The 144179-nt window shown below is 38.7% G+C and overlaps 1 protein-coding gene, 2 long non-coding RNA genes and 1 pseudogene across 19 annotated transcripts; 3 read left to right on the forward strand and 1 right to left on the reverse strand.

Moving 5' to 3' along the window:
• The first annotated feature begins 9666 nt into the window (after window positions 1-9666).
• On the forward strand, window positions 9667-50869 carry LOC144283307 (uncharacterized). 2 transcript variants are annotated; one of them, XR_013351762.1, is made up of 4 exons: window positions 9667-9857; window positions 38153-38274; window positions 39725-39785; window positions 50736-50869. It is a non-coding gene; the product is annotated as an uncharacterized LOC144283307 (long non-coding RNA). The 2 variants fall into 2 exon arrangements; XR_013351763.1 differs by lacking the exon at window positions 9667-9857 and adding an exon at window positions 37227-37420.
• Window positions 21363-21455, forward strand: LOC144283896 (U6 spliceosomal RNA; annotated as a pseudogene).
• LOC144283305 (uncharacterized) lies at window positions 28832-73077 on the reverse strand. 14 transcript variants are annotated; one of them, XR_013351751.1, is made up of 6 exons: window positions 72992-73077; window positions 72700-72766; window positions 56579-56683; window positions 56068-56119; window positions 43063-43577; window positions 42144-42724 (listed from the first exon to the last, which is right to left on the reverse strand). XR_013351751.1 is itself a non-coding variant. In XM_077847204.1 (4 exons), the coding sequence occupies exons 1-4, from the start codon at window positions 72803-72805 to the stop codon at window positions 36004-36006; spliced, it is 267 nt and encodes an 88-aa protein (XP_077703330.1). In that variant the 5' UTR covers window positions 72806-72957; the 3' UTR covers window positions 28832-36003. The 14 variants fall into 14 exon arrangements, 3 of the variants coding, with proteins under 3 accessions (XP_077703330.1, XP_077703328.1, XP_077703329.1); XR_013351749.1 differs by having other exon boundaries at window positions 43063-45409; XR_013351753.1 differs by having other exon boundaries at window positions 42543-42724; window positions 43063-43271.
• LOC144283306 (uncharacterized) lies at window positions 65183-85839 on the forward strand. Of its 3 annotated transcripts, XR_013351761.1 has the most exons (6): window positions 65183-76016; window positions 76468-76591; window positions 80607-80686; window positions 81218-81393; window positions 83140-83399; window positions 84539-85839. It is a non-coding gene; the product is annotated as an uncharacterized LOC144283306 (long non-coding RNA). The 3 variants fall into 3 exon arrangements; XR_013351760.1 differs by lacking the exon at window positions 80607-80686 and having other exon boundaries at window positions 65191-76016; window positions 76446-76591; XR_013351759.1 differs by lacking the exon at window positions 80607-80686 and having other exon boundaries at window positions 65193-76016.
• Window positions 85840-144179: the final 58340 nt, after the last annotated feature.

Below are 144179 nucleotides of genomic sequence, written 5' to 3' on the forward strand. Positions count from 1 at the left end.
TGGTAGAGAGTGAACTACAGACCAAAGGTGCAGGAGTCCAGAGGAATCTAATGTCTAGAAAGAGAGAAGTGGTGCAGTCCAGGTGGACTCAGTTCAGGAGTTAGAACTTGGTGTGCAGAGAAGAAATGGGGAGGGTACTTTTGATGAGTGTGCAGCAATAATGCTTGGAGGTGGGGCAATAGGAGGGCCAGGGGAGAGGGAGAAATAGTCAGAAAAAGAGAGTAGGATCAATTTGATAAATTAGAATTTCTTATGTGGGAAGTATGACAATAGTGAGGTATCGCATAGACATTTAATAAAATCTTGTAACTGTAACTGGTTAGCTATTGCTGTGTAACAAGTAACTCCAAAACCTTGTGGCTTAAAAAAAAGGAAGTTAAAGCTAGAGATACCCTATGACCCAGCAATTGCTCTACTAGGTATTTACCCAAAGAGTACAAATGTAGTGATCCTAAGGGGCACCTGCACCCCAGTATTTATAGCAGCAATGTCCACAATACCCAAACTATGGAAAGAGCCCAGAGGTCCACCAACCGATGAATTGATAAAGAAAATGTGTCTATATATACAATGGGATACTACTTAGCCATCAAAAAAATGAAATCTTACCATTTGCAGCAACATGGATGGAACTAAAGGGTATTGTGCTAGGTGAAGTAAGTCAATCAGAGAAAGACAATAATGATTTCACTCATATGTGGAAATTAAGAAACAAAGCAGAGGGATCATAGGGGAAGGGAGGGAAAAATAAAATAAGACGAAATCAGAGGAGGACAAACTATAAGAGACAAATCAGGGAGACAAACTATAAGAGACTCTTAATTATAGGCAACAAACTGAGGGTTGCTGGAGGGCCGTGGGGAAGGGAAATGAGTTAAGGAGGGCATGTGATGTAATAAGCACTGGGTGTTATATGCAATTGATGAATAGCTGAACTCTACCCCTGAAACTAATAATACATTATATATTAATTAATTGAATTTTTAAAAAGAAAAAACAAATAAAACCTACCCCCCCTCAAAAAAAAAAAAACAATAACCATTTATTAGCTCAGTTTCTGTCATCAGGAACCCAGGCATGGCTCAACTGGGGCCTTCACTTTAGGGGCTCTGATAGGCTCAAACCAGGTTATCCCCTTGGCCTGCCTTTGTTTTGAGCTTCAAATGGGGCAGTCCACTTGCAAGCTCACTCACGTGGTTGCTGACAAGATTCAGCTCCTTATGGGCTGTTGCGCAGAAAGTCTCCATTTCTTGCTGACTGTTAGCCAGAGGCTGCTCTCTATTCTTTGCCACGTGACCTCTCCAACAGAGCAAATGCTGGAGAAGACACACAGCAAGGGAAAGAATACCAGCAAGATGAATAGTAATAGTCTGTTGTAACCTACTCATGGAAGTGATGTTCTATCATTTTTGCTGTATTCTGTTTGTTGGAAGTTAAGTCACAGGATCCAGCCCAGAAATGGACAGGGATTACACAGGATGTGAATTGTAGGAGGTGGCGAGGCTTGTGTGCCAGGTGGAGTAGGGCTTGGCACATATTCAAATACTACCACAGTAACTTTCAGGAATAGAAAGTGAGTCATCTTGAGGGATGCCTGGGTGGCTTAGTGGTTTAGTGCCTGCCTTCGGCCCAGGCCGTGATCCCTGGTGTCCCGGGATGGAGTCCCACATCGGGTTCCCTGCATGGAGCCTGCTTCTCCCTCTACCTGTGCCTGTACCTCTCTCTCTCTCTTTCTGTCTCTCTCTCTTTCTCTCTCTCTGTCTCTCATGAATAAATAAATAAAATCTTAAAAAAAAAAGAAAGTGAGTCATCTTTAATCCATGCCTGTCATTTTTTGTGCCTTACCATGAAACTGCTCAGCTTGTTCATAGCTGTGTACTTTTGCATATGTTGATATCTCCTCTTGGATACTCTTCTCTCTTCTTTCCCTGGGTAATTCCTACACCTTCCTTATGTTTCAGTTGTTCGTCACTTCTTCCATGAAGCCCTCCCTAAATCCATAGGTACTATTAGTCCCTTTCTTCCATGCTCCCCATTTCCCTTTGTAAATATAGTCACAGAGCAACTTGCTACATTTCATTGAACTTACATGTTTTTCCTGTTAGATTATTGCTTCCCTGAGGGCAAAGATTATGTTTTAATTATCTTTTTATCCACAGGGTTTTGCACAGTTATTAGCTCAAAGTAAGCTCTGTAAATGGCATCTATTTTTTTTGTGACTAGGTCATTGAAGGTGTTCAATAATTACACTACACTTCTAATTTATTTATTATTATTTTTTAAAATTTATCAAGCACCTGTACCTGCTATGTGCCAGTCACTAACTTTCAGAAAACCCGAGGCAGGAATGTTTTCTCCTATCTTGAAGATTTGGAAACTGCGGTTGAAAGAGATTATTTAACTTTCCTGAGTTCCTTTCTTTTCTTTTCAGCCCTCTTCTGGCTAATGGAGGTTGTTAAACCCAGTTCTGATCAATGACATGTAGACTGCTGGTGGGGATTCCAGGAAAACTTTTGGTTTCCTGATTAAAAATGGACCACTTCAACTGGAACACTCTATTTTTTTTTTAACTACCATTGTGTTTTCCCTGCTGTTTTCCTTAGGACCTGGAGGTAATTCCTAGAAGTTCAGCAGGCATTTGTAGCCACGAGTCTATAGGCATGAGGATGCAAGTGAAGGGGACCAATGAAACAGAAGGAGTCTAGGGTCTTAATGATATCTGTGAATGGCTGAAGCAAACTTGTATTGCCTTTTGTGGCAAAGTTATGTGAAGAAAAGTAATATCTATTTGTATAAGCCAATGTTAGTACAGGTTTTTCTGGTTTTGTTTTTTTTTTTTTTAAAAACCAATTCCCAACTAATACTTCTGCCAAGTGGCAGAGCTGAGATTCAAACCCAGTCTCCTTGACTCTCAATTCCATATTATTCCACTTTGCTGTATCATATAGTTCCTGATTCAAGTTTATTCAACATGGACAGAAAAACAGACTAACTGGCACAGAAAAGAAGTAGTATACACTCTAACGTTAGGTGGTGGTGCCCAGTTTGTTGAAGTTTTTCCACAGATAGATGAAGTTAATCATGGTAGAATGATCACACAAGCCTTCATGGGTGGGGTGGGCTACAAGCTAGTTCTCAATCGACAGGTAGAATTTGGATGCTTAGGGAGGGGAGGGCCCAGGGTAGTGCCACCTGGATGGGGAAAGAGAAGGAGGCTGTTGTATCATTGGCAAAGGGGAATCACATAAACTCTTTCATCCTTCTCCCTTCATTTTACTTGTAAAGTGAATTTGAAATGCTTTCCTTACTTTTCGGCAAAGATTTTGAGGAGCCATTATACCATTATCAATGAAAGTCATCAAGTAGGAGCCAGAGGAAGAGGGAAATCAAGTGTCTTTGACAACCAAAAACACTGCTGATGTCAAAAAGACACTGGAGTCAACTTCAGGTGGGTAGGTCACCAGGAAATGACATTTTGCAGGACACCTGGGGGCGGGGGTTTGAAATTATTGCCTTAAATGTTTCTGGTATCTGAATCAGAGTGGAAGAAATTTGGTGTTTAACAGAATCTTGTCTGACTTCATAATTTTTTGTTCATAAATGTACATTTCTTCTGATTGTGTGCTTGCAGGGACAGAGAATACTTTTTAGCTCCTTCTCCATCATCTAAGTAAGTTTTTTTTTTCCCTGTACAGATAAGAATGAAGTAGCATTCTCTTTAGATGGCCTTGTTCAAAGGATCTACCCAAATGAAGTGCATTTAAGATCTTTCCTCAAAAAATTTTAAACTCTATGTATACATTATATGAATAAATGTTTAGAGAACACTTGAAAAAAAAGGGTAGTCATTCATATTTTGTGTAGCAAAATAGCTTAGCTACAAGCAGACTGCTGTACAGTGTTTGGAGTTAATTTTCCTGTGGTAAATTTTGCCTTATTTTAGGTATTTTTTGCGTTCTCTCTAAATGACTTTTATTTGATAATCCCATCTGTTAAAAAAATAGCAGAATAAGAGTTTTATTTTTAGAGTAAGCTGTTTTGACCATTGAAATTAAAGCACGCTTAGAAAATAACAAGGCTAGGGCTGCATTAGAGAATAAGGAGCATCTGGAAGAAAACAGAGGGAAGAACCAAGTAGATAAACTTGGTTGAATGAGAAAATCTTAGACATGAGAGAGCATGATGCCCATATTTTGCATATGTCTCTTTGTGAACTCAGGTTTGTCTCCTGTGAAGATAAGAGGTATTCGTATTCTTTTTCTTATAATAGAAAGAATAATCCATCATGGAGCTTTTGTACCTTTGTATCTGAGGCTCAGCAACAGTTGGCCATGGCCATGCTTGAGAATCGATGACAAAACAGCCATCGTGCTTGTTAGGACTGTTAGAATCTAATGTGCCAAGGACTTCCCAAGGATATTGTAGAAACTCTAGCAGTCCAATGGTAGCCAGCAGGAAAACATAGAAGGCATCTCTTACTTGTAGAAAGACTACATATGGCTATGCCAAGGACTCCAGGAGACCAAATGGCACACATGGGCTCATTTGTATATAGAAGCAGTGGTAGTTTTGAAAAGATATAAACTACCTAGGCAAAACATTGCTGAAAATGCAATGATGTGAATCAGAAATGACCTGTATGCAGTGCTTTGGAGATTCTTTCTCTCTTTTCTCTCCAGCACATGCTAGGCTGGATATAGAGCGCCTTACTACTCACTGTCATAGTTCTTACCTATATGTCTTCCAAGTTCACCTACTCATCTATTCCTGACATTTGTTACTAATCATCAGAAGAACTTCACTGCCACCCACCTCCAAGTAGCTCAATCCTCTCGCTCAGGCTGTGAGTAGCTTGGGAGGTAAGGTGCAGAATGTGCCAGGGAAACCCACCAAATTCTTACATATTCCCAGATAGGTCCTTGAGTCATCATAGCATCTCAGAATGAGAAAGAGATAAATCAGAATCAATTAGAGCAAATATTGATATCAATTGGCATACTTCATGCCATGAGACGAGGGATCATTGGCCCTTGACACTTGGCCCAGTCTCCCTGGGAAATGCAGAAATCCATCTCCTCAGACACAAAAGTGCAAAGGGTTGCAGTGCAGCAGCTGAGTGAGGAACTCTTTAGCTGTGTCTCCTTTTTTCCCTTCATATATAGCCATCAGCCTTGAAAGGCTCTGATAGCTGTCCGGAGACCTACTCTGAGTTCAGACAGTATTGGTGCATGGCCTCCCACCTGCCAAGGCTAAGATATAAATTATTCAGAGTCCTGTCTCATAAGTAGACTAATGCACCAGTTCTAATTTGCTCATGGTCTTTGTCCATGACAGGGTCAGGTTTTGAGCAAAAAAAAAAACCCGTCTTCATTTTATTCAGAATCTCTCCCTTACAAACCTTACAGTCCAAGTCCTTTTGAGTTTAGATCTGTTTATAGTTCTTACATGCTTCCATGGACTGCATCTCTTGTATACCTGAGTTGCCTCAGTGCAAATGGTGTCTTCTGCTGGGAAAGTTTAGTCCCCCCAGTTAGGCTGCCAAGCCAGAGGAAAAAAATTGAGAGGGAAGGGAGGGCAGTGCCTATCTCTCCTTTTCCTTATCTTCCATAAGATTTTTTTCAACACTCTGCCTCACATTCAAGTTCTTTTTCTGTTTCTCTTTCATAGAGTGACAAACCCTGAGAACTCAGGAAATGGCTTTTTCCCTATGAGAAACAATGAGTTCAAATCTCAGTTGTACCAGGGCACCTGGGTGGCTCAGTTGGTTAAGCATTTGCCTTTGGCTCAGGTCATGATCCCGGGGTGCTGGGATTGAGCCCTGTGTTGGGCTTCCTGCTCAGCAGGGAGTCTGCTTCTCCCTCTTTCTCTATTACCCCAGCTCATGCTCTCTCTCTCATGTGCTCTCAAATAAATGAATAAAATCTTAAAAAAAAAAAAAAAACAACTCAGTTGTACCAAATACTGTGTGACCTCACACGTTTTTTTTTTTGTGTTCTCATACCCAATTCGAATGGGTGTGTCCACCAACCAATGTCAGTACTCTTCTGACATAATCTGGGTGACTTATAACTTAACTCAATTTGGACGCTGCCTACCTGGAGAGCGCATCCGATTCCACAGGTGTAGAGATTATTTCTATAAAGCCATCATCACCTTCAGACACAAGTTCAGATTGTTACCTGTTCTTCTGAGCTACAAATCGGAGGTTCTCATGACCCCATCCTTGGGTTTGATTAATTGTTATAGCAGGTCACACAGAACTCAGAAATATTTTACTCACTAGATCACCAATTTACTTTGAAAGGATATAACTCAGGAGCAGCCAGAAAAAAGATACATAGGACAAGGTATGTGGGAAGGGGAATGGAACTTCCACACCCTCTCCGGGTATGGGTACGCCATTCTTCCCACACCTCCAGTGTTCACCAACCTGAGACTCTCTACTCTCAGAACCCCTTCCTTTTGGAGTAACTTCATTAACATAACAAAAGACACCTTGATGATTCTTATCACTTAGGAAATTACAAACGTTTCAGGAGCTCTGTGCCAGAAAAGAGGAGGTAGGCCAAACATATAATTCTTATTGTAAATCACGATATCATACATATACACGCTTCCTCATATGCAAAATTGGGATAATAAATTACTTCTCACTGGTGTGTGAGGATTATGTGTGATAACATATGTGAGAGTCTTCCGTTGAGAGTAAAGCTCCTTACAAATGTAAGGCTTTAATATTGTCATAATTGTTATTCATCATTGTTTCTTTCACATAACCTCACATTGGGCCTTATATCTCTCAATAAGTGCTCAATACGTGTGGCTGAAATGAATAATAAACCCTCGATAATTAAGCCCAGGTTTCAGTGTTGTAAATGTTGATTGCCAGTGACTGTCATGGAATGTTAAACAAGTCTGTGATCTTGCAGACAAATGAGAATTAAGCAACTCCTGAGACTTTGGGCCCTTCCTTGTTTGTTGCGTGTTCAGTCGGATGGCCTGTTCCTACTAATCCAAATCCAGAATTTTTTATTTTTTATTTTTTATAGATTTGTTCTTTGGAGTCAATGTGGCCCTTGGAACCACTGGTTTGGTATGGTAAAAAGAAGACAACTTTTGGAATTCAAATCCCAGCTCTGGCATATGTTAACCGTGGGACATCAGGCATACTTCTCCTGCCTAAGCCTTAGTTTTCTGATCTGGAAGACAAAGATAAAGATAACATTCAGAGGCTGATGGGAGAATGGAGATAATATATACAAGGAACCCAACCCAGGTCCTGAGGGCTGCTGGCACTTAATCAATAGAATGTTTATTTTCTCATAGATTTGAGTTAGATGGCTGCACATGTTCCTTAGTTTATATTGCCTTTTCTATCTTCTCTAGTTTTAATGCAGTATTTTACATGATTTTGTTTTATCTTCTTCCACTAGCATGTGATTCTCTAGAATTCAGCTGTCTTTCTAGATGCCCTGTGACCTCAATTCTTTGATGGGTGTGAGAAAAGTTATTGGTTTTCCATTTGTTTAGTCTTTTTCTTGTTGTAAGGCTGGAAGTGATGACTTCCAATCTTTTTTTCTAAAAAAACCCCTTTATTGAGACATGATAATAAACATACAAAAAGCTACACATATTTAATGCATACAAGTGAGTTTGAAGATAAATATATACAATGAAATAATCACCACAACTAATGCCATAAACATATCCATCACCTCCAAAAGTTCCCTCCGCCTTCTTTATTATTATTATTATTATTATTATTATTATTATATCATTTAACATAAGATCTATTTTCTTAGCAATTTTAAAGTATATGATACAATGATGTTAGCCACAGGCACTGTGCTATACAGTGGTTTCCAGGACTCATTCAACTTACATACCTGAAACTTTGTACCCTTTGACCAACATCTCCCCCATTCTTCCCTCCCCCATCCCTTGATAACCACCATTTTACTCTCTGATTCTATGAGTTTGACTATTTAAGATCTCTCATGTAGATGGGATCATGTAGTATTTGTTCCTCTGTGTCTTGGTTTCATTTTTTTTTTTGTTTTGTTTTTTGTTTTTTACTTAGCACAGTGTCCTCAAGATTCATCTGTGTTGTCACAAATGACAGGATTTCCTTCTCTTTAAAGGCTGAATAATATTACATTGTATGTACCACATTTTCTTTGGCCACTCACCTACTGATAGAGATTGAGGTTATTTCCATGTCTTGACTATTATGAATAATGCTGTAGTAAACATGTGTATACAGATGTTTGTGAGGTCCTGATTTCAATTCCTTTGAATATATACCCAGAAGTGAGATTGCTGTTTCATTTGGTAGTTCTATTTTCAATTTTTTGAGGAAATTCCATACTGTTTTCCTTAGTGGCTGCACAAATTTACATCCCCATCAATAGTAGTATAAAGGTTCCCTCTTCCCCACATCCTGGTCAACACTCCTTATCTTTTTGTGTATGTGTTTTCTTTCTTTTTTTTTTTTTAATAAAAGCCATCCAAATATTTATGAGGTGATATCTCATTGTGGTTTTGGCATGTTGTGATTTTGATCTTATTTTCTCCTCAAACTCTGTGCTGTAGAGACTTTCATTTCCAGTGCATAAAAGAAATGGTGCAGGAATGCTTCGGGTGTTTTTAAGTGGCAAATAGATGATTAGCAGATGAGATGGGCTTCAGTATCTGGTCTCCGTGACTCCAGGGCCTGTGTTCTTTCCACAGAACCACCACAAAGACTGGAGTCCACGATGACTGTGTTTGTTAAATCCCAAATCATGACATTTATTTTACTAGCAACTTTATGTGTATTAACAGACTAAATGCTCATAACAATCCTAAGAGTTAGGTAGTGTTATTACACTTGATTTACTGAGAAGGAATCTGGGACTCAGAATGTTAACTCATAGACAAGAGCTCCATAGTTAGTTATTGGATTGGCGCACATATTCATGTGATTTGGCTTCAGTGTCCATGCTCTTAACTGCTACATCATCATACATGGTGTGACATGTAAGAGTGAGCCTCCTGGGACTCTGAACTGGGACATAAAATTTTCAACGGTATCTCAGATAAATACACAGAACAGATACGGGTAAAGGGTGGAGATAAGGGGGTCAATTAATTTTGTTGGCAAATCTCATGAAAAGCCGCACATCTGATGATTGAAAGATAGGTCACAAAAGATTATGCATCCCCAAAAATGTTACTGTTCTGAAGAATTTTGATCAGGGAAGAACATGAATTACTTTTTGCAGTTTTGGAAGTTATTTCTGGCATAGAAAGAAGAGATAAAACTAGGTCTTTGCAACAGTTCATGGTTGAACCTACTGGGATATATTGGTCCAAGCAGCTCAGCTTCCTACCATTCTTGCCCCTCCATCTCCTCCAAAGGCTACACTTTATTGAGTAGCAAAACGAAGGCACTGTCATCCCATCAATTGGCCAAGGAAAGAGAAAATCATTCCAGCCTTAAATCTTAGTCACTGTTTTGACGGCTGTTATACAGAAAGCTGACATCCCTATTGAGTTATCTGCTTTGACATCTCACTTACTAGTTTTTGAGACATTTTAATTATCTCCAGGATGCCATTAGAATGCATGAATAGAATCATAAGTTCTTCAAATTCCAGAATGCTCGTTTCGTGTATGTTATTCTTGACAACGTGAGTTACCTTATGTACTCGCTTCTGCACATTGTTGAACACCTTGGTGTTGGTTCTCCTTGTGGCCATCCTTCCTTCTGATTAACCTGAGTCATTTGATAATCTGCAAATCAATCCCCTTAGCTACCAGCATATTCTTCCTAATCATTAACCAACATGTGGAATAACCATCTCTCCCTTTGCAAGGTTAGTGACAAGACATTTATTTTTAACTCTTAATCTTGCTTAAATGCAGGATAGGACTTTTTTCTTTTGCACAATTTCCAATGGTAGTATTTCCTAGAAGCTCTTGGTGAAGGACTTACCAGAAGTCATCTAGATTAGGAAATTAGAAACCATCTCAGAAGGACAGGACTTTAGATATGGTGTCTGAGCATGGGAACATGATGGGTTCCTAATGGAATTGTTTGGGAACATTCATAAAGAACAGAGCTCAGAGATGACAATAATTATCAATGTGAGTAAATATGTTAGTACCTGTTGTGCGATGAATGTGTGCAATTTATTTGTATCAGATCGTTTGATTCTCTATAAAGACAATAGTCTTCACTTTAAATTTTAAATGAGAAAACTGAGACTCAGAGAGATTGTATAATGTACACAAGGTTAATAACTTAAAAGGCTGGAATTTGAACCCAGACCTTTAGTAGTAAAGACTGTTTGATGGTGTGAGCATAAATGAAATGTTGCCTGAAGGATGGAAACAGAAGAGTTTTCTGGAATATATAGGTTCTTTATCTAAAGCCTACCTGATAGAAGTCTCAGGCATTTGCACTTAGGAGACAGGCCATGCCTCATAATGGGAAGAATATAATTTACAGACTTTGATGTTCATATTTTACATGACTGAACAATGACACTGAAGAAACCGTTGGTATACTTACAATTTTCTTGAGCTGACAGTGCTTAGAATATCTAAGATATACCAGTCTGAGCCTCCTTTTACTCATTCTTTTAAGGAATCTGAACTAGCTAGGATGGGTCAACTGGAGTTCCCAATGTTTTCTTCAGTGCAGGAATAATTCTTTCTAAATTTAAGGCTCCCCTGATTCCATCTGGTTTTGAGAATGGCCATCCAAATACTACTTTTGTTGTGATGGTTCAAACTAAGGTTCTCAATTTGCATTTTTTATTATGTTCTTAGACCTCACTTTATTAGTGTGGGCACAGTCAGCTCTCTAGGCTCACCATTAGGTGAGACATCTATGGAGTTAACTTTTGGTTAGTACTTGCTGGGTGCCAGGCACATTACTAGACTACTCACATACACTATTTCATTTACTTAAAAATACCAGAAAGAAGAAAGTGTTCTGACTTTTTCAGGTAAAGAAACTGTTATTTAGAGCAGTTAAGTAACTTGTTGATGGTCATATAGTTCTTAAGGGATGAGAGAAATATTTGATCCCAGGTTTAGCTGACACTCTTTATTACACTTCTTGGTATGTTGTTTATTTCAGTTTTCCATTAGTCTCTATAAGGGTTATTTTACTCCTTTTCTTAATTTTCTTTCCTTCTGTCTTACTCTCTCTAACCCTCCCTCTTTTTCTCTCCTCTCATCTTTTCTTCCTTCTATCTACTCTTTTTTCTTCTCCTCCCTCCCTCTCTTCCTTTCTTCCTTCCTGCCTTCTTTTCTTCCCTCCCTCCCACCTTTCCTTCTTCTTTCTACTCTCTCTTTTCTTCTCCCTCTTTTCTTTCTCTCCATCCCTCTCTTGCTGTCCTCCTTATTTTTTCTTTTTATTAAGTAAAAGGTGCAAGAAAGACGGAGTCCTTTTAACAGAAACTTCTTGGATCTTTTCACATCTTTATTATATTCTCAGTTACTCTTTCAAATGAATATGTATTAAAATAGCAACTTGCACAAATGTCACCTGATGCCATCTCTCTGCTTGCTATAACTTTCCCAAGGAAAATTAAATTTGATGAGTTTTTGTTTCATTGTTTTGGCTTGAATTTATAGAGGCTACTTCAAAGGAGTTTGGTCAGTCCTCAGAATGGCCTTGTCTGAGGCACACAGCTGGGGAGATTGACCTTGGAGACTTACTGCTTATTGAATCAATGACTGCTCGAAACTGTGGGAGATTTTAGAAATCCCTTTTAGAAAAGGAGTCAGAGGCTCAGAAGATGAAGTCAGTTTCTTTATTTGAAAATAGGGATATTAATAACATCTACCTAATAAATGATTATGAGTATTAAATAAATTCCTATTTGTGAAGTGTATAGAATTGTGACCAGCACATGATAATCACTATAGAGTGTTTGAAAAATAAAAATAATAATTTGTCTAAGGTCACAGAGTGAAAAAGTCGCCATAGTTTCTGAATAAATATACCTGGGTTTTTTTTTTTTTTCTTCAAAGATTCTATTTATTCATGAGAGACACAGAGAGAGAGGCAGAGACAGGCAGAGGGAGAAGCAGGCCCCCGCAGGGAGCCCGACACAGGATTCAATCACTGGACCTAGGATCATGCTCTGAGCCAAAGGCAGACGCTCAACTGCTGAGCCACTCAGGAGTTCCAATATACCTGGGTTCTAATTCCCCTGCATGACTTTGGGCAAGTCATCTCACCACTTGGAAGGGCAGTTGCTCAACCTTGAAAACATGTCTGATGTCTTGACTTCATAGCATTCTTGTGAGAGTTGAATGAGCTAACACAGGCAGAGTGCACAGCCCTGATGGGATCCCAGCCGGTGAGCTTTAGACTCAAAGTCAGAAGCAGTAACCATGATCTCTTGACAAACCCAATGCTCTTTATAAATCTTGAAATACTTCATGATTGCAAAGAACAGTTATTTCATGTCTGTAATATAATCATTTCTTCTAGGGCTTGGGGGTGGAATGTTTAATGTCCCTTAAGCCAACCCAAGAAAATCTATCTAATTTGAAAAAGAAACATATTCCAAACACTTTTCTTCCTGTTGGCATCATCATTGGTTAACACATTGTCTTTGGCTGAGCTTCATTTATATTCTCTAAAAATCATAAGGGGAGATAACCTTAAATCTCTGTTTTTATTTGGAAGAAGATATTCTAAGCATTGCATTTCCTTATCACTTGTTTTGATTTGATTCTTTTGGTTTACTTCACTAGGCCAAGAATCACTCAGATCTCAAATCTGATTCTAACTCAGTCAGAACCAGTTGAATGGCCTTGAATTGGTCACTTGTAAAGTTCTTTGACTTGTAATAACTTTTATTTCCCTGATTTATCTTTTTTTGGAAAAAGAAATTATTTATTTATTTACTTACTTTTAATTTTAGAATTAATTTCAATTTTTAATTTTGACTTTAGTTTAGATTTACAGAATTATGAAGATAGCACAGAGTTTCTACATACTCTTCACCCATTCCCCCAATCATGAGCATCCTATATTATTATGGTACATTTATTATAATGAATAAATGAATACAGATACATTGTCATTAGCTGAAGTTAATGCCTTATAAAAGTTAAGTTGATTGCACTGATTGGTTTTCACGTATTGAATCAGTATTGCATACCTGCAATAAATCCCACTTGGACATCGCATATACTTTTTTCTCATACAGTTTTTGTAGTCTATTAGCCACCTGTATTTTCCAGTTTTGTCTTTTCCTGCTTGCCAATATGAACAGTGATCTGACCAGGCATCACCATTGTCTATTATATGTGACATTTTGTTCGAATCCTACCCCTTCTTGTAGATTTTTTTCTCTTTATTTTGTTCTCTCTCTTCCATCCAGACCCTTTAAAGCTATTCTCAATCTCTATCTCTTCTGTCTCCCTTAAAGGTTATATTTCTCTATGAAGCACTTGACTTGGCATGGCCGATTCCTGGAAATAAGGTTCCTATGATTTTTGCTTGTTTGTTTAATATCTCATCTTATTACAGAGAGGATTTAAAGCATTATCCTCAGCTACCTTGAACTCAATAAGGTCAGAACCAATTAATGCCTGAGTGGATAATGACAGTGGGACAAAGAAAAAATTAGGGTGGAAAGATAAGGTGAAGCCAGAAGTGAGGTGATAAAATTCTTACTTTTTTCTTATTCTTTAGAAAATGTGGCACATTGTTATAAAGTTTTCCAGTTTTCAGAGTACCTTGCCACATCTTAGTTTGTTCTATGTTAGTATTTTAATTTAAATTTTTGGGGAGGGCCAGGGTAGAAAACCTAGATTCAAAGAGTGTAGGAGGGGGTGAATAATAGAACAAAGAAAGTAATCTCACTGTGTGAAAGTTCCGAGTCATTTCACAATAGGGTTATAGAAGCTTTGTGAGGGGCCATGTTTTTTAGTTGTTTTGTTTTCCATATTTTGCTCACTCGAAATTAGGCACCTGTTATGGCCAAGCGCATGCACATTGATTTGAATGCTATCTCATTTTGCCTCCAAGTCTGTAAACAATGTGGCAAGGTGGGTTAATGAGAATTTAATGTAGCAGAATAGGAAGACCCAAACTTGTGTTTTGTATCCTGTTGCTTTGAAGAAGTAGTTTTTCAGCCTTGGGGATATAAGACTAACTCATGCATTTTTACACTGATCTGATTCCCATAAAAGACAAAATTTGCTACTTTTAATTCTTGGACCTAAAATAGTTTATAGATCCTAGTTAACCATTCTGTGTCCCTGTTAAGGACAAAGTGTGAAGAAAGACAAGTGGACAGTGGTCTTAGCATTAAAAGTAAGGGCTCCTTTGCTTGGCGGGTTAAGAGGAGATTAAGGGAACTTTCCTGAGACTGGAAAGAATAATTGCACTTTCAGTTTCCTTAGATAAGTGAGAACCTTAGTAGTACACAGGGAGTGTCAGGTCTTAAAAGAATGCGAGTTCACGACCCAGCCTGGGAGCCACAGAGTGTCTCTGGGAAGACCTGGTGACTCCCTGGCTGGTGTGAATGGGGAGAACCTACATTATGTGGCCAGTTGGGTAATGGTCAACACTGTGAGGGGTCTGAAGAAAAGGCTGCTTCCTAACTTTTGAATAATCTTGAGAGCTTCTAGCATGTTGTAAGGTCATAAAAATCACCAATTAATGAAGGTAAGTGAGAATTTGAAAGAGAATAATTTGATCTGCAAATATAGGGAAATTGGATCTTTATTGTACCTTGGGTGTCAAGGTGCAATCTATACCTATTACACCAGCTAAGTGCTAAATACATCAAGTACCACATCTGTAAGAAATATGTCCTTGTCTCCTGAGTAGGCAACATAGCATAACTTTTCATATTCAGGTGTCCCTTTTAATAACCCAGAAAACTTGCTCAAGATACAGAAATATGGGCTCCATCTTGGATGTATGGAATCAGGATATTGGAGTTAGAATGGGATGTGAATAACTGTAGTTTTTTCTACTGTCAGCTCTACTCTCCTCTGTGGACTGCTAGTTGAAAATTCTTGGTCAGCAATAAAAACATGGGCTTTGGGTTCAGGCAGGTCGGGATTTAAATTGAATCTCAGCCACTCAGACAAGTTATCTAAATTCTGTGAGCTACGGGATTTTATGTGTACAATAAGGATTAAAAATATCTAACTTTCATGTATATGGAGAGATTAAATTGGATACTATATCTAGAGTTTTCACTTCAGTATGCAGTAGACGTTCAGTAAATATTTATGCATCCCTCACTCATAATTTTTTTGCTTGATTTCAGGACATTGTTCCATTTAGGTAACCAGGGGTTCTTGGATTTTCTGACTTAGTCTACCTCTTTGATGTTTAATCTGAAAGCTCTTCTTCATCATAAACCTACCCATGGCTTCATCTGCAATTGTTCTAGGTACTGACTGGCAGGTCAGAACACTGAGAATGTCACTTTGAAATGACTGTGTGTCTTAATCTTCTCTCCCCTAGAAGCCATCTTGGAGTTAGCACAACTGAAGATAATTAACAGATTGCTTTCTCAGAGTTTGAATCTTTTCTGACAGCTTGATATGAAAAAGTCTCCTTTGTGTTGTCCAGGGGTGATATTGCAGACAGATGTAGCCATTAATCAGTTCTAGTCAGGAAGGAAATGTCTATTTTGATTGTGTTAATACCTGGTCCAATGATGGCAGATGAGTTGCTCAGTTTTCAAGGATATATGGAATGGTAGTTTTCAAAATGGAAAGAATTTGGAATTAGTGTTGGAAGATATGAGCTTGAGTCCTTCCTTTCTTTCTTCCCACCCTCCTATCCTCCTTTCTTCCTTTCTCCCCTCCCACTCTTTCTTTCTTCCTTCCTTTCTTCTTTTAATGGATTTAGATAATAAAAATCACTGCCCTTTACATCACTTTCTGTAAGATGGAAATGACAACCCCTGCCTAGACTGTCTCTCAAGGGCTTTTATGAGGATTAAATGAGATACATAAAGCCTCATTTCGTAAACTATAAATTCAGATGAAAAAACAAATAGTTTTTATTTTTCATGTTCATGTCTTAGATGACTCTGGAATGAGAGTGTATAAGAAAAGGAAAGAAATGTTTTCCCATTTAATGATTATTCATTCATACAATCATTTATCATTAAGCAAATATTGAGAAGCTACAATAGAATGTAGCCTACTAAACCTTCACACTTGTACTATTTCATTTAATGTTTACATCAGCCTTGAAAAGTAGTTATTATTGCTTTCATTTGGGAATCTGAGATCCAAAAAGGAAGAGTAATTAGACCAAGGTCAGACAGCTAGTGACAAGGTTGAGATGGTAGGCTGGGTTTTTCCGACCATAAATAAGATAAGGTAGTAAACAAGCTTGAAGATAAGTGATTTTTAAAAGGTATTAAAAACTCAAGGTGCTCTAGGTGTCTCAGTAGGATCCCTTATTGAATAATAAGGATCTTTTTTTTGGCTCTCATCACTTCTGCACATTTCTATCTGCTAAAATTAGATCTTTTTTAACCCTTGCCCTAAACCTATGAAGTCATGCAGACCTAGTTTAGACTTGTGCTTGACACGATGGTAATTTAGATTCTTCTGTCAGTTACAGCCCACCCACTACTCACTAAGTAGAACAAAATGTGGATCTGGTGAGGATGGTGACAGAGACACCTACGATACTGGGGCGTCCACTAATGATTCCATCAGTTTCTCTCACTCTCAGAATGGCAGAGGCAGAAACAGCTAGGTTTTCAAGACAAACATCACAGGATAATTATGATTTCACACTGTGAATTTAAAATAACAACTTAGGCCCCAACCATGACCTGCTTAACTGCAAAAGCCAAGTCACTCTATTTTCTTCTTTCTCTAGTCCCCTGCATGTCTCCTGGTGGGGGGAGGGGGAGGAGGTTCTCCCATGAACTTATGACAATCTAGGTCTTGACTCACAGTTGGAATCTGCCTTCAGTTTCTACTCTCACTACTTCCCTTGGGCCAGCCCTCCTATCACCCTGCTTCTCTTCTTCTGAGCTCTTAGCTTCATCCCCCTTTGGGCTTTCGACTGGAACACTGTTGTAGCTTCTCTATGTGGGGACCACATGGTTCCTGCTTCCAAAGTTCTGTTTCCTTTTAATGAGCACTTAATGAGTGAATCCATTCATCCAAGACTCCACTGGTTTTGTATCTAAGAGAGCCATGCCTGGGTTCTTGGAATTATCATGGGATGGAGGAAAGTAAAATAAAACAATGGATTCCATCATTTAATTTTGTCCTCATAGATTACACCTGCTGAGAAGTGTTCCATGGCCTTGCTGCTTGGGTTTTGTCATCATTTGGTTTATGTGAAGCCTTTTTTTTTAACCAGTTACAGAGGCTTGATTATGACTGCTTCAAGAAATACTCTCCATATTGTATCCAGAAGCATTATTTCCTATTTTAACTGAGTTCCAATATGGGCTTCTGTTCCTGAGGTGTCAAACCTTCTTCTCTTTTTCTCTTGAAATTTTACATGGTGACCATAAATAACACTAAACAGTTTAGATCTTGAAAATACACCAACTCACGCTATTTTATTTAGGAGGTTACATTTGGGGTCATCAGGCAAGATAGAGTGAGTATCCTTTGAACTATCAATAATTGGGGAGGAAATAAAGTAGACCTTGGAACTAAAATGTAAGCTATATGAAGGCAGGGATTATTTTCTGTTCACTTGAATTACTAGTGTCTAAAATAGTGCCTGGCTAATACAAGGTGCTCAATAAATGTCTCTTGAATGAATGCCTAATAAATGGGGAATTATCAAAGGGAAGAGGGAGAGTAATTATTATCTTAGGGACCAAATAGGGAAGTATGGGAAGCTGGATATCAGTCCTGGGTTCTGGGGTAGTTGGGAAGGTAGGAGGAAGGTAGATCAGTTGCCCTTGACCTCATGGAGACAGGCAAGGGTGAGCTCAACAACTTTCAGCTGAGTGCAGTAGCAGAGTGAATAAAAATGACAGCCTCAATGTGGTGGAGCCCCAGATTCTCAGGGACAAATCTTTATTTATTCTTGCTTTGCTAGGAAATGGCCAAAGGAAATGGGACTGACTTTTTGGAGTGGAATAAAGTTGTATTACACCTGTCTCCACAACTTAGTGGAGATCTAGTACTAGGTACATTGTGTGTCTGATGGAATCCTTTGTAATCTTGTCCACCTCTCTTATGGAAGAGTCTCACAAGAATATCCATGAGTATGCATGATGTGGGCCTTAAGAACTTGACCTGTGGCATTGGACTCAAGGCCACTCATTATCTCATGTAATCCTGACAGATTACAGCATGGAGAGAGAATGGCTTGCTCCCTGGAATGGTATATCTTCCTCTCAAACCATTGTTTATAGGCATGTCTCAGTCACTGCTGCAGACAGACATTGTTGAACTATGTGAAGGATGCTATAGAACAGTGAATGTAACAATAGCTAAGGAGAAAAGGTTGTCTTGGCACACTGGACAGCTTGGACATATTTCTTCTCCAACATGATCATAATTCTTTGGACCAAAGCCAACAAAGTGATGCTGACATTCTTGGAGGGGCAGAAAGAAAAGAAAGGAAAGAAAGGCATTTTTTGCAATATATAGGTAGATGCTATATAATCTCAAAATCATTCATTGTTAATGTTAAAGTCATCTGCCATTCTATGTCACATTCCCAGTATTGAACATAGCTTAGATTTTCTTCCTGCCCCAGAGACCCGCTGGCATTCACTCAAATCATTGAATACAAGAGATAGTTGGGGTAGAGCATTAGGGCTATGGTTAATGGCTCCATAGGCAGTATCCTCATTTGCATACTGTATGCAATTATGTGCTTCAACCCATGTAGTGGTTAAATCTGTGAATCGAGAAAAAGTGATGGCCCCTCACTTCTTCAATGGAGGAGACAGAGGCTTGGGAAGGCTGGGTGACTTGTTTGGGTTCATGCAAATAATGTTTCCAAGGCAGGATCTGAGCCCAGGTTTCTCTGACTCAAATCCAGTGCTCCTTCATCTACTCGGGCTGCTCCTTGAGATCAGAGCTAGGCTTCATTAAAGCCATGAAGCTGACTGGATTATCTCTGGGTTTTCCTCTTATTCCCTGTGGCTCCTAACCTTCTTTCTGGAGCCAGGGCTCTTAAGATACACTTCCCGCTAAGTTATTTGGTTCTCCCATGTAATGGAATAGACAAATGACACAGATTTTGGAACATTTTGTGGCACCATCATGGGCCTACAACCTGTATAGTAGCCTGGATTCCATGCAGAGGCTTGGCTTCATGATCTGCAGTGAATTAGGTAGCTGATCCTTCTTTCAAGCTTATGACTTTGGTTACACATTTCTTAACTTTTCTAAACCTCAGTTTTCATATCTGTAAATCAGAAACAATGTAGTTATGCATATCTTAAAGTCTTCTTGTGTGGAATAAATCATATATAACAGCAAACTGGCTAATAGAGCTTTTGTGCATGCATGGTCCTCAATAATTCTTAACTTCTTCACATCTAATCCAGGAGAGAAACCTGCTCATTAATATCTTACTTTGTCAGCATTAAAATGCTGGAAATATGCAATATGCATGTGGAGTTTAGTTTGTGGTGGATAAGATAATTATTTTGATTTTGCTGTTGTGAGATTAAATAAGAAGTAAAAGGGCTCCTTTTTCACCCAAAGGTACTAGTTCAACCAATATGTAGACTTGGTAAGCAGAGTGATGAGGGAAACACTGTAATAGGAGCAGAGGCTAAGAAATCAGTCAATCCTCATTATTGTCAGGTCAGTACGAGGAGCACGCATGCTTCTTAGAGCATCACTGAGCTCAATCAGCTGCAGTTGCTGGCCAAGGGTAAGGTGAGTGGTCAGAAAAAAAAATATAAAGAATGCAGAAATTAAGGTTTAATGATATTTTAAAAACTTTGCATTTGGCACTGTTCTAGCAGGTTCAAATATATTTCATTTAATCTTCCTAAGGACCCTGAGAAGTAGATAACATTAGTAGTGTCTTACTGTTGAGAAAACTAAGCTTGTTGAATATTTGCAGATCTAGAGAACACCCTAGAATGTATAGTGTTTGGAGTCCATTTGGAGTTATTTGAGGACATAGCTAGAAAGACAACAAAGATTATCTGGTGGCAAATGGGTTTCATCTCATGATGTGCATCTAATTCTTTGGTAAGGCTGTATTAAGAAGGGTTCTAGAACTCTATGTAGACTGGGTGGGATAGTGTGTCTTTTTTTTAAGATTTTATTTATTTATTCATGAGAGACACAAAGAGAGAGAGAAGCAGAGACATAGGCAGAGGGAGAAGCAGGCTCCCTGCGGGAAGCCTTATATGAGACTCAATCCCGGGACTCCAGAAACACGCCCTGAGCCAAAGGCAGACACTTAGCCTCTGAGCCACCCACGGGTCCCTGGGATAGTATGTCTTGATCAATTAGCAAAGCTGGCCTTGGCTCTAGAAAAGTGGTGGTGGCATGTAGGTCAGACATTCACCATCTCTGACCTAGTTTCCTCCATTTACAGAAGACATCATGACCAAGAAGTTAATATAGTTACAGTTCATAGGCTAAACTACTGCTTAAACCTACTTTTAATCCTGACATTACTGATGTTTACAGTAAGGCTATTTTACCAAACAAACAACAAAAGCAACAAACAAAAAATAACAAACCACACACAAAAAGGAATAAATTTATTTACATTACCAGCACCAGTAGAAAAAATATTAGAGCTTAGAGGATTGTTTCTAAGATCCATAAAATCATAATAGAAAGAGCATTTCAAACTTTTGTATGTTTCAATAGCTGGTATAAGGCTTTTATTAATTTTTATTTTTAAAAAAGATTTATTTATTTATTTTAGAGAAAAAAAGAGCAAGCATGAGCAGGGGGAGGGGCAGAAGGAGAGGGAGAGAAAGAATATCAAGCAGACTCCCTGCTGAGCACAGAGCCCACCATGGGCTGATCCCAGGACCCTGGGATCATGACCTGAGCTGGAATCAAGAGTCCTTGGCTTAACAGACTGAAACATCCAGGCACTTACTGTTGGAAGGCTTTTAAAACACAAGTTGCTGGACCCCACCCACAGAATTTCTGTGTCAGTAACTAGGTCTTAGATGGGTCCTGAAAATCTGCATTTTCAACAAGTTCCTAGATGAGGTTGATGTTCTGGTCTGGGACTGTGCTCTGAGGGCTCCCTATTTGTAACTTTTCCTTGATCATTGATCTGATTCCTCTTGAAAAGAATTATGCAATATGCATTTTTTTATAAATTTGGTAGATGCAATCTTCCACTCCCATGGGCTTTGTTATAAATTATGAAAATTATCTCGAAAAATTTTCATTTAGTGGTTGCTTCAGTAAGTACATATACTAAAATTGGATTAGCATGGCTCCTGTGCAAGGATGACATGCAAATTCAGGAAGCTTCCCATATTTTTTGGAACTCTTGTGCACTGTTGGTGGGAATTAAAAATTGTTCAGCCACTAAAGAAAATAGCTATGGAGATTCCTCAAAAATTAAACATAGAAGTACCATATGATCCCGTAATCCCCCTTCTGGGTATATATCTAAAATGATTCAAAGTAGGATCTCAAAGAGATATTTGTATATCCAAGTTCTTTGTGGCTTTACTCATGATACCCAAGAGGTAGAAGTAATCCAGATATCCATGGACAGATAAATGGATAAGGAAAATGGGGTATACACATGCAGTGGAATATTATTCAGTTAAAAAATGGAAATCCTGCCACATGCCGTAACATGGGTGGGTCTTAAGGATATTATGTTTAGTGAGATAAGCAGTCACAGAAAGACACATACAGTCTGATCCCATTTTATGAGGTATCTAAAGTAGTCAAACTCCTAGAAATAGAAAATAAGAGGGTTTCTAGGGGGTAAACAGGGGAGGAAATAAGAAATCAGTGTTCAATGGATATAGAGTTCCGTTTGCAGGATGAAAAAGTTTTAGAGATCTGTTGCAAAGCAATGTAAATATATCTAACAGTACTGACCTGTTCATTTAAAAATGGTTAATGATGGTAAATTTTATATGCATATTTTACCATACTTAAAAAAATTTAATTTAAAGATAACACTTTCCCTGGAGGGTACGGTAATTTTTTTAAAAAGATTTTATTTATTTATTTATGAAAGACAGAGAGAGAGAGGCAGAGACACAGGCAGAGGGAGAAGCAGGCTACATGCAGGGAGCCCGATGTGGGACTCGATCCTGGGACTCCAGGATCACGCACTGAGCCAAAGGCAGATGCTCAACTGCTGAGCCACCCAAGTATCCCCAGGCACAGTAATTCTTGATTGGAGAGGTGTATAAAGGGAAGGGAGAGACTCTTTGTGGCTGCTCAAATATGAGCTGGGTACTTCTCCTGGGTCCAGTGTGAGCACATTTCACACTATGTATGGGCCTTTAGATCCCCAACCTCTCCTAGGCAATTCTTTAAAGTATTGGTATCTCAGTTCAACCCAGAGATTCTAATTTGGCCTGTGATATGGACCTGGATGGTAAGATTTTTGAAAGCTCCCTGGATGGTTTAAAGTGTAGCCTGAGCTATAAAGCGTTGTTTGGATCAGCAATTTGTAAATTCTTAGAAGTTGAAAAGGATTTCTTTGGAGCTTTGACAAAATGTATATGCTCAATACTCTTCCATTCTCTTCCTCACTGTGCCAGATAATTCTGATTATTGTCCCTCTTCTCAACCAATCTGAGAAATATAACATTGGATGATTTCTAATGCTTCTTTGAGACAAAATATGTCCATGATTACTATTTTCTAGTAAGATTCTCCTGATCAAGGGATTGGGCTAGATTATATATATATATATAAATATATTATAAATATATATAAATATTATATATATATAATATATTATATATATATAATATTTTATTTATTTTTTCATGAGAGACACACACACCACACACAGAGGCAGAGACACGGGGAGAGGGAGAAGTAGGCTCCATGCAGGGAACCTGATGCGAGATTCAATCCCAGGTCTCCAGGATCACACCCTGGGCTGAAGGCGGTGCTAAACTGCTGAGCCACCTGGGCTGTCCTAGATCCTATATTTAAACCCCATTACAGAGTTGAGTTCCTCATCAACTGGGTTTGCACACGACCAAGATTCTTATTAAGGTTGGTGGGACAGTCTTAGTTTTTTTTTTTTTTTTTTTTTTTGACAGTCTTAGTTTTTGGCTGTGGGTGTACACATAATCCATCTAACCTTTTAAATCCTCAGCAGTCAAATCACACAGTCTAAAGAGCATTTGGGCTTAAAAGCAACTTGTTGGGCTATAACAAAATTCCATTGTTTTGCTTACATATTGTTTGTCAGGCTATGAATAATTTAAAGATGATCTGAAGAACAAAAGGATGAAATTTCACAGAGTTAAGATTTGCATAAAGGGATTAGGCACTGCCAAAGGGATTTTTTTGACTCCCTAAAAATCAGTGGTATATCAGAGGGTACAGAGAGTCCTAAGGAATTACTATCAGGGTGTGCTCATTACCAAAGAATCGCAAATGGAAAGAACGCTTCATGTATTCATCCATTGTAAGCCAGTTTAGATACCCATGAGATCAGAAATCTGGCACCACAGGAGTCAGGGGACATGCCAACCTAATTCTGTTTAATATTAATTAAACTTAATATAGCTCAGTTATCTGCTTTTCAGATATTCCCAGGGAGAATACCAGAAAAGAAGAAATAAATCTATATTCATATTTGATGTATATTTAAATTACATAGTCATAAATGTGTTCATAATCGTATATTCATATTATGTAATACATTATCACATATTCTAAATTTCTGAATATTTCTAGAGTAAATGAATAGGAGAAATAGGAAATCAGTAATTTCCATGAAATCAGTTACCTGGGTAATTCATTTGAGAAGGTACAGGTGTCATTGTACAAATACACATTCTTTGTACACTGTGAGGAAGGCAAAAATACTGCTATGTGCCCTGCACATTAGCTTTTCAGGGATGGGAGCGATTAAGGCCCCTTAGAATTTTTCAAGAGGACATCATGAGGACATAACTACCCAGCTGTGTTTTAAAGTATGTCTACGGGTAACCAATACCATTGGGCAGTGCAGTTACCGTGGTGGTATTATCTTGGGAAGGTATCCAATCACATAAAATCTTGGCAAATGTTCACTGCATCCAAACTTTGATGGCTTCCTCTCTAGGTAGATGATTACATATATATAATAGAACTATTTGTTGTCTTTTCCTCATCTAATATTTACCACAGGGCAAGAAACACTCAATTTCTGTCCAGCAGCCCAATTTATATTAGAGTTATTTTTTTTAAACACGAGGATATTAAGTCTTACTAAAATATGTGAAATTAAATTAGCATTCCCAGCATTAGTGCTACTGCAGCAGACATTACATTGGTTGTGCATACAGGAAAGAGGAGAAGAAACTAAATTTAAAGAGGCAGAGAACCCAGGGCTAGAGTCCTAGTCATACTAAGACTCAACCCATAGAACTCAGGTTTCAATAGATATAAAGTAAGGGTAAATCTGGACTATACAAGCCAGGATTGTCAATAAATTCAGTGTGGAGTTTTAAAAATGTACAGATTCTCAAGACCTACCCCATGATTTCTGTCTAGAGTAAGGCCAAAGCATGTGCATGTGTGAAAATCCCAGTAATCCCAGGAAAGATTACTGCTTCCACCCAAGATGGAAAACAGGGACTATGTTAAGTGTCCTGCAGAAGCAACTATAAAACTGGACAAAACATATGAAACAATAATTTTTAAGACATTGGACGTCACACAGCAAAGGGCAATAATCCTTGAACGACAGGAAACAAATGAGATGAGTTCTACCATTATCCCAGATTACTGCCTTAAGAGAGTTTCAGGTTGTGTTGCTGCTGGGAGGAATTGAGGCTGAGCCCGTTGGTGTCCGTGTTGGAAAAATGGATGTGGGAGTCCAAGAAAGCCAAGATGGCTAAAGTTTACAGAGTGGAGTACTGAAGAGAGACAGAGAGAGAGAGTAGGGTACAGAGAGACCCCTGGAAAGCTACAAAAGCTCCCCTCACCAGTCTTCAGCGGAGTTCTGATCAGTATACATAGATAAGAAAACTGCATAAGAGCAGAGAAAAATGCAACATCAACTCCTAATAAAAACTAGGAAAAAAAGAGAACTTAACCTGGTAAAGATCATCTATGAAAAAACCATACAGTTAATATTATACTTAGTGGTGAAAGGCAGAGTTATTTCCCTTTCAGGATCAGAACCAAGACAGAGACATCTGCTCTCAATAGCTCTATTCAATATTGTATTGGAGGTTCTAGCTAGTACAATTAGGCAAGAAAAGTGAAAGTAACTGCAACCAGATTGGAAATGATGAAATAAACTTGTTTTTATTTGTAGGTGGCGTTGTCTATGTAGAAAATTTGACGGATACAAAAAAAGATATTTGAACTAGTAAATGAATTTAGCAAAGTTGCTGGAGACAAATCTCAATAGTATTTAAATACAGTAGCAACAAATATTTGGAAATTAAAGTAAATGTCATTTTTAATGGTACAAAAATAAGAAATAGGGATAAGTCTAACAAAAGATGGGTAAAACCTGTATATTGAAAACCATAAAATATTGATGAGAGAAATTAAAGAAGACCTACGTAAATGGAGACATTTTCTTTGTCTTTGGATTGGAAGATTCAATGTTGTTAAGATGTCAATTATCTCCAATTTATCTGAAGATTCAACACAATTCAACACAATCCAGGAGGGTTGTGTTGAAATTCCAGGAGGCTTTTTGGGCATGGGGGAGTAGAGACTGGCAAACAGATTTGAAATTCATATGGAAAGCCAAAAAGATCTAGGATAGCAAAAAACAAAAACAAAACCTTTTGAAAAGAGCAAAGTCAGAGGGCTAACACTACCTGATAGACTTTGCTAGCTCAAAATTACATCCTGAGGCAGACAATTAGGAATATCCTGAAACTGTATTAAGTCATCACGTTCCTATTTAGCAAATGACTAGTTTGATGAACTAAACAATATCCTGGAGATGCACGAGTTATGATTTAGTTGCCAGATTATTTACGGGAAGAAAAGAAATATGAAGTGTGGGCACTAAAGTAGCAATCAAAAACTTGTGTTTTAACAGAAACCATGTTTCTTAATGCATATAAATGGAGAAGCAGGATTTGTCCACTTGCTCTTATTCATTGTGAGGATTAAAATATGCAAAGATGCTTAAAAAGGACAAAACACTATGTAGCTCTGGTATTGCTAGCATGTGTATTTGGAGCTTCTATGGGATGGGGAAATTAGCCAACTATTGCCCATTGTGGGGAAAAGGTGCCTAAAAGATGGGAGACAGCGTGTTAAAGCTCAACCTCACATTCTGAGCTTTGGATTGGACACCAATTTAGAGGGGCAGCATGCGGGAAAGAAGGCTGTGTCATCCAGGTATATACTAACTATACTATTAAGCAAGCTTCATAGCACTTTCTACTAGCTCAGTAGGTAGTGGGCTTTAGTGGTGAGTAGTGAGGATTACATGAGAAAGAAACATTACACGCAAAGTATGGCACTTATATTAGGAATTTGATAATGCTAGTCAGAAATACACATGATTTTCAAACAACCCCTCCCAAAATAATGTTAGAACTCAGGAGAGTAGAAACCTTCCCCTCTGTGAGCAATAATGTAAACCATATAATCTGTTCTATTTTGATTATTGCCATGGTTACCTGGAAGCTCAGAACCAATTATGAAGCTTAGTTCTAACAGTTCTAAAGTTCCTTATCAATTTTATATCTGATTCGTGTTTGATCCTTAATATTCTTTCAGTTGACTTCCATAAACTGCCTATTTCTTTCTGGGAAGAGGGTTGGAGGAAGGAAAGTAAATGAAAAATGAATGCGTGCATGAATTAATGAACAACTGAATGAATTACATATGAACAAATATATAAATGTATATGAATCTATAATGTAAATATATATTTATATATGATACATACCTATATTATATACAAAATATATAATGTAAGTATATATATATAGCATCCTAGCTACATATTTATTTACATTTATTCAATAAATGTGCATGAACTACCGAGGCAGATTCTATGTAAACCCCACCTGAAAACTAGCCTTCTACTATAATTAAATCCCAGCATCTGTGACTGTGTGTATGTCTGTCTCGTGTGTCTGTGTCTACCCTCATTCCATTGAATCTCATTCTCTAGAGACTTTGAGTTAAAGGAAAATCCATCTTTTTTTGGCCAAAGAGGATTTGGCGTTAGTTAATTAAATTCCTCGTAGGCGTCTTTCCTGATGCAGGAATACTAAATCCAGAGATAAGTTGTCTTGGCAACTGTTTTGGCGACTGTTAATAGCCTGCTCTTTAGGCTTGTGAATAAAGATGTTTGAGAATGTAAATCACCAGTTGAGGTTTAACAGATTTTATTCTCACTTTTCGAAAGAAGCTGGACACTAATTGATAATACAGTACACTTTTATTTATGTGTGAATAATAAAGCAACGTTCATAGCTCAGCCCTTGGACGATTACATATATTATTCATGCTTTCAAAATGTAATAAAGATACATAATATCAGTTTTCCAATTAAAGTTTATGACCAAGCTTGGTGATGGTTATAGTTTTTGGCAGAGATTTTTAATTTTCTTCAAATGCTTTCTTGGGATTCACAAAACAGCTTCAAGCATAAACATGTTTCGCTTGGGAGAACAGGAGGGGCAGAAACTAACACACGTGCACACGAAGATGACATATATATGCTAACATTTTCCAGGTACTGAATCTAGCAAAAACTGACAATAGCCCTATTTTAAAAAATAATTTCTTTTTAATTAAGATATCCTTTCAGGGTTCACATGCATTAAAGAAATTGGCTACTGAGTTAATTTGTTAACCATCAATTTTGTGACAAGCTAATGTGCACTGATGTCCATTCTTAGCACTAAAAGAATATGTGCCAATAAAACCATTTTTACTAGATAATAAAGTAATCCTCACTTGAGAGGCTTCACATTGAATGCTTAATAGAAATATAGGGTATTCAACAATTATGTAGGATTGAAACGAGCTTAAGATCTTTTGGTCCAACCTCTTTACAGAAGAGGACACTGAGATCCAGAAAAGCCATAAATATTGTGAGTCTTTTGTAACTATGATCAGGTCATAAGCTCCCCATCATTGTCAATGCAATGTAGAGGGTCCTGCCATAGTGGCCTTCCATGTACTTATTTCTGGCTAAAATAACCCTGTCACGATTTTTTTTTCCTTCTCATAGAGACACATGGTATGATTTAAAGGTTTGGACTTCTGAGTCATTTACACTGGGTTCGAATTCAGATTACTTAAAAAAAAATCCAGCCTCCATAATCTTGATTCCCATAAAATCCTTATGGTCAGGTAGCAGCCACTCTATCTATAAAATATATGGAGGTGTTCCATCACCTTGAAATTATAAAGATAACAAAGGATCCCACTCTGCCATGAGAACTTCATATTGTGTACAATACATGGTCAGAAAATTTAGCTCTACAGAAAAATGTGTGTTTCAATGTCATTCTCCATTTATTGCCCAGAGGTAAACTGTTCTCATTTGGGGCTGCTGAGGAAGAGATACTAGCTTGTCATGGCTAAATCTTTTTCTCTGGGACCCATCCTGCCCTTTTCCCCTGGAAGTGAATCTGCAACAAAATACCTTCTTCTTGTTTTTTTTTGTCTTAATGCATCAAAGTTAAGAAGGACAAGATACTATGTTCCCCGCCCCCCTGCCCCCCGCTAGTAGAATGTGCTTGTCCACCACTTTTCAAGAATATGATACAGCTCTTCAGTAGGACTCACTCACTACGGCAGTACTGTCTGATAAAAATCTCTACAGTAAAAAAAAAGAAAAGAAATCTCTGCAGTAATGGGAATGTTCTGAGTTACCCTAACAAATATGGTAGCTATTAAGTAGCCTCATGGGGCTTTTGAGCATTTCATATAGAGCTAATGTGACAGGTGAGCTGAATTTTATACTTTACTTAATTTTGGTTCATTTAAATTTAAATATCCATCTGCGAGTAGAAGCTACCATGTTGGACAGTTCAGGTGGAGAGGTTGGATGGGTAGGTATCAGGAGCCTGCCTCTCTACCTCCCTTCCTTTTCTTTCTTCTCTTTCTTCCTGCTTTCCACTTCAGGTTTTTTCCTTTATACATGATAAAGTAAGCCAGGCCAAATGGGGCTTCTTTGAAGGCAACATATTTTGCTTTTTACTGGAATCTTTTTGGGGATGGTCCTTAAACTGGGAAAAAAATGGCAGTATCAGGCTCTGTAGAATCCTGATAAGGAAATCCTTTCCTTTGAGGTTAAGGTGATCTGGGATCATCCTGTGCCCCTCCAACCACACGTTATAGGTAAGTATCCATTCTGCCAGAGTAGAACACAAATCACGATTGAGCATCTCCTATATTACAGAGATTGACATTTCTTGATATGTTGTAGTAATGTCTTATCCCCTTTAAGTAACCTGATTAGATCTTAATGCCAATAGCTTTTAGTGCTTTAAGTCACTAAGTCTAGACTTCATTCTTAAAACAGATAATGATTTTATTTTTAAAGGCTTTGCTCATCTATGTCTAGTCTCTCCATCCCGATGTGTTAAGGAGAGATACTACACATGTCACAATCAGTTTTTAAAATTTTGTGTGTTCATTCATTTCACAAACATCATCCTTCCTTCATCCTACTAGTGCTGCAGGGAAACAAAAGAAATAAGATGAATATGAGCATTTGCATTATAAGGTAGAGGACAAAGTATTTCATAGGTAGCCTTTAGGAAGATTTCCTAGTTTCAATTGAAATTCACCTCTTCCACCTCTAATGTCTGGCTTGGAGATTTTTGTTTAGGGAGGCCTTTGTCTTTAAGCTTCTGAAGTCACATCCTTCAACAGCAATTTCTGAGTGCATGGCCTGTGGCTACTGAAGCCCAAGACCCCTTCCTTTAAGATTTGACTTTCTAGCTACCAGCTGGCTCACGACACAGTCAGGTAAGAATCAAAAGCCATTCCTTCTTGGTAGCTGAATACAGGCTGCTTTCTAAGGCTATTGTTCCAAAAATTACCTCCTAAAACCTCACCCAAATGTGCAATTTACCCACTGTGATGACCATGCTTATCCTTCAGCAATGTCCCTGACTTCTCTTAGTTGTCTGAAATATCCTTTTCATATTTTTTTCTGATGATGTGAATGGTTTGTTTCTAGCACCCTTATAAAAATCCTTGACATCTACAGTGGTGTAGTAACCCACTTTGTACCCCACTCATCAGCAATGTGATCAACGGGACCAATATTCTAAGAAAAATCATAGTGTACGTGAAGGAAACAATTCTCCATTCATTTAATATTTTGGTACTACCTGTCTGAGGACCTGTGTCTGGGGATATTTATTTTATTTAATAGCAATAAGAATTATTAGCAGGTTGTCATTACCATTCGTAGTTGTCAGGGAGGAAATTGATGCCCAAGAAGTCAAGCAAATTCTGCAGAATTTTGTAGCTCCTTGTGATAGGGTTGACATACAAAGCCAGGTCTCTATGGACCCAGGGACAGCTCTTTCCACTTTTTGCACATTTAATCCACTTACAGAAGCAGTCTGGTGTGAAGCATAAAATCCATACTTCATATTAGTTTCCAGATGCCCTTTCCAGTGAATCTTATGTACTCATTATAGCAGGTCTGACAAAACTTGAAAATACAGATATTTGTTTGAATTTGTTTGTGTCCTTAAAATTTTTTTCTTTAACAGTATTATAAAGTAAAATTGTTCATGAAGTAAAATTTTCTGTTATTCAATTAATCCTCACTATGAATTCTTAAAAAAATTTATGTGGGTCTGTGTGTATATGTGTATTTTGTCTCCCACCTACACACATTTATATCCAGTCTTGACATTTGAATTTCTGTTCCTGAATTTTTCCTTTTAAGATAAAAAGGACTTTCATTTTCTGAAGACATTGATTTAAAAGGTTGGTTCTCAATTTGAGTTCAACTAAAAGTTGGCCACACAACTTTGACAAACATGATTCACTCCTGGGGCCTCATTCTCTCCACCTGTGAGATGAGAATGATGGCCATGTTACTGTTCCACTTCTTTTTCATGGAAGTAAACACCTATAAATGGATTTGACATAACCAGTACCTTCCCCTTAGAAATGAAGCCTGGTTTATTTTTGAGTACATTGTTGTTTCTTGATCTGTCACTTGCTCTTCAGTGGTGATAAAGAAATCACCTGCTCATATAACTGCAATATCGTGCCTGCTGTTAATATTCAAAGCATTCTTTTCAGCATGGAGAACCAAGAACCCATGGTGAAGAATCAAGAAATCCTTATTTAATTTTCCAGAAATATTGGAATATATACCAGTAGGCTTTGCACATAATTTGAGAAAGAGAAAAACCTATAGCAGCCTGAGATAAACCTGTTGTAAGGAAGTTGCTATAATTTTGGGCACAGGGTGTGCAGAGTGGCCACAAGGTGGCAGCCTCTTAGAACACCTGGGCTAGTGGATGTCCTGAGAAATGGCCATGGTGTTTGATCTTGCCTTCACAGCTCAGCCATATCCAGGTCAAGTGTGTGCCAAGGTGATAGCTGCCAAGGGGTTCATCAGCTAGCACTGATGGAAACCACTTCTTGACGGTGTTTTAAAGCAGTAACTGTATCACTCTTCCATTTTAGAGTGCCATAGCTTTCATAATGCTTTATTTCCCTCAAGAATCTAAAACCTAGAATGGTTAGAAAAAAAGTATGGGGGTAGGACTCTTCATTCTATTTTCCTATTGTTTGCAGTGATTGGTTCTCAACCTTGATGGTACATTAGAATATCCTAGGGAACTTATAAATCAATCTCTGGGGCAGGGTCCCAGAGATTGATTTTTAAAAGCACCCCAGGTGATTCTAAAGTGCATTCAGAGTTGAGAACCATCTTTCCAGGTCCTCACAATTTATTCACTCATTCACTCACCAGTTATTGCACACTTCCTCTGTCAGCTCGGAGCAAGGTGATGGTGATGATGTAAAATGAGATTCTACAATTGTCCCCAAAGACTGTGCAGGTTAGTAATTCAATTCAATGGACGTCAATTCAGCAAACATTTTTCAAGCTCTTATGCATGACCAGGACTATACTAGATACAGAGGAGGCTGAGATGACAGCAGATCCTGCTGTCTGGCTTTTATATTCCAGTGGGTGGTATGTATGAATAATTACATGAGGCAGAATTTGGTATTATTAATGTCTGACCTTTCTATATAACACTTCCCAGTAACACAAAGATTATTTACCAATCTAGATAACTTGAAGCTCACTCAATAATTCTTGAGATGTAAGCAGCTGGCTATCAGTATTTGAGGTTCAGAGAGAAGACTAACATGCTTTGCCAAGAAGAAGCAAGTCAGTCCTCACACTCACACCTACAGACTCCATGGTCTCTGCTTGCTGACTTCTTTCATGCTATGCTGTGGGGCTCAGGAAAGAGTGGTTTTGACTCCATGAGTGAGGACAATTGTTTAAGGGCGTTTTTGTGTATTTGTCTTGGGAGTTTAATTTCCTGGAGAAGAGCAGATAACCATTTCTGTCCACACATTTCCCAAGATCCTTCCTCCATCCAGTCAAAGGCCTCTTCTTGGTGCTATCCTTATGCTCATATCCTTTTAAATGATTTGTTACTTTTACCAACATTTCTCTTTTCTCCAATGTTCTGGATGTCTATTGTCTTGGAGAGAAAACTGAAAGTATTTAGTTCCGTCAGCAGATCTGCTTGTCATGCTTCTGTCAATCATAGAAAGGTTTAATTAGAGGACTGAAAATTAGTCCAAATGTATATAAAGAAGAAGCCAAACAAGTCTCAATTTTAGAGATCTCCATTCTGTCAGCTAATAAAGTGTTAAGCCAAATGCCATCTGGATTGGGACTGGCACATAAGATAGTTGATGATGAACATGTTTTAAGAATTAACCTTATGGCTGATTTGGAAATTTGTCTCTTAAGGGAGTGAAGTGTGGGTGAATATCCTCCTCACATGCAGAATCAAAGTGATATTAACACCCTTCAGAGTCAATCAATATAAGTAGATATTCCTGGGTCACTGTTTTATTTTCCCATAATAGCAGAGAATCCACTAAGTGATTGATTCTCAGAGGTCTCTGGCATTTCTATGGCATAGAAGACCTTGCTGCTGAAGACCTCACGGGGGACTGTGGAATTATCTATCCTTTCCTTAAAGGCTTGGCAATCTTAAATGATTAGGACTGTCCAGATTTAGATGCGAGAGCCTACGAGAAACACTAGAAAATTGGAGTGCATCCAGGAGGAGACATTTATATGATGAGGAACCTGCACATCCTCCTAAAGAGCAGCAACTGAAGAGCTGTAAAATTTTAGGATGAGGAAGTGAAGATCCAGAAATAAGGATGGAGACATGAGAAATGTCCAAATATGCAAATATCTATTTGTGGAAGTGAGGTTATCTATCTGGCTCCAGAGAGAAGGACAATGACTAGGGATGGTGATGACAGGGGGATACATTTCAATTTATGCTGATGTAGAAATCATTATGCACTATAATGATTCTGCAATAAAAGTGGTTGCTTCATAGCCCCCCCCCCTTTTTTTCAGAGATGTTCAAGAACAGTATGTCAGGAATGTAGAAGTAGGGATTGAGAAATTGGTTCTAATGAACTTTCCTGGAAATATTCAACAGCTCTGGTTTTCTCCCTCAAGAAGGTTTAGCCCTCATGTCTCTAATTTTGTTCATCACATTGTATCGTTGAACTTCACTCTTTCAAGTGGGAGAAACACTGGAGGGATGCTAAAAATCAGCCATTAGTGTGAAGTGGACAGGTAATCCATTACCCACACTTCTAGGGTGTATAGAACACTTCACTAGCCCCTGTTAAATAAGCATATATATGATGATTTTTCTGATGCCAAGTCAACTGTGTATCAGAGGGGCAAACAGTCCCACGCAACCCGATTCTAGTCTATTCTTCAAGCTCCTTTGCCCCTAACTCTCCCTCTTTACGCTTGAGTCAGACTCAACTACTGAACACACTCTTCTTTACCACACAGTCATGGTTCTGCTTAAGCTATTCTATGTCGGAGAAGTATTCCCTTCCATTCCTCCCCTAGCACCTTTACCTACCTCAACTCCCTTCATCTCAGACCCCACTTTCCATAGGTCGTCCCTAACCCCCAGGGATGTGTTCATTGCCCTTTCTCTGCTTCCATAATACCTCCCTTAAATTTCACTCCCCTCCCTTAAAATTCTGGCACACGTTACTACTTAGTGATGGCACACTTTCTTGGCTGAGCCGGGATTCAACTTTAGAATCCTTTAGAAGTCATTTCAGGAAGCCACTACTAATGAGCCAGAGCAGATGATCCAGATGAAACCTGCCTGCCAGTCCCAATTTGGTGCATGCCTCACTCATGACACTTTCTATGTTGTATCGTAAGCTTTCATGAAATTGTTTTTTTGTACAAGCCTGAAGACACCATCAGGGGAATTGTTGTAATCTTTAGATTTTTAATAAATTCTCACTACTGTGTGCAGGGCTTGATATTGGTCTTCACAAAGATCTCCTTGCTGTGGAGGTGAATGGGAGCTTGGTGGGAAGAAGGTTGGTAGGGCAGAGGGGAGCTCTCGAATGCCTTCACAATCCAGTCTCTGTGTGTCTCCCTGATGATGACCCCAGATGTTACTCTTTGAATGGAGGATAGGAGAGAGGGCACCATAACTGCTGCCTACCTGGGAGATGGGCTGGGAACAGGTTGGTGCCTTTAGGACCTTTTCCTTCAAGGTTCTGAGGGATCCTCTGGCAGAAAGGGTATTACTCGCCTTTGAAATCCTTTTTATTTACTTTATTTATTTAATTATTTTTTTTTTTAAGAGAGAGAGAGAGAATTTCTCTGGATGCCACGCCCAGCATGGAGCCTGACATAGGGCTCGATCTCATGACCCTGAGATCATCACCGGAGCTGAATCCAAGAGTTGGACACTTAACTGGCGGAGCTACTCAGGTCTCCTTGTTTCTTTTTAAGGAATGCTTCACTATTCAGGCCTTTGTGTGGGCAGCTTCCCATGCTTACCTCCTCTCACTGTGTCCACACAGAGCCCTACCTTTCTTTCTTTTTCTTTTTTCTTCCTTTTTTTTGGTTTTATTTTTAAAGTTTTTATTAAAAGTTCAGGTAGTTAACATAGAGTGCAATATTAGTTTCAGGTGTACACTATAGTGACTCAACCCTTATGTGCATCACCCGGTGCTCATCACAGGTGCATCCTTAATCCCCATTCCCTATGTCCTCCATCCCCCTCACCCACCTGCTCTCTGGTGACCACCAGTTTATTCTCTATAGCTAAGAGTCTGTTTCATGGTTTGCCATTCTTTTTTTCCCTATGATCATTTATTTTCTGTCTTAAATTCCACATATGAATGAAATCATCTGGTATATGCCTTTCCTGACTGCCTTATTTCACTTAGTGTAATGCTTTCTAGTTCCATCTGCATCATTGCAAGTGAGCCCTACCTTTCCATTGCAAAGTGCTCATTCCTTCCCCAAGGGCCCTTTAAACCTAGCTCCCACCAGCCGTCTCTCCCCTGTGTGCCACCAGGGGGCGTCAGTTCAGCGCTGGTCCACCTTGTGCTTGGCTTGCCTGCAGTCTCCTGTCCTCTCTCCATCCATCACCTCCCCACAGGACCAATTCTTTCCTTCTGTTCTGTGCAAGGAGCTTGGCTTCCAGGAACTTGTCTTCAGTGGCTTTTGCTTCTGAGCTTCCAGCAGTTCAGGAGCGTCAGTGAAGAGCAGAGTCCTGGGGCTGATGACACAGGCTTGGAGGCAGATAGAAATGACTCTATCATTCACAAACCATGTGATCTTGGCTTGATGCTAAATGGCATTGAGACTTAGCTTCTTCATCTGTAAAAAAAAAAAAAAAAAAGTAAATTATCATACCTGCCTCATGTGATTTTGGGGAAAATTAAATAATTCTTGCAGTACCCTTAGCAGACCCTGCCTTGTAATATCAAATTTTGGAGTGAATAACTGAATGCCGTAAAAGATCTCAAAACTAATCTAAACATAAAGATAATAATGAAGTGCTATTCACGAGGCTACGGGTCAGCTGGGGCTTGGGGAGCTCGTAGGGTGCATGTGGTGGGAAATATGACTGGGCAGATGAGTAGGAACCCGGTTCAGGAAGGCCTTGAAGGAAAAGCTGAATGCTTAGGACATCATTGTACTTTTGCTCTCTAGGCAGGAGGGAAAGGACACCAAAGACAGTCATTGATCAATGCCAGCCCACGAGTCCCATCTACAGAAAGGATGAGCAGTCCTGGGGATTTACAGGAGAACTGAGCAATTCTTTTTTGGAAGAGTACCTGTGATTGAGATCAGAATGCTTTTGCCTTACCTGATGGGGGATGCTTTGAGGAGCCCCACTGGCCCTGTTTCAGGCCTAGAAATTCCTAACATAGTCACTTTCTCGGCTGGTAAACCTTTTAAGGCCCCAACGGCAGGTTTGGTCACAGCTCTTTTATGCAGAGGCTGACATTAGAGCACAGTTCGGTCACCAGTAAAGATGAAGGAGAAGGGACTGTGGGAGAGCTGCCCAGTTGACAAATGTGGGTAGGGTTGACTCGGGTGCTGAGACCAGAGCATGGTGCCAAGCCCTAGGGCGCAGTCTGGCGGTGGCCCCCGCACCTGGCGGCTCACCACTGGGAAAAGATGCTGGTATCTGTTGGACTTCCATCACAGCACGTCTGTGAATTCACCTTAAAGAAACAAAGACCAAAGACTGGGACGTGGGGTGGACATGTGGGAAGGCCCATGGAGAGGAGGGGGTTCATGGACTCCGCCCAGTTCCAGAGGAGGGATGGTGACCAAGGGTGACATTTCAAGAGGACCAGGTAACCACTCAGTGGAAAAACTTCAGAGCTATCAGACAGTGGCAACCGCTGCTTTACAAATGTCCTATTGGTAGCGATGTTTAAAGACAGGCTGCCACTTGGGGGAAAGGGAGTCATCAGTGGGTCATTCTTGAAGTAGCACTTTAGATGAAATGAACTCTTACTTGGGAAGGAAGAAAGTTGGATAAAATGTATTTTCCGGAGACTTCATGAACTGCAACATACTTTATTTATTCAGTACTCTTGGATGCTCTAGAAGAGTCTCCTGTCTGCCCACCTTTCTAAAGATCCTCACCGCATTGTCTCTACTGGAAGATGGTTCTCTCAGCTAAGAGCAAGAACTATGTGCTATTTACATCTGAATCTCAGCCCATAGGATACTACTTACCATCGAGTAGGGGTGCATTAGATGTTTGTTGAGCAAGTGAGTCTCAAATTAATTTTTTTTTTTGTATATAGGATTAGAACATGGACCAAGTCCCTCTTGTGTACTAGATATGCCTATTTGGAATGAAAACCAATAGCTAACATTTATCGCTCTCTTATTACTGGCCAGGTGCTGGGCTTAATGCCTTATACACATTGTCTCATTTCAACCCTACAAACAGCCCTATTAAAAGATCAAGCAGGGATGCCTGGTTGGCTTAGTGGTTGAGGTTGAGCATCTGCCTTCAGCTTAGGTCATGATCCTGGGGTCCTGGGATCAAATCTTGCATCAGGCTCCCCACGAGGAGCCTGCTTCTTCCTCTGCTTATGTCTCTGCCTCTCTCTGTGTGTCTTGCATAAATAAATACAATCTTTAAATAAAAAAAATAAAAAAAGAAAAATCAAGCAGATGTTACTATCATAGTCTTTTTACTAATGAGGAAACTAAGGCATACAGAGGCTATACAGCTCCCCCACGGTTACATAGAGAGCAATTAGATGATGCAGGATCAAAATTTAGGTTGTGTGACTCCAAAGCCAACGTAGTTCATCAGTGCACTATACCATGAGTGAAGGAATGATCGTTAGCGATCATTAATCGGGGCAGTGTATTTGCAAAACATAGCTAGCAGTTACTGAGTGCTTTCTATATGCCAGGCACTAAGTATTTGCTCACTTAATCCTTGCAGCAGCTTATAATGTAGGTACTATTATTGTGTTCATTTTATAGATAAGGAACAGGATCCAGGATTTTCAGGTTTATTGGATCCTAAAGCTCATCCTTCCAATGTTATGTGGTCTTCCCTCTATTGTGATACTGAAGAGTGAATAATGAATCTTCTTCTGTAAAAGGTATGTGTTGCTCTAAGAAAACTGTACTTGGATTTGACCTGGAACTGGATCTCAGCTCATCAAATACTTTGTTAGGATAGTAACATTCCAGAATGCTTTCTGCTTGCCCACTGGACATTGCTTAACTAAGCACTTCAAGGAAGGATGGAAGGTGGCAAAGAAACTCCTCATAAAGCCAGTATTGTGGGAAAAACTAATAATTTAGTACCAAGTGTAGATGGGTTTAGGGCCTAGTTTGCCAGTTTCTTGGCTAGAGGACCCTGCAGGCTAACCTCTCCATACCTCAGTTTCATCATCTATAAAATGGGAATGGTAACTATACTCACCTCATAGTGCTGCTATAAAGAGTTGAAGGCACCAAATTTCCTTCCCTTTCCTTGTCATCTCATACTTCTTTTCCCTCTTTTTCTCCCTCTTTATGTTCCTTTCCGTCTTTCCCTTTCTTCTTCATTTTCTCATTGTTGTTCATAAATTTTTTAAAAGATTTATTTGCTAGAAAGTGAGAGAGAGAGAGAGAGAGAGAGAGAGACAGCATGTGGTGGGGGTGGGGGTGGGTGGGAGGAACAGAGGGAGAGGGAAAGAGAGAATCCCAGGCAGACTCTTTGAGAAACACAGAGCCCAGCACAGGGCTCGATCTCAGGACCCTGAGATCATAAGCTGAGCTGAAATCAAGAGTCAGATGCTTGGGCAGCCCGGGTGGCTCAGAGGTTTAGCTCTGGCTTCAGCCTGGGGTGTGGTCCTGGAGACCCGGAATCGAATCCTGTGCCGTGCTCCCTGCGTGGAACCTGCTTCACCCTCTGCCTGTATCTCTGCCTCTCTATCTCTCTCTCTCTCTGTGTGTGTGTGTCTCATGAATAAATAAATAAAATCTTAAAAAAAAAAAGAGTCGGATGTTTAACCGACTAAGCCATCTATGTACCCCATGTTGTTCATAAGTTTTTAATGTGGATTTATTACTGCATACAAGATATCATTCATTCCTTTTTCATATTTTCACCTCATCACAATCAACCATACTCCAAAATAATGCTAAACCTTCTAGTTGGATTGCAAACTATGTTCCAAGAAAGTGGATGTGGCTTTAACAGGAAGAGGTGCCCCTGCACCCCTTCTTTGGGTTCGTATGTTTGAGGTAAAAAACTTTCTTGCTGAGAAGAAGGGCAAAAGCTGATGTGTTCAAGAGCACACCTGCGCTTGGGCCAGCAGCTCAGTGTGGGGAGCCGGGGAGCTGGGAGGCATGGCTGGCCAACAGGAGGAATCCAAGAATTTACCACACGAACCCAACACAGCACCTGGGCAGGGCACTTCTTGGGAAAGAAATCCTCCTCTCCTTGCCTGAGGATCCCTATGGGTGTGTTTCAGTGGAGAGTGTCGAATTGTACTTTAGACAAGCAAACCAGGAAGAGGACTAATCATTTACATCTCGGCTTTTTTCTCCCTCCCTCCCTAGGGGTGAGGACGTGTGCTGCCTCCTGCCGGGCGTTGTGGGGAAGATTCATTAGCTAATATCGGTAAAGGGCCTTTGATGATGACTCCTAAGTGTTTGCACCATGTAATTGCCATTTTTTTCCAAGAAAATGTCCATATAGTTACTAATTAGGCATTGTTGAAGCACCTCATGCCCCATTATTTTACAGTTGTCTTGCAATTAACTGGCATCAGTACCATTTCAAATGACATTTATTGCCCATTTCCCTGGTTTAATTTTTGGAAATTTTATGGGAAGCCTGGGCATTGTTTCTTATTCACTGTAACCAGAATAATTAACAACGTAAATATGGCTTTGGGTGACGATATTGCCAACTACAACAGTTCTTTAGAGATTTTAATTAAGAACCTACACATTGTACTTCATGTGAAGGTTTATTACGGTGCCAGAACATTCCAAGTACTTCTTCCCCCGAGGCTGTGGCTCATGCCTGAGTGTCCGTGCACTGTTATGCACCCGTATGTCATAACATACGGTGTATGCATATGGTGTATGCGTGTGTATGCACGTGTGTGTGTTCACAAGTGCACGTGTGTGAATGTATGATCTTCATGACCAAGAGTGTGATAAGAGATAGGAGGGCAAGAACAAAGTCCTCCTTTGGCTTAGTCTTCTTTAAGGCACAAACTAGAGAAACTGACTAATGAGCTTTCCTCCATTTCTTACTATAAGCTAGAGATTTGAGTTGGCCCAAATCAAGCATTTGTTAATGTCCACTGTGGTTTCAGGTATTGGACTAGATGTATTTCATGCTTTCTTCAAGCTTTACAAGAAGTCGATGAGGTTTCTCATGTTGACCAAATGAAGGCTTAGGGAGGCTAAGAAAGGCTTCCAAGGTCACACAGCTATTAACAGATGAAGACAGGACTCTGAAGGACTCTGAGCCCTCGGCCCCTTCCATGCTCTTACTTCAAGCAGAATTGCTGAGTTTTCTATCTAGAAGTGAGCCTTGGTCATTTGAAAGACCAACTTGTGCCTTCTCCAGGAAGGCTTACGTGGGACACCTATATATACGTAAATTTTTCCTGTATCTGATAGTACTTTGTATCATTTTTCATAATCCAAGTTTTATTTTAGCTATGCTTGGGGAGGGGGAGGCAATATGATACAACTATTAGGAAAGCATAGGCTTTGGGAGCATCTGGATTATATTTCTCACTCTGCTTCTTCCTATCTGAGTCATCTTGAACAATTCTAGCCGGGCCTAAGCTTCATATTATTGTTGGAAGATGAGTGGAGAGCATGTATGGAAAGCTTAAAATGTCTCATGGCACATAGAATGTATACAATACATAGTGGTTGGATGGTTGGGTGGATGGATGGATGAATGGGTGGATGGGTGGATACAAAAATATAAATAAGTGAATGAATGGCAGAGACCATTAACAATTTGTACAATGACCTCCCCCAAATTCTGATCACTCAAGTTTATATTTAGTATTAGTTCAGTAAGATTATTTTGCAATAAAAATCTCAAGAAGAGTTTTTAGAAATTTTAGTGTTTCTGAGTGGGACCTAGACTGCCTGTCCCTCTGTGGTGAGAAAACCGGACAAAACCCTGATTATGATGAAGCATCCAACTTCTTGACAAAAATTACTACTACGACCAGAATATGGTGACTACTAATGAGCTAAAACATAGGAGTCTGTTGTGTTGGGGTTTCCTTCACCCCATATCATATATAAGGACAGAGGCCAAGAGGAAGCCTGGACTTTAAATCTCAAGATTCTCCCAAGAATTCCAACCCCATCATGTGTAATTATCCAACTTCTGAAGATCTGCCTGCTATAAGGAGTGACATTCATAGGAACTATCCAAGAAATGGACTCTGAAATGGAGATTTTCTGGTGGAAACTTAGCTGGCGAGGCTTTTACAGAGGTAAAGGCATCTGTCAGAGAGGGAGAGAAGCAGGACTGGGGTAGGGTGGCTGCTGCAAACTTGAAGCATTTCTGGAACTTGCGGGGTGGGCGTTGTGGGGAGGCCTCAGAGCTGCCCTGACTTGAGAAAGAGGGCCACACATTTGAACCCTTGCAAGTTGTTCCAGGAGAAGGGTTGTTCCAGAAGGATATACCTTGGGGCAAGGCCAGAGGGGGGCAGTTCCTGGGGAGGTATTGAGCTCTGAGCTGTCAGCATCCCATGCCCCCAGCAGCTACAGGAATGGGTTTCTCTATCCTGAGAGGGTGACCGCTGGGTGAAGCACTATGGCATTCACCATAGTGAAGTAGGTTTGAGCTCAGGATCCTTTCCCCTTATGACTGCATCATGATTTTTCTCTCTCTGTCACTCAATTCCTATTATCATATTCACTTTACGACTGGAGATAGAGTTTTAGAGTTAAGTAACTGCCCCAATGACACATCAAGAGAGTGTGGGCTCACCATATGCCACCAAAGCCCATGTACATTTCCTAGGACCATGTACCTGCCTACTTTGATAGCAAACAAGAAGTCACTCATAGCTTGCTAAACTGTTCAACAGTTGCTTGCTGAAACTCATAAGTAGATTGAAAGATACTCTGTGTGTGTGTGTGTGAGAGAGAGAGAGAGAGAGTGAGAGCAAGAGTGAGAATAGTTTCAGAGCAAGCAGAAATTTGACTGTTCAGTGTGGTTAGCATCACTCAGGATTTTAGATGAAGAGTAGGCCATTACAACACACTTCACGCTGAGAAGATTCTGAATCAGGTCTTACTGCTTATAAATATAACTCCATGCAATCAAACCTAGTATACACTTTCTGAGCTGCATTTATTAATTTCCTACTATTTTAGGAATTAGTTTTTGCACATCTATGATGTACTCACTAGGGACGTGCAGGTAAAGGGAGCTCAGAGGTTGGTGACAGGTTGTGTTGCTCCCGGGCTCCAATACTGTGAAAGGATCCTGCAAACATGCTGGCCCGGGGAATACAAATGTTCTCCAAAACTTCAGTCTGTTCCACCATTCCCAATCTGAGGTGGAGACTGCAAGAGGGAGGGAAGGAGAGAGAGGCTTTAGGGAAAAGATAGCACATTTACTCCAGCCTTGAAATGTCCTACAACCCAGGAAGCTGTGAATGTTCAAGTGGCCGTCTCCGCCAGAGTAAGCCCCTGCGGGGTTGGCTGGCATAATCATCAGCCCAGACACTTACAGATGCCAGCTTCAGGGCTGCATGAGCTCATGAAGGCACAGCAGCCAGTGGGAGGCTTCTCTCCACACAGGACCAGCTCAGGCATGCATCCTTGCCCCTTACTCCCCCAGCTCATGAGGAAAGGCTGGGCTTTAGCTCACCATCCCATGTTTACAAAATATTTGCTCTTACCTGCCCAGGCCTCCTCAGGGTCTGTGAGCCTCCGACAGGTGCAAAGGATTCTTGGCACCTCTTCCAACTAAATGTGAGAGCAGAGTCTGGCTGGTCTCGCGGTTAAAAGCAGAATGAAGTGGGCTTGAGTTCTGGTTCCAAGGCTTGCTGGCAACTGGCAGGCTACTTCACCAGTCTGGGCTTTGGTTGCTCCATCATCTGCAAAATGGCTTGGCGGGGGATGGGGGTGGTTAATAGCCATCCCCTATTGGGAGGAGCAAATGGGAGAAAGTTATAGCTCCACACAAATGGCTGAATTCAGATTACATTGTCACTTATTGGACATGTACCAAAGGCTGGGTATGGTGCTGGAAACATCTGTCTGCATCATCTTCATAATCAATTGACACCACAGTCGCCTTCTGCGAATTTGCAGAAATGGAACTCATAGAGACGATTTGACTTGCTGGTTGCCAGCTATTGAGCCTACGCTGGTTCCTGATATCCAGTGTTGCAGAGATTAGAGACTGCCTGGGCTGCAGAGGGGGCGAGATAATAATGTTTGCCCAGCAGGTGGTGTGGGACCAGATGCTGTCTAACTCTCCGCTGATACCCAAGGTCTATGATCTGGTGGCTGGGTGAGGACCCCTGCTGGCCTAATTTTGTGGGCTGGTGTGAAAGCCTTGAGGTTGGAGGTTTGGATGAAGAGGACAAAGGATCCATGTTTCATTATTTGTTTAGTCACTCCTTGGATGCATTGAGTGCTCCTCGTTTCATGCCACTACGTTGTCAATGTCCTTTGCACAAAGATCCCAATGCTGTCAGATGCTGCTTGGCCTGCCTCTGCTTCCTGCTGAAGCCTCACCTCCCCAACCCTGCTCCCTTGGGGCCATCAGGCCAGCAGCCCCAGGGGCTGCTCCCTCTGGCCTTTGCGAGTGCTGCTGGCTCTGCCTGGAACTCCCTCTGCGTGGCTCTTGTATCATCTTTTCATCCTCCAGCTTTCAGCCAAGCATCTTTTTCTCAAGGCAGGGGATTCTGAGGTCCTGGGGCTGGCTCAGTGTCCTTTGTGAATCACTAATAACAGACCTGTCTTTCTTTCCTTCAGAGCACCTCATTCGCTCTGCAGCTATACATTCTCTGATGGATTAACTGATTAATATTTGTCTTTCCTTCTACACTGTAAGCCCCATAAAAGCAGGGGCAGTCTATGTGGCTGGCGCAGACCTTCTGATCACAGACCACCTACCATGTAAATACTCTCTAAGTCCCAGTCAGTATCCAATCTGTGAAACTGGTGTTTGGTAGGTGTTAAATAAATATTTGTGGTTCTCTTTCAAAAAGCTGTCTTCCGTTCTTTACGAACACTAATTCAGTTCCTACCCGCACATTCCTTAATGGGTCGAATGACTAATAAGGAGTGAATGGGGGAAGGAAGGACTGGTTATCACTGGTACTTGCCATACACTTAACTGTTTGCAAAGCTTGCACTTCAATGAGCACCTGTTATTGTGTTGTGGGGTTTCAACCTGTGGAGGAGAATTCAAGGTCTGGTCTGCTTATCCACCTGGGAGCTGGTGTCCATAGTAACAGGGACTCTTTGTGTAACATGGGGGGGCATAGACTTTGGAACCAGACTTCCTGGATCGAAAGCCTGACTCCACCACCTATTGGCTCCATGAATTTAAGTGAGTCACTTAACTGACCTTTGAGTCAGCTTTGCCATCGGTCAAATGGGTTAATAATAGTACTTATGTTGTAGGGTTGTTGTGAGGACTGAGTATTTTAATATTTGTTTTATGAAGTTTTTAGAACAGCTCCGGACATGTAGTGCATGCTATGTAATGCCTGCTATTGTTTGATTTGTTTGGGAGGTCATGTTATGCCTTCTCGGGTGCCAGCCCCTCTAGCCACTTGCTTCCTACTTCTGCCTCCCTTCTGGCCTGAGTTGCCAAAATCTGACCATTTCCTGAGCCTCGTCGATTATGACAGTGTTTTTTGTTTCTCCGTGATTTCGGTGGAAAAGGAAAATTTCCTTCCAATTTTGATTTTCAATTTCAAAATTAAAATTGTCCATTTCAAATTCAATTTCAATGTGATTTTTCAGTGAAATTTCTCCACTGGTAGAAAATTGACCTGTACTTCCACTTAAATCTCAGCTCTGCCCCAAGAAAGTTTGGTTCCACAGGTTTAATCAACCAAAAACAGCGGTGTTGGGAGGCGAGCAACCTTGAGAAAGCTGGCTTTTGCCAGCGCGGGTGGCCGCAGTTCACTTCCACTGGGCTAAGTGGGGCTGCATAAATCCTAGTGTTAGTTTTGTGTGCATCACCGCTCTTCTTTCTCACCTCTTATCAGACTCCTGGCTAGCAAGCTGATGTTAAGAGAAAAGGAATGTTCATGAAATGCCTTTGTTTGATGGTCCGCCAGCACAATTTAAAAACAGAATTAGTTATTAAGGTTCACTCAAGTTATGGGGGTCGAAGCTTTAAAATGTGATCTGGCTAAGACAGAAAACATTGTCTGGGGAGGACAAAATCCACAGTCCACAGAGGTGTGACCCAAACCCACGTTCTATAGCAGTTAGGGCTTTGGTGGCCTTGGGGAAGTCCTTTCCTGCCTCTCGGCCTCCTCATCTGTTAAAGCAAGCACTTCAACCATCTATTCCATAAATATGTATTTCTATTCCATAAATATGTATTGAGTTCCTTTTTTTTTTTTTCTTATCCATGAGAGACACAGAGAGAGAGAGAGAGGTGGGTGGGGGGCAGAGACACAAGCAGACTTCATGCAGGGAGCCCGACATGGGACTCGATCCCCAGTCTCCAGGATCAGGCCCTGGGCCGAAGGTGGCGCTAAACCACTGAGCTGGTAACTATTGCTGCCCCAATATTTGTTGAGTTCCTACTATGTTTCAGACACTGCTGGACTAGATGAACTTGTGGATGTTTCACAGCTGAATCTTCTGCAAAGCCCGTCTATGAAACCTCAAATATGCTGAACTGGAGAGTGGGAGTGTGATGGACTGAGTTGTTTTCATCTGTGTGATTAACACAGAGCATGAGGTGCAAATATTTGGTAATATTTGGGTGCAAAATAAAAAATGATAAAATTGTAAGTTTTCCTCTAGCACAATCTTAGATACTTCCAAAAATTATTGACACGGTGCCTTTTTGCTATGATCATTTGAAATATTTCAATGTCCTCTGTGACTTCCTTTTTGACCCCTGCAGCATTTAGAAGTGTGTTGTTTAATCTCCAAATGTTCCCATATATTTTTTTTAGTAATTGAAACGCTAATTTCTTTCCTTTGTACTCAGAAGTCTAGAAGCATTGCAGTGTTTCCTTCCCGCTCTAGAAGAAACTCTCTATATATGTACCATCCAGCCCTAGGCCAGAAATCCATTTCCCCAGGTGGCATTCTGGAAACTCCTATCTGCACCGTGCCTTTCTCTTTAGTACACTGCCTGGTGAATTCTAGTGGCTTCAGGAGCCTTCCACTCCGATCTCTTCCTCCTCAGCTTAACAAGAGTGCCGTCCTTTCCTTGGGCTCTTTTCCTGGTGACATATGGGAACCTGGAAGGTCCCCAAGGTAGAAGGTTGAGAAAACATTGAGCTTGTCACATGTGTCTGCTTTTTTGCTAGTACACAGTTCTGCACTGACTCCACTCTCTTCCTCTCCGGCTTCTTCAAAAATGCTTTGCTTATTTTGTCCACTTTTATAGTTGTTTACAGTAAAGGGAACAGGGAGCAGTCTAGAACCCATGCTGTGTCATGGCCACACCCAAAGTATTCCTTTTTAATGTACTCCTATTTAAGTTACTAATAGTAAACAGAAGAAAATGCTTTGAAAGTTAGGTTTTAAAATGCATGCTTTTAAAATTTAACAAAATGTATTTATTTTTATCGACTGTTTTAATTTTGGTTTGCATGTTTTTTAAAGATTTTTATTTATTTGAGAGAGAGAGAGAGAGCACAAGCAGAGGGAGAAGCAGACTGACGCCTTGCTGAGCAGGGATCCTGATGCAGGGCTCAATCCTAGGACCCTGGAATCATGACCTGAGCCAAAGGCAGACGCTTAACTGACTGAGCCACCCAGGTGCCCCTGTTTGCATTTCTACTAACAAAGAGAAAAATTACTATTTATGAACTTCAAAGAGAAAAATTACTGAGTCAGTTTTTCTCGATTTCTGAACTTCCATCACTCTGAACAACTAAATTGAACCTGCAACTGCTATTATAAAACCTGTTTCTAACAATACCTAAACAGTGCTTTTTTTACTTGATGCTTTTTAAAGATAACACAAAGACCTAGTTAAGAATGACTGATTTAATACATAAGATCAACTATGGTTGACTTTAGCACAGTGCTTCTATCTCACGGCACAGATGACATCCTAATGGAGCCATGATAACCAGTTGACACCTTCCATCTCCACCCTTAGGAGATGGTGAGTCCTTTAATAACATGTTATAGGTAATATTGCTCTCCTGCTCCTATCTGGATGTTCATACTGATTCATGCCTGATTCTTTCTGTTTTGCTCTCTTCTGTATTTCACACTTGTCTCTGCCAGATATGCCAAATAATTCTATTTCATAGAAGCATGACTTTATACCTGTATTGAAAGTCTAGCTCTGAGAATTTGTGAAAGCTTTGTCTGTAATTCCCTGTATTATGGATAGAATCTTCATTTATTGCATTTCTTTTAGCTATTCTTGTTCCTACTACCTACTGCACATACCCATGAAAATGTTGAAACATAAGTTTTTGGGTTTTTTTTCCCCTCTGGAGTACATTTGGCAAAAGCACAGTGCTAGAACTCCTTGTTATCTGGGAATAATGTCTGCTCTATACAGCTCTGTACGGTTCTAGGCTAGTTGGCTTTTGATGAAAAGAAAAAAAAATCCAATTTCATGCTATCTGAAAAAAAATCTGTTTCACTGAGTCAAAGGTTATTTACCCTATACTAATTCCTGTGTTGCATTGTTAAAATAATTCTCAGCTATAACAATCTCAGGATTTCCCCTTTAGTTATGTTATGCTCATTTAAGATGGTACAAATGAACTTAATAACATCCATTTTGAATGTTTGAAACAGCTTTTCTTTTTCTTATGGTTCGTTCATATAAGATAAGACCCTTGGAGCACTGAATTCTAGGTAGATGAGATTATTCTATCTTCCACTCATTTGTTTGGCTTCATTAAACAATTATAGTTTAAAATCACAAATGCCACTCTTTTTGGGAAAAGAATGATGCTTTTTACTCTGGGGAACACAAAAGAACCAAACCCCCTGTCCTCAAGTTGCTCAAGGCATATGTGGAAAACAGCTACATGCAAAATTAAATGACAACTCAAAATATTTGAAATGCAAACAAACAAACAAACAAACAAAAACCCCAGAAATTTTGTGAAATACAAATGAGTGGGACAGATAATGTGGACAAACTGAGGACTGGAATGGGCTGAGAAATCTCTTCCAGGAACACTGTGTGGTCAAGGAAAGTTTGTCCAATGTACGTTCATCTCCTGTAGCCTAAAAAATATCTCCATGCTTAAATCCCATGATTGAGTTTATGCACAAAGGTTTGGAAAGCACTTTGTTCTTTGAAATGCAATAGGGTGTGCTGTCTAATTTGCTACTCTGTCTCCTTATTTAACACATAAGTCACCGCCATTATGCTCGGCTATCTTTTTCTCTGTAAGGAACCTCATCTGCTTTCTAGAACCCTGATTCTCCCCTTCTGTTAGTGCCTCTACACTTATGTGCAAGGAGGAATGGAACTGGCTCCCCATTCTGATTCTGAACAAGGTTGTAGGCCAATGTGGACTTCTCTGCCCAGATTGTCTGTGAATGAGGAGCAATGGACTAGAAGAGCATCTCCAAACACACCCAAAACTGTCATTGGATTGTATGTGGCCTCTTGGAAGAAAATAGTTGCAGATACAGCTCTGCATGTTATTGGTTTGAGATCAGACCAGAGCATCTTTCCTCTAGCTATGTCCACAGGGAAATAGTTATATGGGGAACTTAAAGAAGAAATGTCAAACAAAGAGGAAGACTTGTAGCCATATTAAAGAAAAATTGTCCTTGTCTTTAGCTGGAGGTATCACATTCTAAATGTGTCCTTTTACTCTCTCATATATAATATATCCCCCTTTCTCTTGGAAAATGACACTGTAGCCATTGATTTTGTTTTTATCAATCAGGGTGAGCCAACCCATATGATTTTCAAGGGAGTAAACAAACCAGGCACAAGGGCTAAAATGTAATTATGCAATCATGAGTAGGGGAAGAAGTGCGTGCATTTCTGGATGGCTGTGTTCTCTAGACAGAAGCTGAACACTGAAGCTAGGACTTAATGCTCCAGCATCCATATCGCTTTGGGAACACTCTTTATCCTTGTTTGAAAGCATGGACTGAGCAGTGTAACTTAAGCTCCTTTGACAAAATCCTATTTAATCAGGCCTCTTGCTTATCTACAGGCATAAGCCAGCCTCCCCAGAGCCGAAACTTACATTGTTGGGCAATAGAAATTTATTCCCACCCTCTTGCCACTTCCCAGAAACGTGGTCCAGGAACTCAAACTTGAACCGGACCCTAAAGGATGGATGGAATAAATGTCACTTTTATAAATAACTTGTCTATCCTAAGGTTAAATAGTTATTTACCTTAGTTTTTTCTTTTACTCCTGTTTATAAAAAAAAAATGAACCACTTTTTGTGTAAAATAATGTTTTAATGCTATCCTTTGCAATCTCATTAGTGAATTGGCCCACTCACATTTATTGAATACTTTATCAAATAAATGAGACATCTTTACAATATGTGATACTTTTATGTAGAGCTGAGACTGTACTTGGGCTTTCCAACCTCTTCCATTATTTATCTATTAGTCCTCATACCTGAACCATAGTTTTGATACTTTAAGCTCAGTTTCTTTTTTTTGGGGGGGGGGAGGTATGCAGAGGAAGAGGGAGAAAGAGAATCTTAAACAGGTTCCATGCCCAGTGCAGATCTCAGGACCCCTGAGGATCATGATTGGAGCTGAAATCAAGAGGTGGACACTTAACCAACTGAGCCACCCAGGTGCTCCTTAGCCTAGTTCCTTAACCTCAGCACTACTGGCATATTGGGGCAGACAACTCTCTGTTGTGGAGAGAAGTTCTGTGTGCTGTGGGATGTTTAGCAGCACCTTAGGATTTGCCCTCCTAGGTGCCAGAACCAAGCCCTGCCCCTACCACTACTCAGTTGGCAACAAGCAAATGTCAAAGATATTATCAAATATCCTCTGGGAGACAAAACTGCCAACCATTGAGAATTACTATTTTAGCCTAATGATACATTTTATATATTAGATAAGACAGACCAACTCCTTAGCAATGCTTGGATGAAGTTCTGAAGCATCTGTATCTCATTCATTTTAATGGGGCTCTGGTACTTTATTTAAAGGAGCAGCAGTGTGTAATAACAAGATGAATTCTGTGATCACGAACTGAAACTCATCATGATCATATGATCATTTTTTTTCTCCCTCTTTCTCCGTCTAGAACTTAGGCGTGGAAGCATAGCTTGGAACATAAAATCATTGTACCCTGAGATCTTTTTGACAAAAGTTCACTCCTTAAATTTTGCCTTATGCATGATCACAAAGATCATGTTTCTTTTTCTTTTTTCTTTTTTTTTTTTTTCCTCAGGAAGTGTCTACGAAGGACTTAAATCACTCAGGCAGGATGTGGAAGACTAGGAGGTGTCAGAAACAGCCATGTACCTGCCTAATGAGGCTGGACAAGCTCGAGTGGACAGGATGAGCTGGACAAGAGGAAAGATTGTCCAGGCCAGTATCTGAAACCATGTAATAGAGCATGCTAATATAAGTTGGCAGGAGCATGCCAAAAGAAAATGATGGAAAATCCAGTGGCTAACAGCACCAGAAAAAAAAAAAAGACTCACATATATAACCAGGCTTCAGTTTCTGAGCTAACTTCCAGAAGAGAGAGGGAAAGAAATCAGGGGAGACTAAGAAAAATATGACAGCCCCAATAAGAGTTTTATAGGAACCACATGATTGAAATGAGAATCTGGCTCAAGGAACATGTCAGAGACTCAATTATCTGGGGGTGGAGAATAAGATCTTAGAAGATCAGTAGCAAATATTTCTTTATTCTGTGTCTCTGTGCATTAGATGAATATGCTTTCATCACATTGCACATGAGAGTTTATCCATGAAATTGACAAATACTTTTTGAGCACCTGCAGTTGGGTGCACTGGGTGATGGAAATTTAGTAGCCAAAGTAGAAAACCATCCTGCTGTCACACAGTTCATATTCTAATAAAGGAAGAAAGGCAATAAACACAATAAATAGATAAATATATGGTATGTTAGAAGGGAATAAGTGATATGAAAAAAATGGTGCAAGGTATAAAGGCTTGGGAGTGCTGAGTGTCAAATCGAAGTAAATACAGACTTAGATAAAGGGAGACCTTATTTAAAAAAGACTATTCTATCAGGCAAAATTCTCTGATCCCAGAGACCTGCAAGTATCTCAAAATTCAACAAAAATAAAAGGCTTTTATAGGGTGGGGTGAGCAGAACTAGCAGGAAGTCTGTGGGGGGGTAGGGCAAGTGGGTGGGGTAGACAAGTGGCATCTCTGGGGCATTTTCACAGTGAAATGTTTTTCTTTATGGTTAACAGATTCTCAGAATGAGCTGTTTAGGGGCGGATGTTCTGCACTGTAGTAGTTTAGCATTTGCCTGAACTTGAGGTCAAGCCAACGTTTAAGGGCCTGTGTGGAGCAGAGAAGGCCGATTAAAATTTGGTCAAGCAAAGTTCAATGGATATGCCATGGGCAATTGTGTGCACTTGGCCGTAGCAAAGAGTGTTTATGAATAATGTTAAATAAGGCAGTCAAGGGTAGGCTCATTGGCGTATTGTCAGAGTTAAAGTAAGTAAAGAAGCAAAGACTTCAGAACAATGAGGAAACAAAAAGCTGATATTGAGAGAAAAGCATTTCTGGTGGAGGGAAGCCTAGTGCAAGGCATTGAAGTGAGAATGTATCTGTTGTGTTTGAAAAATAGCACAACAGAGTACATTTTCCAAAGATTGCCTCAATCATATCTCGCATCCCACATGCTTTTTTTGCAATGCGATCTTGCCACATTACCATGAACAGGGAAAACTTATTTCTCCATGTCCTTAAATCCTGCCAGGTTCTGTGACTGCCGACACCAATAGATTATAGCAGAAGTGTCACCATGCCAGTTCTAGATGTGGCCCTGTCTTAATTGGCAGGAAACTTCTCCTTCCTAGTTCCTGGTGCACTTGCTCTTGGGACACTGTTTTCCAGAACATAGACAACTCCCCCCCCACCCCACCTTGTGCCATGCTGTGAGAAGGCTTAGGTGCACAGAGAGGCCATATGGAGGCTCTCTGGTCTGCAGCCCCAGAACTGTGTGTCATGAGAATGAGTCATCTTTGGGGCCTTGCTTTTTGAACCAGTAGATTACTCCAGATCTGGCTGACAGTGGTCTGTAACCACACAAGAAACCTTAAGCAAGAATGCCCAGCTGAAGTCAATCAACCTACAGAGCAATCGAGACACAACAGATTGTATTAAGCCAATTAATTTTGGTGTAGTTTATTATGGAACAATAGATGACTGAGATAAATAGCAAGGAGGACATTGTAGGTAGAGGGGAGTGGGCCACAGGGAAATTAATCCACAGGGAGATGAAGTTGGAAAGGTATGTGGGAAATCCTGTTAGATATTGCTTCATAAAAACTTTTGAGTTTTTCTCTGAGCGAACTGGAGGGCTGGTGCAGCGTTGTGAAAGTGCAGTGACATGAATTGAGTAACATTTTGAAAGGGTCTCCCTGGCTGCTGTGTGGGGGAATCAACCTCAGCCACCAATTTTCACAATCTGGGGAACCAATGATGGTGACTCTCAGATCAGGAGAGGAGAGGAGAGGAGAGGAGAGGAGAGGAGAGAGAGGAGAGGAGAGGAGAGGCCAGGGATTGAGCTCTGAGGCATTGAAAGGTGAAGAGGCTGGGACAAGACAAAGGGGCACTAAATCAGGCTGAGTTGGAGCAGGGGATCCTCAAGACTGGTGAAGGAAGTGTTTCCACTAGGAAGGAGCCAGCAGCTGGGTCAATGCTGTTGCTCAGTCAAGTAAGGAGAGAACTGAGAATTGTATTCAGCAAAGTGCTCTCAAAAAATGATCTCACTTTCTCTCTGTTTCTCCTCATACACAACACAACAGTTATTGAGCATTTACTATACATCAAGCACATCTTAGACTTGGGGATATTAAGGTAAGTAAAACATTCCCTTAAGAAGTTTACAACCATCCAATCGATTAAACAATATTTACTGCATAATTACTATGTGTAAGGCACTCTGCTAAGTACTATGAAGGATATAAATGTTGGATGGGATACATGTTTAACCTAACTGGAAATATAGAGAGAAACACACAGACCGGTACACTGCAGTACAAGTAAAGCTCCTCAAAAAAGCCCTAATGAAGTGTAAGTTTTCAGGAAATGGTGGCATATATTGTATGATGAAGGGATAGGTTGCCTAAGTTGGAAAAATCTGGAAAAGCTTCATGAAGGCACAAGAATAGAAAAATGCAGGGGTGCAGAGCATGTGGAGTGGGCATTTGGGCATTGGAGGTCAGTTAATAGGCAACATGGAGAAGTCAGAAAATATAGAAACTAAGTGTGACACTGTGGATGAACCTGGAGGACATTATTCTAAGTGAAGAAGCCAGTCACAGAAGGACAAATACTGTGTGATTCTACTTGCAAGAGGATCCTAAAATAGAATTGTAGAATGGTGGCCGCCAGGGGCTGGGGGAAGGAAATGGGGAGTTGCTGTTTAATGGGCATTGAGTTTCATTACACGAGAGGAGTTAAGTTCTCGATATTTGCTGCACAATCTTGTACCTATAGTTAACAATACTATAGACTTAAAAACTTGTTAAAAGAGTAAATTTCATTATGAATGTTCTACAATTTTAGAGTTTTGATGTAAACATCAAAAAGGAGCACCTGGGTGGCTCAGTCAGTTAAATGTCTGACTCTTGTTTTCGGCTCAGGTTGTGATCTCGGGGTCATGGGATCGAGCCCCATGTTGGGTTCTATGCTAAGCATGGAGTCTGCTTGGGATTCTCTTCTGCCCCTCCCGCTGCATGCATACACTCTTTCTCTCTAAAATAAATAAAGAAAATCTTTTTTAAAAGTTAAAAAATAATTATGAATTGAAAAAAGTAAGTGGAGATACCTCAAGAATGGATGGGGCCACTGTTCATGACTTCGGGTTTTTATCTTTTTCTTTGCTATGGCAAGGTTGGGGTCTGGTGGATAAGGAAGTTTTGGACTAGTGGATGCATCATAAATTTCCATTTTAGGATCATTGATCTGGTGGTGAAGGTTAGGATGGAGTGTAGCTGGGGCGTGATGGGACTTAGACCCAATATCATGGAAATGGACGGTTACTTAGAGCAATACAGGTATTTTAAAAACAAACAAACAATACAGGTATTTAAAAAACTCCTTTCAACCTTGTGGAGACTTTGCGTCTTCATAGATATGTGTTTTCTTGTGCATCTAGGGTGTGGTATGTGCGTGGTGTGTGTGTCAGATGTACATTGATTTCTTTTTTTTAAGATTTTATTTATTTATTTATTCATGAGAGACAGAGAGGGAGAGGCAGAGACACAGGCAGAGGAAGAAGCCGGCTCCCTGTGGGGAGTCTGATGCAGGACTTGATCCCAGGACTCTGGGATCAAGACCTGAGCCAAAGGCAGATGCTCAACCACTGAGCCACCCAGGTGACCCACCTCCTTTTTTTTTTTTTTAAGAGTAAAGTCTGAGCATGGTGCCCAGCACATATGATTGCCTCCAAAATAATCATTCATTCTTATATTCCTTTTCTCTCTTTTTTCAGATATGTGGAAACATTGTCCAGTAAATACATCTGACTTAGGTGCTTTTATTTTTAAGTTGCTATAAACCTTTTATGTTGTTTTAAATTTCTTAGTTTTTGTCCTATGTCTTAAAAATCTTTTTCTTCCCATTTTTATTAATTTAAAAACACTTACCAAGCATTTATTATGTGGGAAACCAGAATCTGAACATAGCCTACCACCCACCCCCATGAAGGTCTCAATCCACTAGGGGAGTCAGACACAGAAATAAATCACTATAGATACAGTAAAATAATATATATTATACAGGTACAAGTAAATTACTAGATTTCTAATTTTTTTTTTAGAGCTATTTATTTATTTAACAGAGAGGGAGAGACAGACAAACAGAAAGCACAAGCAGGGGGAGCAGCAGGCAGAAGGAGAAGCAGAAGCAGGCTCTCTACAGAGCACGGAGCTTGACTCAGGGCTCCATCTCAGGACCCTGGGATCATGACTTGAGCCAAAAGAAGATGCTTAACTGACTGAGCCACCCAGGTGCCCCTAGATTTCCCATTCCTTATTCCAAATTCTATTGTTACAGTTTTCAGTTTATACAGTGGATAAATTCAAATATATAAACTAAAGCGGGTCCTGAGACAAGTGGAGCAAGCAGTAGGGTCATGGGAATGGGGGGGCCAGGCTGATGCTCCCTAAGGTCAGTGACCTGTTATCAATTTTTGGAGACGTGAATTCAAGAGTTAGCCCTTGTCTCTTCTCGGAAAATCTGACATCAAAGTAAACAAATCTGAGAAAGTACTTTTTGTGGTTTGGAGCTAAGCAGGATATATTGGGGGGAAGAAGCAGGTGTAAGCTTGAGACTTAACATGCTGTTTTTGCAGAAAGAACTTAGCTCTTCATACCCCCGAGCACCTCCAGTACAGACATACATCGCTGACGGTCCGCTCTGCCCTGCACAGACAGCAAACCACTTCCATAGGATGGGTGCCACCAAACAAGGGTGCAGATCATAGATACTGCTTTAACTCCCCAAAGCCAGAAAGGGTTCCCATGAATGCATTGCCCTTTAGCCTAGACCTTAACGGGAAAGGTTACCTTGTGGTGTCCGTGAGTGATTTAATGAAGTCTGGGACAAAGTTTTGAAAACCTGTGTGGAGAAGCAAGAAAAATATTATCAGCCCAGGTGGTGTAAGTGGACAGACTACAGCCTCACGCTGCCCTTCCCCCCGGGATTCTGAGGGTGCACCTCCTTTACTCTTCCAGCTTGTAGCTGCTCAGCGGGAAGGCCACTTGCCCCTTTCCCTCACCTTATCCACCTCCTCTCGTCTCTTTTACAGCTCAAGGGAATAATAACAATTCTTGGGAAGGTGAAAGTGGGGATTTGTACAACCACAGAGAGAGGAGGAATCCATGGCATCCCCTTAACCAAACATAACTTTATGCTTTGCTTCTCAGGCTACCCGAGGAAAAGGGACAGTTTTATTTTTTTAAATTTCTCATCCATCACAGCCTGATTCTTTTATAAAAGATCATAAAAATGAATTAGCAGAAAAATTAAAAGGCATAATTAGATTCAACAGGCATGAAATTTCTCTGCCAGACTTACTCTTAATTTCAGTACTCGTCTTGTCACAGATGGGTGGTAAACAGTTTACAGACTTGTGCTGGTTTGTGGACAGCCTTGGAGTATCACTTTCCAAAGCTAAACATCCTAAGAGAACACTGTGATTAACCTTTTTAAGCACACATTTATTGAAATCTCTCCATATTTCTCTCTTTTCCTTTCTTCTTTTCTCTATCAATCATCTATTATCCATCCATCCATCCATCCATCCATCCATCCATCCATCCATCCTTTACCTTGTATAATATTGCTCCTGTATGCTTGAACTTTGTTCTGCACTACTCTACTCTACTCTATTCCATTCTACATTGTATTCACTCCATTCCATTCTGAATTTGTTTAGCTTGTGGCCACAAGAACATCTCTTCCTAGTGGATCCAAGACAATTGGGTAGAAGGTACATGTACATGATTTTGGTAATGCCTATAGTAGTGAATTGCAATATGTTAAGAATTTGTGGGAGAGTGGTCATGTGGGACCTGGTAAATGTTACTTTTATATTTCCTAATGCAGATTTTTTAAGTAAATGATAAAAGTCACCTTAAAAAGTGAATCTGTTTCTGTTTTAGGCTTGGATTCCTTTGTTTCTCGCTATGCATCTTTTGGGGTTGTTTTGATTGTCAGAAATTCTTTTGGATATTTTTTTGGTTATACTTTAAACTTTTCACAAGGAAATGCCTAATTGACTAGTTTTCTTCAGATGCTTTACCACTTCCTTTTTTATTTAAAAAAATAATTAAAAGTGTTTATTTTCTAAGATGATATCTCATTTAGTTTTCTTTTTTTCTCTTTTTTAAATTTAAATTCAATTAGCCAACATATACTTAGTTTCAGATGTAGTGTTCAATAATTTATCAGTTGCATATAACAGTGCTAATCATGTCACTTGCCCTCCTTAATGCCCATTATCCAGTTATCCCATTGTCCCACCACCACCCCTCTAGCAACCCTCAGTTTCCCAGAGTTGAGTCTCTCATGGTTTGTTTCCCTCTGTGATGACTTCCCATTCAGGTTTCCCTTCCTTCCCCTCTGATCCCCTGCACTATTTCTTATATTCCACATATGAGTGAAGCCATATGATAACTGTCTTTCTCCAATTGACTTATTTCACTCAGCATAATAGCCTTCAGTTCTATCCACATTGATGTAAATGGTAGGTATTCAACCTTTCCGATGCCTGAGCTAAATTCCATTGTATATATAGACCACATCTTCTTTATCCATTCACCTGTCAAAGGACATCTCAGCTTCTTCCACAGTTTAGCTATTGTGGACATTGCTTCTATAAACATTGGGTATAGGGCCCCCTTCAGATCATTACATTTGTATCTTTGGGGCAAATACTCAGTAGTGCAATTGCTGGGTCGTAGTACAATTGCTGGGGTGTGGGGGTAACTCTATTTTTAACTTCTGGAGGAAACTTCATACTGTTTTCTAGAGTGGCTGCCATGGTATGGAGGTCACTAGTTTTATTCTTGAACTATTTATTACTTTCATCTTTTTAAGGAGTTAATGAACTTTTTTGGTTCTATGTATTATATGTTTTCTGTGTCCTGCAAGACCGAAATTAGCATATCTGGGACCTAATGCTCATGGTGATTGTTTTGTTTATCTTAGATTTGTGTTGACTTTTATCTCACCTGTGGACTTCTCATAGTCTAAGAGGCAAAATCTAGAGTCACTCATATTATTGTATCTTTTATGTTATTTACATTCCTCCTGAAACTGTGTGAGATTATGACCTTGCATTTGTAGGGGAAGAAAAAAAAATTTTTTCTGTCTACCCTTCTAGGTTTTCAGCTAGGGCTCAATGGGAGAAAAAGGAACAAAGGCTGGACTTTCCTGTGGCTTATAGTCTCCAGGCAGGATTCTTGAGGCATACAGGTTATAACACTTCTACAGCTACCTCACGGACTTCTTTAATGTTTTACCAGTAGAGCTTTGCTCTGTTTAGTGTTACTTGACTCTGATAACTGTAAATATCCCTCCAGCCCCATATATGTCAGCAATCATCCTTTAAACATATGGCCTACTGATATACATCAGAAGGGTCTCAGGTCTAGTGTTTTACTAAAAGTAGTAAATAACCTTATCTTAATGGTATAGCTACCCCTCAGGGTCCTGGAAGCCTTGCTTCCAAATTCCTTAGAGATATAACACTGTCCCTAACCCCCACTAACTTAAAGGCATATGATCAATCGCCCCTCACAATCCCAGTGCTCTTTCTGCCCATGAGTTCTGTCCCCATGCTGTAATAAAAGCAATGTTTCACACCAAAAACAGCTCAAGAATTTTGTCTTGACCATTAGCTCAAGGCCCCATATCAGAGCTCCATAACAAGAGGCAGATCAACAAGAGAAAAACAGAAAGTTTTAGTAACATGTTTATCTTACATATGCGTAGGAGAAACTCAGGATGAGTAACTCAGAGTTTTATTTAGAACCTGGTCTTAGTAAGGAAAGACACTTTTTAGGAAGTGACAAGACAAAGGAAAATGACGTTGGGCCTCCAGGGGCAACAAATTGTGTGAAAACAACTACAAGGGAAAACTAAGGGCAGATAAAGTCTAGTGACCACAGTTTGGTTTGTAGATTTCTTTTGTGTCACCTCCAGGTTGGATAAGGGACTAAAATCGTCTCTGGTGATTAACATTTGTCCTTTCAGTAGAGAAGGGAGAGGCGATACACTTGGGTAAATTTGTGTCTTGCTTTTAGGAAAATAAGAGGAGAGCACAGAACATTTTTTTTTTTTGCCTGCTCCTTCTTAATTGCCTTCAGTCTGAAATGATCCATATGCTAAACTGGTATATTTTGAGGTGGCCAATTTTGCTACCTTTCGTGTTTTATGGCAATAAGACTTGAAAATCAGGGGAAGGCATTTTTCTTTCAATCATGCTTTTAAGAAAGATCAATGAGAAAGTAATATGAATACTTATATGAGATTTAATACCTGGGATTTTTAAAATAGAGAGCAATGAAAATCACATGCCTGATTACACAAGACTAAATACAAATCACAGAGTAAAAACAAGAGTGAAAGAGTCAAGAGAAAGGGGAGAAACAAATGATTTAAAAACCAACTCCTAACTAGATGTGGATTTAAAAAGAAAGTAAGTTACTTTCTTGGATATTATGGTCATTAAAAGCATGGATTCTGGAGCCAGACAACCTAGGTTCAGATCCATCTGACATCATTTATATAATTGTCTTTGGAGTCCAATAACATTCTTAAGTGTGAAATAAGTGGCAATAAAAATAAAACCTTCCACATGGTATCATATGCATTAAGTAAGTTAATATATTTAAGCATATGGAATAGTGGCCTGGGAGCTATGAGTGTGAAGATGAATATGACATATTTTCTGCTCTTTGAGAGCTACCAGTAACTCTTATAAACAAAATATCACACAATGAAAGTTAAATGTTCTAAGACAGACGAATGGATGGGTAGATAGATGTGAATAAACTGTATGAATGTCAGTGGTTATAGTTAATAAGTGTAGAAACAGAGACACCTGGATGACTCAGTGGTTGAGCATCTGCCTTGCGCTCAGGGTGTAATCCTGTGGCCCTGGAATTGAGTGCTGCATTGGGCTCCCTGCAGGGAGCCTGCCTCTCCCTCTGCCTATGTCTCTGCCTCTCTGTGTCTCTCATGAATATTAAATAAAATCTTAAAAAAAAAAAAAAGGAAACAGAGACATAGAGTTTGTGATTTACTTTTTTTTTTAAGTTTTTATTTATTTATGAGGGACAGACAGAGAGAGAAGCAGAGAGAGAAGCGGGCTCCATGCAGGGAGCCCCACGTGGGGCTCGACATGGGGCTCGACGTGGGGCTCCATCCCGGGTCTCCAGGATCAGGCCCTGGGCTGAAGGCGGCACTAAACCACTGAGCTACCCGGGATGCCCTACTTTTGATCCCTTGGCTAGCAAGACCAGGGGTGAGGTTGTGACTTGTAAAGAAAAGACCAGGGCTCTTTTCCCTTCACTGCCTCTATACTTACTAGCTCTGAGAACTTTGGGAAGTAACTCAGCCTCTCTGAGCCTTAATTTCCTTATCTGTAAAACAGAGCTAATAACAGTACCTATTTCTGGAACCTGTTAGGAGTATTGAATGAGACGGGGTATATAAAGTGCTTAACAGAATGCCTGGCTCATGGCAAGCATTCAATATATCTTACCTTTTATTATAGTCATATAAATATTTTATTTCATTCCAGTACTGCTTGTAGAGAGTAGATTACATACTTGGAGTCACATAGTCAAGATTAGTTCTATTTTTGTATACGTTCTTTTGTTTCTAGGTAGAGTATATAAGACAGAAACAATCGGAAATAATAAATATATAGAGAGAAATATTACCACTACAAGGCAAGGCCTTCCCCCAAAAAAGTAATTAATTGCAAAATGAAGTGACTTGAGTTTTCCCCCTTTCTTTTCAGGCTTCTGCAAGGGACTATGCCATGTTTCAAAACACTGCAACATATGAGCTTCAGGAAGGAGAAGGGGAAAAAAAAAAAGATTTGTGGACAATCCAGTCTGTATAAAATAGCTAGGGCAGTTCCTGGCACCAAAAAAGTGTTCACAGGAAGTTAAATTGATTTTTTATGTGATTATTTAAAATATCTTCTTTGGCTTCTTCACAAATACTCACTATCCTCAAACAAAATAGGTTTGTTAACTTCAAAGTCAAAACAATGACAAAAAAGAGAAAATTTCTCTGTGTTGGGAAATTTATAGATGGCTCCATCTACGAGTAATTTGTAATAAAATATCTAAAATATATTTTTAAGGGTTTGAGGTGGTTTCAAAATGTGAAAAAGTTAAATTTATCAAAATTATTATTCTTTTCTTTTGGCTTTTGTTATGACTAAAAGTTTTTATTTATTTATTCATGAGAGACAGAGACAGAGAGAGAGAGAGAGAGAGAGAGAGGCAGAGATGATTGTGAACTTGGTGATAGAAAGTGTCATTGAGAGCCAAGTGAATTAGGGAAGTGTGGGAAGCAAGACTTCTGATGAGAAAGTCAGGATCCAGTCCGAGGGTGCAGAGGTGCCATTCTGTAAGCTGTTCAGCTGCATATCCAACAGGTATTCACAAAGCCCTGGGCTTGCACACAGTCTGTGCTGGGCCCTGGAGGTAGCCAGTAAACACTGGTCAGGTTCCCACAGGAAAGACAAGACATACACTCAGAAGTCAACCAAATGAGGAATCACAGTGTAGAATGTGATGCAGGCCAGATGTGAGGCATTAGCAGGGAGTTCTGTGAAAGTTCTGAGGTCTGTAAGCACCTGGAAGGCTTTGTGGAAAGGTGAGATCTTGGGCTGAAACTCAGCGGGATTATGGCATCAGGAGAGGTGTAAAAGAGGTGAGTTACTGGGGCATAAGCAGGGGTTGCTGCTATATGATGGAAGCAGGCAGAGATATGTTTAGCGCTCAGGAAACCCACTGGGGCTTCTCTTAGGACTCCCATGCGATGGCCTCAAAAAGCATGGCAACTGGGGGCCCAGACTCTTCAGGGATGAAGGCAAGAAGTATCCACCAGAGCTCAGGGAAACCAAAAGAAGTGATAGAGGGGGCACCTGAGCTAGAGGGGGCTCGGCTCATCAAGCGTCTGCCTTTGGCTCGGGTCATGATTCCTGGGGTCTTGGGATCAGGCCCCAGGCTGGGATTCGCTGCTCAGCCGGGGGGCCTGCTTCTCCCTCTCCTTCTGCTGCTCCCTCTTCTCATGCCCCCCCTTTTTTCCTCTCTTAAATAAATAAATAATCTTTAAAAAAATAGAAGAGTGGCAGAGAAGGAAGAGGATGGGTACCACCTGGTGGTCTGAGGTCCAAAGGCAGCAGCAGAAGTTTACCTTATTCTGCTAACTTTCTCTTCATAACATTTCCCCCAGAAATTGTGACCATCCAGAAACAAAGGCAAAAATAAACTATTGGGACTTCACCAAGATAAAAAGCTTATGCACAGCAAAGGAACAGCCAACAAAACTAAAAGGCAACCTACAAAATGGGAGAAGATATTTGCAAATGGCATATGAGAGTGTAATTTATACTTCAGAGCTCTCTGAGGGATCGGGCTGCAGGCTGGGGCTTCATGGACATCACACCCTTGCTTGGCTTCCTCCTCCTCCCTCCTCTGCTTCCTTTCTCCCTTCCTGCTTTCTTGTGGGAGCACTTCTTAATACATCCCTTGCACAGGACTCCCTGCTGCAGGGTCTACTTCTGAAAGGATGGATTGAATCAAGCTTTCAAGGAGAAGATAAGCATGTTTCATTTGCTTGAGGGAACTGGTCTCATTTAGGTACAAAAGGAGTGAATAAAAATTTGGAGAAGAGTTTAGAAATCCAGCTATTGCATGGCACGCATTGCAGAAATTTAATGAAGCTAAAGAAATTCATAATTCCTTTTTTGCTGTGTATCGGCTGAGACAGCCTATTTCAGGTGCCGTTGCCTTGGTTCAGCTGAAATGTGACCGAGTCTAAGTTCCGTGAATGCATCTTGCAATTCAGAACTTGACTATACCAAAGTATGGCTTAGAGACACTGGCCCTGTTCCTCATCGGTGTCTCCTGAGGACTCAGTGGTTCAAGAAACTACTCTATGCTACAAGAACTTGTGGTTTTTTAAGAGCTTCCTCTAGCAAGCTAACATGCTTGGCCTGGTGTCAGGTGGGCTGTAAATGCTGGGGAATTAATATCCTCAGAGCAGTTCTCATCTAATGGGGTTTAGTGCTTGAAATGACCCAGATTTTCGGAGTCCTCCAGTCGTCTCTGAGATGTGTACTACACTGCCCCCCGGAGGCAGAGACCCAGTCTCCCACAAGGGCATTCTCTTGGCTGCCCCTTCTTGCCTGTCCCCATTCTCCATCCTCCTCCTGAGATTTCCTGGGATCTTATTCCAAGTCTATTCGCAATAAATCTTTGTATCAGGATCTGCTTCTGGCGGAGGGGGGGGGAGGGACCTAAATGAAGATCATTTCAACCTCAGAACTGTAATATTCCCATGAAGGTTCTCCGCCAAGGTGCAGTTTCTTTAAAAGGCAATTTACCTGTGGTGCTGCTCGGCAGGTTCAGAGCATACTGCTTTGGAAAATATTTCAGCCTCTGTAACTCATGGTTATGAATATGGCTAGACAGGATAAAGATTTATTTTTTCCTTTTGACTATGGTCTGAATAATCATGAGTGGCATTGCAAGCGGAATGTTTCAGGAGAAGAAAATCAAGGAAATTAAGGAAATCACATTCATTCCCAAAGTGATGGGAAGCTATTCTGCAAGTCACTGATTCAGCAAGTATTTATCAAGTCTTGTTTATGCACAGGGCACTGTGTGGTGCCAAAATCATTGTAATTGTAAATTTGATTTTGGAGAATGCATCCCATAGTCATGAAAGCCAGGAGGATATTCACGTTGGTTAACTAAAAAGGAATGAAGCAGATTTTCAAGAATGCAACTTGCTCAGATACTGTCTCTGAAATCAGGATCTATGGAGGAATTCCTTCCGGTTTTTTGAGTGTAGAAAGGCAATTCCCAGAGAAGTGCATATCCAGACCCCTAGGGTGGCTGGTTGGTGGGTGCTAGTGTTCATTAGACTTTGTGAAATGCGACAGTCTTTGTAAAAACAAATCTATTTCATGTTCTACCTCATAGTCTTTAGTTTTTTTCTAATTGCTTTACATACGCTTGTTTTGTTTCCACAACACAATTGTGAGATGTGTTGCATCATCCCACCATATTGTATAACTAGAAAGGTAGATGGTAAGTTCATCCATTCAGTGATTTCACAAGTGTTCACTGCATGATTGTAGTGTGCCAGGCACTGCTTTCTGGAAACAGATGCCCGCCCAGTACCAGAACCCTCTATCTCCCCTTGCCATGAAAAAGCAGTGAAAAACACATGGTCTCAACTTGCATGGAGTTTCTGGTTTATTTGCAGAGATAGGCAAAGAAAGAGGAATTTTCCAAATGGTATGGCAAATGCTAAGGAGAGAGTAATTCCAGTCCGTTCAGATTTGGGAAGGCTAAGAGAACAAACGGACCCAGGGATGAACCCAGAGTACATGCCATCTAAACTTCATGTGGATGTGCTTTAAGGACTTAGCTAGATGGACAGAAAGCAGTAGAAGCAGAAGGAAAATATAAGCAAGAATCTGGACATGGAGGAGAGCATGGGGTGTTTGGGATATTGAATATTGGATATTCAAAAGAGCTGGAATGTAGAGTCTGCTCAGGGTTGGCAAAAGAATGGAGGTGAGTCAGAATGTGAAGGGCCTGAATTTTCTGCTATGCGGTATAGACCATTTTGGAAGAGAGATTGAAATTTATGAACAGATTAGTAAAAAAATCGGATTTTCACTTTAGCTTGCTTTGACAACTCCATGGAAATTGAATTGTGAGAGAAAAGACTGGAAGGAAGGAGATCATTTAGGAGATATTACAGTGGCCTTGAAGGGATCAGGTGATAGAGTGATGGGCTGCCATCACTGGAAATGGAGAGATGTAGGTAGAAGTGTGAAGAGGGGAAGGAAGGCTATGTGGAAGGAGGTGTGTGTGTGTGTGTGTGTGTGTGTGTGTGTGTGGTGGAGGGGGGCATGGAAAGTAAGTGCACTCCATACAGAAGAGCCAGAAGAGTGTGCTAGGCTGAGGAAGGAGACATGACTGAGCCTAGCTTCAGGGGTGGCTAGAAATTTCATTCCTTTTGTTGTCACTTCTGCTTGAACTCTTTGCTACCAGATCTTTGATCACGTGTGACAAAACCCAGCAAACTTTCTCCTTTGGTCTGAATCTGCTGACAAGGCAAAACAGACACTTCAGCTTCCTGTTCTTTATCTCATGATTGATTAAGGGAGATTAAACCTCTTTGTTCTCTGAAGTTAACCATATTTGGGAAAACCAACCATTTCCTGTTTTGATGACTAGGGCTTATTTTTCAGTTTGCAAAAACCACAGTGTAAACCACCTCATTTGCAAAATGTGTATAAAAGCTGAGCTGTTCCGAAGATATTTAGACTGGGGTTGATACTGCTTGTGATATCATATTATTCTCCTAACTTGTCTGTTTTTTGTCTTTGACAGTTTGGTGCTATGACTCAGGATCAGAACTTGCCTTCAGATTCCCATCTGCTCCAGTCAGGTAATAAGGCCATTTGGAGCCATTTGTACTGTAGTTATGGCTGGCAACCTAAGGGTCTAAAGGTAAGTCCTGATTCTGGTCCTATGTTCCAGATGTTGTCTGTTGGAAGCATGCTAAGAATTTAATTTTGATTCTTTCTGAGTACTTTAGTTGGTTTCTGGTGATAGATTTCATTTTGTTTTGTTTGTTTTATAGTTAGACCATTTGGCTATCTCTGCAAATGAATATTGGTTTATAGATACTTCGTCTCTATCAAATGAAAGATGACAGAAAATGGAGTTTGTTATTCTTCTCTGTTGTCCATTTTTCTCCATTTTGACCTCAAATCAAGTAAGAATTAGGAAGAAAATGAGTTGTATATGAAAGTGAGTTTTGTATTTCTGGGTTTACCCCTGATATATGGTATGAAATTTTGTAATCGAAGATGTAAGTTTTCTAGATTTAGATGTATGTTTATGTGTCTATAGGTATGTAGTATTTTCCTACCTCCAGATGGTATTACTAAATAGATTACAAATTTTTTAGAAAGAGCTGTGTTTTATTTGACTTAGAGCTAACTAAGGTCTTACACAAATGGCACTATTCCTAAAAATTCTCAAATACTGAAAAAATTAAATTTCGAATACTTTCAATGTGCTCAGAATACATTCTTGAATGTTCTAAGAATTCAAGTTTACATAATTTAGGTAACTTTGGCAAATGAAACTAATTTAATATTGTTGGTTTAATAAAAATAGCTATATCCTCTGAGTTGTCAGCATTAAGTGTAATACAAACATATATTTTTTATTTTACGTGGGCATATTTCTCCTTAACTTATAAAGTTTTGCTGATTTAATGTGCTATCATTTCAGTTACTATATTTCAAGATTATAAAAAATGTAAATTTATATTTAGTCAAATTAAGTCATTATTTGGACAAACTTAATTTCAAAAGTAACTATGTTGTGTAGAATGTCAGCTTTAAGAAGGCTTCCAAAATCATTTGGTAACTTAAAACCTTGGGCTGATGCTAATTGAGTTAATTCATGAATATTCATTAGATACCTAGAGCATAACTAAGTAGGATAAAATACTGAAGCATTAATTGTTAAACAATTTCATTTTTATATAGTTTTTGCCTCTCATTTTTATATAATACAGAGAAGCTATCTATTTGAGTTTGTTAATGGACATGTTCATTTTTGCCACATTGAGAAGCTATACTATGAGGGACATTCATGGCTATAAAAAGTTATGAGATGTATATTTATAAGCTCTGCTAGTCTGCTAGAAAATACTGGTGTATGAAAGACAGTTTACAGTTATTTTACTAGCAAACACTCCTTCCTTGACCAGACTTTAGTCAGGCTCCTCTGAGCCTTCTTCTAGATAAGGCCTTGACCTTGGCCTGCTGAGCCCCATTTTAGCAAGGAATCTTATGCTAGTTAGTTGACAATCATCCTTTATATCTGATTATCCTTGATGTCTGATTGAACTCTTCGTACCCTGCACTGGATATCTAAACCCTTGGCCTGCTTTTAGTAAGAATCCCGTTAAGCCAATTTAGCAGGAATATCCCTATTTTGGTGTCTAACAAAGTTCCTGTCAATAATTACCCCCCCCTTTTTTTTTCTGTCAATAATTTTCCATCCACCTACCCCTTCAATTGGCTCGCTGGCTGCAGATCTCTGGCTGACTGTGCTGTATGGGATAAGACTCAGGTCTATATAGAAGTCTCTCCTTTACTGCAGTAGCTCTAATAAGATCTGCCTTGCCATTTGAACACATGCCCTGGGAATACCTCTTCTCATACACCACCTCCTAGTCTTCTCCATGCAATAGAAGTGGCTGTAGCAAAAACTTAGAATCAATATATGTGAATAAGGCTCTATTAGGAGTGAGAGCAATAGAGAGGAACAGCTTTGCATGCAATGTGTGCAGGAGGTAGTTTGTTAAGGAAAACAAGGGAAGCTTTGTTCCAAAGTAAAATGACTTATTCTAAAATGAAAGAAAGGGAGATAGAAAGAGAGAGAGAGAGAGAGAGAGAGAGAGAGAAGTATATGATAAAACTTGTCTGGATAGAGAAAGTTGCAGATGGTTCATGGAAAGGGAATTTTACTTCTTATAGTCAAAGCTGACTAAGGTTTACAAGTTTATTTATAAGATTTTTTTAGTAAGAGTATTAGTACTAAATATACTATTTCAAAACTAACATTTGGTTTTCTATTAAAATAACAAATTTTTTTGGATTACTGGTCTTCTCTTAATAAGTGCTTGTAAAATATATATATTTTTTTACCTTGAAAATAATCTGCCTATAAAACAACCATTCAGGGTCTTATTAGAATAATTTCCTATATTGTTGACTTTGTCATATCTTTAATTATTTGAGAGAACAAAGCTTTTTCACTTAAAAAGAACTGAAGTCCTTTATAGTCACATAACTCATATATCTTCTTTAAAACTTATATTGTTGTTTTGGTTAACTAGATGACCAACTATTGTTTCTTAGTAATCCATGGTCCCATTTAATCAAGTGTTCAAACTTCCTGACTGCTTTTTATATTTCACCTTCCAGAAATCAAATCCTAAATGATATCTTTTGCCAAGGAAATTGTCAAGGAAAAAAAAAAGTGAAGTCTGAACCTGAGTAAGGAAAGACATTATTGAGCAAAACCATTGCAGAAAGATGCTTGAAACCTAAGCCAGAACAGTTTCAGGCAAGGGGAAGGGAGCAACGCTTCTGTAAGCAGAGACACTGTGATAGGTGTCTGTGGAAAGCACAAGAACGATGCCATGCTAACATCTGGTGTGCGGGAGGAGCCTTGGAACTTAATGAAATGCATCAAATATTGTACTAATAGAGAAGCTAAAGCTGGAAAGTTAGTTTGTGCTCCAACACGTGGGCTTGGGATTCTGGGTCTCAGGTGAAGTAAACAAACTAAAGTGTGGGAAGTGAATTTAGAGTTGAGGCCTAGTGGTCTTCAGCGAAGCAGCCTAAACTCCTGTGAAGCACAAAGTTTCATCAGCTTTTCAGTCCCTCTCCTTGTTTGAGGTGGGCTCAGAGACACTCTCCATGAACAATTCAGGAATAACTGAAAGAGGGGATGGCTGAGCAAAACAGACCCTGATATCAGCATTTTCTCAGTGCTATCCCTAGCAGAAGACTAGTGAACCATCTGTTTGATGTTCAGGCAAAGGTCAGTTGTTTCTGTGTCCTTCAGTGGGATGCCTGAATAAAAAAGATAAAATGCAAAGGAATTTATTAAAGAGCCAGATGTCAAACCCAAAGAGTATCTAGTCCAGTGAAATTCAGGAGGTCAGTGGATGAAAGAGTTTGATTGTGCAGCACTGCTCCCTGAATTGTATTAGGCTCTTAATTATGTAGTCCAGAGCCTGGGTTCCCTCCCTTAGGAGGGCATGCATGACCCGAACATTTCACCGGACTTTCTTAGTGACCCACACAGCAGCTTGTCCAGGTAGAAGTAGGGTTCCTGCAAGGACTAATACAGTGTTTCTTCAGATCCTGAGGAAAAAGACCAGTTACAAGGCAATGTAGGATCCTAATAAGGATCTGGGCAATCATGTTTTAGTTCTCAGTGACTTGAAGTCAGGAGGGAGGGGAGAAAAGATGGACAAGTTAGTTTGAAAGGTTGCAGTCAGATATTGAGGGAAACTGGAAGAACTGAAAATTTGGTAAGAGTTGACAATCTCTGTAAAGTAACAGATCCAAGTCCAATTTATAAGTAGGTAGTTTATCCATAATGGGAAAGGGAGCTAATTAAGCATCTATCAGACAGGACAGTTTGCATATTAATGAAATACCTGCCGTTTATAGAGGTGCTAAGTACCTCAAAGACAATGAATAGAGTCAGAATCTGGTAATCCAGAAGAGCATGCCATAGTTTCCCATTGAAACACAAAATGCTCTCTTTAGTCCCTTTCTTCCCTTTGATCAAAGACAATCTCAAAGAAAGATCATTCTTGATCACAAAACAAAGCTGATCTCATTAGACATGGCCCAGCTGTTTACATAGATGCAGCAAGAATGACAAACTACCACATAGGTCTTCTATTTTGCTTTGAAGGACATTTTCATAAAGAACTTCAGATTAGACTTTCCAATGCCTCTTGAGGATAGGAAGCCAAGCCACAACTTCACCATCATTTTTCACCTGCAGTACCTATGATTTGGTGGAAGTCCTCTCTTCCTGAGGTCCCCAAAATGTCCTAAGCTTCCTGAGTCCGCCAGGAAGTGACCTTCCTTGCTCACCTATAAGGCTGAGAACCCTATAAAGCCAGTTACTGGGCCAGTTTTCCCAAGAAGGACTTGGTAAGTGTTGGCCCCAGAAAGTCAACCTTAGTCCTGAAAAATGTCTGGTCATATCTGATGAAATGAGCATCACTTGCAAATGTGACGTTGTAGACAACGCCAGCCTTGATTGCATAACCAGTGTTGCCAATTCTGTCCTCATAACAAGGTGGACGGATTCTTACTGAATCTATGCAAATAACTAGAGTGCCATGAAAACAGGAATCCTCAATAAGAATTCCCCAAATTTGGAAGGATGAGTCAGAGCAGAAAAGATATGTGTTTCATTTTTGCTTTACAAGAGCACAGTCTACTCAATTGTTATGAGTGATAAATAGCTCAGCAGAAAAGAGAGAGTGGTTCCTTTAAAGCAGAGCATTAAAGCATCAGCACTGTTCCAAACAAAGCCCATAATCATGAATCATCAGTTCATCCAGTGCTATGTAATTAATTCTTGTTCTGCTCTAACTTGGATTAGCAGTCTTATAAATTCATATTCTTTTCCACTAGAGTTCTAGAAATCCTGACTTTAGTCCAACAGTGTGGTCCCCAACTTATTGAAGCAATGCCACTAGAAGCCTATACCCAAGAGTACCTGGAATGGTCATTTCCACAGGTCTCTAAGATATTTGGTTTAAGAGGAAGCACACAGCTGGAGCTGATTTGCAAGGCTCTTCGGGAATCATTAGACTAAAACACATAACCACTTGTAGATAACAAAAAACTTAAAATAGCCGTGGTTGATGTATTTTTGATAATTTTTAAAGGTGAAAGATCTGATCAAAGTTCACTCTAAAAATATATAAAAATAGTACAATTAATAAGGAAATTAGATTTTTATGTGACATTTAAAAAAGTCAGTTCAAGAAATTTTAGACAAAACATGCCAGAGTAATTAATCATATTTTCAGAGAAGACTGGCTATTATATCTAATTTATGAAAGTGTATAAGCATATTTTTTACAGAGAAAAAAATACAACATAATAATTCTGAGACATGATATGCCATGAACATATTAAACATATTGTTAGAATATACTTTTATCAAGCAAAATGTAAGCACCTGAATGAGTTTAGGAAAAACACACTTGAGTAAAATAAAAAAGTGTTTTTGCAAGGCTGAAAACTCAAAGGCATTACTGTATTTATTAAACCAACAACATTAGAAATAGTCTCATTTGCCAAAGATTTACCTAAATCATATGAACTTGAATTTTAAAAACTTTTTAGTAAGTTTCTATAAGAATACTCCCCCCCATATTCAACAAATTAGAGATTTAATTTTATTGATTTCTGGGAATTCCAGGAAGGTCAAAATTCTATAAACTCTTATTTATCTCTTAGCCAATCCAAAAGGATCTCTTTTAAGGGATTTTAGAATTTAATGTGGTAATACCATTTGGAGGTAAGAAAATACTATGCATGCATAATAGAACATATGTATATACATATATATACACACATAGAGATAGACACAAAAAGCTTATAGCTTTAATTTTTAATTAAAAAATTTAGCCCTGGTGCAAGTTATAAACACGGAAACTCAAAACTCACTGGCTCATACAAAAGAGCTGACTCTAATCTTGCCTTACTTTTACATTTTTACAAAGATTGTATTTCTGGCAGATGGGGCAAATTGAAGTAACTTGCTCAATGTAAGAGGTAAAGCAGCTCCCCCAGTATTTGTGGAGGAGACCCTTACGATGTGCTTTGCCCTGACCTGTAATCCTGTGGAGGTTGTGGGCTGCATTTTGGGAGAATGATGGAGGAGAAACCAAGTGGCCATCTGGTGTCTCTGAAGCCCATCTGAGCGGAGAAAACATGCAGCCTGTTCCAATTAGCTTTTGCAGCCGCAGGCTTTTTCTCCTGGTGTAGTAGAACTCCTCAGAGCCCCCACAATAGCAGGGCACTTAAACTTCAGGTGTCTACAGGGAGTTGAGGACCCTGAGTGAGAGAGGGAAGAACTGGCAGCGTGGATAATGGAGAGGAGGCGGTAGACGTGTTGACAGGGGAAGAACAAAGGATTCTAGGGAGCTGAAGGACAAGTTGGGGGTGGAAAAAAGGAAGCAGAAGTTAGGCGATGGTGATGGGAAGGCAGAGGTCTTAGAAGACACTGAGGAGGGACTTGGTTTTTGAAGGAAGCAGTGGTCTCTGAAAGTTTTTGTGAGAGGGACATTATTCTGTTTCTTTGTACCAAACAATACAAGCAGTTCACTGTTTGGATGTGATCTTGGAGTCATGAGATTCAAAATCCCTACTCAGAATAAACAAATTTGCAAAGATCCCAAGTTCCCCAAAGAGGCCATTGAAATTCTAGGTTTTTTGTTTGTTTTTGTTTTTGTTTTTTTTGTTTTTTTTTAGTGAAATTCTGTCATTTTGAAGAGATTGGGTGAAATCAGTGTGAATAATGTCCAAGCTTACCCCACACAGGGAAGAGTGTGTGGAACTATGGTTAGATTGACAATTTCCCTTGATAATGAAAGGAATACCTGTTGGTGCTAAGGACTTTAATCCAAGGTATGATATCCCAGGAGAGAGGCAGAGGCTTTAATCACACCCAGGAAAGCCAGAAGAAGGAGAGAAATAGAAGGAAGAAAAAAGACAAAAATGAAGAATAAAGCCCAGTCTTTACCATACTAAAACAGACACATGTTTGGAACACTGGACCAGGAGTGAGACTCACCACTGTGGATCCCGACTTCCCATCCCAGCCATGAAAGGACCCAGCATCTGCTAAGATGGCGTTGACCCTGGGGTGAAGAAAGCAAGATCCTGAGGTTATTTGGCATTCTGTCAGAGTCACAACGTCATAACTGTCAAAGAAAAAAATGCAATCTGCACATTAGTTTGAAGGATTTCCTTAAGAAAGTTATTGCAGTAGGAAGAAAATATCATTATAGGAAGCTGCATGAAGACTAAGTCAAGAATGTCTCTGGGGAGGGGTGGGTGGACAAAGCTTTTAAATGCAGAGACACCTGGGATAGGTGGCCATGGAGAGTAGGAGGTGGGGATGCGAAAGCTGGTGTGCGAGTGCGTTCTTAAAACTTAATATTCATCAAATATTGTACTAACAGGGAAGTCAAGGCAGGAAGTATTGGTTTGTGGCTAAGCACATAGGGCGGGGTCTGCACTTGAGATGGGTGAGCAAGTTTAAGCACAGAAAATATACATGGGTTTGAAGGCCTTGTGGTCCTAAAGTTTTATCAAGCTCAAAGTTTGATTAGCCTTGTCAGCACCCAAATTTTAGGGTCTCCCAAAAGTCACTATGATTTTTGTTCTTTCACCTTGTAAAAAGAGAAATGTTAGGAATAATGAGGGTTATTTGGTATGTTACTGACGATGAGTTGCATGGGAAATATTCTCAAATCAGAAGAAATGCCTAGACTTCCCTAGGTTAAATTTGTGTGGGTAAGATGTTATTAAAATAAATATTTAAAAAATTGTATATGGGAAGGTCATAGACGATGATCAATGCTTTTGCTGTCCATGATATGTTTCTATTTATCAGTCTTGGTGTTGCTTTGCCTATGAGACAAAAGCAGTATTGTATTAGCGGACATAATTTCAATTATTTTTAAAACACATTACCTTGGTTGTAACTTTACTTTTGAACTTGAATCTAGTGTATTTGGGGCAGTAGTATTCTATTGGGGATTCACATCATTTATCTATAGAGTTTTATTAATTTATTACTGATGTTTAGAAGCTATGTTAGATGTATTGGCTCTATTTACTTGATAATCTTGATATATTGTTGGTATAGTCTAACTTTGTGCTAGGTGTATATGGTATCTAATGTTTTGGAATTTTTATATCTTATAATTTGTCTGTAAGATGATGTTAATCTATTTTCATAAAATAGGTGTAATCTCTACTCTTCTTTGAAAATAGGCATAAATCTTTGTGTTTATACATATTTTGTCAACAACTTTTTTGGATTGACTTGATTTCATTTTGCATGCCACAGAAACAATCAGATATGCTCGTAATTGCATTATTCTTGTAATGAATTCTCTTCAGATCATTCTCATAGTAAGTAAACAATAGATATTTCTAGTCTTTTGTCATCTACAGAGAGTTTGCATGTTTTGTTTTACTTCTGATGCTTCCATGAAAGCACCTGGAATTGCTTCAACAAAGGACTAAAAGCCTGGTGAAGAAGACTGTGCCAGGTACTCTTGGGTCCAGGCTTCTGATAGTATTACTTCAATAACTATGAGATCCCACCAGGGGACTGAGTCAGGAATTCCAAACATCCAGTCAAGAAGCAGATGTGTTCATGAGATGACTAACCCAAGATCAAGTGGAACAGGAATTAATTATAAAGCACTGAATGAATTGAATAAACTGCATAGATATGGGCTTTGTTTGGAACAGTGCTGATGCTTTAATGCTCTGCTTTCTGGTTGTAAGGAACCACTCTCTCTTTTCTGCTGAGCTATTCATTACTCATAACAATTGAGTAGACTATGCTCTTGTAAAGCAAAAATGAAACCCTTATCTTTTCTGCTCTGACTCATCCTTCTAAATTTGGGGAATTTTTTTTTAAGATTTTATTTATTTATTCATGAGAGACACACAGAGAGAGGCAGAGACACAGGCAGAGGGAGAAGCAAGCTCCATGCAGGGAGCCCGACGTGGAACTCGATCCCGGGTCTCCAGGATCAGGCCCTGGGCCGAAGGTGGCGCTAAACCGCTGAGCCACCAGGGCTGCCAATTTGGGGAATTCTTATTGAGGATTCCTGTTTTCATGGCACTCTAGTTATTTGCATAGATTCAGTAAGAATCCGTCCACCTTGTTATGAGGACAGAATTGGCAACACTGGTTATGCAATCAAGGCTGGCGTTGTCTACAACATCACATTTGCAAGTGATGCTCATTTCAACAGATGTGACCAGACATTTTTCAGGACTAAGGTTGACTTTCTGGGGCCAACACTTACCAAGTCCTTCTTGGGAAAACTGGCCCAGTAACTGGCTTTATAGGGTTCTCAGCCTTATAGGTGAGCAAGGAAGGTCACTTCCTGGCGGGCTCAGGAAGCTTAGGACATTTTGGGGACCTCAGGAAGAGAGGACTTCCACCAAATCATAGGTACTGCAGGTGAAAAATGATGGTGAAGTTGTGGCTTGGCTTCCTATCCTCAAGAGGCATTGGAAAGTCTAATCTGAAGTTCTTTATGAAAATGTCCTTCAAAGCAAAATAGAAGACCTATGTGGTAGTTTGTCATTCTTGCTGCATCTATGTAAACAGCTGGGCCATGTCTAATGAGATCAGCTTTGTTTTGTGATCAAGAATGATCTTTCTTTGAGATTGTCTTTGATCAAAGGGAAGAAAGGGACTAAAGAGAGCATTTTGTGTTTCAATGGGAAACTATGGCATGCTCTTCTGGATTACCAGATTCTGACCCTATTCATTGTCTTTGGGCTATTTTACACCTCTATAAACTGCAGGTATCTGATGGATATTCAAACTTTGTCTTGTCTGGTAACCAAGGTTTCTCATTTCCTGTTGAAAAACCATTTCGGTGTTTACTTCTAAATTGCATTTTCTCACCTTGCACAGCTTGTGAACTCTTACCAAATTTTCAGTTCTTCAGTTCTTCCAGGTTCCTTCAATATTTGGCTACAAACTAATCATAGCTTAAAAGCAAGGTTTTCAATTTTTCTGCCTCCTGCTTGTCATTGAGTCATTGAGAACTACAAATTGATTGCCAAGTTTTTGTTGGGACTCTAAAGTTGCCTTGTAACTGGTCTTTGCCTGCAAGATCTGAAGAGTTATTGCAAGCTCAAGTCTAAGAACTTTTTATAAAACTAGAAGGACTCATCATGCCAACTAACCATTCATGGTCCAGTTCTTTCCCTGAATAGTCCACTGGTTGGACTACCAAGCAAGTCTGGTGAAAGTCTCAGGTTATCCATTCCTTACTGGAGTAGTAACCAATGCTGTGGACAACACCACCAAAACAACTGGTGTCTCGGATTCAAAAAATTCAATGAGTGGTAAGAGACTGAATACAGAAAAAAATAATGGCCAGACCATATACAAAATGGAGCCCTGATCAACAGCCTCTATAGCAATTAGTCTAAGCAGCTTAGTATAACCTGATCAACATCAGTCCCAAATCAGGGCCTAGTCAATAATTGCCAGCTTCTCTAATTTTTGCTCATATTTTTCACTTAGGATGAACCATAGAAAGTCAAATATGTACTCTGACCAATCATATAGGATGGTCCACTTCTAGTTAGTCCTCTAGCTTCTGTAAGCCAACAGTCTCCAGTTAGGGCATTACCTGAAACCTTCCCCTTTTCTACTCTAGAGCTTTCCACTACTCTACCTGCATTTGAGTTTCTGCTCATCTCAGGTGATGGTGGTAACTCCTTTGCTATAGCAAGCTCTGAATCAATAGCATCTGTTTGTTTTCATTTCAGTGATTTTCATTTATTACTACAGCTTTCTCAGAGTTTCCATCAAGATATAGTTTGCACCGACCATCACCACGGCCTCCAGTTTTCAACCAGGCACATAGAACCCATTGTGCCTCACTGCTCACTGCTTGTCAAGTCCACAATAAGTGGTAAGTCAGCACAGACCTGAACTCTACTCTCTTCATGTTGATTTCTTTGGTCATTTCTTCTGAGTTTGGTACCCAGGTTTTGTCATCAGTGCCCACCCATTTGTTTGGCGTCATTGGTGGAATCAAGCTATTCTTTTCATCTTTTTTATTTTTTATTTTTTTTGCATTTGTGTTACTGTCCCATGGAGTACCGTCTAAAAGTGTTATATCTAAGAAGAAGAATCATAGTAGAACATAGGCATATGCTTTCTAAGCCTATTGCTCACCAGCCTCACAGACCTATGAGTTTGCTCTTCTTGCCACAACTGCCCATTTGGACAAGTTTTGTTGTAGGTCACCAGTAAAAGTGGATGAGGTGCTGTTTCTGTCTCAAATTTTGGTCCTGAGGGCTTTTTTTGTTTTCCCTTTTTGATTGAGAAAGAGCATTCTCTCTGATATTCCATGTGTTAGATGGCACAGATTGTTGAGTTTGGAGTTTGAGATGTGAACTGCAGAACCATTTCATTTCTACCAGCACTGGCAGCTCTCATGGAATCATCTAAATCTCAGTCTTCTCCTCCTCCGGGAAAACTCTTGCTTTGTATATCCACTCTCACGACAGTGCTTACTTTTATACTTATCTTTCCAAATGACATAATTTTCCCTAGTACAATTTAAGCCTTTAATGGGCACTCGGGATGAGGGAGAGCATTTGACTTCCACAAAATTGTTCATTTGAAAGATTCCTGAAAAAATAAAGGAATATGACTTCTCAGTCCTCATGGGCAACACTTTTTGATTGGTATGCAGAGACCTCCAAAGAAAGTTTAAATAAAATATTACTTCACTGAAAGATTCTTTGACCAAAGCTATGAGGAAGTTGGCAAACATAAGCAACAAAGTAATTTCCTGAGTAAATCCAGATTTCTTTAAACCTAAACAAGATCAACAAATACTCATAAAAGAATTTAGAATTCTTTTTGGTGCATATGACCCAGAGTTACTTGATGTATATTAACTTGTACATGAGTTGGTTGGAAGCTCAGATGCTGAATCCTATATGGTAAAAGCTGACTGGACCTACCCAGAATGGGACCTACAGCATCCCTCTTTCCAACAATAAGCTTGAGGGACACAAAAAAGCTCAAAAAATAGGGCAAAGTCTCCCGGACACCATACATTGGTTCAATCAATAAACATTGATTGAACCATAAATCAATCATGCAATAAAAGATGAAACTATGAGACGCTTTTTAGGTTACACTAAAACATATCTTCCAAAAACACGTGGGTGTGAAAGAAGATGCTGATTGACTAGCAGCCCTTTTATTTCATTTTGTTAATGGAGCTGAACCTGAAACTAAGTACCTAATTCGAAGAAATAACTTATAACAGGAAATAGCCCCGTTATCTGAAGTAAAACACCTGACATAACATTTTGAAATGGCTTTAGGATAAAAATGAGACAAGACTTAAATGTGTAGCCCTAAAGATCAAACAGCTAAGTAGACCACTTCCCAACCAGCCACCCATTGATAAGAACACTTGTAGATATTGTAAAAAGAAGGGGCACTGGAAAAATAATTGTCTCACCGCAACAAAATTCAAACCAAAAAAACAAAAAACTCCCTTCAATTTAGATCAATAAGAAAGGAAAATGCATTCACTATTCTGGATTAGTTTTAAGCAAGCAAAGTGAATTACAAATATAGATGGTGAACCTCATTAATTCCTGGTAGATAATGAGTAATACTCTTTCTTTTTAAATTCTACCATCATTACTCAACCTCTTCTTCAGAGAAAACATAGCACATAAAAGCAGGTATTTAAAAATTTTTTTTAAATTATTTTTTAATTTTTTAAAAAATATATTTTTATTGGAGTTAGATTTGCCAACATATAGTATAACACCCAGTGCTCATCCTGTCAAGTGCCCTGATCCTCAGTGCCCGTCACCCAGTTACCCCAATTGCCCACCCACCTCCGCTTCTGCAACCTTTTTTTCGTTTCCCAGAGTTAGGAGTCTCTCATGGTTTGTCTCCCTCTCTAGTTTTTCCCACTCAGTTTCCCTCCTTTCCCTTATAATCCCTTTCACTATTTTTTATATTCCTCGTATGAGTAAAATCATATGATGATTGTCCTTCTCCGATTGACTTACTTCACTCAGCATAATACCCTCCATTTCCATCCCCATCGAAGCAAATGCTGGGTATTCGTCATTTCTAATGGCTGAGAAATATTCCGTTGAATCCATAGACCACAGCTTCTTTATCCATTCATCTTTCGATGGACACCGAGGCTCCTTCCACAGTTTGGCTATTGTAGACATTGGTGCTATAAATATTGGGGTGCAGGCATCTGGGCTTTCCACTGCATCTGTATCTTTGGGGTAAATCCCTAGCAGTGCAATGGCTGGGTCATAGGGTAGCTCTATTTTTAACTCTTTGAGGAACCTCCACACAGTTTTCCAGAGTGGCTGGACCAGTTCATATTCCCACCAACAGTGCAAGAGGATTCCCCTTTCTCCACATCCTCTCCAACTTTTGTTGTTTCTTGTCTTGTTAATTTTCCCCATTCTCACTGGTGTGAGGTGGTATCTCATTGTGGTTTTGATTTGTATTTTCCTGATGGTAAGTGATGTAGAGCATTTTCTCATGTGCACATGTGTAGGTCTTCTCTGGTGAAATTTCTGTTCATGTCTTCTGCCCATTTCATGATTGGATTGTTTGTTTCTTTGCAGTTGAGTTTAAGAAGTTCTTTATAGATCTTGGATACTAGCTCTTTACCTGATAACGTCATTTGCAAATATCTTCTCCCATTCTGTAGGTTGTTTTCTAGTTTTGTTGAATATTTCTTTTGCTGTGCAGAAGCTTTTTATCTTGATGAAGTCCCACTAGTTAATTTTTGCTTTTGTTTCCCTTGCCTTCATAGATGTATCTTGTAAGAAGTTGCTTTGGCCAAGTTCAAAAAGGGTGTTGCCTGTGTTCTCCTCTAGGATTTTAATGGATTCTTGTCTCACATTTAGATCTTTCATCCATTTTGAGTTTATCTTTGTGTATGGTGTAAGAGAATGGTCTAGTTTCATTCTTTTGCACTTTTCCCAGCACCATTTATTGAAGAGACTGTCCTTTTTCCAGTGGATAGTCTATTCTCCTTTGTCGAATATTAGTTGACCATAGAATTGAGGGCCCATTTCTGGGATCTCTATTCTATTCCATTGATCTATGTGTCTGTCTTTGTGCAAGTACCACACTGTCTTGATGATCACAGTTTTGTAGTACAATTTGAAATCCGACATTGTGATGCCTCAGGCTCTGGTTTTCTTTTTCAATATTCCCCTGGCAATTTGGGGTCTTTTCTGATTCCACACAAATCTTGAAGCAGGCATTTTACATAATTCACAGCCCTTAACTGTAACCCTTGTATCCTTGACTGAAAAATATTCCTTTTTTTTTTTCTCTCTGCCATCCTTGGAAAGTTAGTAAGGAAATATATATTATGCAAGTGGGTTTTGCAAACACACATGAGAGGAACTATTTCTTGGGATTTGAGAAGACTCCTCTATTTATAATCAAATTGGGTTTCTCTGGATATACCTTTGCCTTCTCTGTAATATTTACTACATACTTCTGATAAAGATCTTGACACCATACCTGACACTTTATGGGCTAAAATTTCCAACATTGGAATTGGAATGGAATTGGAGGAGAACTATTACAATTCAGATAGACCATATCAAATCATCACCCAAACTTTCCCAATATCCTTTGAGGCCAGACACAAAGGAAGAGCTTAAAGCTATTTTAAAAACCTTATATTCAAAGATCTCATAGTCTGTAGTAGCCCTTGTAACACTCTCATCCTGACAAAAAAGAAACCATAGGATGAAGTTATAAATTGTTGAAGACTTCAAGACCATCAACAAAATTATTATCTTTTGTTTCTATGTAGTATGTAATTCAAATACCACCCGGTCATTTATTCTGCCTATAGCCACTTGCTTCACTGTGGTAGATCTTTCCCTTGCCTTTTTCAGCATGCCTCTAGACCAAGAGAATCAACATCTTTTTGCCTTCACTGAAGAGGACAACATCCCTGGTAGGTCATGCTTCAGAGGTGCACGGAAGCCATCTATTATTTTTCTCATATCCTTAATCAATCAAGATCCAAATTTCCCTTGCTATTCAGTTCTGATTAATAATATAATATAATATAATATAATATAATATAATATAATATAATATAATATAATATAATCTTTTACTTTGTTCGGGGAACAAGGAAGCTTGTTAAAAGGATCATTTGCTTATTCTCAGCCTTAATAGGAAAAGAACACAATGTTTCAAAAGGTAGATGACAAATGTTTCAGAACACTGTCCTTTATTTAGGAAATGACCCCTCTAAGGTAGGGAAACACTCTCCCAATAGATTAAAGACTATCCAAACTTACTCTAGACCTCTTTCAAGGTGACAAGTAGGAGGATTTCTAGGCTTAACTGGAAATTAAAGGCTATGGGTGCCAAACTTTTCTGTGATTGCAACACTTCTTTATGAATTGTCTAAGTCTTCAGTAAGAGACTCTGATCTGGGAGCCCAAACAGGTCTTCTATACCCTAAAGAAAGTCTAACAATAGTCTCTTTCCTTAGGCATTCCTAACTACAAAAGCCATTTCACTGAACTGAATTGAACTTGAATTGTGCATGAACAATTTCTACAAGCCCTTAAGGTTTCAACTCAATTTCATGGGAATCATCAAAAGCCAGTTGCTTACTACTGACTCACCTTTGACCCAGCTGTAAAGGCTTTTTCCCTTTGATTTAAGGTAATCAGTTTCATGGCAAGACTTGTCCATGCTTCTGCTGAACTAGTTCTAGGCTCTCTACTTAACCTCATGGTTCCTCATGCAACACAGACATTGTTATTGACTGAGAACACACAGTACTTTTCAGCCAACTGGTTAACCTCTTAAGAGATTCTGTTACTCTCTCCTCTCACATCACTCTTCACGTCTGAAACACCCTGAAACTTACCACTCCCCTGTTCCTAAAAGAATGGCAACAATATGATTGTCTCATTTCCCTTAGAGAGATTTCTGTACCTGGAAGAAACAATATATTATAGATCCCACCTAGAAATCTGATCTAGTATTATTTGTTGAGGGACGATTCTTCAACTGAAATGAGTTATTAAGCAGAATATACTATCAGTAATTTAAGAAGATCATTCTTTAGAATAAAGTCCCCTACATGAAGTAAAATCAGCCCACATGGCAAAACTTATTGCACTTCCTAGAGCTTTTCAACTAGCTAAAGATCAGAGAGCAGACACAAATACATAGATAGCAGATCTGCTTTTGGACAAGTACAAGACACTGGGATGTTTTAATCACAGCAAAGGGAGTTCTCAGCTCTGCTGGTTTCCTCCTAAAAATGGACAGCAAATTAAGAAATCTTTAGATTCCTAGAAGGATGGTTGTTATAAATATTGAGGCCTATGTAAAAAAGAGATAATACAGAAGCTAAAGAAAATGCTCTAGCAGGTAATTATGCTAAAAATGCTGCCTTAATGAAGGTTATGATCTTACCTAAACCCTCAAAGGATATATCTCTGGAGGGTTTCAAAGAGACCTTTAAAAACATCAATATATAGCATCCAGTTTTTGAAAAAGAAGGATCTGGTTGCATCTTTCACTCAGATAATCTCTGGCACTCTCAAAATGGCTGCCTAGTTAAATCAGATAAGTTAAAATGGGTATTAACTAAATTTCTTCATGAAACTATTCATCATGGAAGAGATGAAGTGATTATTATCTTAACATTGGTGAGAAAACTTTAAAAAGACAGCTGAGGTTATTTTCAAGTCATGTATCATCTATCAACAGCTTAATCCGGGAAAAACTGTAAAGGGGAGTCACAGCCAGGACCCTCGGTGGCACTTTGAACACCTTCAGATGGATTTTAACTAGCTTCAACCTATATGAGATTTGAAAAGGTTTTAGTTATTGTATATCTATATTCAGGATGTGCTGTAACATTCCTTTGTTGAAAAATTACAGGCATCATGGTCACTAAAAAACTGCTTGATTTTGTGTTTTCAACCTGGCGCATCTCAGCTTTTATATCTAGAAGTCAGGATGCACACTTAACCGACAGCCTTGTAAGACAATTCTATAAGATGTTACCTTTACTTAAAAGCTATACTGTTCTTATCACCCACAATCTCCTTCCTGAAAAGGTTAAAAAGACTGATGGAAATTCTTAAATTTAAATTAACAAGACTTTGAGAAATCCTCGAGCTCTCTTTGCCAAAAGTACTTTCACTAGCTCTTATAGCTATGCAGTTCACTCCCTCAGGGACACATCAGATATCCCCCTATGAACTAGTGACTGCAAGATGCACATATTTGAGAATTTTATCTCCAATATTAGATTTCACTCTACTGCATGGTGACATGGCAAAAATTTACAAGGGACTCTTGTATTATACACCCAGTTCTATCATCAATGGTTAAGATGATACCCTAAATCATTTTTCTAAATCATCTCTTCATGATCTTTTTTTTTTTAAGATTTTATTTATTTAACCATGAGAGACACAGATAAAGAGGCTGAGACACAGGCAGAGGGAGAAGCTGACTCCCTGTGGGGAACCTGATGCAGGACTTGATCCCAGGACCCCAGGATCACGATCTGAGCCAAAGGCAGACGCTCAACCACTGAACCACTCAGGTGCTCCTTTTTATGATCTTCAACTAAGATATTTTGTCTATTGGAAGATACATCAGAGGAAAACCACTGCCTTTGATCTCAATGGAAGGAGCTTTATCAGGTATGATTAATAACAAATAAAATAGTAAAATGCCAGAGAGTCAATGCTTGGTTTCATGTTTTATGATTGAAGAGATTAAAGAAGCAATTCAGAGTTTCACACAATTGGAAGGCTACTCTAATTGGGGAATTCACATTGAGGATATTCAGAGATCTTGTAAACACACATCATCTTGGGAAGGAAACAGCTCACTGAATACCTTCGGAACAATAGATGGTTTCAGATGATGAGTAGTTTCTGCCTTGAGTGTTGGACCAAGACCTCTGTCTGATTCTTGTCTTATATGTCTGTTAATAATCATCCTTATTTCCTATAGACCCTTGGTTGTTATTCACACATAATGGCCTTTTCTCTCCATTCTTTCCCCTCCTTATGTAATTATTAGGTCAGAACATATTCATCATAATTCCATCATTAGACTATCTCAAATAGTAGCCACTACCCTCAGTCTTACTGACAGCTGGATATGCCATCTATGACTGCATCCCTTTATAAAACCTCTGGGCAATTCTAGTCTCATCAAATGAGACCATAAGGAATAGTCTAATAAGACTATAAGGAATGGTGTTTCTTTTTGCACCTACACAGAAAAATTTCCATAACCTCAGTAGCAATTAGCCTGGTAAGCCAAATCACCATCTCTGCAGCAACTGCCCCAATGGTTAAATCTTGGTTAACCAACAACTGCCTGCTTCCCTAATTTTTGTTCCTCATTTCCGATTTAAGACCAACTATAAAAAGCCAAAAATGCTCCCCTAATTAGTTACATAGCATACCCTAATTCTAGTTAGTTTCATCCCAACTTCTTCATGCCAACTGCTTTCTATCAGGGCATACCTAAAGTCTTTTTTCCTTTTTAGTCTATTATACAGGTCGCCCACTAATCTTCCTGCCTTGAGTCTCTGCTAGAAGTAAGTGATGGTGGCTGACTCCCATATGATAGCAAGCTCTAAATAAATAGTCTTTGCTCATTCTCATTTGGGTGGCCTTCATTTATTTCCACAGCAGTACTGCTTTATCAAAAGATTTTCTTCCACCAGCCTCTTGGAATCCACTAAATCTGTGACTCACAGGGTCGATTCCTAGTTATTTGCTTTAACTCAATCTTTTATATTAATATTTTCTCTTTTTAATTTCAGGTATCCCTGTTTAAGATGTCTGGACTTCTGGATTCTAAAACAATTGACTTTTGCTGTAACCTCTCAAACCGATGGTTCAACTTATTTTATATCAACAACACCAACAAAAGTCCTAGAGAGATCCTACTTTGTCTCACTCAGAAGGTTTATGCTTGTCTTTTAGTTATTCAGAAACCTACTCTATTCCTTCGTATTGAGCAAAAGTAGAGATTAACAATGTTGGACTTTATCTGAGCTCTGTATTCTTAGAAAACAGTGAGAGTTAATAAATACCCCATCTTTTGTTTCCAGGAAAGGAGTTACTGAAAAGAGGCACCACTCTTCTCCATATAATTTATATAAGACTCCCAGTCCATTCTTTTTCATGACTCCAATAAAAGTTGTGTATATAGATATATGGACAACTATTATTTGTCAAAGATGCCAAGACCATTTAATGGGAAAAGAATAATGTTTTCAACAAATGATTCTGGGACAACTGGATATAGTCACAGAAGAATGAAGTTGGATCCTTACCTCACACTATATAAAAATTAACCAAAATGGATTAAAAAATCTAAGTGTAAGAGCTAAAACTATAGAATTCTTAGAAGAATACAGAGGTAAATCTTCATGATTTGGCAATGGGTTTTTAGATATGACCCCAGAACATAAGCAACAAGAGGAAAAACATAAATTGAGCTTCATCAAAGTAAAATTTTTATGTTTCAAAGATTTCTATCAAGAAGGTAGAAAGACAACCTAAAGACTACAGATATATTTGAAAATCATATATCTGATAAGGAATTTGTACATACATAAAGATTTCTTACATAAAGAATTCTTACAACTGAATAATAAAAATAAGAAATAATACAAAAAGGGCAAAGGATCTCAATAGACATCGTTCCAAAGAAAACATACAAATGGCTGATAGTCATATGAAAATATGCTGTTGATCATTAGTCATCAAGTAAATGCAAATCATAACCACAGTGAGATATTACTTCATACCCAGTAGGCTAGAGTCAAAATATAAGATAATAATAAGTGTTGGGAAGGATGTGGAGAAACCAGAAACCTTGTGGACTGCTAGTGGGAAAGCAAAATCACAACTACTTTGGAAAACAATCTGACAAGTCCTTCAAATAACAGAAAAATAGGTTATTGGTTGCTTAGGGATGGAAAGGAGGGTAGGGAGGAGGGGATGGTAGGCGCTAGCTAAATCATATTTTTTTTCCGATTGAGATGATAAAAATATTCTAAAATTTATTGTAGTGATGGCTTCAAATTTATAAATTAAAATAATGGTACATTTTAAATGAATGAATTTTGTGGTATGTGAATTATGTCTCAAGAGAGCTGTAAAAACAAAAGAAAACAAATGACCCATGTTTGTAGATGTTTACCTTACTATAGCCTGTTTCCCGAATATAGAAAACTGGGAGCCAAAAAAAAAAAAAAAAGAAAACTGGGAGCCCATTTTGAACTACCTTTGTCCTTTTTAATTCAAACTGTCAGCATTTTCACCAATATGATTCTCTTAAAAATTTTGTAGTTTACACTGTTGATGGGAATCCAAGTTAGTACAGTCACTCTGAAAAAAAAAAAAAAAAACCAGTATGGAGATGCCTCAGAAAGTTAAAAACAAAGCTACTGCACAACCCAACAATACTAAGTATTTACCCAAAGTATACAAATGTAGTGATCCAAAGGGTCACCTGCACCCCAATGTTTATAGCAGCAATGTTCACAATGGCAAACTATGGGAAGAGCCCAAATGTCCATCGACAGATGAGTGGATAAAGAACATGTGGTGTATATATATATATCATTCAGTCATAAAAAAATCCGAAGTCTTACCATTTGCAATGACGTGGATAGAACTAGAGGGTATTATGCTAAGCAAAATAAGTCAATCAGAGTAAGACAATTATATGATTTCACTCATATGTGAAATTTAAGAAACAAAACAGGAGCATAGGAAGTGAGGGAAAAATAAAATAATACAAAAATCAGAGAAGGACAAAAACCATAAGAGACTCTTACATAGGAAACAAACTGAGGGTTCCTGGAAGGAGGTGCATGGAGGATGGAGTAACTGGATGATGGGGATTAAGGAGGGCACATGATATAATAAGCACTGGGTGTGACATGCAACTGATGAATAACTGCACTCTAACTCTGTAACTAATGAGACACTATATGTTAATCGAATTTAAATAAAATCAAATCAAAACTTTTGTAGGTTTTTTTATGAACTTGATTAGAGGTTCACTCTATGACACAAAAGCTTCATCCATAATTATTTTTGAGTCAGATCTTCTAGTTCTGGCTGCCCAAGAAGAAGAAGAAGATCAGCTCTTTTATCTTCCCGAGAGCATCTACTATGTACCACCTTCAGTATTTCAAGGAGATCTTAAAAAAGGTTTTACAGTTACCCATTGCTATACAACAAACCATACCAAAACCTAGTGAATTAAAACAATCATGATTGTTAATAGGTCTGAGAGTTTGGAGATTCCTATGTTGATTTTGCCTGGATTCACATATGTGTTGTCTCAGCTAGAGATTCAGCTGTACTGGAAGGTGCAAAGGGACCTCACTCACATATTTGGCCATTGGTTTTAGCTTTTGGCTGAGATTCTTCAGTTTTTCTCTACGTGGTCTTTCGTCTGCCAGTAGGTTAGTTCAGCTGCCTTCCCTGGCTGTCTCTGGGATGTTTTCTGAGGTAGGAGAAGTAGAAGAAACAGGACTTTTTAAAGCTTAACCCCAAAGTCACATTATGTCATTTCTACCATATTCCATTGGTCAAAGTAAGTTATAGCCTAACCTAGATTCAAGAGGATGGAGAAACAGATTCCACAGCTAGGCGAGGGGGAAGGCAAAATCATATTTTAATATAGTGTCTTACTGAGATAGGAGGGGTTAGGGCATTAAACCATTTGCCACCGTCCTTACAAGGATTTTGGACTTTATCCTTCAGTCCTCGGGGCATCTCTGAAATGTATGAATAGGAGGGAATTCTATGATTAGTTTGTGCGTTAGAAAGATGACTCTGAGGGCTGTGTGAAAATGGACAGAAGAGGGGAAAGACAGAAGTTAGGCAAAATATATTCAGAAAAATAATAAAATCATCTATTTGGAGATGATAAGGGCTTGACTAGAGATTGGAGGAGCTAGTAAGGGTGTAGACTTTAAAACCTGACTCAGGGGATCCCTGGGTGGCACAGTGGTTTAGCGCCTGCCTTTGGCCCGGGGTGCGATCCTGGAGACCCGGGATCGAATCCCACATCGGGCTCCTGGTGCATGGAGCCTGCTTCTCCCTCTGCCTGTGTCTCTGAGCCTCTCTCTATCTCTCTCTCTCTGTGTGACTATCATTAAAAAAAATAAAATAAAATAAAATAAAACCTGACTCAGTGTTAGGCAAGTGTCAAGATTTTATGTAGTGTAGCAACTCACTATACCACGACTGTATGTATATGTAATAAATTATATGTAGCATTCTTAATAGCATATATTTGTGATATAGACTATATCAAGTGAAAGGAAATAATAAGCATAGAGTTTGGGATGAGGGCTATCTTAGTTGAGAAATGTAAGCTACTACAAAAGTTTTGGACTTGTGATTGAGTAGTAGGCTTATACATGCCTGTAATATTGCTAAAAGAAAGAGAAAAGGAAATGGTTGTAGACCAAAGATGTAAGCATATGAAGTAAGGATTGTTCTTTATATATTTGGTCCTAGAATGAAAACAGTAATGCTAATCTGCTTTGTGAACCTCCAGTAAGATGGATTAGTATGTACTTTGCAGCATTCACCAAACTCGCTTGGTCTGGAATCATTTGTCCACAGATGAATTGTAGAAGGTGCCATGGCACTTATCATTTCACAGATGAGGAAATTGAATTTATGAGATGTAAAACAAACTTACTTTTATTCCTAAAAAAAAAAAAAAACACAAAAAAACTTACTTTTCTATCTTATTCTAAGTTTTCTTTCTCTTTCTCTTTTTCTTTCTCCCTCCTTCTTTCTTTCTTTCTTTCTTTCTTTCTTTCTTTCTTTCTTTCTTTCTTTCTTTCTTTCTTTCTTCTTTCTCTTTCTTCTCTTTCTTTTTTCTTTCTTTCTTTCTTTTTTCTTTCTTTCTTTCTTTCTTTCTTTCTTTCTTTCTTTCTTTCTTTCTTCTTTCTTTTTTTCCTTTCTTTCTTTCTCCGCCCCTTTTACTGATCTGTTATATTTTTATTAGTTATTAACCAGTCAGTAACATTTAACAAGGACTGATTAAAAGGTCCTGTGAATACCATAAAAGTAAAAGCCATATTCTAGTCTCCAGAGATGTGCTGTCTAATACAATGGCTACAAGCCATCTGCGGCTTTAAGCACTTGAAGTGTGGATAGTGTAGGCAAGAAACTAAATTTCTAATTTGATTTAATGTTAATTAATTTTGTTTAAAAATTAAAATATTTTTCCATTAAATGTAACTATTGCTCTGGTAGGACAACATTTCACTTAAAGTCTTGAAAATGTAGCATCCAAATTGAGATGTGTTATAAGCATAAGATATGCATTGAATCTAGAATATGGTTGGATGAACAGATTTTATTTTATTTATTTTATTTTATTTTATTTCATTTCATTTTAAAAAATATTTTATTTATTTATTCATGAGAGACACACAGAGAGAGGCAGAGACATAGGCAGAGGGAGAAGCAGGCTCCCTGTGGGGAGCCTGACGTGGGACTCGATCCGGGACCCTAGGATCACTACTCCTGAGCCTAAGGCAGATACTCAACCACTGAGCCACCCAGGCATCTCAGGAACAGATTTTAGAAGCAGAAAGGATCCATTCCATTTGGACATGTAGAAAGGGAACATATTATAAAGAAAGGTTGTAAAATATTTCATTAATAATTTTTTATATTTATTATCTAAGAAAATGGTAATTTTTTATATATTGGGATGAGTAAAATATATGATTAAAATTAACTTCAGGGATCCCTGGGTGGCTCAGCGGTTTAGCACCTGCCTTCAACCCAGGGCCTGATCCTGGAGTCCCCAGGATCGAGTCCCACGTCAGGCTCCCTGCGTGGAGCCTGCTTCTCCCTCTGCCTGTGTCTCTGTCTCTCTCTGTGTATCTCTCATGAATAAATAAATAAAATCTTAAAAAATTAATTTCACCTTTCTTACTATTTTTAATAAGGCTTCTAGAAAAATTAAAATTTCATATGTTGCTCATATTTGCTTCTATTTAATAGCACTGCCATAGCAATTCTTTACTTCTCAGGCAAAAATACAAAGCACAAACTTTGAGACTGTACCTTCCATGTGACTTCATAAACATCCAAAGAGAAAAATGTCCTTCTGTATAGGTTTTACATTGTTAGCTGTCACTGGCCCTCCATAACATGGGTGTTATGGAGTCTAAGGTCTGCAAGGGCAGGTCTAGGGTAGGAAAGGAGGGGGATCTGTTTCTCTGTAGCAGTAGCTTCTAGACAGACAGCACTCATGACTGATGAGAGGCCTCTGCTTGACTTCTCTGCTTAATCAATCTTGGCAATCCTTTATTGCTTGCTTGACTAAAACATGGCGGCGATTATTGCTTTAAAGAACCTTTGTCAGCTCTTTGCAGAGCAGAGAATTCTCAGCGCAGCACAAATTACCTGTGTATATGCCAATGATGAAACAGGCAGGAGTGATAGGTAGGAAGAATAAAACTGAGAAGAGTAAGAGCTCAAAAGTGCCCAAACACTCTCATCATGGGGTCAGGGTGTGATTCAGAGTAACAAGTCTGTCTTTAGAGTGAATTTGACCCTCTCAGAGAAGGAATGCATAGGAACAGCAGAAGAGGTAGTCTAGACAAGGTCTGTGTGTACACCAACACAAACATATGTAATTTATAAAACTTTGCCCTTCCAAATGAAGACCCACACAATAAATGTCAGATTTCTTCATTTAACAAATATTTTTACCCAACACGTGACACAACCCAATGATTTGGTTGTAGATGGAAGAGAAAGAGAGGAATCGAGGGTAGATGCTAGATTTCTAGCCTGAACAACTTGACTGGGCCACTTACTGAGATGCAGAAGTTTTGGATCCAAGGTCAAAGACCTAGAATTGAAGTGAGCCGCTGTGTGCATGTAGATCATACAAAAGTCTCGTGGGTGGTACTCTGGTTTCGTTTTTGTTCATCATATTTTAAATCTTCTCCAGATGACTTTACAGTGCAGCCAGGGTTGAGAACACCAGCCCCTCACGGGATCTGGAAACAGGTTTCAGAAGCAAAAAAGATCTATTCCATTTCAGACGTATGAAAAAAAGAAATGACACCGTCCTGAATTGAGTCAGATTCAGGGATCAGAATCCTTGCCTCAGTTCTGTAATCTTGTAGAAGTGCTGCCCCATTTAGCCTCAGTTTGCTCATCTGTAAAATGAAGGGGTTGGTGTGGAAAAAAAACAATCTTTTAGGCAGCTGTTCCCTGGAGGATTGTCTTTGGCAATATACTCTGAATGGTACATGGTACACAGAGTGGTTAAAAACATGGATTTGAACCCTGCTATAGGAAATCCCCACTTCCGTGATCCCAGACATGTTCTCAACCTCTCTAATGATTGATTTCTTTGGCTGAAAAAAAATGGATCTCAATCCCTAACACTCCAAGTTACTACAAAGGCTAAACAGATTGATATCCGTAAAGTACTTAACACAATGAGTCTCACCTGAGAGCTGGTCAGTGAAAGTAGCTTATTATTGTTATGCCCTTTTATGTTCTTTTTATTTATCTCGCCTGATTTCTTTGATTCTTATATTGGCTAATTTCTCTACAGATTCACAAGGACATATCCCGCCCCCCCCCCCCCACCAAGCTTGAACTAAAACATGAGATTACAAAAAAAAACCTTCACAATGAGTGGAATTAATTATTCATTCTCCACCCTCAGAATCTGTAAGACTGTACTTGAATAGTAGAATTATCCCTGGGAGCTTTCCAAAGCATTTTCAGTACAAAATCTTTACTTATAAAAGGGGGAAATAAGTCTCCCGTAAGAATACATTACTTCATTTGGAAAGTACAACAGTAGTAATTGCTTTTATTCACTTGTAACAATTTCACTGTCCCAAACTTACCCACAAACACATCTTTCCATCTGGAAGTCTCACTGCCAGAGAGCTTGTTTACACATTTTGCAAGGAGAGAAAGAGAAGCGAGTGGACATTTATTGCATTAAGCAATGTGCTGTGCTTTTTAATTAAATTTTTAATAGCCAGGCAATGTTCTGAATGCATAGACTCTTTTGACCCTAAAAAAAAAATCAATTTTAGGTATATGTAATTATCTTTGTCTTAAACTGGGTGCTAGGTGCACAGATTTTTATTCTGTTATTCTACATTTTTTCCTATATCTAAAATGTTTCATTAGGCTTTTGTTTTGGCGATGGGATCTGCTGCATGACCTCCATCTCAAAAAGGAACTATGTTGTTTCTTGGTGCTATGCTCAGCATCTCTAGTGCCTTATTTTGGTTTTTCCACACATATTTATATTGGGGGATAAATGCTAACTGCAGGTTTAGTGCCTGCCCAGGAGGCATATCTAGCCTGCTGGGAAGTTTCTGAGGCAACATCAGTAATCACTCCTTCAGTTAAAAACACACTGGGAAGTTCTATGACCCAGAGTGCAGTTCTCCATGCTGGAGCCTGGTGGGACTAAATAGTTTTGGATTCAGGAAAACTGTTTCCCATCAGGAAGATGGGAATTAACTAGCCACAGTCAGCACGTCCCACAAAAGACAAATGCCTCTCCAGTAACAGCCCTTTCAGCTGGTAAATAGACCTGACATTTAGGCATCTATTGCTCCTTTTGCACTAATAAGTCTGACTGGAGGCCCAGAAATCATTAGAGGAGTGAGGGCTTTTAATGAGCTCTAGGAGAAGAATATGGTTGAAAAAACACATTACCTGCAGTTAGCAGCACCAAGGATGCTAATGTTAAAATTTATGAGAAAAGTGCTTGAGGAAGGTCTGAGCCATTAAAAAGGCCAGGCATAATTTCTGTTTTAGAAAAAAAATCAGATCATTCTTTTAAAAAAGGTCTACCCTAGAGTTTACTAAAACCTCATATTAGGTTTTATTCTAGATTTTTCAGCCACCCTTTCCTCCCCACAATGTTTAAAGCTTAAGCTGAAGAATAAGCAGTGGGACCATGTTGTGAGCTGATAAATGTATTCACTGGTTTATTTTTCTGCAAAAAAAAAAAAAGCGTACGATGGTCTCCCCAACTCTTACCAACTAACCAAGGGCTGCTAACTCTCACCCATTCATTTACTTAATGATTCACTTAACAGGCATTTAACTCCATACTTACAGAGTGCCTGGTAATCTGATGTGTGAAGAGATTATTAAACATCTTATTTTCCCAAGGAGTTTAAACCCACACACCATTTACTCTCTTATGTAGTGAACTTATGGTTAAAAGCACAGACAGATCTGGGTTTGAGTATTGACGCAGGTTAACCATGCAATATATTGTCCCCAGCAGAGCACTTCTGAGAGACAGGTGCTATCGGTAATTGCTTTTGTTATCTATTACCGTGGAACATACTACCCTAAAATTTAGTGGCTTACAACAGAAATGATCATGATTCCCATGATAGCCAAGCTTGGGAGGGTGGTTTGCACTTGTAGTCTTTCCTATGGGTTTTGGTTGGAGTGGTGTCATCTGAAGGCTCGACTCGGCTGGATATACAAGATGACACCCCTTATATGACTGGCAGTTGATTCTGGCTATTGACTGGCACTTCCACTGGCTTGCCAACCTGAGCACCTAAGGCCTTTTCACATGGCATGGGTTTCTTATGGTGGCTAGGTTCTGAGAAGGGGCATGCACACAAGCAACTGCTCTAAGAGACACAGGTGGCAACTGCAGGTTTGAGCAAAAGTGATACCTAGAATGGCAGGATGCTACAACCACAACATTCTGTGTCCAAAGGAGTCCTAGCACAGCATGGAGTGAAGGGCTAGATGAATAGACTCCACCTCTCTTGATGGGGAAATAACACATTCAAGAGGAAATGAATGACAGTGGGTGGCCTTCTCAGAGAGAAGCTATCTCAATAATTACACTAGGAAAGGAGATAGAGCCCAGGACTGTTCTAAGGATCGTCATCCAGCCTCAGTCTCTTTGTCTGTGTAATAGGGTAATAATAATGTAACTCTAATAGGCTTGCAGTGAGGATTAAACATAACAGTCCAGGTAAAACTTGAAGTTTGTGTCTGGCACGCAGCGAGCTGGTAAAGAATTCCAGTTGTGAGAACTGCAAGTAGACTTCGGTTGATCATACTCTTCTCCACTTCTGTGGCCGCAGCCCTGGTTTAAGCCCTTTATTATCTCTCATGTCATAGCACAGTTTTTGGACCAGTCTTAACTGTTTCCATGTTCAGTTCTCATTCATCTGCCTGTCCTTGTCCTTCAGATCTCAGCAGTTCATTTCTACAAAGCATCGTTCTATCACCCTTCCAACTACTCTGTTACCTTCAGCAGGTCCTCACACTGTCAGCAAAGTCCGAATTTCTGGCCTGTGCCCAAACACATCGACCATATATAGCTATAGTTGCTGTGAATGGACACTTCCCTGCTCCCTGCCTAGAGGGGCCTTTCCTAAGTCCTGCACGTCCACTCCCCATCCTTCAAGGTTTGTCTGGAAGCTGACAGTGTTATCTCCTTCATCTGCACCCCCATTTCATCTGTGCCTGCTGTAAGGCTCTGGAGACTTTCTATCTTGCATTATGATCATAGGAATATGTACGTGTTTCAAGGCCTGGAGGAAGGGAAGGAGGAAAGAGAGATTGAAGTGGAATGTTTTTGAAATAGCTATTTTTTGTTTCTAGCTCTGTCATCATTTGGTTCTCTTTAAGCGAGGCTGTTTATTGAGTGCCTCAGATAAAGGATTTGGCAGCAGAAAGATGGTTTTAAGATTCAAAATCCTAAACCGTGATCAATAGAAATAACTTAAGGCATACATTGGAATATATGAAGAGAGGAGCAAGGCTTCCATCCATGACATGAGAAAATAATTTCCCCAGGCTTTGTCGAGAGGAAGGGGACATAGACAATGTGCGAAGGGAGAGGAAACTGGGGTTCCAGATGAGGGTACCCAGAATTGGAAAAGTTGTATGGGAGGAGTAGAATCAGCACTTCAGGAAGGCCCAGTTTCTCTTGAGTGAGCGCTGTCCTTGTCCCATGTGAGGGGTTACACTAGTGATGCTGTCACTAGTGTTCAAAGCACAGTCAGAACTTCCTGTGGACAGATATCCATTCTTACCCTTTGGTTGGTCCTTGACTAATTTACCCTATGGAACAACCACCTTCACCATCCTTGAGTTCTCCTAAGTGCATGAGCCCTGGTCATTGATGATGGTCAACGTATGGAAAGAAATATGCCTGCAACTGTGCTCTGGGGGGTATGAGCAGATTCAGCATGAGAACTGGGATGAGACAGCGACCAGTCTTAGCATCGCAGCATTATTGTCATGAATAATAGTGCAAAAGTACTTATGGAATGAAAGCCTATCACTGAAGGCACAAGGGCATGATTTAGATTCTGCACAGAGCCTTTGTCTCTCCTCTCCCTTTTTTTATTTTATTATTATTATTTTTAAAGATGCTATTTATTTATTCATGAGAGACACACAGAGAGAGTGGCAGAGACACAGGCAGAGGGAGAAGCAAGCTCCATGCAGGGAGCCTGATGTGGGACTTGATCCCCAGTCTCCAGGATCATGCTCCAGGCTGAAGGCAGGTGCTAAACCACTGAGCCAGCTAGGCTGCCCTACAATTCTTTTATATAACCCGTCCTTTATGTTCATATACATTTATTGACATTTTTATTTTATACTTTGAACTATAATCCAGTATTACCTTAAGTATTTTTTTTTTTTTTTGCTCAAATTGTTTTAGCTTTGGCTTTTGGGAGCTCCTTCAGTTTGTTCCTGTGTCCTTTTGGTATACCTCTATTGTTGTTTTGAGCACTCCTTACTTTTTGGCACCAGATTCTTCATGCTCATCTTGTGTTTTTCCGGTTCCAATCCTAGAATAAACCATTTCCCCTAGGAGCCCTGGTCTGTTCTATTGGAGAACAGCATTAGAAACCAAGATCTGGGCACTAAATGGGTTTTGTCTTTTCATTTAGGAAGGGAAATTCTTTCCAGAAGACTCCTATTTCAATCTCAACACTGGGCTAAGAAAATAAAGTATTAGTCCCCTTCCTACTATGAGGGAGGAGGGTAGAGTCAGGAATGGATTTTAAGTAAACTAACTTATAAAATTAGCCACCATGTGAGAGCCAACCACTGCACATCCGAATTTGCAAACAAACATCTCCTCTGGCTTACTTGGAAATTTGGGACATTCACTCCATCATTGCAAAACTCGATGTTCCTGTTTCAGCCCTAAGTGCAGCCTAGCAATCAACATAATATAAATGTATTTGGAATCAGCCACTTATAATAATAATGATGATGATAGTAACCAATGTTGGTGAAGTGCTTAGATAAGCCAGGGACTATAGTAAATATTTTGCATGCAGTATCAAATTTGATCCTCAAAAAAATCCCTAGGCATAATGATCATCCTCGGAGGAGGCAACTGGGGCTTACGAACATCAGTGAGTTGTCAGGGGGAACAGCTAACAGAGTGGAGCTAAATTTGGAAGCTGGGCAGCCTTTAACAAGGACCCTAGCCTCAATTTCTCTGTGACTGCCTTGGCCTTTTAGAAGGGAAGATATTGCATATAGGGCATCTGCAGGATCTATTGAAAGATACATTGCCAAGTATTCACATAGAGCACATAAAGGCTGTTATATGCACCACAGAGCATGTGATATCCATATGCTTAGATCTATCATGGCACAAGTGATTTCAACCAATCAGAACTTAGCCAGACTCTGCTCCTGTGTGAGTCACACACTTAGAGTGGTTTGTTTATGAAAGGTACAAGAACTCAGACTCTAATTCAAGATGATATGTCAATTCATAAGAAATGTAAACTGGTTGAAAAAACAAGGAACCTTTCATTTATTGACTACTAAGATGAGGTTATACCTATCACAAAATTGTCTACAGTGACAATATGATGAGAGCAAGGTAGATGGATTAGGCTATGCAGAAAAAGAAACGAGTAGAGGCAGAGGACAACAAGTTCTTTCAGGTGTGGCTTTCACTTAGGACTTCTCTAAACCTGGTAGAGCCACCCCTGATTTTATATCCTGGATTTCAGCCCTAACTGAGCTCAAAATCTGTGGGGGCACCCACATCATTCATGTCATGGTAGTCTGTTGCTAATTAAATGGTAATGCACTGGTATAAATGAACATGCTCCTGATTTAATAACCCCAGTTTGAATCCTGGCCTGACCAGGTATTTCATTTTGGGCAAGATATGTAACCTCTTCATACCTCAGGTTCCCCCGTCTGTAAAATGGAGACAATAATGGTTCTTACCTTGGAGGATTACTGTATTATGAGAGATAATATTTTGTTAAATGTGTTTAGAACACTAGTCATACATATTAGTTTTAATATAAATTTTATTAATAAAATAGGTGAATTATTTCTATATAGTTCATTTATTAAAAAGACTTATTATGAATTTACTTTCTGGTAAGTAACACTGTACTTTTTAAGTGAATCCTCTTCCATCAGAATATGCCAAAACTAACTTCATTTAGTCTTTGCTTGAAGATGCCATCATCACCATGGATATCATGAATCTTCAGCTTTTGATATTCAGTTCAGCCACTCCTGACTCTCGCTGGCAGGACCTCTGATTGCTGACTGCCATTCTAACTTTGTCTATATCCTCTGCTTACCCACACCCAGTGCTATAGAAAGTCTAAACTGTGTGTGGCTCCTCTCTCCACCCAACTTATTTTATTTCCACAAGATTTTGTGCAAACTCTCCTCTATACTTCAAATATTCTACCTTTTGTCCTTTATTCTTCTGATCAAAGTTTGTGTTTATCATTCAAGACTCATCTCAGAGATCACCTTTCCTAATCTTCTTTCTCCTAACATTCAGAGTTAGGTATATCTCCCCTGTGCTTTTGTGGACATCTGAACATATCCATATGATGGCATTTATCCCAAGTATCATAGATCTTTGCTTATTTTTCTTTACATATCCCCATTGGATTGACCTCCATAAACTATTTTTACACTAACCTTTGGATATCGAGGGCCCATCAAAAAGCCCCTATAATTGAACAGTCTCTTTACATATTCTTAAATGAATAAGCAGACATAAAAACACATTGGGATTTCCCTTCTATCTAAGCAAAAATGAGACAACACAGGGTCCAATAAATTGGACAGTAAAATAATTTAAGTGCATCATTTGAACTGATTTTGGTATTTCAATAGACACTTACTGAGTGCCCCACTACATGCAAGACATTGGCTCAATTTGGAGAGCAGAGGTAGGCGCAGGGAGCCACTGTTGTATTCTTTTCCATGATAGGAAGCTTCTACCTCTTTCCACTTAATTCCTAGTTCTTTGCCAAGAAAGAAAGAACTGTTCCTTCAATCAGAATCTATGATTTGTCTGTCTACTTTCCATCCTAAGACAAACTAAGGAGAGAACCAAAAGGTCCAATCTAATCCTTAAACTTGAGATACACACTTTAGTCTAATTTTTTACCAGAGCTTTGCTCTAGGAATTACATGATGCTATGCCAGTGAATAAAATAGTGCTTTGTTTTCTATGTGACCACAGCTTCTTATATATAGCTCTCCAAGAAATTGGTTTTGGTTGGGGTGGAGGTTTGGGGGGCTGGAGAGGGAATAGAGAAAGTAGAGATAAACAAGGCAGCAGGGTTTCTAGCTTTTCTGGGTTTCTAGCCATCCCATCAAAAAAACTACTGAAATTCATTCCTCCGTAATAGAAAAGACACATGAACCAACATAATCTTATTCTTGCCCTCTAAAAATTACAATTCAAAGACCTTATGAAATCTATGTGAATGAGGAGAGCTGGTATATTAGTTTCCTAGGGTTGCTGTAATAAGCACCACAGCCTAGATAGCTTAAAAACCAGAAGTATCTTCCCTCACAGGAGGGAATAGGAGGGCAGAAGTCTGAAATCAAGGCATGAAAGGATTGATTCCTTCTGAGGATGGTGAGGGAGAATCTGTTCCATGCCATTCTCCTAATTTCTGGTTGTCTGCCATTCTTGGCATTCCCTAACTGTAGATGGACCATCCTGATCTTCACTTGGGTGTCATAACATTCTTCCGTGTGTGTCTGTGTCTTTCTGTGTTCTCTCCTCTTCTTATAAGAATACCAGTCATTAGATTGAGGATCCACTCTAAACTTAGGCTGATTTAGTTTTGAGATTAATTACATCTGTAAGAATCATATTTCTTTTTTGAAATATTTTATTTATTTATTCATAGAAACACACACACACACACACACACACACACACACACACAAAGAGGCAGAGACACAGACAGAGGGAGAAGCAGGCTCCATGCAGGGATCCCAATGTGGGACTCGATCCCGGGTCTCCAGGATCACACCCCAGGCTGCAGGCGGCTCCAAACTGCTGCGCCACCGGGGCTACCCAGGATCCTATTTCTTTTGTTTGTTTGCTTGTTTTAGTTTCAAGTTTTTATTTACACTCCAGTTAATTAACAATAACCAGAGTTCATCACAAGTGCCTTCCTAATACCCATCACCCATTTAGCTTATTACCCCACCTAACTCCCTCCAGCAACCCTCAGTGTGTTCTCTAGAGTCAAGAGTCTGTTTTATGGTTTGCTTCTCTCTCTTTTTTCCCTCCATGTTCAACTGTTTCATTAAATTCTACATATGAGTAAAATCATGGTATTTATCTCTCTCTGATGGACTTATTTCACTTAGCGTAATAACTCTAGCTCTACCCACATCATTGCAAATGGCAGGATTTCATTCTTTTGATGGCTAATATTGCATTGTATATATACCACATCTTCTTTAACCATTTATCAGTTGATGGACATTTGGGCTCTTTCCACAGTCTGACTATTGTTGATAATGCTGCTATGAACGTTGGGGTGCATGTATTCCTTTGAATCAATATTTTTATATCCTTCCGGTAAATACTTGGTAGTGCAATTACTGTATTATAGGGTTCTATTCTTAACTTTTTGTGGAACCTCTGTACTGTTTTCCAGAGTGGCTGTACTGGTTTGCATTCCTACCAATAGTGCATGAGGGTTCTCCTTTCTCAGCACCCTCGCCAACATCTGTTTCCTGTGTTGTTAATTTTAGCCATTCTGACAGGTGCAAGGTGATATCTCATTGTAGCTTTGATTTGTATTTCACTGATGATAAGTGATGTTGAGCATCTTTTCATGTGTCTGTTAGCCATCTGGATGTAAAGACCCTATTTCAGGTAAGGTCATACTGTGAGGTTATGGGTGAACACAAACTTTTGGGGGATATTTATCAACCCACTACAGCTGTCCTAAAACAAATGGTAAAAAAATGGTGTTACAAGTCTTATGTATGTGAAAGAGACATTGATCCAGGAATCAGTAGATTTGCCAGAAACAGGCTATGCAACTGAATAATTCAATTAAACTCTTATTCTCTGGATTTTGATAACTCAGTGAGTGAAATAAGATATTTATATCAGAATCTCAAGTTTGAGGGGATCTAAAGACTCATCAAGGCTATTCTTTTTCACAATAATCCTCCTATCTCTCCACATTTGACTGTTCCTATGGTCCCTAATGAAATCTTACTTTCTGTAACCTCTTTTTTAGATTCCTAACAGGACCCTCAGTCTAACGCCTCCTCATTAAGTTTCTTGCATTCTATCACTAGGACAACCATGCAACATAGTCTCTTCACAGGACAACTTTAAGAGTGAATGATAATAAAACTTACTATGAAAGCTTACATGGGACAATGGGCAAAGACTGGAAATGTCCCGGGCAGACAGCACCATGTTATTGATCTCTATCAAAATTGTTCTCAGGTTCTTCACTCCAACTAAATTGTAAATTACTATGTCTATTGATAACTTAGATCATCAATGGTAAGATCCATGCCCGTGACTAAAATTACTAATTAACAATAGAGTTTTTTTTGGTTGATATTAAATCTATAACTAACTTCAGAATCCTGCTCAAGAGTGTTCCAGGTAGTTCCTATCAAAGGATAGGACTTGACAACCACCATGGAAACTCTTTTCTACATCTGACTTTGAGAAGTATCAGTTTTTCCTCTATGTAAATGTGCTACTTACTAAACATGGGAAACTTAATTTTTAAAAGTGAAATTATAATAATTATAATCCCATGGGTTTAATGGTATGGTACATTGGAAGGGAGCAGCCAACTAGATGCTTTGCAAAACATATTTTTAAAAAGATGAAATAAAGAAAAATATGTTTTATGTAGTTAAAGAATAATTCTCATAACTGCTCTATATCTGTGCTTTTTATTTGAATTTTCAAGATTTAAGAAAAAAAATTAAAAAACAACTATTTAGTTTCTATACCTGCTGAATTAGAACTGAATGTGATCATGGCCCTCATGAGATAAAGCCAATTTCATGCTGATTGTTTGCTGGGAAGGGAGGAGATGAGCAACAAGTCCTTTTATGAAGATGGTGCTGGAGTTGGCAACTGTGAAAAGACATTCCTGAGAAAGAAGCCTTGTGACCTGGTCTAACTGCCTTTTAACCTACTAATACAAGACCTCCTGTCAATCAAACAATGGTTTGTAGGAGAATCCTTATCTAAGGAGTGCTTTTAGTAGAATGTGCCTGGTTGTCTAGGTTTGTGTATAGCAAACAAATCTGGGATGCATGGATTCATGATGGGTGCCTCCCTGGAAGAGGATGGATAAGCTAGGTAACTGAATATAAAATGGAGAAGCTTTGAGAATTAGTGAAGTGATCACACATTTTACTTAGAAACCAAATTATTTAACTTGGGCCATAGGTCATCTGATTTAGGCAGAAAGAGCTTGGGGAGCTGCACTGGGAGCCTGGGCCTCTCCCTGCTTTGCCAGTGTTTTGTGATGACCTGTATTCTTGAAGATGTTAGTGTGGCCTAGTAGCAGATAGAATCTCTGATTCTTGAGTCTCATTAGACAATCTGAACTTTCGTATGTCTCAGCTTCCTACTATGGACAGTACATACTCTCTTTTATTTATTTTTTATTTTTTAAAAAGATTTATTTATTTATTTATTTTAGAGAGAGAGAGAGAGAGAGAGAGAGAGGCAGAGACACAGGCAGAGAAAGAAGCAGGCTCCATGCCGAGAGCCCGATGTAGGACTTGATCCCGGGACTCCAGGATCGCACCCTGGGCCAAAGGCAGGTGCTAAACCACTGAGCCACCCAGGGATCTCCTCATACTCTCTTTTAAATTAAAATTTTTGATGGAATATTTCTAAAAGGGGGAATTCTTTCAGAAATGAGGGTCTATTGCTAGCTTCATTGTTATTTCTCTTCTGGTGACAGATTGGGGATCAACCTGGAACAGACCCAAAGACAGACATGGTTTCAACTGCTCAATCTGTTGAGGGCAAAAGGCAAATGGTGGAATGGCTGTCAAAGTTTGTTGGTGATATTTGTGGATTCTTGAGCATACAGAAAGCATATATTCAATTTATTTGTTTAAGATGGCAGTCTGAAATATACCACAGCTTCCTGCTCTTGTGCCAAGTGCAAAATGACAAAAATGATATGTAAATAAATCAGTCCATGCACATGATGCTCACAAAAGAGTTATATTATACACTGGCAACTGTGAGAAATCCCTGAATGATGAAAATAGCCGACGCAGAATTGAAAATGGAAACTATCATGAAAGCCACGGTAGGAGGTCTGATAACAAAATTGAGGTTGGCAGCAAAAGCTTGCACACCTGGAAGTGACATAGACTCAGATGAGAAGCAACTCTGGCAACCAACAAACTTATGCTTTGGTTTTGCCCAAAGAAATAGCTTGGTACTTGACCATACAGACATCACCTGGATGTCTTCCATCAGGTGCAAGCAAAGGGCGTGGCAGTTCGTGTCACATATCAGAGGCAGTACCCTGGATGACTGGTCACTCCAGACAGTCCCTCTCAGACATCTAGTGTTCTCAGTGAAGACAGCCTCAGAATCACATTGCTTCCAAGCCCACATTGCAGAGAGATGCATCAGACAATCTGACTTCACATACAAAAATTAACATGCAATCTGGAGTCATAAACATTTTGGGAAAGACAACACTGGAGGGAAAGAGAGAAGGAGCATGAGTTCAGGGGACCCAGCAGCTTTGGGTATTAGGCAGATATGCTCCCTCAGAGCCAGAATTATGAGAAAAGCTCCCAATTTAGGAGAGACCTAGAGGAGAAAGAGACAGTTTCTCTAAAATAACATAGGGCACATTCCTATCCCTTGATTTGTCATTCATGCCCTTGATTGGCAGAAGCATGACATTCTTACTCTACACTAGAGCCCAAGGAGAAAAGAAGACAAAGCAAAACAAAACAAACACCATAAATTAGGTCACTACCCAGCCTGGCTAACATGAGTGAGAACATTTTGACAAGTTTTACGTCATGAAGACATTGGTTCCTTGGTTCTGGTGGGAAAATTGGGGCAATTGTTACCAAGGTCACAGAGACCATTTTTTCTCATTGGGTAGAGTGATCCCCAAATGGGTCAAAATTGATTACTTGTCAGAAGAGTTCTTGAGATTAAGAAAAAAAAAAAGTATGCAAAGAGATTTTCTTTTCCTTGACATTGGAAGGAAAGAAAATTTGTGAAGAGGGTTACCAACCTCAAAATGTCATGTATAAATAATGCTTCTGTACCTCCCAAGGAGAAGAACTCCAGGCCAGAAAATAATTATAGAGATGCAGGAACTATACTGCTCAATGGTATCATTCAATATTTTCTGGCTAAGGCAGGAAATTCCTTTACTGGGGCATAGAGGGGAGAAAAAAGTGTCCTTAAGTGTTTGGTTAAATGTCACCTTAATGAAAGTATTTCTGAAAACATAAAAAAATCTTTATCAGAACTCATTAGGGAAGACACAGACAAGAAAGATTTTCCTTAATCTAAAGGCCAAGGAGAAACCAAGACAAAAATCATACATTTTTAAATTTTATAATTCAAAGTCTGCTGGGCTTTTTCTTTTTTTGATTATTTTTTTCTTTTTTTTAAATTGAAGTTTGATTTGCCAATATATAGTATAACACCCAGTGCTCATTCCATCAAGTGCCCTCCTCAATGCCCCTCACCCAGTTACCCCATCCCCCCCCCCGCCCACCTCTCCTTCCACTACCCTTTGCTTATTTCACCAAAGAAGACACACATAGCCAACTAGGACATGAGAAAATGCTCCACATCACTTGCCATCAGGGAAATACAAATCAAAACCACAATGAGGGATCCCTGGGTGGCGCAGCGGTTTGGCGCCTACCTTTGGCCCAGGGCGCGATCCTGGAGATCCGGGATCGAATCCCACGTCAGGCTCCCGGGGCATGGAGCCTGCTTCTCCCTCTGCCTGTGTCTCTGCCTCTCTCTCTCTCACTGTGTGCCTATCATGAATAAATAAAAATAAAATAAAAAAAAAAAACCACAATGAGATACCACCTCATACCAGTGAGAATGGGGAAAATTAACAATACAGGAAACAACGAATGTTGGAAAGGATGTGGAGAAAGGGGAACCCTCTTGAACTGTTAGTGGGAATGGAAACTGGCTTTTTCTTATCCTGTTTTATTTTGAGAAATTTACTTAATTCCTCAAGCCTGGGCAGCCCCGGTGGTGCAGCAGTTTAGCACCACCTGCAGCCCAGGGCATGATCCTGGAGACCCAGAATGGAGTCCCACGTCGGGCTCCCTGCATGGAGCCTGCTTCTCCCTCTGCCTGTGTCTCTGCCTCTCTCTCTCTCTCTCTGTGCCTCTATGAATGAATAAATTTAAAAAAATCTTTAATTCCTCAAGCCTTTCTGTCCTCATTAATAAAAGAGGGATAATATGGACCCAGTATGGTTTTTAAAAATAATTACAAAGTCATGCATATTTATTTTGCAAAATAAACTGGAATAATGAAAATTTAAATCTATAAAATGACAGCTTTACCACCTTTGTCCATCAGAATCAGGTTTAATCCCGTAATACTTAATGCAGTGCCTTGCTCATCCTAGATGTTCTATCAATGTTTGTTGAATGAATGAATAGTCTTATATTTGAGTTGGAGCAATAGACAGGCACCAGGCTGTGCATGGTGTTGAATCCCACACTGAAGAGCTCTTATTTTGAACTGAAAAAATGTCTTCATCAAACTTACACAGCCATGTGGAATTTGGAGCCTAGTGCTGGAATTAGTGGTGGGTGACGGGAAGGGAAACTGAGCCAACAGAGCTGGGGAAACAAGTTCGGCAGATTCCATAATAGTTCAAAGGATATTATCTTCTTAACTACATTTCTGTTTACTTTATTGCCTCTAGTGATGTTTCATAATGAAGGGAAAAAGGAGGAAACAAGGGATGCAGAAAGAGACCAAGGAATGGAATTTTAATTATTTGTTGAAATCCTGAGATTTGCATGATTCATGCTGGACGATTCAAGTGTCTGGGTATTTTCACATCTTACTGACCAAACAAGCCTATAATCCAGACACCATGGCCCACTATCCTTACCAGTGAGAGAACTGGGGTTAAAGATGATAAAACACCTTTTGAAACCTCCCCTAGCTACTGAGTATTACAATGATTTTCAAACCAAGATTTGTGTAACTAGAAAGTCCCTTTTCCATGTTAAACTATATTTCCTTTCCAGAAAGACAGAAAAAAGTAAAACTTCTTGGTATTACACTTAGGCTCCCCACCCCATGCAGGACTGCGATCCCAATGAAGAACCAAACGATCTCCACCTTCAAAGGACTTTTTTTTTTTTAATAAATCTGTCCCAGCTCCTCATCCTTTTCCCTTGCTGATGCTGGAATTGATGTCTACTTTCCCTTGTTTCTAACATTTTATACACACACACACACACACACAAACTTATTTTTACATACTTTTATATTTTAGTATTATATATTTTATATAAAATATATTTTTTAATTGTGACATAATTGACATTACATCAGTTTTAAGTGCACAGCACAATGATTCGATATTTGTATATGTTGCAAGATGATCACCACAATAAATCCAGGTCACATCCATCACCATATATGGTTACAAATTTTTATATGTGTTATATATTATCATCATAATATTTTGGTTCGTAGAAAAGAACCTCATGATTTGCAGTAGAATTACATTGAATTGACTTTTCCCCAGTAGCCCTATGGCATCCTTATCAATCCTCCCTGTCTGAAACCTGAGATTTTCAAGGATTCACAGGTACAGAATCCTAATCGGCATCAGAGCATGAATGAACAGATGATTCTTTTTTTTCTTTTTTTGAACAGATGATTCTTGAGAGAACAATCCTGTTCCTTCTAATCCCAGGCCTCACACTCAGCCATGGAGTCAGTCTTTTCATTCCTTCCTCTGCTTATCTCATCTTTCTCCAAAAGAGGCTGGAGATCTCTATAGAGAATACAGAAGCTAATTGGTTCTTTCCACCGGTCAAATTATCTGGACAAGTGCATGGGGCAGTGTATGAATGGAAGTGAAAGATAATAACCAAGAGCATTGGGTTATAATAAAAAAGGAAGAAATTAAGTGAAAAGAGCACCTAATGAGTAGAAATGTGGAATAACCTTCTAAATGAGGTTGACAGCACCTTTTCTTCTAGCTCAAAATAGAACAGAACCAAATCACTGAAGAGTTTCTGTGTGAGGCAGTCCTGAGTATCACACTGGAGAAGATGTTGACCTCTGCACTTCCCTAATTTCTATGGCCAGGAGCTAATATTCCCCGCTGCGTCCCTGAAAAGAGAGAGTGGTATCTCTTAATGATATTACTGAATGCTGACCTTTTCAAGAAAAAGAAGCCCAGACAGTTATTAATTAAAAAAAAAAGAAGGGTAACTGCAGTGTCAATTCAGATTTGAACCCGGAGATAGGCTGTGGCAAAAGTCCCCTCAGATGTGTGCAAGTTCAATGTATGTTTAATAGAACAACTTCTTTCTGATATCAGTGCTCAGATTTGTTAAGTTACACTCGAAGAAACAGCCATGAAAACCTCAATTCCCTATTTGTGTTTGCTGTCATCTTCATTACCACCTGGTATACTAAAAATATTATTAGGCACTGTATTTTGAATCTAAAAGGAAAAATGCATATAGAATTTCCATATGGCATACTACACTTTGAAAATGGTCTGTATACTACAAATGGGGTGATTTTTAAAAATTCTTTAATGGAGGGAGGACTCCGTATGCAATATGCTTTGGGTCTGCTCTGTGAAGACTACTCTGATCTGAGAGATGAGAGTTTTGGATTCTTATCCATGCTCCACCAGGATGAGAATTAGCTGTGTGATTTGAGGTGGGTCAGTTTACCTGTATTGATCTCGGAGCCTTGATTTGTAAAATTCGGGCCCTCTCATCTAAAAGCCTGTGGTAGGCAGAATGAAGGCCCTCCAAAGAGATCTGAGTCCTAATTTCCAGAATCTGCACATGTTAGGTTACATAGAAAGGGGAGTTGAGGTTGCAGGTGAAATTACAGTTGCTGATTAGCAGGTCTCCAAATGGGAGGAGTGGCCTGGATTCCCAGAGTGGGCCCCATGTAATCACAAGAGATCTTCTAAGTGGAGGAAGGAAGCAGAAGAGAGAACCCGAGAAGTGGCAGTGTGAGAATGATGTCCAACCTTGCTGCCTTTGAAATTGGAGGAAAGTCCACAAATCAAGGAATGTGAACAGCCTGCAATCGCTGGAAAAAGGCAAGGACAGGGATTCTCCCCTAGGGCTTCCAGAAAGAACACAGTCCTGCCAACACCGTGATCTCAGCCCCAGCTTCTTCTTTCAGGGCTCCGCCCTCCAGAACCCTAAACTAATGCCAGTGTGTGGTAGTACTTTGGTGCAGTAGCAATACAGAGACCTTTGAGAGCCGATTGCAATGCAGCTGCTATTAAGTTTTCTGGGTGAGCATCTGGGAATCTTAGCTTTCACTGTTCATTTCCTTACACTGATGGGCAGATCTACACTCACAAGGGTTAATTGCAAATTGTGTAATCAGGAGGATACTTGATAGCCTTCGGTGTAGGGGAAATCAATTAGCTTTGGGCCAGCAGTTAGGGCTTCAAAACAAAGTGGCATCCTGGCACTTTTCTACTGCCACTGCCAAGCCAAATAGAGGTGGTTTGCTCTAAAGAAGCAGGCTTCGTGTGGATGTGCTGACAGCAGAGAGTGCAAAAGAGAAAAGGAGAACTTTCTTGATTTTTATCTCTATCATTAGTAAATAATGATTAACTTACATCTTATGTTCTAAACCCTATGCCTCTAATTGTTTTCTTTTGTCTCATCGTATTGGCTCATAATGTCATCAATGTTCTGTTACATGATAAGGAAGATAGTGGGCAACCTTGTCTTTTCCTTAACTTCAGTGGAAAAGATGATACAGCCTATAGTGTTTCCCATTAAAGAAGATGCCAGTTTGGGGGCAGAGGTGTTTTTTATTATGTTAGAGGTGTATCTACAAATTTATATTTTATTTAATGTTTTAACATAATTGTGTGTTGAATTTTGTCAAATATATTTCTCATCAATGGGGATGTTGTGAAATTTTTCTATGTAGTTCCATTAATATGATAGACTGCACTCATCCATTTCTAATGGAACATATGCTTTTAGGAGTGTGCTTGAGGGAAAATGAACACGTAAAATGTATTGTAAGTCACATAATGATTGATTCTGGAAATGGAGGTGGACCATGGCTTGAAGGTGGGGAAAAGTAAGGGTGTAAATACTTTATGTGCAATAAATGCTGAACTCATTTGTTCCTTTATTTATTCAATAAATATTTGCCTATCCCCATTTTTAAACATCCACATTCACTAATTCCTATGTTCAACAGTCCTTTTGAATATTCCGGAATACCTGGTTTGTGCCAGGGATGTAGTTTACAAACAAAAATGAGATAAATTGTCTGCCTTCTGGGACTCCCTGGGTTGTGTGGTGGGACTTTTTGAGGAAGAACAATCTGTGATGGGTTTCAAAGCCAGTAGGAGAGAGTTGTATACCACCATTCCATGCAGGAATATTCTCTGATCTTGTCACTCTACTTGGAGACATGTTTGGGAAAGCTAGAGGAAAGATAAACTGATCCAGCAAGTCACATGCCTTTAAAGATAGCGAAGGCTATGTTTGTTCACCAAAATATGTTACATATCACTCTTGTTTTCTTCATGTTCTCCAGCGTCCGTTCTGGAACTGTGGTAGACATTTGCTTTGACTGCCTTACTCTTTAGCTTCTTAGGGGAAGATGAGGAATTGCAATCCATCTTCTGAATCTATGGAGTGTGTTTCCACAAATCCAGCGCCAAGGGAAGATTCATAGGCATCTAACTACCTTTGGTAATTTGTGACCTACTGATACTGGACTGTAGAAACTAGGTATTCTCTATGTTAAAGGACAATAGTACTAATGTTCCTCCTGCTCAGTTGACAGTGTTCATTGTTCACCCGTTTCAGAAAGGCAATGCAAACCTCTACGCTCATTTGATGCCATCCCCAAAGATGAGTGAGTCATTTCTCTCCCATTTTTCAGTGTACCACCAAAATCATCTATTTTCTGTGTTGGATTCAGAGAAGACTGCCCTTCACAGTGGGACAGTGATGTTCACACATGGAACCTGACATCTGGCCCAGTCACTTTTAGGAATTACCTCGCTTTGTTATCGGCTGCCACTGAGTCTTCAGCAGAAGTGACTCAAGTATGACCTGGACCCCTCCCCAACTTTACTGTCCCTCATAGCTTAGACCCAGCATAGAGCAATACACCCTTCCAGTTAAGTGTTTGCTTCTTCAATTTCTATTTTTAAATTGCAAATAGCTAGCAGCCTATCATGAAGCAGGTCCCAGGTTCATAGTAAAAATAATAAAAAAAAGAAAAGAAAAGAAAAGAAAAAGATGAGAAAACCAACATGGGGTGAGTCAAATGGAAGAACATTATCCATCCTAATTCACTGATTTCTCACAAAGGACAGCCTACTTAAAAATGTAAGGGATTAACTCATTCAAGGGTATGTGCCAACCAGGATTGTGAACAGCTACTCCTTTAGTACATCTATTAATTCCTCATCATTTATGAAGCATCAGCTGTGTGCCATGTAATCTAGGTGGTCCAGATAAAGTAGGTAATAAGACAAAAAAATCAATCACGCCTTCATGGAGGTTACATTCTACTACAGGATAAGACAACAGATAAAAAAAATAAATAAAAGATGGTAAGGGGAAAAGGAAATGTTGGGACTTAGACTTTTTATTTAAGGCTGTCATGGGATTCTCAAGGGTGTAAAATATAGGGATCTCTAGAAAAAGATGTTTCTGGAAGATGGTGCAGCAAATCATAGATCCTTGAGGTGAGGGCTTGGTTGAAATGTTTGATAAAGAACAATAAAGGAAGACCAAGATTGGTATGATTGAGATCAGAGAGGCACAGATAGCTGGATTGTAGAGAGTAAGAGCTCATTGTAAAGGCTTGACTTTTACTTTAAGTGGGATTGGAAGCCACTGGAGAAGGTTGAGGAGAAGAATGTTATATTTCTGCTTATCTTTTCTAGCGATGATCCCAGTTGTTGTGTTATGAAGGAACAGCAGGGAGATGGTCAAGAACAGAAGTAAAGAGACCAGCCAGGGGGTTATTCCCAGGTGGAGAGTTATGGCTGCTTGGGGAGCAGGCATGATAGTGAGAGCGTTGAAGACATTGGAAACATCTGGAAAGCAGGATTTTCTAATAAATTGCACGTACAATGTATAAGAAACAAAAAGAAGTGAAGGATATTTTAAGGTATTTTGATCAAGCACTTAGAGGAACGAAAATGTCATTGTTATGGACTGAATTGTGTCTTTCCAAAAGTCATGTTGAAGCCATAAACCCTACCCCCTCCATGGGAGTGTATTGGAGATGGGGCCCTTAAGAAGGTGATTAAGGCAGGGGCACCTGAGTGGTTCTGCAGTTGAGCATCTGCCTTTGGCTCAGGTCATAATACTGGGTCCTGGGATTGAGTTCTGCATCAGGCTCCCTGGATGGAGCCTGCTTCTCCCTCTGCCTATGTCTCTGCCTCTCTCTGGGTCTCTCATGAATAAATAAATAAAATCTTAAAAAAAGGAAGGTGATTAAGGATAACTAATAATGTCATGAGAGTGGAGCCCTGATCCCACAGGGCAGATGTCCTTTTAAAAAAGGAAGACTTTTGTTTCTGCCATGTGTGGATGCAGTAAAAATACAGCTGGCTATAAGCCAGAAAGCAGGCCCTCACCAGAAATCAAATGAGCTAACAATTTAATCTTGGACTTCCCAGCCTCTAGAACAGTGAGCAATAAATTTCTGTCATTTAAAGTCCCCAGTTTATGATATTTTACTCTGGTAACCTGAACAGACTAATTCAGTCATTAACCAACAAGTAGAAGGGTATTTTTCGGGTCAGATATGAGGGAGAAAATAGTCGTTCCTGTTATGGATGCATATAGTGTGATATGCCTATTGATGCTCAACATAAAGATATTGTACAGGCAGCTGGATAAATGAGTCTGCCATTCAGAGGAGTGTGCAGGGTAGATGTAAAAATTTATATGTGTATAAAATGTATTTAAATCCATGAGACAGGCGATACTAGCAAGTGAGTGTATGTGAAGGAGAAAAATTCTATGCACGGAGCACTGGACCATGCCAACACTAAGAAGGCAGTGACTTGAGGACAAATGGAAAGGGACAGAGAGGGACGCCAGCCTGAGAAGAGAACCAAGAAGGCAGAGCTTTCTAGAAGGCAATTAAAGAAGTGTTTTGACAGGGAGACTATATTGGCTGTGTCAAATTCTACATATGTAGGGTAAGATGAGGACTAACAATTGATCACTGGATTTGCCCCTGTGGACAAAGTTCATTGGTAAATTGTCATGAATGGTTTTAGTGCAGTGTTGGGATGCTGGTCCCAAGGGAGTGGATAAAGTGCATGGCATAGGAAATTGATGACAGAGAGCACAGACTACTCTGTTGAGGTGTGACATATAGGTGTCAAAGTCCATTAGACATGGCGTGTAACCATTCTGAAACTAAAGGTCTAGTGAGACACGACATGCTGAGGGTGACAGATTTTCATAAATTCCATTAATTTAAAGTACAAAAACCAAAAGAAGAAACAAGTAAGAGAGCTGAGAGGATACTACTATGCCCTCTTTCTGTCTAAATGCAGATGAGTTCCATTAGATGAATATCTGCTCTACCTGGGAGACTCTGGAAACTTAAAATAATAACCTGCCCAGTGGTGTGGACATGAGACAAGTATCCAGCCAGAAACCTGACAAGTCACGTACCCTGTCTGTTGCCAACTGGCAACACCTAATGGCTCTCAAAACCTCATCTCATTTGAGTACAGAGGCCAGCCTATAAACAGAGCTTATGGCAAAATAATAGAGAATAAGAAGAAAATTCTGGAGTCTAAGAGAAAGATATATCTGAGAATTATCTACTGCTGGACTCAGAATGAAATGTTTGGACTCTGTTTGGAATCCTTCTAGAATGCAGAGAGAAAGCTCTATGAGACAGGTGCAGAATGCTATTAGGATGTAATAAGCTGACTGGGAAATCTAAGAAAATAAATTGCAAGAGAAGGTAGAGGTTATAAAGAAGGACCACAGGAAATGCAAATGAAATGAGGTTCAAAGCTATCATGGAGAAAGTGAAAGCCAAATTTAAAGTATAAAATGTTAGATTGGATATGTGGAAGACACAGCTGATAAGCTTTCCAGGAATACTGAAGGAAAAGACAAATGGATGAAAACAAAGAGCTGTGGACATGGAAGAGTAAAGCAGAAATCCAGGGTGGTAAGTGTTCTGAAACATTAATAATAAAAAAATTAAGAAAATCATTCTGAGCTGAATTTTTCGCCTCGTATTTAGAACGAAAAAAGTCTGATCAAAACTGATGCAAAGGGACACTTTAAATTTTTGAATTGCAATATTATATAAGCTTCATTGTCAGATGTCAAGATGTATTATGACATATAATATTTAAGCAAGTTTAAAACTGTTCCCAAACTCAATTCATAGACCTAGATCATTGGACTAGGTAGGATAAGGAACCCAGGTAAAGACCCACAAATATGCAGAAATATGATATATGACAGAGAGGGCATTAACACCACTGGAGAGAGAGTAGATTAATTCAATAATGTTGTTTTAATAATCTGTTATGAACACATAGAAATGATATAATTCTGCTTCAAATGGTACACAAAAGTACATTCTAAGTGAATTAACGGCTTAATGTGTAAAGTAAATTTAAAAAATGTTTAAGGAGGAAAGATTCCCAAAACCCCAAGTCACTAAATAAAAAAGAATACATTGGCTATTTTCAAATTTTATACTTTTTGCAGAAAAATACAGTGAGAAGCAGTAGACTCGGAGAATATTTGAGTAACATGCAACTGATAAAGATTTTGTATCCAGAATAAAAAGTAGAAGAACTCCTATCAATTCATAAGAAAAAAGCAACCAAAAAGAAAAAAATGAATGGGTAATGTACAGGAAAAAGAAACCTTAATGGACAATATACAAATTTGAAAAGATGTCCAGGCTTGCTAGTAACCAGAGAAGTAAAAATAAAACCCATAATGAGATACATTTTACGTGTCACAGCCAAGCAAAAAAAAAAAAACATTCAGGCAAAGCCAAGTGTTTGCAAGGACAAAAATGAAGTTGGAAACTCCAGCTGCCCTGGAGGGGGTAAATTACTGCTGTTTTCTGAGTTTCAGACTCTAGATATTTGTTCACGAGTAAATATGCATGAGAATATTTACAGCCACATTGTAATAATAAGAAAGAACCTAATGACCATTTACAGGACAATGATCACATTAATTGTACTCTATTCAATATTACTTTGAGGTTATTCAAGTGAAAGTACATATATCAATATAAATAATCTTAAAAAATAATGTTGAGTGAAACAAGCAAGTTGCGGAATAGTTTGTGGAATACATCATTTTCATAAAGCTTAAAAGCATGTAAAACACTTATATGTGGTTTATGGATATATATTATGTCTATGTACACACACACACACACACACACATATATATATACACATATTTATAGTAAAGTGCAGATGTAGTAATTTTTAAATGTAGTGAAAGAAAAATACTCAATTTAAGATAGCAGTTAACTCTGTGGTCCGAGAAAAACCTTCATTTATCTTCATGAAGCTTTATTTCATAAGTGAGGGAAGGTCATTGGTGTTTTCATGTTTGCTTATACCACTTGCAAGCACAAGATATTTAATATAATAATAAATGACTATAACAATAATACCAATTTACAATTCCAGATTACTTCTGTGAACATTGTGAAGTATGTATTGTAGTGGTGTGATAAAGGTGAAAGTGAATAAAATGTGCTGACTTTCTGTATCTTATATTTTAGAAGTATAGCATTTCATTTGCCACTGATAATTAGAGAACTAGAGATTAAGAAGTATTTTTTTAAACTTAGTAATTTTTATTTATAGAATTACAAAAACAAGATATATGAATTATCTAAAACACCGGGAAAATAAAAGCAAATGGAACTTCGTTCTTATACAAAATAACATAAAAGAGCAAGGAAGCACAAAAGCAAACAGCACAAAAGAGAGTAATAGAAGAAATGTCAACCCCAGCAGCTGGAAGGAAAATCACTTAATTGGAATACCCAATACTTCACCTGGTTGGCTTATGAATGTCTTTTGGGGTTTAGAAATCTTAGCTTCAATCTATGTTTCATGTGTTTTGGTGAATCTGGTATAGGACAAATTTAGGAATTAAAAATGAAAATAAGTTTAAGCAGGATATTTGGCTCAGAAAAACTTGTGTTTTACTTAAATAGGCCTTGCCAATCAGTTGAAGAATGAAAATATCTGTTATAGTTTTGCTTCTGGGTTGATTTGTATATATGTGAAAAGAAAAAAAAACAGTTTTAGTAATGAAAGAACATAAATGCAGTTTCTTATCGATATTTATGACAAAAGAATAGAATTTCAAATGTGCAGTAATTCTCTTAAAAAGATAATTTAGCATCGTGCAATAATATTAAAATGACATGTTAAAAAGCAGTGGAAAAATAACTTAGAAAGATAGCTTGACAGGCAGTAAAACATAGTGGTTAGGATCCTAAGCATCAGAGCCAGTCTGCCTGTGTTTGAACCTCAGCTCTGACACTGACTAGTCTATAACCTTGGCAAGCTACTCGACTATTCTGTACCTAGTTTGCTCATCTGTAAAATAAGAGCCCAGATGTGGTATTCAAAATACCACCTAGTAAAATAAATTACTATTTAAATAAATAAATAGATTGAAACATATTCCCTTTTATTTTCTAAGGATGCACACAGTATATAGTAATGTGTTAGTAAAATGTTACAGGGTAAATTCCTTATCAAATCATTTTTATTAATTCACAAACCATTTAATTTTTAGAAATTCTTATTGTGAACTTCTGTTTAACTGGTTAAATGAGACTCTTGTTAGGCCATGATTTGACATAAGAACTGCATCAAAATTTCCCAACAGCCCTATTACATTGATTGTCATTAAGTCCTTGGTATCTAATGCTTTGTTGCAGCCAGGAGGTGACTGGATGCTTGCTTGTAAAATAGCTGGGCATTCACTTCGATGCTAAAGTATCCTATGTTGCCTGAACCTTGGTCCATGCTGACAATGCTGCTATTAATGACACATATTTTGTCACCTGATCAGAAGATGTCCCTGCCAGTGGTGTGCTTCCCAGGAGCAGCCAGCAGGTCCTGCAGATACCTATGCCATCAAACCCATCCCTGTAGCCTTAGTTGGGCTCAACGGCCATCTTTTCTCCTGCCTCCCAGCATCACTTCCAGACCCCATTACTTGACTCTCAGTCCACTGCTGAATGAGATCATTCGGTGATCTGTAGTCTCAATAATTAGAGTTGCTCTTTACCAGTCAATATGAATGGGTTGCAGTGTTTCTCTGACTCCTATGGCAGTGTTATGCATACTACCTGAAGTAAAGAATCTTTAGGACCTTATGGGATCTTTCTGAGGATTGCACAAGGTAGTTCAGGTAAAGCTCTAAGAATAGTACCTCCCATATAGCAACCACTCAATTAATACTGTGATCAGCTAATTTTATTTGAACATTCTAAAAGCTGAAGGAGCGTGCAACAAATTCTTAATAGAAAAAAATCCCACTAATGTTAAATCTTTACTGTTGCTGCAAATTTTTTCTTCCAATGTGTACTGCTTGAGTATCTCTAGTGCACTGATACATGATATTTATTTTGCGAAATTTATGCTATTTTCAATATCGGATGACAAACAGGATGGTTGTATGGGTACAGGATGGGTTGTCGCTGTATCAGTTGTTTATCCTTGCAGTAGCTAGCTGACTGGGAGCTGTGGCTTGCTCTCCATGCCCAGCGTCATGAAGGAGGATCAGAGGGTTGAACTGCTCATTGCTAGGTAGAGATCCATATTGAAAATTCCAAGTGTGGTTTCTACTGAGCGTGTGTCACTTTCACACCACTCTAAAGTCAAAAAATCCTAAGTCAAACTGTCATCAAGTTGGGGATCATCTATACTCAGATTGTATTCTGTAACAACAACAAAAACAAGAAGCATGTGATAAACTCCTGTTTCATCACTGATTTCTGTAGGAGACCTTCTTAATGGACATACAAGAGTGAAAAACACAGTTAATTTTAACAAAGTTAAAAATATGAAGCAAATGTAAATCGGAAGAAATATGGAGTAGCAATTTCAGTAGAGCACAGGATAGATTTGAATAGCAGAGCATAATCAGTGACAAAGAGAAACACTGCTTACTATGAAAAACAGTAAGATATCCAGAGGATAGATCAGCAAATATATGCATGCAATTATATATAAATCCAAAATATATTAAAGCGACAAGTGACAGATTAATGTAGTGATTAATCTTGTATTAGAGATTTTAACAGATCACTCTCAGAAAGTGATGGAACAGAGAAAAATAAACAGGATCATAGATATGTACGAGTAGATTAATGAGAATAATCCAGAGATACTCAGAGAACTTTCCATAACAATGGGAACAGTCACAAAAATCTATCATGTACCAGACCACCGATGTATCTAATTGTTTTTATGCAGTGTATTTTCTTTTCTTTAACTGTTTATTTAAATTCCAATTAGTTAACATGCAATGTAATGTTAGTTTCAGGTTTACAGTATAGTGATTCCCACTTCCATACATGACCCAGTGCTCATCACAATATGTGCATCTTTAATCCCCATGACCGATGTCACCCAGCCCCCCACCCACCACCCTTCTGGTGAGTATCCATTTGTTCTCTATAGTTAAGAAATTTAGTTTGCCTCTCTCTCTTTTATGTCTTTGCTCAGTTGTTTTGTTTCTTAAATTCCACATATGAGTGAAATCATGTAGTATTTGTCTTTCTCTGACTTATTTCGCTTAGCATAAGAGTCTCTAGCTCCATCCATGTCATTGCAAATGGCAAGATTTCATTTTTTATGGCTTAGTAATATTCCATTGTGTATATATGCCACGTCTTCTTTATCCATTCATCAGACAATAGACACTTGGGCTATTTCCACAATTTGCATACTGTAAATAATGCTACTATAAACATTGGGTGTGGTGCATGTATCCTTTGAATTTGTACTTTTGTATTCTTTGGGTAAAAACCTAGTAGTGCAATTGCTGGATTGTAAGGTAGTTCTATTTTTTACTCTTTGAGGAATCTTCATACTGTTTACCAGAGTGGCTGCACCAGTTTGCATTCTCATCAATGGTGCAAGAGGATTTCCCTTTCTATATCGCTAAAGAATTAATATTGTACCATACAATTTCTCTTACCACATAAGATATACATAGTTAGACATTAATGTCCAAAAAGATAAAATTTTAAATTACTTCTGTCTTTAAACCAGCAAAGTACTTATAGAAAACCTCCATGTTGGGGGTGCCTGGGTGGCTGAGTTGCTTAAACACCTGCCTTCAGCTCTCAGGTCATGATCTCAGGGTCCTGGGATTGAGCCCCACATTGAGCTCTCTGCTCAGCAGGGAGTCTGCTTCTGTCTCTCCCTCTCCCTCTGTTTGCTCTCTCTCTCTTGTTCTCTCTCTCAAATAAACAAAATCTTAAAAAAAAAATCCCTGTGTTAAAGAAAATATACAGTAAATGACGAAATACTCAGAGCTAAATTACAATGAAACAATGCAGAACAAAATGTGTGGGATGCTAAATATATACATATATATACATATGCATATGTACACATGTATATTTTTAATCCATTGATAAGAAAACCAAAAATACTGAAAATACAGTCTGAGCTAAGCATTCAGCATAAAATCTAGAGCTGAGCTAAGCATTCAGCATGAAATCTAGAAATACAAGCAGAAAGTCTTATACTTCCAGCTGGATGGCAGTCCAGGTGTTCTAAAAGTAGCCCAGCTGCCTTAAAATATTTGCATTCTGGGTAATTTAACTTATGTAATAAACTTATTTTAAAATATAACTTATTTTAAATAAAATAAATATAATTGTTTTAAAATAAACTTATTTTAAATATATTTCTGAATGCACAAGAAAATATGGGAATTCCTCAGGGGCAAAGGTAACAAAGGGAAAGCTTCTGAAACCACAGAGATAACTGAATGAGAACCTGCAAACCCATGTTTCTCTGGGATCTAAGCCCCTAGTGGGAGCTCAGAATTCTTCCAGCCTGAGAGGGCAGGGGGCCAGTCTCCAGGGCCAGACCCGATCATTGAATTCCTTAGAAGCTGACCCCCAAATAAGGATTGTTGTGCAGGAAGATAAGGAATTACTGCCTGAGGAAGCCAGTTAACGAGTGGAAGAAACGAGAGAAAGGACAAAAGAAAAGGTGTATATCTCAAACAAAATCCTCTGAATGTACTTATTCTGATCTCACAGAGGGCTTCTAATGTTATTATTCAGTGATTATAGATGATTATCTTTAAATTTAATATAATATTATAATAAATTACCATAACATATTGCTATATTATGTTAATATATTGAGATTAGTTATTACTATAATAAATTAATATAATATTATAATAATTTATCATGACCCAAGGAAAATAAATGGGGTTTTCAAAGCCCTGTCCCTAACAGTGATTATCAGTGGGTATGTGGCGGGAGGTTGTGGGGATAAACTCTTAGGAACTTCTAGCTTTCTGTGCAGACCCAGTACAATGGCTCTAGCAGTTCAATGAAAGTCTTCTGAAGAAGATCTTAGGTTAGACTGGATCAGAGGGGATCTGAGCACATCGCTAGTGTCTGGTGAAGTCAGGGAACCAAAGTGGAGAGACCTGACCAACCTAGACATGCAAAAAGTGCAACTTCTGTTTACATTTTATGGGGGGTAACCTCTCTACTTAAAAATGCAAGCAATGAGAGAGCCTATTTATAGCCTATTTATTTCTGCCCCTGCACTGTGTAAATAGTGGTTTTAACAAAAATCAATAATATTTCTTTACAACTTGTGGCTATAGGTGTATTCTCATGTGCAACTCATGTATACTCTCCTCAGAAGCAGTGACAGTGGGCCCAGTGCAAAACAAAAATGTGAGATTCTTTGCTTAAAAATTAAGAAATGTGCTGATACGACATTTGCAAATATCTTCTCCCATTCTGTAGGTTGTCTTTTAGTTTTGTTGACTGTATCCTTTGCTGTGCAAAAGCTTCTTATCTTGATGAAGTCCCAATAGTTCATTTTTGCTTTTGTTTCTTTTGCCTTCGTGTATGTATCTTGCAAGAAGTTACTGTGGCCGAGTTCAAAAAGGGTGTTGCCTGTGCTCTCCTCTAGGATTTTGATGGACTCTTGTCTCACATTTAGATCTTTCATCCATTTTGAGTTTATCTTTGTGTATGGTGCAAGGGAGTGGTCTAGTTTCATTCTTCTGCATGTGGATGTCCAATTTTCCCAGCACCATTTATTGAAGAGACTGCCTTTTTTTCCAGTGAATAGTCTTTCCTTCTTTGTCGAATATTAGTTGACCATAAAGTTCAGGGTCCACTTCTGGGTTCTCTATTCTGTTCCATTGATCTATGTGTCTGATTTTGTGCCAGTACCACACTGTCTTGATGACCACAGCTTTGTAGTACAACCTGAAATCTGGCATTGTGATGCCCCCAGCTATGGTTTTCTTTTGTAAAATTCCCCTGGCTATTCGGGGTCTTTTCTGATTCCACACAAATCTTAAAATAATTTGTTCCAACTCTCTGAATAAAGTCCATGGTATTTTGATAGGGATTTCATTAAACGTGTAAATTGCCCTGGGTAACATTGACATTTTCACAATATTAATTCTTCTAATCCATGAGCATGGAATATTTTTCCATCTCTTTTTGTCTTCCTCAATTTCTTTCATAAGTGTTCTATAGTTTTTAGGGTATAAATTCTTTACCTCTTTGGTTAGGTTTATTCCTAGGTATCTTATCATATCAGATAAAGGGCTAGTTTCCAAGATCTATAAAGAACTTATTAAACTCAACAGCAAAGAAACAAACAATCCAATTATGAAATGCGCAAAAGACATGAAGAGAAATCTCACAGAGGAAACATAGACATGGCCAACATGCACATGAGAAAATGCTCCGCATCACTGGCCATCAGGGAAATACAAATCAAAACCACAATGAGATACCACCTCATACCAGTGAGAATGGGGAAAATTAACAAGACAGGAAACAACAAATGTTGGAGAGGATGCGGAGAAAAGGAAACCCTCGTGCACTGTTGGTGGGAATGTGAACTGGTGCAGCCACTCTGGGAAACTGTGTGGAGGTTCCTCAAAGAGTTAAAAATAGATCTGCCCTAAACCCAGCAATTGCACTGCTGGGTATTTACACCAAAGATACAGATGCAGTGAAGAGCCGGGACACCTGCACCCCAATGTTTCTAGCAGCAATGTCCACAATGGCCAAACTGTGGAAGGAGCCTCGGTGTTCATCGAAGGATGAATGGATAAAGAAGATGTGGTCTATGTATACAATGGAATATTCCTCAGCCATTAGAAACGACAAATACCCACCATTTGCTTCGACGTGGATGGAACTGGAGGGTATTATGTTGAGTGAAATAAGTCAATCGGAGAAGGACAAACATATTTCTCATTCATTTGGGAATATAAAAAATAGTGAAAGGGAATAAAGGGGAAAGGAGAAAAAATAAGTGGGAAATATCAGAAAGGGAGACAGAACATGAAAGACTCCTAACTCTGGGCAACAAACTAGGGGTGGTGGAAGGAGAGGTGGGCGGGGGGTGGGGGTGACTGGGTGATGGGCACTGAGGTGGGCACTTGACAGGATGAGCACTGGGTTTTATTCTATATGTTGACAAATTGAACACCTATAAAAAATAAATTTATAAAAAGAAAAAAAGGATTGTGCTGATAGTTGCGGGGGTGGGGTGGAGTGGGGGGGATGGGCAAATTGAGTGAAGGAGAGTGGGAGATACAGGCTTCCTGTTATGGAATGAATGAATCATGGGGATGAAATATACGGCATAGGGAATATAGAAATGGTAGTGTGATATTGTTGTATGGTAACAGATGATAACTACACTTGTAGTGAGTAAAGCACAACATACAGAGTTGTCTACCCAAGAAACAGACTCTTAAATACAGAGAACAAATTAATAGCTACCAGAGGGCAGGTGGGTGGGGGGATGGGGAAATAGGTGAAGGAGATTAAGGATGCACTTGTCTTGATGAGCCCTGGGTGATGTATGAAGTGTTGAATTACTATATAGTACACCTGAAACTAATATAACACTGTCTGCTAACTCTACTGGAATTAAAATAAAAATAATAGTAAAATAACAAACAAAGTTGTCAAATCATTATGTTGTATACCTGAAACTGATGTAACATTGTGTGTCAGCTTTGCTCAAATAAAAATAAAATGAAATAAAATGGCTTTATGTTTGTCAATATAGTGAATTAAAGTATTTTACTTTTTTGACTTTCACTTCTCTGATTGCTAATGAGATTGAGTGTCTCTTCATTGTCAGTTTCTAATAGGTTCTCTATTTTGCCCATTCTTCAATCCTTTCCCCTCGGCAACCATCAGTTTGTGCTCTGTATCTATAGCTATAATTCTGCTTTTTCTTGAATGGCTAGAATTAAAAAGACAAGAAATAGCAATTGTCAGTGAGGGCTTGAAAAAAGAGAGCCCTCTTGCACTGTTGGGAATGGTGCAGCCAAAGGGGAAAGTAGTGTGGATGTTCCTCGAAAAATTAATAATAGAATATCATATGATCCAGTAATTCCACTACTGAGTATTTACACAGAGACAATGAAAACACATTTGAAAAGATACATGTATCTCTGTTTTTGTTGCAGCATTAATTGCATTGTTTGTGTTGGCTAAGATGAGAAAACCTAAAGGTCCATCCAAAATGAATGGATTAAGGAGATGTGATATACATATGCAATGGACTATTATTCAGCCATAACAAGGATGACATGTTGCCATTTGCGACAACATGGATGGATCTAGAAGGTATTATGTTAAGTGAAGTAAGTCAGACAGAGGAAGACAAATACTGTATGATTTCACTTATGTGTGGAATCTAAAAAATAAAAAATGAATATACTTATGGTCTCAAGAGTATAAACTAAAATAGTGGTTAGGAGAATCACCTGACAATAAAAGTGCATATTAGAATAAGAACAACTACGTGCCCCATACAGGACTTCACTCCTAAGTATATATACCTTGCAGAAATTTTACACAGGAAAAGAAGAGCACATGCACAAGAATATACGTTGAGCATTGCGGTTTGCAAAAAACTGAGATGATCTAGGTTTTCTTAGGGGAAAATGTGTGTCAATTGTAACCTATGGCTAGATGAGTTACTGTGTATTGGCCAGATGAAATGAGTTATATCCATATGGATGAAGTAATAAAGTAATGATACTTAAAGAGAAAACGAAATGCAATTTAAAGAGCCCAACAATATTTACTTAAAGTTTAAAAAAGAACTTGCATACATAGTACCTTATGGATACTCATTAAATTGTACACCCAAAACTAGTATTACATTTTACGGTAACTAACTAGAATGTATTTATTTATTTATTCATGAGAGACACAGAGAGAGAAGCAGAGACATAGGCAGAGGGAGAAGCTGGCTCCCCGTGAGATCCCCATGTGGAACTCAATCCCAGGACCTGGGGATCACGACCTGAGCCAAAGGCAGATGCTCAACCGTTGACCCATCCAGATGCCCCAACTAACTAGAATTTAAATAAAAACTTAAATATAAATACATGTATATATATATATTACTTAAAGTATATATATACTTAAATAAAATAAATATATATAAAGTAAATATATATTTAAATAAAACCTTAAATATATATACTTATATTAATATATACATTTAGGATACATATTAGATACACAAGACTATGTATTTATAACAATGTGAACTGAATTTGGGGGATAGGCAGTAGGGTTGCCAGATTTAACAAATCAAAGTATAGGGCATCCAGTTACATTTGAATTTCAGATAAAAAAGACAAATAATAGTTAATTACTATATTCAATGAATATAGAATTAAAAAGACCTTTGGAAGGGTCACTCTTCCATCTCTGGACAGCCTGAAGGAACCTATGTAGAAAAGCAGCAGTAATGGTTTGTTTTGAGACCCAAATGTTGCCTGGGGCATACCTATACTAAATATGTATCCTGAAAAAAAATGTGTTATTTATCTTAAATTTTGGGTTTTTTTTTTTTGGAATATATAGGCTCTTTTTTTTTTGGTATATTTTTTTATTAGAGTTCAATTTGCCAACACCCAGTTTGAATGTAAGTAGCATCCTGTATTTTATCTGGCAACCTTAACATGGAGAGAAACAGTAACATAAGAAAAAGAAAGAAAGAAAAAAGAAAGATCTTACAGCAACAAAAAGTATATGCTACATCTGAGAACTACTGTCAACTCAGTTATAACATGAGAATTAAAAAAATAAATCAGTAAATAAATAAGCAAATTATATAATTTTAGATAACTTATTTTACTGTACAAATCATAGGTTGAAAGTAGCATAAAATCTTGGCAGAAAATGATTCTATTATGTCAAGTACTTTAACATGTGGAGAAAATTTATTTATCCTTGGTTTCATCTGCCTGGAAAAAACAAACTTCCTATGGAGAAAGTCCTATTTCACCTTAAACTACTCACCACTAGTCCTATTCCACCTTAAACTACTCCCACCACTAAGTTCTCCTTGAGCATCTTTGTTAAATATTAAACACAAAGGTTATTTTAGGCTACCAAAGTATAACCTTATTAAATAAGTACCATTTCTTATTCTATAGATGTGTTCATTAGAATTTGATTATCTAAGTTTTAAACAACTGTCGTAACAAAATTTATTATTGTCAATTACTTAAGCCTTCCTTATATTCAGGAAAAGGAAATTCTAGATCACCCGATCTACTTTACTTCTTTGCAAATAATTGCCAATAAAATTGAAAGGTTGCTGTGGCAAATTTCAATCTAACATGATAAACAGTTTTATTTCTTTAGTAAAATGATATAGACCAATGGATATCTTTTCCTCTTCACTTTAGGTAATTTCTCTACATAATTGTTAAGCAACCTCTAGAATGTCACATGAAGTATTGTTGTAGTCACCCTACATAATAAAGGACCTCTACCTAAAATTGGATCAGAAGTTGAGAATGATCATATTGCATATGACCCTAGTGGGTAGACAATTGTTTATTACTCATGTAATGAGATTTTCTGGGGAGAGCAGGCCAAGCTGCCCAAGCTGGTTCAAAGCTGGCTTGCAATAGAATGGAACAAAGGCTGGCTTGGGGTTTTTATGATATTGGTGGTGGGGAGGGCAGTGGTGGTGGAGAGGGTAGAAGTAAAGGCCCCCATATGCAGGCCTGAACTGCTTGAATTTTCCACCCATGCCAAAGGAAGGAGAATGAGGCTTTCTTATCAGTTTGACCAGATGTGGGGCAGAAGGAAAAAAGAAGTTGGGCTTATAAGCTATCAGTGATTGAGCATCAAAATGGAGTCAGAATCTTTCTACAAGTGCTAATAAAAGGAACAAATCCTACTGACTAACTATCATTGACTGGAATTTTATGTTGTCACATTGCATTCTCTCCAGTTGAAATATATGATGTAACTCACAAATTAAAAATATAAATGACAGAAGAGTAGGCTAAACATGGCTATGCAAAGAAGGTCTAATGGAATTAGAAGAATGATATGAACATAAGAAATATGAGTATTAATGGCAATACCAGCTAAATTACAAACCTTATTAATTTTTAATAACATTGCTTTATGTAGTATTTAGCAGATGCAATGGCCATTTTGCAGAAGATTAAAGACCCATTGTGTTATAATTCAGACTCAAAAAATTGCTTAAAAAAATCTGACGTGATCAATGACTTTTTTTGTGTGGTTGCCATTTCTGATTAAACTAGGCAAGGATTTCAGACTGAAAGGAAATGGAATAAAATCAAATCCAGATTTGTTTTAACTTTCTGACATTTCTAGAATGATGTCATTCACTCTAGAATTCAGTCTAACCATGAAATAGTAATACCAGAATCTGGGTGGTATTTTGAGATATGATAAACATTGTTTTTTAGAATTAGCCATATAGCATAGCTCAATTCTAGCTGAAAAGTATTCTTATATTGACATCTTTCTTTTCCCTTCCTTCCAGAACTGTGGTGACCTTCCTTTGTTGCTTGAAACTTTAGTTATAATGATATTCAACTGTGTAGCACCTTTCCCCAATATGATAGAACATCAAGAGACCCCTCCCCCAACACCATACTGTTTCTGGCTTACTGAATGATATCGGATAAGACTCCTTTTCCTCTCCTCCACCTCTAAGACTTTTTCTCTGTAAAATGTTAGAATTGGGCTCCTCTCTTTCTCCACATACATACATATTAACTAGGGCTCCTTCCAGTTCTGAAATTCTAAGCTCCTTTATGCGATGTCTCAGGTTTTCTAATTCAAGAAGAGGTAATTATGAGCCTGCAGGTCTTATTCTTCTTGCTCATTTTCTAAACTTCATCTCTTTGCAAATGCGCCTCAGAGAAGGTAGACCAGATCTCAATTATTTTGACTTCTTAGAGCTTATCTTTATTTCTTTATACAAAAGCAAATCTGTATGCAATACATACTTGAAGAAAAAAACAAACCATCTGAAAAAAGAAGCAAAAAGGAAAATCAGTAGTGATAGTACAGTGAAGAAAAATAAAGCAGGGTAAAGAGATAAAGATAGCTAGGAAAGGGAAGCTCAAAGATGATAGTCAGAAAAGGATTCTCCAAAGTGTTGACTTCTGAGAAACTCCTAAAGGAGTAAGAGAGTGAACTATAATGTTGGAGAAAAAGCACCACAGACAGAGGGATAGTGTGTACAAAATCCCCAAGTGAGAGGAGACTTGGCATGTTAAAATATTGACCAGGAGGCTATTGAGGCTTCAGGGCATTGGCCACCTGGCAATGGTGAAGGATCTTTAGTTTACTTTGAGTACTTTAGGTTTTAGTCCTAAGTCCGATGGGAAGTTATTTGGAGGATGCTGAGCTGGGTCAGATGTTTTGATCTGGCTTACATCATTAAAATATTCATCTGTCCATTGTGTGAAAAATATTCTGGTAGTGAGGTAAAAGTGTAAGCAGAGAGACCTGTTAGGTTAAGAAGAGGTGATAGAGAGGGTGAGCAAACAGACAACATTTCATGGCTAGATTAGAGGTGGAATGGGAGAGAAAAATAAACACTGAAGATGACTTCAAAGTTTTGGGCCTTAGATATTGGGATTTTGGTGCCTTTTGCAGAGACGAGAAAAGATATGGGTGCTGCAGATGGGGTTGAGAGTTGGTTCAATTTAAGATGCCTATTAGAGATACACCTAGAAATGTTGAGCAAGTGGGTAGAAATGAGTCTAGATTTCAGGGCCAGGTAAAGATGGACCTTTAGGGATGATGGGCTGACTGAAGTCACAGTTCTGGACTGAGCATACTCAAGAAAAAGCCCATAGAGTGGGCCTGGGGACACACTGACATCTAGAGTTTGGGAAAAGAAAGCAATCTGACCAAAGAATTTCAAGATAGAAAAAAATGTTAGTAGAAGTAACATCTGATGTCTATGTTAAGGCCAGGGATATTCTGAAAGGCAGTTTTGCTAAAAGAAGAACAGAAAGCCTAGGAGTCTCAACAAAAAGCAAATTCCAAGGAACCAAAAGAACCAAATGAAGATTTCCAGCCCCCACGGAAAGCACTTGGGGTCATTGCCTCTGAGAATGGCCTCCTACTCCCACAAATATGAGCTGTTTTTCATTGCCTGGTTACCAATTTTAATGCCACCTACTTTAATTTTTCAAAGCCTTTTCATATCTCATCCCACTCTATTTTCACATCAACTTTTACTGAGAAGACATGATAAATTTTTAATAGCCATTTTATAGATGAGAACATTGAGGTTCAGTGGTGAAGCGGTTACATCACTAATGATGATGCCAGCTCTGCAAGTGAGGTCTCTTGACTATTCTATTTTGCAAACCACTTGTTCAAGCATTTTACGGTTTAGACCCACAACATCTTTCCTCACAAATAGCATTTTATAAAGTAAATTATACATACATAAGACCAAAAATGCAGAGGGACTTTCTTCATCACTGACCCATCCCATTTAAGCATCCACAGATTAATCAACCCATCCATCAATTCAGTAAATAATTTTTGAGCACCTACTATGTATGCTGGACACCATTTTCCATGGATATACAATGAAGAAGATGGTCTGATTTAAGGTATATTTTCATATTTTTACTTGATATGCTATAATGGAAATCCATACTACTTCTTTGTGATTGGTTAGGAATAGTTTCAGATTTCATCACATGATTTAGCTTCTCCAGAGTAATGAGTTCTAACTTATGGGGATAGAGGTTTATATTTTATTCTCTCTTTTTAAACTACAAGTTATAGATTAATATGATTAGGCGAGAACTTGAGTATTATTAATCCAACAGTTCCATCTTGTGACTGGGAAACTAAAACCCAGTGAGGAGTGGTTTGACCAAGTGAGGAGTGATTTGACCAAGCCACAAAGCTAGCCCATAGCATTGACTTTGAAAGTTACGCTGTTTGAGAGTAGTTTCTCAGATCTTTGAGTTCTGGCCAAGGATACTTCCTGGTTGCCAAAAGTTTCCAAGAAGTTTATCTTGGAAATTCCATGAGTTTCTCACCCGAGAATTAATTTTACCAAGCCAGATGGCATTGTTGGCAAGAATGGGGTGTCGCAAGCCAATTTTTTTTCTTTAGGCTTCATATCTACACAATGAGCAAAATCCAAATTCTGAAATCAGAACAGGAGCTTGCATTTCATTATAGAATTCAAATGATTGATGTTCACTATTTGAGATTTTAGTCAGATATTTTCATGCTTGGGAAAGTAATGTATTTCTCCACATAGCACCCAGATATTTTCCCTTTATTTAGCTTGAGCATGAAGTCCCTTATTAAAAAACATTATATTAATCTTATTAATCTTGTCTGAAAATTGATTACAAATGTGAAGCTACCAGCAATATTTTTTTTGAGGTTTATTATGATAATCTCAGTGTCTTAATTAAAACAACAAAGGTTTATTTCTTACTTGTACAAAGTGTGTTAGAAGTTTGAGCCTCTCTCTAGGGTAGCTGCTTTTCATGTTAGGGCTCAGCACTGAATCTCCACATCAAGCCACACTTCCACAAGCACTTCAGCTGAGAGGCATAGGCTGAAGTTTCAAGTTCAAGTATCAACCACTGAATGTTTGCATATAGAAATGTTACATACCTCTTTTGCTTATACAGCCATACCCCAAAGTTGAATAGAATAATAGTAATAACTATTACAGTTACCTTTGTTGAGCTGAATGGAGAAACTTTTAAAGGGAACAATTAATTAAAATTGTTTACATTTTTTACCCTCTTAATAAAAACATAGTGATTAAGACCACAAATGCAAACATCAAGGCCCTACAGTCAGCCTTGATGCAACTGAGTCCTTGCTCTTTGCTTATCACTGTGCAAAGAGTTTTTCAGATGTTATTTTATCGAAAATAGTTTCTCAGTAATCCTAAAAAGTTGGTGTTATTGTTGCCACTTTATAAATGAAAAAACTGAGGTTCCGTGATTTGTCCAGGGTTATACAACTAGCTTGACAATGGGGTGAGATTTTTTCGAAGCAAAGAAAAAAAACAAACAATAACAATAATTTGTGTAATAGGATTCTTATAAATCTAAACCTAGTAAATAAAAACCATAATAGTTAAGTAGAGTCCTCTCTCTCTCTCTCTCTCTCTCTCTCTCTCTCTCTCTCTCCCTTCCTTCCTTCCTAGTAGACTCCACACCCAGCATGGAGCCCACTGTGGGGCTCAAACTCACAGCCCTCAGATCAAGACAGGAACTGAGATCAAGAGTCAGATGCTTAACCAACCGAGGACTTTTGCTTTCCTTTTTTTTTTTTTTTTTTTATATAGGGGAGACAGAGAGAGAGAGAGAGAGAGAGAGAGAGACAGGCAGAGGGAGAAGCAGGCTCCATGCAGGGAGCCCAACGTGGGACTCAATCCCAAGTCTCCAGGATCACATCCCCGGCCGAAGACAGCGCTAAACCATTGAGCCATCCGGGCTGCCTGAAAAAGTTCTTTTCAAATAACTCTGAATAACCAGGAATGGTAGAGCTACTCAATTCTTGGATTTTTTTTAACTCCTATATTGCCCTAACACGTCTTCCATTGTTATCTTAAACTGCTTTTTACAATATTTTGAAGGTAATAATCAAATTTGCTTTTATCTTGTGTCCCATCAACACTGAACTAAGTAACTGGTACACAGAAGGTAGTTCATGAATTTGTTTTTTAAGGGATTGTTGCTGCAACTTTGGAGGGAACAACAGTATAAAAAGAGCATTGTAAGAATATTAAAATGACTGATATGACACATTTGATGATTCTTCCTTTGTTTTTGCATTATGTACACCATTACCTAGAATTTTAAATGTTTTCTCTCAGCAGAATGCTTATTACTAAATCATGAAAAACACAGGAAAGGAGAACAGGAGTTGAGGAAGGCTTTGACTTGGAAATACTCATTTTGAGCCCATGTAGTACTTAATTTTCATCTTGGTGGATGTGAGAGCATCCAGGTTGGAATAATATTTGAATTACTTGTCAGGCCTGTTAGACAAGCTGGCATAAATCTCATTTCACATTGACATTTTCCAACTAAGATTTAACAGTCTAAAAATTTAGGTAGATGCTGCCAAAAACACCACAAACCCGAAGGCTTGGAATATCTTCAAGGAAGGACGAGCAGGAGTGACAATTAATTTCCTTGAAGGTCACAGTCTAAGAATGATGCAGTGTCTTTAGAATTTTGACAACTTGGCTGCCCTGTAGAGGCCTCCAAAGTATTCCTAGCAAATACTTAATCATGCTTCTCAGAATAAGCCTTGCTTTAGAAAATTTAATACAATGGAGTTTTGGCTTAAAATAGCTTGCTTTCCATCCCCCACCCCTTCTTTGTGGTTGATCTAGATAAAAGAGAGTCAGTTAGAGAATACATGCTAGGGAAAGCAAATCCTAGAGTAAGAGATTATGAATAGAAGTCATTACGTATGAGAGGAATCTACCCTAATTTTCCTCATCTCTATTTTTATTCTTTTACTTAGGCATTCTTAGGCATACCTCAATTTTTTCAAATTTTATTCTTTTCAGCCCCAAGTGTCCACCTCTTCCACTATATAAAGTAGGTTATCCTTCCCTCTTTTGCCTAATTCCCATTCATCAGTGAGATTTCAACCAATGCTATAGTGCAAGATTTCTCTTCATCTTTTTTTTAAGATTTTATTTATTTATTTATTTATTTGTTTGTTTGTTTATTTATGACAGACACACAGAGAGAGGCAGAGACATAGGCAGAGGGAGAAGCAGGCTCCCTGTGGGGAGCCCAATACAGGGCTCGATCCCAGACCCCAAGATCATGACCTGAGCTAAAGGCAGACGGTCAACCACTGAGCTACTCAGGTGCCTCTTTCTTCATCCTTGATCCTAATAGTACCCTTGACATTGAAGGAAGCACTTATTGACATGAGGGTTGTGTTTACTTATTCTGAGGCATGAATGACTGGCAAGGTATCATACAGAATCCTCACAGATGGATTTTTTTGTAACAAAGTACAAGAAGGTGTGCGTGTGGTGGTGGGGGTGGATAGGTAAGAGAAATAATCTCCATTGAGTACCAAATATGTGCGGCTTTCTATATAGTCTTCTAAAATGCATCTCAAAAATGACACCATGAAGTAGAATCTATCACCTTTCCACAACTTACAGTTGATAAAATTGAAACTCAAGTAAGTGGCCTGTATCCAAGGTATTCCTTAGGCCAGTCACAAGGGAAAGAAAGTGTTTGTTTTTTTGTTTGTTTGTTTTGCCAAAAGAAAGTAAATTTCTTCAATGGGGATATTGAACTTAGTTCCCATTGTAGGAGAGAGCTTTAGAATGAAAAACTCATTTAAGCAATGATTCCCAATGTGTTTTTCTCCTCTGTCACTAGGTCACCTTTGTTCATGCTAACTGAAGTCCCTGGTTTCAAATCCTGCAAGAGATATTATGAGATACAACAATACAGTCCAGTTGGAGACAATTACTATATGTTTGCTCAGTGCTCAAGTCTATGAGGGGGTTTCAGAATCAAATTTATACAATGCAGAAACCTCTGATCTGTGGTTGTGAACCCTGCTGGGGTAGAGTTGTGGTGGGCCACAGGAAGTGCTAGAATCAGAGTGGAGTTATAGTGAAGGTGTCACCTCCTAACTTTTGCTATAATCCTTGGTCTTCCTAGTTATAGCCATCTTTCAGACAGAAACACTTTAAGGTATATGTTCAAATTTCACCTTCACCAAAAAAGTGCTATGGCTTAAGGAAAGCAAGAATGGCCGCTTCCATTTGACATGAAAAAAAATGACAGGCTTCATAAATATAACAAAATGTGAAACTGTGACCCAAATCCTTAAGTCCTGACCACAAACATATTGTGCTTTCCACATTACCTAAAAAGGAATCATAATAAAAGAGGACTTTAAATCAAACTTAAAATCATATCCTTGATACATATTAAAAAGAACAAAATGACAGATATGAACCAAGCTATATAAATACTAACATTACGTGAAAAGATTAAATACTCCCATGAAAATGCAAATACACTAGATTGAAAATATGATTCAACTACATGCTGTCTATAGGGAATATGCTTTAGATTTAAAAATACGATAGATTGAAAGGAGAGAGAAAGAAAGTATGGCATGCAAACAGAAATCAGAGGAAAGCTAAATGGCTACATTAAATCAGACAAAAGAGATTGCAAGAGAAAAAAATGTGATAAAAGACAAGATAAACATTTTATAATGATAAAAGAGAAATCATTTACTCTTATAATGATAAAAATTAACTCTTATAATGATAAAAGTAATAATGACATCTATTAGGAGTAGATAACAATTATAAACATACACATCCCTAAAAATAAAATCTCTAAAATATAAAGTGAAAACAAATAGAATTAAAAGGAGACATAAATATTTCAACAATTTTAGTTAGAAATTTCAATACTCAATTCAATAATGGATAGAACTAGATAGATTGCCATCTAGATGGATATAGAAGACTTAAACACCACTATAAACCAACTAGACCTAACAGACATTTCCAGACCACTCCACTCAAAAACAATGGAATATACATTTTCCCCCAGCACACACAAAACATTCTCCAAGATATTCTACATGATGGACCATAAAATGGGCCTCGAGAAATGTAAAATGATTGAAATAAAATCAACTGTGTTCTCTGACTACAATGGAATGAAATTATAAATCAATAACAATTATTTGGGAAACATACAAATATGTGGAAAGAAAACAACACACTACTAAATTACCAATTTGTCAAGGAGGAATTCACAAAGAAACTAGAGAATGTTTTGAGATGGTTAAGAATAAAAATGTTGCAAAAGCAGTGCTTAGGGAAAAATTTATAGCTATAAACACCTGTATTAAAAAGAAGAAATATCTCAAATCAATCATCTGAACTTGTATCTTAAGAAACTAGAAAAAGAAGAACAAAATAAATCTGTAGCCAACAATTGAAGGAAAATGAAAAAGCAGACTGGAAATCAATGAAACAAAGAATAGAAAAAACAAAGAGTAAAACCAGTGAAACCAGAAGTTGGTTAGTTGCCAGATCAATAGATTTGAAAAAACTTTAGGTAGTTTGATCAAGAAAAACAGAGGAAAGAGCCAAATTATTAAAATCAGAAATGAAAAAGAGAATATTACTACTGATATTGTTGATATATATTTTTTAAATATTATAAGGGAATATTATAAACAATTGTATGCCAACAAATTAAATAAGTCAGATGAAATGGACAAATTCATAAAAAATGCAAATTACACAAAACTAGCTTAGAAAAAGTAGATAATCTGAATATACCTATAACAACTAAAAATATTGATTTAGTGATTTAAAAAAGTTTTACACAGAAAAGCCCAGGGTCAAATGCCTTCACTAGTGAATTCAACTAAATGTTGAAAATAGAATTAATGTCATTCATAAATTATTACAAAAAGTAGAAGTGAGAATACTTTCTAATCCATCCTGTGAGACCAATATTACCTAGGTATAAATTAGACAAGACATTATGAGAAAAGAAAACTATATACCCATATTCTTTATTAATACAGTAGTAAAAACCCTCAACATAACTAGCGAATTGAATCCAGCAACATATGAAAATGATTATACATATAACCAAGTAGGATTAATTCCAGAATACCAGGTTACTTTAACATCTGAAAATTAATCAGTGTAATACACTGGATCAATAGAATTAAGGAGAAAAACACACAATATCAATTCAGTTGACAGAAAAGTTTTTTCACAAAACTCAACACCTTTTCCTGATAAATACACTTAACAAAATAGGACTTCTTCATGCTGTTAAAGGGTATTTATGAAAAACCTACAGCTAGCATCATATTAAAGAGTGAAAGACTGGATACTTTCCCCCTAGGAGTCATAATAGGATAAACACATCACTTTCTTAACTTCTATTCAACATTGTACTAGAGATTCCAGCCAGAGTAATTAAGCATGAAAAAGAAAAAGCATCCATACTAGAAATTAATAAGTAAAACTATCTCTATAGATGACATGATCTTGTCTAAAGAACATCTTAACAGAATCCACCAAAAACCTAATTTGTTGGAATAAGTGAATTCATCAATATTGCAAGTATAAGATCAATTATTCAAACACTAGCAATGAAAGGCCACCTAAAAATTAAACTAGAAGATAATCCCATTGTATCAAAAATAATAAAATATTTATAATTAAAATTAATAAAATAGAACATTTACGGTTAAAATTAACTTAGAGGCACAGAACTTGAAAGTATAAGAAAACTACAAAATGTCACTGAGAAAAAAATTAAAGAAAATGTAGATAAATGGAGAGACATCCTATATGCATGGACCTGAACACCTAATATTGTTAAGATAATACTCTTCAAATTGATCTACACATTCAATGTATTCCCTACCATCATCAAAATTTGCCCCTCCCAGAAGTTGATAGTAGCAAAATAGCCAGAATAGCCAAAACAATCCAGAAAAAGAATTAAGTGGCTGGACTCATAGTTCCCATTCGAGAAATTACTGCAAATCTACAGGAATCAAGACAGTATAATGCTGGCATTTGGGGCCACATAATTCTTTGTGGTGGGGGCTATCCTGTGAATTTTAGGATATTTAGCAATATCTGTGGCCTCTACCCACTAGATATCAGTAGCACCACCCCAGTGTGACTATCAAAAATGTCTCCAAACATTTTTAAATGTCTCTTGGGGGGCAAAATCACCATGGCTGATAACCACTGCTCCAGATAGACTATTCTTTCCTCAAAGAAAGCTGAAGCCAAATAACCATAGCCTTCAAGAGATATCCAGGCCGGTGTGAGAAAATGGCCATTTTGACTGAGGGGAAAAAAGTTATTTCGAATATTGAGGAAACAGAAATGTAAGTAACAAATTAGAGAACAATGTGAAAATTGTTAACACAGCATGAACAACCCCATAGTAGAATCACAGCATCCCGAGTGATTGATTGTGCCCTGGGGGAAAGGTAGGCATAGGAACAACTTAGCAGGGGATGAGAAATTTGATTTGGGCCAAAAAAGCTGAGTGAATAAAGAAGGGAAAGACATCGTAGGCTGGAGGGGAAAGGATGAGCTAAGGTGTGCAGCTGTGCAGGTTGCAGGCAGAAGGATGTATGGGAACTAGCTAAGGCAAGGGACGGCAAGTAATGAAGCTGAGAAGACCTATTATTTGCAGTCTTTATTTTAACTCTTCCTTATACATAGCTTGAAATTTGTATCAGGTCTTGCTTATGCAATTTTCCCTGGCTTCCCAGTGGGTGAATAAAAGTAAAATCAAAACTAGAGGGGACTTTCAAGTCCATTTTATAAAACCAGGAAAAATCCAGAGCAGCAGATCAACATAAGAAGCAGTTTTTCCTCTTTGAATTTCTGCCTGAGAGCAGAGAGGATTTTTTTTCTTCTACTTTCTTTCTCTCTTCCTGATCCCCTGAGAAATTTAAAATCCTCTTGAACAGAATGCTTGCTAGGGCATAGGAGAAAGTAGTCTTAATTGGCCCCTTGCAATCTGTATTTGTGGGAATGGGTGTGAAAGCTCCTCATCCATTTACATCTGATGGTATTTTTAATTTGGATTATTCTTTAAGTGAATGATAATAGATGCATATAAATTTCCCAGCCTCTTGGAAATAATCATACCTGCAGTTACTTCAACATAAGAAACTAATGACGGCCGAGGAAAATAGTTATTTCAGAGGTAGGCAAAGCCTCATTTCAACTGGAAACATAGATTTTGACCCTTTAAGTGAGGACAATGGTAGTTACCTGGTATTAAAAGTCTATAAGACAATAATCATTTAAATAATTCACGTGCATCATCATATCAATTGATTCCAGACAATAGTCATATGAGATAGACAGTCTTAAAATCCTCCCATTGTAAATGTGGGCACTGAGACTTGGCAAGGTTAAGAACCAAGTCTCAGGTCACATCAGTAGTAAGCAGGAAAGCTGGAAATAAGTATAGGGTCTGCTGATTTCAAGGTCTGTGGTTTTAGCCCTCATTCAACACTACTTCTTTCCTGGTCCCTACATATAGCTCAATACACTCTGAAATGCTACTAGAAAATTAGTACTCTCATATAATGTACAGCATTATTAACCAAAAATCAAATGCCAGTTTTCTAAAGACAAAGGATATATCTTGAGAAAATGAAGAGAGTAGAAAGTATGTGGCTTGGCACAAGCCATGTTGAGATCATAAGCACATTCAGTAATGACCCCAAAACTTTAGGATGCAGCTTTTTAGTTGAAAGAGGGGTCACCAAACATATGTGCTTTTTTAAAAAAAATGTAAAATGGAGTTAGCTAGCTACCACAGTGTTTTGAAGACACAGAAATGTTAGAACTGTATGTCAAAACAAATATTTATAGTCACTGGAAGATTGAAAAGAATGTAGCAATGTAACCAAGGAATGACTTTTGATATGTCAAAGAATATGCTGCTTGGCAGGACAGCAAACCAGCAAGTCACAGAGGTGATGTTTTAGAGCAAGAAAAACTCAGAATAAGGATTTAGCCACAGTCTTGGACAGAGAGAGTCTATGAGCTGTTGTCAAAAATAAGACAATTGCACCAGGCATGCATATCAATACGGGAAGAGAGAGACAAAGTGGTATATATAATTAACAAAGGATATGAAGCAGCTGTGCAAGTTGTTCAAGCAGGAAATTCTAAAATAAAGACAGGAAATACTGTTTTATTCACATTCACTCTAAGGTGATGGCAGCGTAGCCTATCAGAAATATCCTGAGGTCAGTGGAAATCTAGAACCAAAAGGCAAGAGAATAGCAAGAGTTACTCAGTATCAGGCGATCATTATGGGTCAGTCCTTGTGCTAAGTGCTTTACAGAAATTTTTTCTTTAGTCTCCATAACCATATGAGGCAGATTGTATTATTTCTTATATTGTATGGGCTCAAACTGGTCATTTGACTCCCCTAAAGTCATGCTGTGGATAAGTGCTGGGGCGCAATTCAATCAAGTCCTTCTGATCCCAGAGCTCTGCTTTTTACATCTGTACAATTCTTCCATGAAGGAAGTGAGTGAGTGAGGGAGGAAGAGTTCAGGCCAACAATGGAGATCCTGTTCACATACTAACTATTGGCATAGAAGGGGGCTCTGTGACCCATTTTGGGCAATGGAATGTAGAAGTATGCTGCCTGTGGAGAGATTTTGAGAAACACTGTTAAAAAAAGACAAGCCATAAGAGACTCTTAACTATAGGAAACATACTGAAGGTTGCTGGAGGGGTGGTGGGTGGGGGCATGGGCTAACTGGGTGATGGGCATTAAGGGGGGCACATGATGTTAATGAGCACTGGGTGTGATATGCAATTGATGAATAACTGAACTCTAGATCCGAAACTAATGAAATATCATATGTTAATTAATTGAATCTAAATAAAGTAAGAAAAAGAAGAGATGCATCAAATAAATAATAATGGTTGGATGATTTTTATTTTTATTTTTTCATTGGAGTTCAATTTGCCAACATATAGCATATCACCCGGTGCTCATATCATCAAGGGCCCCCCTCAGTGCCCATCACCCAGTCACCCCAACCCCCCGCCCACCTCCCTTTCCACTACCCCTTGTTCATTTCTCAGAGTTAGGAGTCTCTCATATTCAGTCATCCTCACTGATATTTTCACTCATTTTCTCTCCTTTCCCCTTTATTCCCTTTTACTATTTTTTATATTCCCCAGATGAATGGGACCATATAATGTTTGTTGGATGTTTGTGAGTAAAGTTCTGGTACCTGGAATTTCTAAAGCCGTTTTAGGACCACAAGCAGATCTAGCCTTCAAGCTAACAGGAAGAAAGAATTTGGTCCATTGACTTTCTTAATTAACTAATTCCAGGGTTTCTCTACTTGATATTTCTCTCAGTCCTTTTATTGTTTAAGCAGTTTTGAATTGCTTAGTGGATACTTATCTCTATCTTGCTAGTCTGGGAAATAAGGATTAGACACTGGAATTGACCTATTTTAGCTATAATCTGAGATGGCTCTCTATTTATTCCCTCTCTGAGCCCACTGGTCCTCATCTTCATGCAGAATATACCAATTCTTTCTGTCTCCTTCCCTCCTCCTTTAAAAATCCACTGCAAACTATGGAACCTTTGCTTCTGTTACTTCATCGTTTCCTAGCTCTCTGTGAAGCCTTCAGTCATTTGGATCCCATCTTAAAATGCAAATATCTAGGCATATAGCAAGTATCTATACTGTGCCAGGTACCAGCGAATAGAATAAGTTCACCTTCACTAACAAGATCAGTCTGCAGTTTAATTGATTTAGTTTAATTCTATTTATTTATAAATATATTCACAAAATAAATTCATCCTTAAGATTATTCATTGATTTGTGTAACACATACTCAGTGAGCATGTTAAGTACTTGGTGCTGGTGGGTTATGGATTTACACAAATGAGCAATACATTGTATTTAAGAAGCACCCATGACTTGAACATATAGCAGATTAATTAAAGTTCCAGAATAATGATTTGAAGAGAATACTATGGGAGTGGAAGTCTGAATCCAATGTTAATGGGGAGATATAAAATTGAACACGACATGGTTTCTGCCCTAGGAAGGAAATAAAGGAGATTCTTGATTCTCTACATGTGGACAATCTCAACATATCCTTTCCCAAAATTATATTCCATGGACTACGTAAGGTAACTTTACGTAACTATAGGATCCCTACTATGCATAAGAATTTAGTATCCCCAGATACCTCATGTTCAGATGTTATCCTCTGGGAACTCATTATTTAGTTTTTAATAGGGCTTTCAATGCTGACATCCCAGGCTCTTCTTGCATTTTTCTTAAACTGCTCATATTAGCCCAACTCAGAGCCTATTTAAGACCTGGAAAGTTAAAGTGACCTTGGGTAAGGTATTTAATCTCTCCAAGACTCTAGATCTTAGAAAGAGAAACGATAACACTTATCTGAGGAGTTTGTTAGGATTAAGTTACCTAATACATAGGAGAATAATACAGTGCCTAGCACATAGTAAGCACTCAACATATAATGGCTCTACTACTGATCTTCTTTTTTTTGTATATTTTTTATTGGAGTTCGATTTGCCAACATATAGTATAACACCCAGTGCTCATCCTGTCAAGTGCCCCCAGTGCCCATCACCCAGTCACCCCACCCCCCCCTTCCACTACCCCTTGTTTGTTTCCCAGAGTTAGGAGTCTCTCATGTTCTGTCTCCCTCTCTGTTATTTCCCACTCATTTTCTCTCCTTTCCCCTTTAATCCCTTTCACTATTTCTTATATTCCTCGTATGAGTGAAACCATATAATGATTATCCTTCTCCAATTGACTTACTTCACTCAGCATAATACCCTCCAGTTCCATACACGTTGAAGCCAATGGTGGGTATTTGTCATTTCTAATGGCTGAGGAATATTCCATTGTATACATAGACCACATCTTCTTTATCCATTCATCTTTCGATGGACACCGAGGCTCCTTCCACAATTTGGCTACTGTGGACATTGCTGCTATAAACATCGGGGTGCAGGTGTCCCAGCGTTTCACTGCATCTGTATCTTTGGGGTAAATCCCCAGCAGTGCAATGGCTGGGTCATAGGGTAGCTCTATTTTTAACTCTTTGAGGAACCTCCACACAGTTTTCCAGAGTGACTGGATCAGCTCCCATTGCCACCCACAGTGCAAGAGGGTTCCCCTTCCTCCATATCCTCTCCAACATTTGTTGTTTCCTGTATTGTTAATTTTCACCATTCTCACTGGGGTGTGGTGGTATCTCATTGTGGTTTTGATTTGTATTTCCCTGATGGCAAGTGATGCGGAGCATTTTCTCATGTGCTTCTTGGCCATGTGTAGGTCTTCTCTGGTTTAATTTCTGTTCATGTCTTCTGCCCATTTCATGATTGGATTGTTTGTCTCTATGCTGTTGAGTTTAAGAAGTTTTTTATAGATCTTGGATACTAGCCTTTTACCTGATATGTTATTTGCAAATATCTTCTCCCATTCTGTAGGTTGTCTTTTAGTTTTGTTGACTGTTTCTTTTGCTGTTCAGAAGCTTTTTATCTTGATGAAGTCCCGCGAGTTCATTTTTGCTTTTGTTTTGCTTGCCTTCATAGATGTATCTTGTAAGAAGTTGCTTTGGCCAAGTTCAAAAAGGGTGTTACCTGTGTTCTCCTCTAGGATTTTGATGGATTCTTGTCTCACATTTAGATCTTTCATCCATTTTGAGTTTATCTTTGTGTATGGTGTAAGAGAATGGTCCAGTTTCATTCTTCTGCATGTGGCTGTCCAATTTTTACTACTGATCTTCTTGGTTCTCAGATAATTAGACTTCTGCTGTTCCTCTCATATTCTCAGCACTTTTCAATTTTCTAAGTATTTTTTCTCACCTTTTTTCTTCATAGGGAACTCCATTTCTTATATTTTCTGAACTCCTATTCTTCATGGCCCACAATGGACTTTTGGGTGCAGTAAATGGCATGTGTTGTACATTTTTATCTGTCAAAAAAACTCACAATCTTTTTTATTCTTAAAGCAGTTTTGTGAGAATGGGAATTATGGGGAAGCTGTGTTGAATATTTTTTTTAAATTTTTATTTATTTATGATAGTCACACACAGAGAGAGAGAGAGAGAGAGAGAGAGAGAGAGGCAGAGACACAGGCAGAGGGAGAAGCAGGTTCCATGCACCAGGAGCCCGACGTGGGATTCCATCCGGGGTCTCCAGGATCGCGCCCTGGGCCAAAGGCAGGGGCCAAACCGCTGCGCCACCCAGGGATCCCTGTGTTGCATATTTGTTCTTAAGATGTGACATCATTAGGGTGCCAGGTGGTTCAGTCCATTAAGCCTCTTTCTCTTGGTTGGGTCAGGTCATGATCTCACAGTCATGAGATTAAGCCCTATGTGGGGTTCTGTGCTTAGCGCATATTCTGCTTCAGATTCTCTCTCCTTCTTCCTCTCCCTCCTGTTCACTCTCTTTCTCTCTCTCCATCAAATAAATTAAATATTAAAGAAAAAAAAAAAAGACATGACACCATCCATGTCTACTTAGGAGGAAAAAGGTAGCTCTACCAAATATTTGAGGTGGTCTCAGTAATGGAGGAACTTTCAGTAAGATGAAATGGAACAATTTGGTGTTCCAAGAGCTCTATATTCTATATACACTGTCCAGACCCCAGCTAGTTATGCATAGGCTGGTATAAAATAGAAATTTGGGCTTGAGTGAAACAATCCTTCTAAAATCTTCCCTCAAAGACCAAAGTTTTCATTTGCAAAAGGAGAGCCTTCTATAGAGGTAAAATAATGCTAAGGAATAGTGGCTTTTGTTGAGTAATAGGATTACAATAAACTGAGGGGAAGGAGAACTAACATTTATTGAGAGCCTATGAGGTATCATGCATAATTTCGTTTAATCATCACAATAACTTAAACAGAGATATTATCATCTCTATTCTACAGATTAAGAAACTGAGGCTTACAGAATTTAAGAGTTTTCCAAAGTTTTGCTGTCAGAAATAGTGAATGGTAGAGCCAGGGTTAGAATCGAGGTCTGTAAGACTCTAAAACTCATATTTTTTATGCTATCCTGTGTTTCTTTCTGTTGTTTTTTAACAACTCAGAAATGGAGAACCAAGTTATCCTCTGTCTTTATTGTATATTATCTTTGTACCTCATAGTAAGCTGGGGTATTCAGAGGAGTATAAATGAAAGCGAAAGGCATTTTCCATATAGGAGGCACTGCATGGGCCAGAAGAACTCTCAGATGTCTTTATCCTTGGTCACCTCCCCATTCTACCGACTGGAATGTGATTTAGGAGAACTGGAGATTGATCCTTCATACTAATTTTTATCGCCGTTCATAAGGATAGTAGGATAGGATGTTTCTTCCGCCACTGCATGCTCTCTGCCTACTTTCTTCACCTCCTCCCTCCAACAGAAGTCACTAATCCCATAGGCCAGCTTTCCAGACACTAATGAGGTCATATTTGTTAGAGAACAAGATCTTTGTGGGATAGAATGTCCATACCTTGCTTTCTGTTCTATTTCCTTTCATATGAATATGTTGAAAAGGCCCTTGTAGGCACCTGGGTGGCTCAGTGGTTGAGTGTCTGCCTTTGGATCAGGTCATGATCCAAGTGCTGGGATTGAGTCCTGCATCTATCTGGCTCCCCATGTGAAGCTTACTTCTCTCTCTGCCTGTGTCTCTGCCTCTCTCTCTCTCTCTCTCTGTTTCTCATGAATAAATAAAATAAAATAAATAAAATAAAATAAATAAAATAAAATAAATAAAATAAAATAAAATAAAAAAGAAAAGGCCCTTGTTATGGGTGTCCAGACCAAAAGTGATAAGGCTCTAGCATTTGGATTTGGCTTGGAAGGAGGAATTGGTGGAAGGCTTATTTATTATTTGAGCCTAAGCCATATATATGCTGTAGTAAAGATTTACCAGAGTTCTGATTTTGGACTATTTGGCTAAGGCCCAGCTGTTACCAAAGGGAAGTGTGGATTCTCATTTGTTAATGTTCTCTGTGTGTATCCCCTAAATCACCTTGGGAACTGGAGGTGGAAGTGGTTGGTTGGTCAATACTCCAGTATTCCTGGGTACCTGGCATAATATCACTTTAATACCACTAAAAAGTCAGCAAAACTCTTAACCTTTTCCAATATTTTTTACATTAAATTTTATTTCCAGAAATAGATGGTCTTTAAGGTCAGAGTTTGACCTTTACATTTCCAATCTCCTGTTAGAAGCACACCAATTGATCTCAGCAGAGAGGGATCTAAGGCAGCAGGTAAAGCATTGACCCTGTCTCTGCACCAAATCCCTTTGCTGGTCCCTAGGGATATTTGAAATAACTCTTACAATCAACAGTATCCCCACTTTACAGATGAGCCTAATTTTTTTGACTAGATTAGCAATAATAATAACAATAATAACAAATAGTTTCTACTTGCAACTGAAAAAACTCAGAGATAGAAGAAGCATGGTTAAGTCAGGGTATTGCCCTTTTCTGTGTTGGTTTTAACTTCAGTATTATTTTCTTTATGACATCAAATGAACCCAAGCATCACCTTATTCAAATATAATGCACAACAGAATTGCTACAAACAGATGAGGAAGATGAGAAGTTAATAAGATTCAAGGGGTGCCTGGCTGACTCAGTTGGTAGAGCATGCAAGTCTTTATATTAGGGGGTCATGAGTTCAAGTCTTACTTGGGTGTAGAGATTACTTAAAAATAAATAAACTTAAAAAATAAGATTCAACAAAAATTTGGTTTGATTTATTATTGTGGGGGGTGCCAAAGTGCCTTACTTTCCAAATTCCCAGTTCTATTTCTTGATTGGATAGTTTCTCAAATTGTGTCGGATCTTGCTTCTAGTAGCAACTATAAATGGTTGCAGTTATGTCTATAGGAAGTCTAAGCACTGCCTTTCATATCTGTATTCTTTGCCTTAGTGATAAGTTACTGGCAGAAACTGTACCTGGACAACATAAAGAGAAGTGAGTATTTGGCAAACATTTGGTAAATGTTGTGAGACAGTTGAATTGGATAATTCAGATTTGCAAATTTGAATAACTACAAAATCTCCAATTTTCTTCTCTTTGGGCAAAAGGCTTCTGCAGTATAGGTGAAAATTAATTATACAGCTTAGTAAAGCAACAGATGTTAGGGACAAAGAAGAGAGGTGAAATGGAACTAACATTTGTTGAACACTGATAATGTGCTGGATAGTATACTAGACACTTTACACATGTTTTTCATTTTTTTTTGAGTCAACATTATGAAATGCCTATTAAGTGATAGGCAGTGCACTCTTTGATGTGACTGTCACTAGAAATAAAGCATAGTATTTTCCTTAAAGAAGTTATAGCCTAGAGGGAGAGATGAACAACTAGGTCAGTATTCATATTGTGATGTGATAAATAGATCTATTTCTCAGAGAAGCACATCAAAATCAGATAGAAAGTCCAAAGATGTTTCCCAAATTTAGAAGTACTTGCACTAAGTTTTGCAAGAGGACAAAGGAGTTAATTAGTTGAAAAGGGAAAACTGGATATTGTAGATATAGTATGTGTGGGGGAGCCTGGGTGGCTCAGTTGGTTGAACATCTGCCTTCGGCTCGGGTCATGATCTCAGGGTCCTGGGGTTGAGCCTTGTGTTAGACTCTCTGTTCTTCAGGGAACCTGATTCTCTCTCCCTCTA

Source organism: Canis aureus, chromosome 14 (genome assembly GCF_053574225.1).
Source record: "Canis aureus isolate CA01 chromosome 14, VMU_Caureus_v.1.0, whole genome shotgun sequence".
Classification (NCBI taxonomy): Eukaryota; Metazoa; Chordata; class Mammalia; order Carnivora; family Canidae; genus Canis; species Canis aureus.

Bases quoted from the DNA above. Each gene is read 5' to 3' on its own strand.
- LOC144283305 (XM_077847202.1), bottom strand. From the start codon at position 72,805: ATGCCAAATAACCTCAGGATCTTGCTTTCTTCACCCCAGGGTCAACGC. The intron at 56,684-72,699 runs GTGAGTCTCACT...GTGTTCTCTTAG, and splicing joins GGAAGTCGGGATCCACAGTG to GATGTTTAGCTTTGGAAAGT. The intron at 56,120-56,578 runs GTAAGTCTGGCA...TTCTCCACACAG, and splicing joins GACGAGTACTGAAATTAAGA to GTTTTCAAAACTTTGTCCCA.